Here is a 134,071-nt window from a genome sequence, read left to right on the forward strand (position 1 = left end):
GCAGTATCTTGCATTTGTCCCTGTTGAACTTCATTTTGTTAGTTTCGGCCCATCTCTCTAGTCTGTCAAGATCGTTTTGAATTCTGCTCCTGTCTTCTGGAGTGTTAGCTATCCCTCCCAGTTTTGTGTCATCTGCAAACTTGATGATCGTGCCTTCTAACCCTTCATCTAAGTCATTAATAAAGATGTTGAACAGAACCAGGCCCAGGACGGAGCCCTGCGGCACTCCACTTGTCACTTCTTTCCATGATGAAGACGACGCATTGGTGAGCACCCTTTGGGTTCGTTCGCTTAGCCAATTACAGATCCATCTAACCGTAGTTTTGTCTAGCCCACATTTTGCTAGTTTGTTTGCCAGAAGGTTGTGGGGGACTTTGTTGAAGGCCTTACTGAAATCCAGGTAGGCTACATCCACGGCATTCCCTGTATCGACCCAACTCGTAACTCTATCGAAAAAAGAGATCAGATTAGTCTGGCATGACTTGTTTTGGTAAATCCGTGTTGACTATTAGCAATGACCGCATTTGTTTCTAAGTGATCGCAGACTACTTCCTTAAGGATCTTTTCCAGAATCTTGCCTGGTATCGACGTGAGGCTGACCGGACGGTAATTGTTTGGGTTGTTCTTTTTTCCCTTCTTGAAGATAGGGACCACATTCGCCCTCCTCCAATCTTCTGTGACTTCTCCCGTTCTCCAAGAATTTTCGAAGATAATTGCCAGTGGTTCTGAAATAACTTCCGCTAAACACTTGGCAAAACACCTCTGAGTACAGTAGAGTCTCACTTATCCAACATAAACGGGCCAGCAGAATGTTGGATAAGCGAATATGTTGGATAATAAGGAGGCATTAAGGAAAAGCCTATTAAACATCAAATTAGGTTATGATTTTACAAATGAAGCACCAAAACATCATGTTAGACAACAAATTTGGCAGAAAAAGTAGTTCAATATGCAGTAATGCTATGTAGTAATTACTGTATTTATGAATTTAGCACCAAAATATCATGATATATTGAAAACATTGACTACAAAAATGCGTTGGATAATCCAGAACGTTGGATAAGCGAGTGTTGGATAAGTGAGACTCTACTGTATCACTTGTCTTAGGAAAATTTTATGAAATACATATGGTCACCGTAAATCGACAGGCAGCCTGAAAGCACATACACAGCACTGCTCAATCTGATCTCCTCTTTCACCCACAAACCCACGGTTTCTTCATTCACTGCCAGCCTTGCCTGGCACCTAGGAAGCAACAGTGCTGGTGGTTCCTGTTCTGATTTGCATTGTATCTCTTCTCTGGGCCTGGTCTTCAAAACAGTTGTAGCTACCTGATCAGTTCTTCCACACTTGATTTTAAAAATCATAAACTCAAGTACATTAGGGTTTCGCTTATCTGACATTAAACGGGCCTTCAGAATGTCAGATAAATGTCAGCAGAGTGTCAGATGGGTCATCAGAGACCATCAGAAAACTCATATTAATTCATAGTGTTCTTCCGGAGGTAGGTTAACTATATCTCCCTTAAATCACTGTCAATTCCTCCCAAATTCCTCCAGTATTTTCTGTTGGCAATGGGGATTCTGTGTGGGAAGTTTCTATCATTGATGGAGTTCAAGGGGATGTTTGATTGTAGGTGAACTATAAATCCCAGCAGCTACAACTCCCAAATGTCAAGGTCTATTTTCCCCAAACCCCACTAATGTTCACATTTGGGCATGTTGAGTATTCATGCCAAGTTTGGTCCAGATCCATCATTGTTTGAGTCCACAGTGTTTGCTGGATGTATGTGAACACCAACTCCAAAACTAAAGGTCAATGCCAACCAAACCCAATATTTTCTGTTGGAGTTCTGTTCCAAGTTTGGTTCAATTCCATTTTTGGTGGAGTTCAGAATACTCTTTGATTGTAAATTAACAATAAAGGGATATGGCTATAAACTATAAACCTATAATTTATAGGTTAACTATAAATCCCAGCAACTACCATTCCCAAATGACAAAATCAATCCTCTCCAATCCCACCAGTATTCAAATCTGAGCATATCTGGTATTCGTGCCAAATTTGGTCCAGTGAATGAAAATACATCCGGCATATCAGGTATTTACATGACGATTCATAACAGTAGCAAAATCACAGTTATGAAGTAGCAATAAACATAATATTATGGTTGGGGATCATCACAACATGAGGAATTGTATTAAGGGGTCACAGCATTAGGAAGGTTGATGGTCCTTGTTCTAAGAATCCATTATTCTGTCAGTATAGTCTTTGTGACTATAATGCCCTCACTTTCCCAAAAACATTATTTCTAATCTATGGGCATTTTTTATCTGCATGGCTTGAAGAGTACATCATAATGGCTAGAAAGTACAGTGACATTTCTTATATCAGTAGCACATGAAAAGAAAAGAAAAATGCAAATGTCAGGGGAAACCCATGTTTAAAATAACACAGTATGTTTCCCCCCTTCCTTGTTCTGCCCTTTCTCGGTTCTGATTTAAGTTGATTTCACTTCTTCTGGCCTTTCCCTGACTGATCTCCCTGCTTGCTCTGACTGACTGAAACAAAAATATACCGTATATACTCGAGTATAAGCCGACCCGAATATAAACCGAGGCACCTAATTTTACCACACAAAAAAATGGGAAAACATTGTCTCTAGTATAAGCCGAGATACCAATACATTTTTTAAAAAATCATTTTTATTGAAGACTTTTAAATACATAAATAATAAAAAAAAGAAAAAAGGAGAAAAGGGGAGGAAAAAAACAAAGACAAAAACAGGAAAAAAAAGTGCAGGGGGGAACAGAGGTATGAGGAGGGTTTGTGAGGTAAGTTTCTTTGTTGGTAGAGATGTCATAAAATTCCTTCCCACAATTCTTGATTTTTGAGGGGGGAATAATTACAGTTTTTTGAGGGAGGGATGATTGCAGTTTCTGATCTGGGGGGTTTTCTCCTTCTTAGCTATTGTATTTTTAGTTTTGATCATCCTCGGGTTTTCTAGCTCTTTTTTTCGCTACCTATGCTTGTATCTTTGCTTGCTTTTAGGTAATCTTCCAGATTTGACCAGTCTGTTTCTTTTATTGCTTTGCCTTGGTGGTTTCTCATCAAAAATGTTAGTCTATCCATGTTCTTTATCTCCCGTATCTTCGTTGTCCATTGATCTGTGGTTGGTATCTGGGATGACCTCCATATTTTGGCAAAAACAATTCTTGCTCCTATAACCAGATAGTTTAGTATCTTTTCCTCATTTTTGTTTAACTTCATGTTTGTTAGACCAAGGAGATATAGTTCTGGACTCATTTTAAGTTTCATTTTCATTATTTTCTCGCATTCTTTATGTATTCCAAACCAGTACCTCTTTGTTTGGTGCAAGACCACCACATATGGTAAAAATTTCCCTCGTGGTCTTGGCACTTCCAACACTTTGTGTTTATATCTTTGTTTATGAGTCCTAGTTTTTTCGGAGTATTATACCATCTATATACCATCTTATATTGGTTTTCTTTTAGGTCAACTAATAAAATTACATTAATTGAGGCATTAGTAGTTTAAATACTTTTGAATCTTTACATCAAACTGTAATTTAAGATATGGATATGCAATTCTGATTAAATCATTATTTTCATCTTCTTCAATGTAAATGTGCTTATGTATCCTTTTAATAATAATAGAGTGAAATAATAAATGTAATAATAATTAATAGAGTAAAATAATAAATGTAATAATAATAATAATTAATAGAGTAAAATAATAAATGTAATAATAATAATAGAGTAAAATAATAAATGTAACAATACCAATAATAATAGAGAAAAATAATAAATATACCATATATACTTGAGTATAAGCCCACCAGCACCCTCACTCGGGGATTTTTCAGTCTTAAAAAAAAGGGCTGAAAAACTAGGCTTATACTCGAGTATATACAGTATATACGGCAAGCATTCCATGCTGCAACATAAAATAGTTATAAATATACACAAACATTAAACCATTGAAAACATTAAACATTAAAAACATTAAACATTAAAATGCTATAATAATAATAAGAAGAAGATCAGAGTGAAATAATAAATGTAATAATACAAATAATAATAAAAATAATAAATGTAACATATATTCTCAAGTATAAGCTGACCCAAATATAAGCCAACCAGGACCCTCACCCGAGTATAAGCCGAGGGGGGCTTTTTCAGTCTTAAAAAAAGGGCTGAAAAACTAGGCTTATACTTGAGTATATACAGTAATTCCCTTCTTGTTTCTAAAGCTGTTGCATGATTAATCCCCGTCACTAACTGAATGACCCGCCTGGCAGAAAAGGAGTTTATCTGAATGTGAATTTCTCCTAACTAACTCCAGATCAAATCTCTAAAACGTAAGAATGATGTTGGCAATGGAGGATATTTGACATTGGATCATGTAGTATGGGGAATCTTCTGCAATACTACCCTGAAGCAAGGGAAACAGTGAAGGTTCAGTTCAGGTCAGGCTTGTCCCATGGAAAACCACTCTGATAAGAATGCACCCAGTCCAGTGAGTCCACAAACAAAAGGCTTAGACGGGATGCAGGCTCAAACGTCATCTTGAAAACAAGCTGACGTTCCACATTGATGACTCCAAGAGATCTTGTGAGAATAGCGCACTGGGCAGGAGGGGGAGAGGAATACTCATGCAATCATTATAATTCTTCCCACAGATTGACTAAACGGATCCTTATCACATCATTTCTAAAGAGTCCTTCTCTCTGGGAGAGAAATGGGAGAATAAGAGCCTCAAATGAGCAAGAGATCAACAGAGCTGAACCTGAGGTTGTAATTATAGGGTAGAACGTTTCTGAGAATACTTAGAAGGGGATTGTTGTGAGTTTTCCGGGCTGTATGGCCATGTTCCAGAAGGATTTTCTCCTGACATTTCGCCCACATCTATGGCAGGCATCCTCAGAGGTTGTGAGGTATATTGGAAACTAAGCAAGGGAGTCTTATATATCTGTGGTATGTCCAGGGTGGGAGAAAGAACTCTTGTCTGATTGAGGTCAGTGTGAATATTGTAATTACCGTAATCACCTTGATTAGCATTTAATGGCCTTGCAGCTCACTTGATGAATTAACCTGGGCACAGTATTTATTTATTTATTTATTTATTTACAGTATTTGTATTTCGCCCTTCTCACCCCGAAGGGGACTCAGGGCGGATTACAATGAACACATATATGGCAAACATTCAATGCCAACAGAAAAACAACATATATAGACAGACACAGAGGCATTTAACTTTTTTTTTCCAGCTTCACGATTCCGGCCACAGGGGGAGCTGTTGCTTCACTGTCCAGTAGTGGCTGTACTTCCTCATTCCATTCCTCGTGTTTTGCTGGCAGTTTTATGATGTTGTAAATTAGTTAAATTAGCCTCCCCGCATAAAGCGTACCTAAATTTCCCTAATTGACAGATGCAACTGTCTTTCGGGGCTGCATAGGTCAACAGCAAGCCGGGCTATTTAATGGTCGGGGGCTTAACCCGACCCGGACTTCGAACTCATGACCTCTCAGTCAGTAGTGATTTATTGCAGCTGGTTACTAGCCAGCTGCGCCACAGCCCGGCCCTTTAGTATATTATTTGAGAGCACAGAAATGCTGGACCACTCTCACAACTATGAGAGTTGTAATGTCGGAGTTGCGACCTTTTGTAAAAGCGCTCAAGACTTGGCTGTTTGGTTGTGCATTTAAGTAAACCAGATCTAATTTCCCAATTAGTCACTGTTGAATGTTTTTATGTTGAATGTTTTTATATTGTGGAATGATATTTTAAATTGTAAGTCGCTCGGAGCACTCTGGTGGAGAGCGACTAATTAAGAAATAAAGTGAAGTGAAGTGAACTACCATATCAGACAACACAGAGAAGCCATAGAAGACAGATGGCTAGATGGCCATCTGTCGGGGGTGCTTTGAATGCGATTTCCTGCTTCTTGGCAGGGGGTTGGACTGGATGGCCCATGGGGTCTCTTCCAACTCTATGATTCTATGATTCTATGATAAGCCATTGAAATCCACAAGCATGTGGACAATTTCAACAGAAAAGAGGAAACCATGAAAAAGAACAAAATCTGGCTACCAGTATTAAAAAAAACTCTAAAAGGACAATAAATAAAGAACAACACTTTGAAAACAGGGGAATTCCAGACATGAAAAAATCAGGGCCAGCTAACACCTTCCAACAAATGATTCCCCCAGGCAGGAATTAGCCAGGCCTTGTAACAGCGCTCCATGCAGTCATGCCGGCCACATGACCTTGGAGGTGTCTATGGATAATGCCGGCTCTTTGGCTTAGAAATGGAGATGAGCACCAACCCCCAGAGTCAGACATGACTGGACTTAACGTCACGGGAAACCTTTACCTTTACTTGAGATGCAAAGCCATTAAATGCTAATCAAGGTGATTAATTACAATATTCACACTTGCCTTCAACAGAAAAGAGTTCTTTCTTCCACCCTGGACCTTCCACAGATATATAAACCTCTCTTGCTTAGTTTATCCAATATACCTCACAGCGTATGAGGATGCCTGCCACAGATGTGGGCGAAATGTCAGGAGAAAATGCTTCTGGAACTTGGCCATACAGCCCGGAAAACTCACAAAAACCCAGTGATTCCAGCCATGAAAGCCTTCGACAACACATGCTTAGAAGGCACTTCTCTTGCTACCCAATAATGTTCTGGGTCTTAAAAGCATGTCACTCCGCACAGGGCTGATTAACCAAATCCCCATGGGTGTCCACTGAAGTTTATTGATGGAGCCTGATTTCTAAATTATTTTGCATTATGGAACTACTCTACATAATTTGCTAAAAAAAAAATTCAACCCATCCACAAAGTTTTTTCTGGCTATGGTCCCGACTCCTCATAAATGCGAAGCAAGATATGAAGAATCTGGTGGCTAAAAGGGGATGCCCAGACATATGATTAGGATTAGGACGGGAGGGGAAAGACGAGACCTGTGTAATCCTTTTTCCTCTGTGTCAGTGCCCAGTGAATAAATCCTAAAGCTTTACGAAGCTACGGCTGAGAGCCAAGAAGCAACCTGAGCGTGGTATGAGCACTCATTCCAAATGACAGAAAATAGAATCTAGCACAGTGAAATCCAATCCTTGCTCTAAATGCCCTCAGTTAAATCCAGGCTCTTTTGAATGCTAAGACATGGCCATTAAAGTTTTATGAAAAAATAGCATAATAACACTGATAGGGGTTGCTATGTAATTAGCCTGGGGGGCGAAAGGCCTTTGGTTGCCATATTATTTGCACAGCCAACCTGTAATTAAGAAACCATTCAGAATGGAAAGGTTGTGATCCAAAGGTTTGGTCATAGATGAAAATGGCAGGAAGTGAATGGGCAGCTTGTTTAATTAGCTAGCTTTTAAACTTTATCAACAAAATAATGGCATTTTTAGGTCCTTGGGAGTTAATTATGCAAAGGGGGGAAAATTATTAAGACATTATACCAAATATTGCTGCAATGGGCAACGGAGGAAGAAAAAGTTAAGAACTGCCAAGTGAAATGGGCTAGAGATTTAGGACATAGTATAAACCTAAGTCAGTGGGAAGAGATATGGTGTAAAAAGTTCTCTGAGATAAGAGAGAATTGGTATCAAATGCTTTTTAGGTGGTATTATACGCCAGATAAATTAGCTAAATTTGGTAAACAGGCCTCCAACAAATGTTGGAAATGTGATAAAGAAATAGGGACCTCAGGGTTGTTGTATGTCTTTCGGGCTGTGTGGCCATGTTCCAGAAGCATTCTCTCCTGACGTTTCGCCCACATCTATGGCAGGCATCCTCAGAGGTTGTGAGGGACCTTTTTCCTTCAATGGTGGAAGTGCAAAAAAAGTTTAAAAATATTGGAACGAGGGACTTCTGGTGGGCGAAGATGGCGACAGGCTGGGTCTGCTGAGGGCTCTCGGCAAGACCAGACCGCAGCAACGTTCGGTAGAGCTTTAAGCTCCCTCTCTCCCCGTGGATTGAGCCAGCTATTACCCCTCGATGACCCCAAAACCCACCATCCACAAGGGTGGTGGGCAAGTGGGTCCGAGGTTTAGCGGCGAGCGGAACGGACTGCGGGAAGCAGGTATGGAACCTGCAATGACTGTCTGCCCTGCTCATTTTAAAATTTGAAGAATTAGAAAGAAGAAGGAAGGCTGGCGCTCAAGGTAATGACTAGCCTTTTTTAAAAAATTTTTATGAAAGCTCTTATTACTCCCTGCAGAGAGCTTTCCCGAAAATTTAACAAATTCTTAACTTAAGAGGATAAGAAGAAAAGAAGAATTTTATAAAATATAAGATTGGCCAAAACCGAATAAAATTAAGGTGAAAGATTGAATCCGATAAGGAAGGAAGAAGAATAACTCGGAGAAATTAACAGAAGCTATATAATGTACTTTTAAGGCTTTTCCTTCCTTAGAAACGTGATGTGAAGAATACCTGTGGGATTAAATGAGTAACTAAAAAGGCACTAAAGACTGAGTAAATAATATCCCGGAGGGTATTCATTAAACGCAATTAAATAATTTAATATTGGTATTTCAGTACAGTAGAGTCTCACTTATCCAACATAAACGGGCCGGCAGAATGTTGGATAACCGAGTATGTTGGATAATAAGGAGAGATTAAGGAAAAGCCTATTAAACATCAGATTAGGTTATGATTTTACAAATGAAGCACCAAAACATCATGTTATACAACAAATTTGGCAGAAAAAGTAGTTCAATACGCAGTACTGCTATGTAGTAATTACTGTATTTACGAATTTAGCACCAAAATATCATGATATATTGAAAATATTGACTACAAAAATGCGTTGGATAATCCAGAACGTTGGATAAGCGAGTGTTGGATAAGGGAGACTCTACTGTATATATAAAGTGGTCTGCGTAATGGCTTCAGAACTGTGGGAATATTTGATCTGGGACTATTCGCAGACCCAAATATGGACAAATTGTTCACTTTCTTATCAACAGCAGCGAGAATAGTATTTGCTAGAGGTTGGAAGTTGAATACGACCCCAAATATAAATGATTGGATTATTAAAATAATGGATATAAAAGATATGGATAAACTAACTTTTTTATTAAAAGAAAACAATGGCAGAGGAATGAAAAAAAAGATTGGTCACCTTTAGAAGATTATCTTGAGAAACTTTAAAGATACAAGTGGGAAAGAAACTATTAGCTTTGACATTGATAGTACCAAGGTGTTATTTTTTTTTAACAGGAAGAGTAAGAGCGGAAGTCACTGAATTCCCGTATATATTTTCTATTTTTTTTTATTTTCTTTAGCTATTTTTCCTGCTTTCCTATACACATATTGTTCCCACACTTTCCTTGTATATATTATCTTTCTATATACATTTTCCTTTTTCTCTCCTTTTTCCTACTTCCTATACCTTAAATTGTTCCCCTACTTTTTATGTATATAAATCTTTTTCTCTTTATTAATAAAAATTTTATAAACACAAAAATATTGGAACAAGATACATGACACAACCCAAAAAATATTACAAATAAAATTTCCATTAAAGCCTGAAACGTACCTTTTAGGCATTACAATTGGAAAAATGGATTAAAATCAGGATAGAATGCTTTTCCTAATGGGTGCTGCTGCCAGGATAGTCCTAGCTAAAGTATGGAAACAAAATAAGATACCCTCTATAAATGAATGGATCTTGAAATTACTAGACCTGATACAAATGGACATTTTAACAAAGAAGTTAAGAGATGCAAAGATAAGAACAGATTGGCCAAGCTTCAAAGACTTTATACATAAGAATGGAAACATATTTACAATTGAGTTATCTGAAGTATGAAAGATAATAACTATGAAAAGGTCAACTGGACATTGAAATGGACACTGGAAACCACGAAAATATAACTCCTTAGGAGGACAAAAGGAAATCTTCCTTCCTTTTTAAATTTTTTCCCCCTTTTTCTTTCTTACTTTACTTCTTTCTTCCCTCCTTCTTCCTATATTCTCTACCCATCCCTTTCCCCTACCTTACCCAACCTCATCCCCCACTGAATTGTTTTCCTTGCTTTAGCTGTAAAATAACACTTGAAAAGCAATAAAAATAATTTTAAAAAACAAAACAAAATAATGGCATTTTAGTAGTAGTCGTAGTCGTCGTTGTCGTGGTGTTAGGACTTTCTATGTATTAGGGAAAACTGCCCCAAAACAGCAGAGCATCCAAAATATGTACAAACAGGATACTTATAGTTAATGGGGCCGGGCTGTGGCACAGGCTGGTGAGCAGCCTACTGCAATAAATCACTCTGACCAAGAGGTCATGAGTTCGAGGCCAGCCTGTGGCGGGTGAGCACCCGTCAATTAAAAATTAAAAATAGCTCCTGCTTGTTGTGATTTTGTGATACGAAATTCAGCATATCTATCTTGTTTGCTGTGTCATAATAAAATAATAATAATAATAATAATAATAATAATAATAATAATAATAATAATAATTTATATTCCGCTCTATCTCCCAGAGGGGGCTCAGGGCAGATTACAGAATACACATATGGCAAGCATTCAATGCTGTTATACAATTAACAAGGATATGCAATACACAGAGAGAGGCAAAGGCATTTCCATCTTATTTCCGTAGATGGCTGATATCCTTAAGGGTGCTTTTATTACCTCCCTGCTAAAAGCAGTACCTATTTATCTACTCACATTTCTACTTTGATCTGCTAGGTGGGCAGGGAACTGAGGCTAATGGCGGGTGCTCACCTCGATTCGGGCTCAAACTGCTGACCTTTCGATCAGCAGGAATTTTCTGCAGCTCGTAGTTTAGCCTGCTGTGCTAAGCCTGGCCCATAACCTAGTCAGCTAGCCTATTCAGAAAATATGAAATCCTATTTTTCTCCTGTGTCATCACATGATAAGGCCAGCCCAAATCACGCTGAATCAGTTAATTTCCAGTTCCATACTGAGCTCATCAACAGAAACCTTGGGAGACAAAGGCCCCTATTACTACAAAGCAATGCATAGTGCAGACTGAAGTTGTGAGAAGATAGATTTTGTTCCAGTGGGCAATCTCTGCCACTCTTTCATTTGTATATATCTCTTTCTTTCACATGGAAGATTTGTGCCTAATTGGCATCCAGGTGTGCACAGCTAGCTCCGTTGTTCATCAAACACTGAGCACAGCTTTCTATGCTAGTGAGATTGGATACTGCAGAGTTCAGTAGAAGAGAATTTAATTTTCCAAATGACTGTAATTATGCTTTGATGTAATTGCTGAGAGCAGGCCTGAGCATTGACTTGTACCAATTTAAGGGTAACACTGTGAATCTGGTACTTTATAGAAAATAAATGGGCCATCATGGCTTGCATATGGACTATAGCTGGATTGTCCTAATTACAAAGCATCTGCCTTTTGACATTTAGAACCTGGCATTGTTTTTCCAAGACATGGGATTCCTACCGTGACAACAGGCAGGAAGAAAAACTCTGGAAAAAATGGGGCTGCATCATGTTAAAGACTCAAAAGAGCATTGATAGATCACTACCACCCATACATTTCATTCCCCAGTCCAAGTGTGCATATTCATTCTCTAGTAAGTGCAGCTCGGTTTTTCCAAAAAGAATTACTCTACATGTAAAGTTAAAATACAAGACAGTCAACATGGAATAATAGTTTAACTATTGGAATAGGACTCCGAAGACCAGGATTCAAATCCCCAGCCACTGAAACTCATTAATGCTAATCAAGGTGATTAATTAAAACATTCACACTTGCCTCCAACAGACAAGAGTTCCTTCTCCCACTCTGGACCCTTCACAGATATATAAACCTTCCTTGCTTAGTTTTTTCCAATATACCTCACAAACTCTGAGGATGCCTGCCATAGATGTGGGCAAAACGTCAGAAGAGAATGCTTCAGGAACATGGCCATACAGCCCGGAAAACACACAACAACCCACTGAAACCTACTGCTTGATTTGGACAAAACATACTGCGGAGAAGAGACGTCAGATATTTATTTAATTTATATTATTATATTATAACCGCTGCCACCAATTGCAAAGATGTTTATAATGCGGTCACCAGATGTAAAGGGGATTATCCACGCTTGCCACCAATATGGGAAGATATAGCCACTAGCTACTTAGAGAGGAGACCTTTTAATTGTTGTTTTTCTTCTTTCTTCTTTTTTGTTTTTGATGGTAATATATATATGACAGAAGCTGAGATGTTTAAAAGAACAATAACAATGGTTATAGTAACTTTCTCTTTAGAGGCACTTTGGTTAACAGTTGCAAAGCTAGAATGAGGTGTTTCAAACTTCTTAAAATGTCACTTCTTTCTTTACTGCTCTAAACTGCAGTCACCCTATGAATTACAATCACAGATTATCTATTCCTCATCAGGAGACAGACTACCCTAAAATAAGTCACCAAACTTATTTTAAATTGACTCAAAAATAAAAATTTGAGTCTCCCTGATCCCTTCAACTCAGGGTCAGTCTTCACTGTACCTCATCAGGGCACAGACTACCTTAAAATAAGTCACCAAACTTATTTTAAATTGACTCAAAAATAAGCATTTGAATCTCCCTGATCCCTTCAACTGAGGGTCAGTCTTCACTGTACCTCATCAGGGCACAGACTACCTGCTTTTTTTTCCAAACCTGCACTTCTCCACCAAAAGGCAGTTGGCTCCACCCACTTCTCCATGGCAACCAACTCATGAGTGCAGAGTAACTGAAATATTGACCCTTATAAAACGCAATCAAACATGACATCTGTAAACTAAAAAAATCACACTTCGTTACACAAACTCTCTCAGAATTAGAAAAGCCATAGGAAATCTGTTTGAATTTTTTTCCTAGAAATTCTTCTGATAGGATCATAGCAAATCATAATGTAATCAAAGACACATAGCAACAATAGCAAACGAGTTACGGAGTTTTAGGAACTGTAGTTCCAAAGAGTAACTTTTCCAAGTTCTTCTTCTGGGAGAATACCACTTTGGCTGGCATGCAGGTAGAAGCGCAATTGAATGCTTCCATGCCTGTGAAAAACTCTGCATATTTGTTTGTTTGTTTGTTTAAAATATTTATATTCCGCCCTTCTCACCCTGAATGGACTCAGGGCAGAGCACAACATACCGTATATACTTGAGTATAAGCCGACCCAAATATAAGCCGAGGCACCTAATTTTACCACAAAAAAACTGGGAAAACATTGACTCCAGTATAAGCCAAAGGTGGTAAATTTCAGAAATAAAAATAGATACCAATAAAATTACTTGAGGCATCAGTAGGTTAAATGTTTTTGAATGTTTACATAATTTAAGATAAGACTGTCCAACTCTGATCAAATCATTATTCTCATCTTCTTCAATGTAAATGTGCTTATGTATCCTTTTAATAATAATAGAGTAAAATAATACATGTAATAATAATAATAATAATAATAAATAATACAGGAAAATAATACATGTAATTTATTATTTATTTATTTAATACATTTATATCCCGCCCTTCTCACCCCGAAGGGGACTGAGAGCGGCTTACAAATTAAATTTACATACAATATTATATTATTAGCATAGCACAGTAATGGCAATAAATTACCATATTGTACTATATCTATATATTGTAATATTATTAACAATATTACATGTAATTTAAAATATATAATTAATATTATTATATTGTATTAATAATACAATATAATATAAATATTATTAATAATTAATATTATTAATATTTAACATGTAATAATAAATAGAGTAAAATAATAAAGGTAAAGGTAAAGCTTTCCCCTGACGTTAAGTCCAGTCATGACCGACTCTGGGGGTTGGTGCTCATCTCCATTTCTAAGCCGTAGACACCTCCAAGGTCATGTGGCCGGCATGACTGCATGAAGCGCCGTTACCTTCCCACCGGAGCGGTACTTATTGATCTACTCACATTTGCATGTTTTCGAACTACTAGGTTGGCAGGAGCTGGAGCTAATAGCGGGCGCTCAAGCCGCTCCCGGGATTTGAACCTGGGACCTTTCGGTCTGCAAGTTCAGCAGCTCAGCGCTTTAACGCACTTCGCCACCGGGGTTCCTAAAATAATAAATGCTATAAGAAGAAGAAGAAGAAGAAGAAGAAGATCAGAGTGAAATAATAAATGTAATAATACAAATAATAATAGAGAAAAATAATAAATGTACCATATATTCTCGAGTATAAGCTGACCCAAATATAAGCCAGCCAGGACCCTCACCCGAGTATACGCCGAGGGGGGCTTTTTCAGTCTTAAAAAAAGGGCTGAAATACTAGGCTTATACTCGAGTATATACAGTATATACGGCAAGTATTCCATGCTGCGACATAAAATAATTATAAAAGGTAAAAAGGTTTTCCCATGACGTTAAGTCCAGTCATGTTTGACTCTGGGGTGTGGTGCTCATCTCCATTTCTAAGCCGAAGAGCCGGCATTGTCCATAGATACCTCCAAGGTCATGTTGCCAGCCTGACTGCATGGAGCGCCGTTACCTTCCCACCGAAGCGGTACCTATTGATCTACTCACATTGGCATGTTTCCGAACTGCTAGGTTGGCAGGAGCTGGAGCTAACAGAGGCCAATCACGCCACTCCCGGGATTTGAACCTGGGACCTTTTGGTCTCCAGCTCAGTGCTTTAACGCACTTCGCCACTGGGGCTCCTTAAAATAATTATAAATATACACAAACATTAAAGCATTGAAAACATTAAACATTAAAAACATTAAACATTAAAATCAGTTATACCTGCAGGAGCATTCAAACATGGGAGTTATGCTATTTCCCACTAACCTTAGTCATTATTCCCCATAAAGTAACCTTAGAAACATTCATTCCTCTTTTCCTACTTGATAAAATCATTTCTTCATGACTGAAGGATCAAAAAAATATTGGGAATAATTTTTTTCTCTTCCTCTATCCCAGCCGCTTAAATCAAGGACCATTGCGTCAAATACTCATGCGCCCGCCTCCATCAAATAAAAGAGATTAGAAATAAAGAGTCAACTTATACAATTTACAGGGGGGATAGTGGATAGGGAAGCCAGTTTACTTATTCGGAGAGATGCATGAACATTTCATTGGCTTTGCTCTACTGAATTAAGGATACCAAAGCTTGGTATGTGGCGCCACCTAATGAATAAAGGAGAATGTCATCACAACAATGTAAGATGTTTTTCAGAGGTGAGGGTCAGGACATGCCTCTGACATTCATGGATTTATTTGGCACAAGTCTATGAACTGCCTTTATTAGGCGAACGTGTAGAAGATGTGTGGGTCCCCATTATAGACCATTAAAGTACAGATGACAAATGGAAGAACTGCCTAACATTAATGTAAAATAAAACCATTTAATCGTTTTTGCACTCACTTTTTCATTTTTATATTTATTAACTTTCATGAAAAGGATAATTAGTTCTCTCTTGTTAAACAAGATCTGCTGTGTGTTGTCGAAGGTTTTCATGGCCGAAACCACAGGGTTGGTGTGTGTTTTCCAGGCTGTATGGCCATGTCCCAGAAGCATTCTCTCCTGACTTTTTGCCCACATCTATGGCAGGCATCCTCAGAGGTTGTGAAGTATATACCTCATGAGGATGCCTGCCATAGATGTGGGTGAAACATCAGGAGAGAATGCTTCTGGGACATGGCCATACAGCCCAGAAAACACACAAGAACCCTAAGATCTGCTGTGGACCATCAATTATCAACTTGTTCTAGCAATGTATCCGTAGAACCAAATTGTGAGTCTGGGATAAAACAAAATGAACCAGCAATTCTCTGGGCAAATTCCTCTGTCTTAAGAATTCAGCCTTATTCACTTTTTTACTAATTAACTTTGGAGGTAGGATATTTAGCTTTCTCATTTCAACAAATGTGTCTATTGAAAATAAATGTTGGTGGTGCATATGTAAAATAACTTTAGACTTGACTTCCTTGCATTTTGATTGCCAATAATATGTCATGCTTTGTTCCTCCTTGTTCCACCCTCTATTAATTAAATACAAATCTTTTTTAATGTTGGTGTTGTGGCACTTTTTAAAGCCGATTTTTAATTGCTCCCAAATACTGTTTAGAAGGTTTGGGTACATTTTCACCACATCTTTAGCCCTCAGAACTATTCTTGACCCAGGAAAAGTCAGTGGGATATGACCCAGAAGTTACTTCCTATTTGTTTGTTTTTTATAAAAAAAAACCTCGAGCCTAAAAAGACGCAGGGACACGCATAAACATGGTGAAACGCCCCTTGGTTAACTTGCTATCACAAGAAAGACTATCATAAGAAAGACCTCAATGTGCCACAAAATGACGTGTATTTCAGAAGAACATGGTGTGCACCTTAGCACAAAGGCCAGAAAAGTCTCGGGTCACTCTTGGAGACTCTGGTACATTTGGGGATGTGACCTTTTCCTCCGTTTACATCTTCAGAATATCAGATCTAACAGCAGAACAACTAACAGATGGTTATGTGGTACCTATCACAGAAAGTCTAGCACCCTCAAGGCAGGTTGAAATAACCAAAATGCATTTAGAATTCATAACGTATTGTATATACATATAAAATTCATAATATTATATTGTAATACGATTTAATACTAATAATACAATATAATATTAATTATATATTATATTTTATATGTAATATTACTAATAATCTATATATATAAAATGATAAAGTTGTTTGCGCAGTGACTATAACAACAAAACTAAACATCCCAGAAATACGAAATTTGGCAACACAATGCAAAAGGCTTGCCTCCAGGTTACAACAACACAACCACACCACAAAACCACAATCCAGACCCACAAAACTCACAACAACGCATCATGCGATAACAACACAACTAAACGCCCCAGAAATACAAAACTTGGCAACACAATGCAAAAGCCTTGCCTCCCAGTTGTAACAACACAACCACACCACAAAACCACACAGGACCCACAAAACTCACAACAACGCATCATGACTATAACAACACAACTAAACGCCCCAGAAATACGAAACTTGGCAACACGATGCAAAAGCCTTCCCTCCAGGTTGTAACAACACAACCACACCACAAAACCACAATCCGGACCCATAAAACTCACAACAACGCATCGTGACTATAACAACACAACTAAATGCCCCAGAAATACGAAACTTGGCACACAACTAAACGCCCCAGAAATATAAAACTTAACAACACAACACAAAAGCCTTTTCTCCCGGTTGTAACAACCACAAAACCACAATCTGGACCCACAAAACTCACAACAATGCATCATGACTATAACAACACAACTAAACGTCCCAGAAATACGAAACTTGGCACACAACTAAACGCCCCAGAAATATAAAACTTAACAACACAACACAAAAGCCTTTTCTCCCGGTTGTAACAACCACAAAACCACAATCTGGACCCACAAAACTCACAACAATGCATCATGACTATAACAACACAACTAAACGTCCCAGAAATACGAAACTTGGCACACAACTAAACGCCCCAGAAATATAAAACTTAACAACACAACACAAAAGCCTTTTCTCCCGGTTGTAACAACACAACCACACCACAAAACCACAATCTGGACCCACAAAACTCACAACAATGCATCATGACTATAACAACACAACTAAACGTCCCAGAAATACGAAACTTGGCACACAACTAAAAGCCCCAGAAATATAAAACTTGACAACACAACGCAAAAACCTTGCCTCCCGGTTGTAACAACACAACCACACCACAAAACCACAATCCGGACCCACAAAACTCACAACAATGCATTGTGACTATAACAACACAACTAAACGCCCCAGAAATACGAAACTTGACAACACAACACAAAAGCCTTTTCTCCCGGTTGTAACAACACAACTACACCACAAAACCACAATCCGGACCCACAAAACTCACAATAACGTATCATGATTATAACAACACAACTAAACGCCCCAGAAATACAAAACTTGGCAGAACAATGCAAAAGCCTTGCCTCCCAGTTGTAACAACACAACCACACCACAAAACCACACTGGACCCACAAAACTCACAACAACGCATCATGACTATAACAACACAACTAAACGCCCCAGAAATACGAAACTTGGCAACACAACACAAAAACATTCCCTCCCGATTGTAACAACACAACTACACCAGAAAAGCACAATCCGGACCCACAAAACTCACAACAATGCATCGTGACTATAACAACACAACTAAACGCCCCAGAAATACAAAACTTGGCACACAACTAAACACCCCAGAAATACAAAACTTGGCAACACAACACAAAAGCCTTGCCTCTCAGTTGTAACAACACAACCACACCACAAAACCACAATCCGGACCCACAAAACTCACAACAACGCATTGTGACTATAACAAATACAAAATTTGACAACACAACTCATCCACCTCCCCAATCCCTACATTCACACTTGGCCTCCAAAAAAACAATTACAATAATAACAATGACAACAACAACAACAATAAGAATCAACACCATCACAGGCAAGAAACAGCCAGGCACTGAGGCTGAGAGGCCAGTCAGTGCTACACTGGGCCTCCAAAAAACAATACAGTAGCATCTAACTTATCCAACCTTCATGACCACAACAACAACAACAATAATAAACACCTACACATGCAAAACAAAAAAAAAGACTATTGTACCACAATAAAAATATAAACCGCACTCAACAGAATCAGACATTACAATTAACAACAAATCAAAGACAACAGGGATCTCAAGCAATTATCAATCAACACAAAAATTGAAGACGGTAACAGACTTCAAATACTACTACTAATGTGAGTATAAAGAAGGGTGGAGGTCACAGCATAAATACAACCTAATGTAGACCGACCAACACCAGACTAAGCCACAGCAACGCGTGGCCGGGCACAGCTAGTATTACAATATATTGATATAGTACAATAGAGTAATTTATTGCCAGTATTGTACTATGCTAATTATATAATATTGTATGTAAATTTAATTTGTAAGCCGCTGAGTCCCCTTCGGGGTGAGAAGGGCGGGATATAAATGTAGTAAATAAATAAATAAATAAATAAATATGGTAAAAATGAACTTTAAGGAAATAGCAATACACCTGAACATTTGTTCTTATTCTTGAAGAACTTAAAAAAACAAACACAGTTTTAAAATATACTATTTTAAAGTTTTTAAAAAAGAGATTTGTTGAACCAAATCATTCCAGTATACTAGTTTTTGTGATAATGAAAAGGAAACACTCTTCCATGTTGTTTATATATTGCATTGATTCAGATACGAATCTGAATAATGTTCGTATAATGTTAAACTTGTATAATGTTAAACTATGGTTTCTTCTTGGATCATGTGGGCCGACATCATTTGTAAATAGCAATATGGAATTTTTGGTTGTTTTATCTGAACTCCTATTGATTTATGTCATCCAAATGTAGATAAACCATAGTCAGTCTCAATTAAATACAGTAGAAATGTTACAAGTTCAAATAACAGTTTATAAAATTAGCTTGGTGTCCATGACCATATTTAAGATTACCACAGTTTTGGGGGTTCAAACAAAATATGCAGTTAACTTAAAACAGAAGAAAAAAACTTCTGATATTATTTCTATGGTTGCATCCAAGGAATGCTTATGAACCTGCAAGAGGTTAGGCTCATTTTCAAAACAAGAAAGGCATATTTAATGTCCAAATGTTCCACCAACGTCAGGAATTAGCAAAAATCATGTTTCCTTGTGAGGCTTCTGAAATTTACTTTGGAGAAAAACCCTTGGCACACACAAGCCTTCCTTTTTGTTCACAGTTTCTCGGAGCACATATTCATTGACTACTTGCTTGTAGCCTGCAGACAGGAAAAGTTCCGCCAAGAAATCTGATGGGAAGAAAGAAAAACGAGAAATGTAAAGGGACAAAAGTATGAAATGGAAGAAATTCTCAATAATCAGGTTGCTCTTATCAAATGAAACATTTAAAAGCCTTTGTATTTTAATATGGAGGGGTTTTTTTTCCGTGTCAGGAGCAACCGGAGTTGCTTCTGGAGTGAGAGAAATGGCCGTCTGCAACGACGTTGCCCAGGGGATGCCCGGATGTTTTGATGTTTTACCATCCTTGAGGCATCTCTCATGTCCCCGCATGGAGCTGGAGCTGATAGAGGGAGCTCATCCGCACTGACCCGGGTGGTATTCAAACCTGGCAGCTTTCAGGCCAGCAACCCAACCTTCAAGTCATGAGGCTTTTATCCCCTAGGCCACCGGAGGCTCCTTTCTACGGAGGTATGTAGAAAGGAACGTTGGCCTTACCTGTGTTATTTTCCAGTAGTTAGGGGTTAACATCCTATATGTTTGGGTTGCTCCTCCCATTTGCTCCTAAAGGCAGGAATTTATGGAATTTACTCTTGTTTCTGCCTATGATGCTCCTACAGCAGCACTTGCTCATCTGAGCAAATTGGACCCAGCTAAGCAGCCTAATCTTTTGTCTTATTCTTTTCACAAATAGTATTGTAGCAAGTAACCAAAAGGGGTAGAAAACAATATCAGTCTAAGTCAATGCTCCACTAGAACATGTAAAATTTGGTAGTCATGTTGCATTTGACACACTCACACACAGAGGGATGAAGCTGGGAAATAACAAAATAGAATGTTTACGCCTTGGAAAGAAAAGAGGATGAAGATGCAGCAGGGAGTTTTTTAGTGACTGCTCCTGAACAAAAACAGAGAAGAATTGAGGGCAAAACCTATCAAGGGACCCCTTTGTGCACAAAACTAGGTCACATGCTTCTCTGCCCTCCTGAGCACAAAACTAGAGACAAAGTCCATGGGCAGCTTTTTTGCTATCAGATGGCACCTTTTATATGCTGAACAATTTACACATTTTGTAGATAATACAGTACTTTTTTTCTCTAATTCTTAACAAGTTGAAGTTTACATGAGCGAAGCAGGGATCCAAATTTGGTAAGTGGTCTCCCCAAAATGTAGGAACATTTCCATAACCTTCAACTTAAAGCATTTGGTATATAAGTACCAATTCTACAAGAATTATTTAACCATATCCTGGATCTCTGGAGCCCCAGTCTATATGTCTGTATTCACACATACACTCTCTGCTAAGCAGGTTTCCGAATTCCATTTGATTGACTCTTGATCTGATTCATGAGGGCTTTTCTTGTGTTATGAAACACTGCCAGTGCTAGCCCTAGACATTCAGCTACGCTTTTGTGGAATACACACCTGCTGATAGAAATGGTCACCTAAGGATAGGTTTATGTCCAAACACACTAAAGCACCGTACAAAATATACCGTATATACTCGAGTATAAGCCGACCCGAATATAAGCCGAGGCACCTCATTTTACCACAAAAAAACCTGGGAAAACGTTGACTCCAGTATAAGCCAAGGGTGGCAAATTTCAGAAATAAAAATAAATACCAATAAAATTACATTAATTGAGGCATCGGCAGTTTAAATATTTCTGAATATTTACATAAAGCTCAAATTTAAGATAAGACTGTCCAACTCTGATCAAATCATTATTCTCATCTTCTTCAATGTAAATATGCGTATGTATCCTTTTAATAATAAAAGAGTAAAATAATACATATAATAATAATAATAATAATAATAATAAATGCAGGAAAATAATACAAGTAATAATAAATAGAGTAAAATAATAAATACAATAATTATAATAATAAGATCAGAGTGAAATAATAAATGTATTAATAATAATAAAAATAGAGTAAAATAAATGTAATAGTAGCAACAATAATAGAGAAAAATAATAAATGTAATAATACCAATAATAATAGAGAAAAATAATAAATGTACCATATATTCTTGAGTATAAGCTGACCCAAATATTAGCCAACCAGGACCCTCACCTGAGTATAAGCCGAGGGGGGCTTTTTCAGTCTTAAAAAAAGGTATGAAAAACTAGGCTTATACTCGAGTATATACAGTAAATCTATAATATTAAATTAACATTAAAAATGCCTGCCTGTCTCTGGTAGTCATAATTCATCAGAACACATTACTAGATGCCTCAGAATTTTGAGATTCTGGTTGGCAGCCCAGTTGCAGTGCTCAGATTCAAGTTGCTTGTGCAAAAAGTGGGTCAAAACAAAAATGTAACTAACTGTAACTTATTAGGAAACCAAGGTGGACATCTGTAAACATGACAAAGTTTCTTTTTTAAAACTCATCTAAGTTGTAGCGCCTTGTTTTCAGGTTTAAACAAGGTCAAAATTCCAAATGGGAGATTTCATAAGACACAAAGAAGGGGAGGCTGCCATAATTCATCACAAAATTGTGGCAGACAGCTCAAAATCTGGAAGTATATTTTTGGTTGTTACCCAAGTTCAAATGATGAGTTTCACATAAAACATTCAAAAGGAAGGGGTTCCAAACCTAAAAGGGAAACGACGAGCAAAATTCACTGAAATATGGTAGGTGATATTTCAAAATTTGAGAATATTGTCACCAAAGTTGTAGTAATCATTTAAACATTCCAGACAGTGTTTCCTAGAAACAAAAAATGAGGGCCTACCATAATTCAACAGGAAATTAAGTGCTAGAAGATTGGAAAGGGTTTTTTCAAGGCACTGATACTAAAATTGCTGAAGATGAAAATAAGGCAAAAAAAGAGGGGAGAGCTAAGGCACTACAGTTAAGATTCTTGAAGTTTAAAAATTGCAGGTAAATAGGAAAGATCTTTCTGAAGTAAAATGAGGACATCCATGGAGCCCTTTGAGGATATTAGAAATGGATCCAAGGAGTGATGGATACACATCACCTAATGATAAACAGATGACTACTGAATCCACTGATTTATTCCTAACAAAACAAAAACAAAAAAGCAAAGCACACAAACAAATTCTAGCAAAGAAACAAATGGTAAAAAAAAGGTGAGGGCCGGTGAACTCACCATCTGAGAAGAAATATGATCTGGTTCCATCTTGTCTTACATAGAAGTTTTCACCAAGCTTGTTAGCAGACTTAAACCTCAGCATTGCATGATCATAGAGACCATAATCTCTGAACAGCACACATTTGCCTGGCTTTAATACCTGACAGATAAAATGTAATAGGTAAGTTATCTGGATCTTACAGAACAGAAGGAAGTACCAAACAAAAATATATGGAACATTTTGGGTCACAAGATACTCAGTTATTTCAAATATTTATATTTTTAGAAAAGATTAAAAAAATTTATTTTGGGGATGAAAGGCTGTTTTACAATGCTAGTCATAAACATCTTTATTATTCCTGAGGACAATATTTTGATTATTATTTAAGAGTTACCTTATAAATATTGCACAAAACTAAATGCATCTTCTCTGGATGAATGGCAGAAAGAACAAATATCAATGTTGCAACGTCTACAGAATCTGGTGGTACATTTTCCAAAAGGTCATCTTTGGTAAGGTCACACTGGAACACTTTGCATCTCTGAGGATCGTACAAAGGGTTTTGCTGTGAAATGAAAATATTTGCCTTAGATGAGGAACATTTTGAACCAAACACTCAGGTTTTCATTTTTCAATCATTTTGATTTGTTGAGTTCCAAATCCACAGAAAGGGTCATGTTACTATGACAAGGCTGGATTCAATTTTCTATTCCATTTATTCCATGACCCTGTCTATGATTCTATGAATCTCTGGTTTTATTTTTTTTAGTAGCATCAGCAGTAAGATGATGGATAAAGGCTGGACAAGAAGTGTCAGGTTGCAGTAGTGCAGTGCAATAAAGCTTGATCTAAGAAAATGAATTATTTTACTAACCTTTACATATTCCACGGCTCGTGGAGAGAAATCACAGGCATAAGCAAAGATATTCAAATCCTCTTCTAAAAGTGGAAACAAACAGTTCCCAACACCACAGCCTGCTTCAAGAATTGTCAGTTTCTGATCATCAAACTGTATGATAGACAAATAATCACATCTGTTACATCCTTGCAAAGCAATAGAAATCCTTCTGCCATGAAACACCAACACTTTTTCAGATTGAAAGTCCAAAGTGATTCAAATTTCAACACTATTCTACAGTTAAGGCCAGAAATAAATACCTACTAAAATGTTGTGCCATATGATGCATTCAATTGCTTTTGTGTGTGTGTGTGTGTGTGTGGAGAGACTTGAGAAACTGCAAGTCGCTTCTGGTGTGAGAGAACTGGCCGTCTGCAAGGACGCTGCCCAGGGGATACCCAGATGTTTTGATGTTTTTACCATGCTTGTGGTAGGCTTCTCCCATGTCCCCGCATGGAGCTGGAGCTGATAGATGGAGCTCATCCGAGCTCTCCCTGGGTTGGATTTGAACTGGCAACCTTCAGGTCAGCAACCCAACCTTCAAGTCATCAGTCCTGCCAGCACAAGAGTTTAATCCACTGCACCACTGGGGGCTCCACTCAGTTGCTGAATGCAATGGAGACAACCTTTAAAGGAAGTTAGGTTTTGGGTTGGAGACTTATCAACGACACAAAGAATATTTTAATAAAAATTAAAACACCAGGCAAATAATTCAAGTTAGATTTATATGTTCCAGAGTGTTAGTATGTGTAGTATGGAAGTTTTTTCTTTTAAAAAGATGGCTAAGTTATATGCAAATCCAACCTCAGATCCGTCTACTCTATTATTCAACAATGCTGACCCAGTTACCAATTAACTGCACTGTACTTACAAATAGTGCTAAAATATTGCAGCCTTGCAATGCAAAGAATCTCTTTACACACCCAACATGAGAATGAACTAGATTAATACAAGAGAATATTTCCTTATCTACCTCTTGACTGAGTCTAGGTTGACTGCTATGAAAAAAAGAATGTGATGAAATCTGTTGAGGACATTTTTTTAGCCAAACTTTGCTAGCTTCATTGAACTCAACTGAAATAATTTAATTGTATCCCTATATACAATTTTTCACTCAGAAAGCATTGGTGGGGTTTGAGTGGCTCTTAGTGGTCCATTTCCAAGGCCTTATCAAATTCACTTATCTTGTTTTTAGCATTAGACACTTTCAAAGGCATTTATTAATTTATACTGGAAGCACCTGAAGCATGACTGCTGTCCTCCTAACAGAAAAATATTTCTAAAACTTATTTATGCTGCAACAACTGTAAAACAACACTAGCTCAAATGTATTTTTATACAGAGATGGTGGAAAGAAAAGGTATGATATGTCATCACAAACTTCTCTATCTTTGAACCAAGGTATGTTCCACAACTTTGCTGAAAGGAAATATATGACCCATTGGCAATCTTGTGTCTTACAGATGTGGTTGGACTAGAACACAATTAAGTTTACGACAGCGGGACTTCTGAGTAAAAAGCTAGTGACTGACAGACCTAAAAATACATATATGAAGGGTTGCTGCACCACATCTCATCATAGAAAGTGCAACTGCTGCATCATTGGATAAGTGAAGTGTATCTCTTTTGCCTAAAGCCACAAAAAAAATTACATCAAAGGATAAAACTACAATTGCCTACAGTCTTCCAACAAAACACTTCTATAGTAGCTCTAACTTGAGATGCTTCCAAGATTGAGGTGGGAATTATGGATCATTCTGTGTGCCGTTGGACTACAATTCTCAGCTTTCCTTAAGCCTGGGAATTGTGGTCTAAAAACACTTGGAAGTTTCTAGTGCTGAAAAGATTTCACTTTTTCCCTCCATAACAGATCTTTTTCTAGTAAAACAAAAAGGTAGCAGAAGCGACTAACAATCACAGAATAGTTACATATGATAGCATTTGGACCCTTCAGAGAAGATGATCTAGAACTTGGAATGTTATTTATTTATTTATTTACAATATTTCTATCCTGCCTTTCTCTACCCCTGGAGGGGACTCAAGGCGGCTTTACATAAAAAGGCAGCTATTTGATGCCTTGACAACAATGAAAAGTAATTTGCTAGTGCTGTTGGGTTGTTGTTGTTGTTTTTTTAAAAAATAATGTGTGCCTATTATTTATTACTGATTAGTTACATTTTATTTAATTTTTTAAAAAAATGTTTTTTAAAAAATTAAAAATGCATTTTGCAATGCACAAAAAAGATAAAAAATGATCATACATCTCTGATGATAAATCTCCTCAAAACAGTATTTTAGAATGAAATAACACAGATTTCTCCAAAAAACCAACGGTGCAGCAGTCAGCAAGGTTACTTTTCCAAGTAAAAACACTACTTATGCAGTGTTCTATAGGTAATGTATTTACTTGGTACAAGTTACAGTAGAGTCTCACTTATCCAAGCTAAACAGGCCGGCAGAACCTTGGATAAGCGAATATCTTGGATAATAAAAAGGGATTAAGGAAAAGCCTATTAAACATCAAATTAGGTTATGATTTTACAAATTAAGCACCAAAACATCATGTTATACAACAAATTTGACAGAAGAAACAGTTCAATACGCAGTAATGTTATGTTGTAATGACTGTATTTACGAATTTAGCACCAAAATATCACAATATATTGAAAACATTGACTACAAAAATGGCTTGGATAATCCAGAACCTTGAATAAGCGAGGCTTGGATAAGTGAGACTCTACTGTACTTTTGAAAAGTAATTTGCTAGTGCTGTTGGGGTTTTTTTTTTTTTGGAAATAACGTGTGCCTAATTGTTATTTATTACTGGTTAGTTACATTTTATTTAATTTTTGAAAAATATTTTTTTAAAAAATTAAAAATGCACTTTGTAATGCACAAAAAAGGTAAAAAATGATCATAAATCTCTGATGATAAATCTCCTCAAATCAGTAAAATGAAATAACACAGGTTTCTCCAAAAAGCAACGCTGCAGCAGTCAGCAAGGTTACTTTTCCAAGTAAAGACACTGCCAATGCAGTGCTCTATAGGTAATGCATTTACTTGGTACAAGTTACTTCCAAATTCTGGGGTGACTGGGCAGTAAAGCCCTCTCTGGAAAGTGAAACTCACTTCACGGCAGGCTTTCAGTTCTTCAAACTCTCTTGTCGTCCAGTGTCTATCCTTGAAAAAATTTGTGCTGTTCCTTTTGTAAAACAAGTCCCAATTTCTTTGTGCTTCTTTCTCAAGCTTCTGTTGCTTGAAATCAGAAACTACAACCGGGTCTTTGGCCAGTCTTTCAGCTTCTTCAGGGCTAAGCGTTCTCATCTTATGTCCTCTTTTAGGGAAACCTCCACTTTCGAGATCTGATATGATCCCATCAAATCCAGCTGCAGGTGACTCACTCTGAAGAAGCCTCAATTCATTCATTTTGATTAAAGGAGGAAGTGCAGATTTGTAGTTACTGCATTCCTTGATCACGTACTTCTAGGCAAGAACTAGATTCAAGAGGACAACAAAGGAAAGGTTACCATTTTGTAACTTGCATTTGAGAATACAGCAAAATATAATGGGATCTTCATGGTGATTCATTTCCCTATAATATCACTTTTTTATAAATACATTCGAATACATTTTTATGCAAAAGAAAAAAGCAAAAGAAGGAACAACATCAACAGCAGGTGTAAGCATCCCACAATAGGTTGGGATAAAGTAACCTACCCTAACCTGTTGTCCCCTAAATACGTCAGACCTCAACTGCAAAATTGTGCAGTGCTTCATCTCATGTGGAAAAAATACATTTAGGAAAGCCACTATACAGGCAGTACCCAAATTACAAACAAGCAAGGCCATACGTAGTTACACTGAAGGACCCAAACTGAGAAAACCCTTTGGATCAAATCCATGAATAAGGAAGTCCACAAAAGTCATCCCAGTGAACAAAATCTGTTGCTGTTTGGATACATCTTTGCAGAATTAAAGCAGCATGACATCATTTTAACTGCCATGACTCAATACTATAGAATCTTGGGATTTATAATTGGGCGAAGCACCCGAACTCCTTGGCAAAGAAGGCTAAAGACCTTGCAAAATTACAACTCCCAGGAGCCCACTGCATTGAGACATGGTGGTTAAATGGTGCCAAACTGCATTCATTTTACAGAGTAGAACTAGCTTTTGCTTTCCTTCAAGCCTTTTCTGACTTATAGAGCCTCCATCCCGGGGTTTTCTTGGCACTGAATTGACACTGATGCAGTTTGGCACCACTTTAGCCACCGTGGATTCATGATGTGGAATCCCAGAAGTTGTAGTTTTACATGCTCTTTAGCCTCTTCAGCCCAAGCAGGCTGGGGGGTCTGCTAAACTGGATCTCCAATTATTAAGGCCCCTTCCACACAGCTGAATAAAATCCCACATTTTCTGCTAATAACTGGAATATATGGCAGTGTGGACATAGATAATCCACTTCATAGCAAATATTGTGGGATTTTCTGCCTTGATATTTTGGGATATAGGGCTATGGGGAAGGGCTCTGAAATACCACTGAGCCATGGCAGTTAAAAGTGGTGTCAAACTGTATTACAGGCAGTCCTCGAATTAAAGCATCCAGTTTGCAAACAACTCATAGTTAGGAACAGGGGTGAGACAACAGGAAGTGAGAAATCAGAATAGCTTTATTTGTCATTGTGCAATTGCACAATGCTGTTAAAGCGCTGAGCTGCTGAACTTGTAGACCGAAAGGTCCCAGGTTCAAATCCCAAGAGGGGAATGAGCGCCCGCTGTTAGCCCCTGCCAACCTAGTAGTTCGAAAACATGAAAATGTGAGTAGAATAATAGGTACCGCTCTGGCGTGAAGGTAACAGCGCTCCATGCAGTCATGCCGGCCACATGACCTTGGAGGTGTCTACGGACAACGCCAGCTCTTCGGCTTAGAAATGGAGATGAGCACCAACTCCCAGAGTCGGTCACAACTGGACTTAACGTCAGGGGAAAACTTTACCCTTGAAAGGGAAATTCACTCCTGAAAGAGTTATCTGGGGGGAAAGGTGTCCCTAGGGGCCCTTCCACACAGTCATATAACCTAGAACAGGGATCCTCAAACTTTTTAGGTGGAGGGCCGATTCACAGTCCCTCAGACTGTTAGGAGGCCGGACTATGATGAAATAGTCGAAAATTAAGATTGTTGTTGTTGTGTGCCTTCAAGTAATTTCAGACTTAGGTCAACCTGAAGTCTAAAGTTTAGGACAAAGGCCAGGTCAATGACCTTGGAGGGCTGCATCTGGCCCATGGGCCTTAGTTTGGGGACCCCTAATCTAGTCTATCTCATAAGACTATAGGTAAGCAAAGAGACCTCCAAAGACCATCTAGACGGTCTCATAAGACCATAGGTAAGGAAAGAGGCCCTCAAAGGCCATCTAGATGATCTCATCAGGCCATCAGAAGGCCATAGATAAGGAAAGGGATCCTCAAAGATCATCTAATGGTTTCATAAGACCATAGAGAAGGAAAGGGCCCCCCAAAGGCCATCTAGACAATCTCATAAAACCATAAGTAAGGAAAGGGACTCTCAAAGACCATCTAGACGGTCTCATAGGACCATAGGTAAGGAAAGTGACCTCCAAAAGCCATCTAGATGGTCTCATAAGGCCATAGCTAAGCACAGAGACCTTCAAAGACCATCTAGACCAGGGGTCCCCAAACTAAGGCCCAGGGGCCGGATGTGGCCCTCCAAGGTCAGTTTTATAATAAAATATTTTATATCATTTTAAATAATATAATATATTGTATATACATACTGATAATAATATTATAATGATATACAATATAATACTAATAATAATACCATATAATAATATTAATTATATGTTATATATTACATATAATATTACAGTATAGTGGTATAATTCAATATAGTAATATATAATGCTAATATTGTGCTATGCTAATAATATATTGTATGTACATACAGCTGCTCTGAGTCCCCTTCGGGGTGAGAAGGGTTGGATATAAATGTAGTAAATAAATGTAGTAAATGCATAAATAAATAATTTTAGACTTAGGCTCGCCCAAAGTCCGAAATGACTTGAAGACAGACAACAATAACAATCCTAATTAACTTGACTGTCTCATTGGCCAGAATCAGGCCCACACTTAATAATAATAATAATTCTATTCTTATATCCCGCCCCATCTCCCCGGAGGGACTCGGGGCGGCTTACATGGGGCCATGCCCAGACACGACAGCACAAATCAGATAAAACATTAAACCGAGCAGTAAAACTTCAACATGATTAAAAACAGTCATAAAAGTCAATATACACAATAATATTAAAATCCCGATTTGGGTCAAAAGATCCAGGCCAAGGTGCAAAGCAATATCAAGTTATCAGGGAGGGATAATTGAAATCCTGATAGGTTTATGTTGGTTACAATTGTTTTCATTTTTAAATATTGTATTGTTCTTTTATTGTTGTCGCTGTTTTGCACTACAAATAAGACGTGTGCGGTGTGCATAGGAATTTGTTCATTTTTTTTTCACAAATGATAATTCGGCCCCTCCACAGTTTGAAGGGTTGTGGACCGGCCCTCTGCTTTAAAAGTTTGAAGACCCCTGATCTAGACGATCTCATAAGACCATAGGTAAGCAAAAAGACCTCCAAAGACCAGGTAGACTTAGGTCAACTCTAAGTCTAAAGTTTAGGACAGGGGCCAGGTAAATGCCCTTGGGGGGCCGGATGTATCCCACAGTATCTGCTTTGAACTGGAATATATGACAGTGTGGAGTGACTCGGGGGCCCTTCCACACAGCTGAGTAAAATCCCACATTATCTGCTTTGAACTGGAATATAAGGCAGTGTGGACTCAGATAATCCAGTGCAAAGCAAATATTGTGGGATTTTCTGTCTTGATATTCTGGGATATAGGGCTGTGTGGAAGAGCCAAAGGGCTATAAAGCCGCCTCCACAAACACGCACGACTCTCCCGAGGCGCTCTGTCCATGCTCAGAGGCGCCCTTGCCTCGTCCAAGCTCACCCTCCTTCTCCCGCGGGATCGTCTTTCTCGCTCGGTCGGTCACTCATTCAGTCTCTCTCTGCCCAGGCCTGCTCGCCTTCCTGCCTCCTTGCCAAGCGGGGAGCCCTTTCGCGGTGACACCAAGCCCGGAAGAGAAAGTGAGAGGAAGGGAGAGAGAGGCAGGGAGGAAGCCAAACGGCGACCGGCATCGTCGCCGTCTGCGGAGGCCATGAACGGCGCGGCGAACCCGCTGCTGGACAAGGAGGAGCACCCGCTGCAGCTGGGCGAGAGCTTCGAGCGGCACCCCAAGGCCTCCTTCCACACCATCCGCTGTGAGTGGGACCCAAGTTTTCTAGGCCTCGGTGCACACAGGCCTGTTTCTTCCGACCTTTTATTTGAGACACTGGCGTTGGAGTAGCATTGTGTGTGGGACTGCAAGCACCCCTTCGTTGGGTGGTATCGGAATTTGAGCTTTTGCTTTTTTTTTGGTGAGGCACAGAGTGTTCTCCAAAGTCACCATCCATAAGGGAATTGTAACTTTGTTTACAACGTATTCACTGCCAACTCTTCTATGCCCTCCCTCGAAGCCTTCTCTCTCATATACAGTATATAATCTAAGGCCCCTTCCACACAGCTGTATAAAATCCACATTGAACTGGATTATATGCCAGTGTGGACTCAGCGCCCTTCAACACAGCCATATAACCCAGAATATCAAGGCACAAAATCCCACAATATCTGCTTTGAACTAGGTTATCTGCCATATAACCCAGTTCAAAACAGATAACGTGGGATTTTATTCATCTGTGTGGAAGGGGCCTCAGATAACCTGAGATTCGTGGCTTTAAAAAGAATTTTCAAAGATACAGTAGAGTATCTTTGAGATATCTGCTGAAGGTCTATGAATTGGTGTTAATTCATGCGCAATCAACTGCTCCATTGTAGTGACTTTTTAGGAAAGAAAGTAAGCAAGAATTGCGTAGAAGGGACTCAAATATGGGGCTCTGGCACTTTAGATGAACTCGCCAAGCCTCGCTTATCCAAGTTTCTGGATTATCCAAGCCATTTTTGTAGCCAATGTTTTTAATATATCGTGATATTTTGGTGCTAAATTTGTAAATACAGTAATCTATATATATATATATATAAAAGAGTGATGGAATCACGGCACCAGACAAAACAACAAAACTACAGGCCCCCCAACCTCGAAATTTGACAATACAACCCACCATCCACGGCTCTAGGTTGATACAACAAAAAGAAAAGAAAAACAAAGTCCTAATTAGAGGGAGAGGAATAATTGCTTTTATCCAATTGCTGCCAGTTAGAAGGCTAAGCTTTTCCAACTTGGTCTCCTAGCAACCCAATAAAAAAATAATAAAAACACTAAAAAATAATTTAAAACACTAAAAAATTAATACAATAAAATACTATAATAACAGAAAATAACTAAAAATAATACAAGAAAATAATAAAATATAATAAATAAAAAGACAACTTACAATAAAATTAATTAAAAAATACAAATAATGTCAAATAAAAATTACACAACAATTTTTAACCAATACCACCACCACTTTGCCACAGCAATGCGTGGCCGGGCACAGCCAGTTACAATATAACATTACTGCGTATTGAACTGCTTTTTCTGTCAAATTTGTTGTAAAACATGATGTTTTGGTGCTTAATATGTAAAATCATAACCTAATTTGATGTTTAATAGGCTTTTCCTTAATCCCTCCTTATTATCCAAGATATTTGCTTATCCAAGCTTCTGCTGGCCCGTTTAGCTTGGATAAGTGAGACTCTACTGTACTTGTAATGACCATGTCCCATATGTTTTGATTGACCTAAGTTGCAAAAGGCCTGTGTTTGAGAAAAGGCCTGCGCTTGAGAGAAAATGCTGATGTTTGGGAAAAGAGTTGTTCCAGAGAAAAAGAAGTTGCTTTCAAATAATAAAAATACATCAAGTCAGAACCAGTTCCCATAGGATTTCGAGCGTATACTTGCAACAAGTCAGGGTCAGTAACATGAAAGCACCATTGTCTAAAGAATTACATGTTGTTACAGCATAGAAAACCAATGGGATTGCATGATGGTTAAGATGCTTGTGACGTAGACAACATTAGACAAATGGGGTAAATGATCTTTGTAAATCAATAAGGATATGCTTACTAATTTCTGTAGAGGTGATAAAACCCTGGCAACCATTTTGGAAATTCGGACAAATCCTTTGATTGCATGTATTTGTCACATTGCTATGGCCACACAATAAATAGTTCTTTTGCAGTTTGAAGATCCAACTTTTTGTGGTGTTTTTCCTTGCCCTTTTCACAAGAAAAAGGGGCCTTTTTACTTTGGATTAAGAGGAGTATTTTTTTTACATCTTTTACATCTTTGGCCCTTCAAACCCAGTTCAAATCAGATATTGTGGATTATCTGCCTTGATATTCTGGGTAATATGGCTGTGTAGAAGGGCCCTCAAATCTAATGAGTTTGTCCATTTTTCCCCAATGCATAGAGACATTGAGGACACTGCCTGGTTTGTAAAGAGGCCACCTTGAGTTCTTATACTGGGAGAAAGGCGGGATACAAGTACAGTAGAAGAAGAACATTTTATTGATTAGCCCTCTTAGGCCATATCAAAGTACCAAGCCAAACAGCCAGGCTTGAAAAGACCTGATTAAATTCTATACAAAAATTAGATAAAACATTTGTAACAATACAATCTATATATATAAAAGAGTGATGGCATCACGGCGATGGACAAAACAACAAATCTACAGCTCCCCCAAACTCTAAAATTGGCAACGCAATCCATCATCCCCGCCTCCAGTAAGATACAACATAATCAAACAAAAAACACAATCACAACACCAAAAAAACACAACAGGCAATCTGCGCACGCGCAGAAACACAGTCCTCCCAACTCTTTCCGCGCGCGCGCACACACACAGAACCGTTCCCCTCCCTCCCTCTCTTGCACCTCCTCCACCGCCGAAGCCAGGGACTCTGCAGGAGAAGGCACATCTCCGCCTCACGAGGCTGAGCTCCCCATCCTCGAATCGGGAGTTCTACTCCAAAACACCCGGAGGGCCTAAGCCGACCCTTCCCTGCCCTCACCTCTCGCCTGGAAAACAAAAAGGTCCCTCCCTCGGGACCTTCCTGGTTTTTGGCGCCAACACTGTCATTGCCGCGCCAGGCACTTCTGGGAAAGGGAGTCCTGCCTCTCTCCCTCTGTGTGGAGGGGCAGCCTTTCCCACCCCTTTCTCTTCCTCTCGGGCCTGCAGCGGCGGACGAGCACCACGTTGCCCGCCTTCCTGGCCCGGTTCCCCTCCTCCTCCTCGCCGCTGCTCAGGCCTCCTCCTGTCCTCCGCGGGAAGAACATGGAGGCCGGCATCGGGAAGCGCGGAGGCGGGGAGGAAGCCGCGACGCCCCAGGCCTGCGCCTCCACTGGAGCCCGCTCTTGCCTGGCCTACAACCCACCACCACACCGGCGCCACCTCCGGTAGGAGGGGAAGGGCCAGGATGGAGGGGCAAAGGGGAAGGGCAGACCTCACCCCGCCACGCCTCCCGCCTGGCCCCTGAGCACGTACAGAGCGCCTTCTCCTCTTCTCTTATTTATTTACCCTTTTCCAGGGCCCGGGGGATGGCGCAAACGCCTTCCTTGCAAAATTATAAATATACAGTAGAATCTCACTTATCCAACATAAACATCCCAGCACAACATTGCATAACTGAATATGTTGGATAATAAGAACGGATTCAGGAAATCCCAATTAAACATCAAATTAGGGAATCATTATACAAATTAACCACCAAAACATCATGTTATACAACAAATTTGACAGAAAAAGTATCACAATTTAAAACACTGAATACACAAAAATTGACTACTAAAACGCAGACTACATTGGATAATCCAGAACATTGCATTACCAAATGTTGGATAACTGAGATTCTACTGTAAAATGAAATAATTACTGTGGTGCAGTAATACACAACAATATAATCTCTACAATCACAACACTAAATAAACAACACCACTCTGAAAACGGGAATTCCAGACAGGAAACAATCAGGGCCAGCTAACACCTCCCAACAAAGTATTCCCATCGCCAAAGTCTGGCAAATCCTCTGTTTTCTGAGGGTCACAGACAGTAGAAGCACATAAAATATCACACACAACACCACTCTGAAAACAAGGAAATTCCAGAGAGGAAACAATCACGGCCAGCTAACACCTCCCAACAAAAAATTCACTCAGGGAGGAAACAGCCAGGCTTTAAAGCTACAAGGTCATTACATGCTAATCATTTTTCCTAATTGCAGCATTCATACTTCCCTCCAACAGACAAAAACAATCAAAAATATTGTATATTCACAACCTTTCGAAAATAATACCCCTGATGGTGCAGCGTGTTAAAGCGCTGAGCTGCTAAACTTCTGGACCGAAAGGTTGCAGGTTTGAATTCGAGGAACAGACAGAGCCCCCATTGTTAGCCCCAACTTCTCCCAACCCTAAAGTTCAAAAACATTCAAATGAGAGTAGATGAATAGGTACCACTCCAGCGGAAAGGTTACGGTACTCCATGCAGTCATACCACATGACCTTGGAGGAGTCTACGGACAACGCCAGCTCTTCAAGCTTACAAATAGAGATAACCACTAACCCCCAAAGTCGGACACGACTGGACTTAATGTCAGGGGAAAACGTTTACTCTTTACCTTAACTACCACCAATTCCTCAATACTTTATTTCCCATACCACCAGACTTCGCCACAGCAACGCGTGGCCGGGCACAGCTAGTCTATATATATAAAAGGGTAATGAAATTTCGGCCTAGGACAAAGCAACAAAACTACACATCCCAGAAACGCTAAACTTGGCAGCACAACCCCTCATCCATGCCTCTACGTTCATACAACAAAAAGAAAAGAAAAATACAATCCTAATTAGAGGGAGAGGAATAATTGTTTTTATCCAATTGCTGCCAGTTAGAAGGCTAAGCTCCGCCCACTTGGTCTCCTAGCAACCCACTCAGCCCAGGGGACAGGCAGAGTTAGGCCTCACTTAGGCCTCTTCCACACTGCCTATAAAATAAAGATTATCTGATTTTAACTGGATTATATGGCAGTGTAGACTCAAGGCCCTTCCACACAACTATATAACCCATTTATAATGGACTTAATGTAAGGTAAAACCTTTACCCTTTACCTTAACTACCACCTATTCCTCAATACTTTTATTTCCCATAACACCATACTTCGCCACAGCAACGCGTGGCCGGGCACAGCTAGTAAATAAATATGATAAAACTGAATGTATATATCATATTTCATTGTCACCCCTACAATTTACCCCAATCAGCCCCACATATGTGGATCTCAAACGTATTGTTTTGCTCAAATACAGAGCCGTTTTATATGTTATTTTTGGATCTTGACCGCACATAAAATACGTTGTTCTGATATGCGATTCCCAATGCATTGTCCGTTTGATATATGGACCAAGGAACACATCTCTCACTTTCTGATACAGTTTACAGTCAAATAATATATGTTCTAAATCCTCAATTTCAGATGTTCCACAAATACAGAACCGTTCATTATAAGGGATGTTATTAAATCTTCCATATCTAACCATTGTATCAAGCTGATCAAATCTAGCTCGAGTAAATACCTCCCTAAAGTGTTTTGGCATTTGGATTTTTAGATAGTTGGCAATTTGGAAGGTACATTTATATTGGCTCAGCCATTTTAGGTTGGCAACCCCACTGAGAGTAGCTATATCTTTTTAAGCTTCTATGTCCAAAATTCTTTGTCTGGCACTCTTTTTTACTTGATCACTTAAAGCGCAGGAGACAGGGAGGCCGCAACTTCTCATATAATTTGTCAGTTGTGTAATCCATGAGGTCTGTAGTTGGGATTTTATTGCTTCTCAGCCTTTTGGCTAAGATCAAGTGTAAGTACAGTAAATAAATTATGTACAGTCAGACCTCTACATTCACTACAGTTAGGAGCACAGAATCTCCCCAAAAGTGAAAGACGGTGAACTAAAATAATCCCACAATCTTTTTAGCTGAGAGAACACTTCTCTGGGAATTTCTAGTGTCGCAACACACTAGTGTGTTGCCTGTGGTTTACAATGGTGTCACATGAAAAATTATCTCTGTCATTCCAGGAGGAGGAGGCACCAGTGGGAGCATAGTGAGGTGAAAGGAAAGCCAAGCAAGTCTTTTCAGCAGCCAAAGAGAGAGCTAGGCTCTTTGCATACAGAGTTGAAAGAAAACCTCAGAGTGCAGTCTTTAGTCCAATCTTCAGCCAGGCAGGAATGCACAATCAAAGCAACCAATGATGGCCACCCAGCCTCTGTTTAAAAGCCTTGATATTCTGCGTTATATGACTATGTGGAAGGACCCTTAGTCTTAGACGTGCTGGTATATACTGCAGGTCTCTGAAAGATGAAGGAATGAAAAAAACTTTTGTTCTTTTTGATTTCCTGAGGAATTTGCCTTCTCCTTTACTAACCCTACTAGTACTGTACCATCAACAGCTTCATAACCAAATATTTAGGTGGTGCTGCCTTTACTGTTGTGGAACTAATTACTTGGGAAAGCTGGGAATAATGGTTGGGAAGGATGATTGGGCTGCTGTTCAAACCACAGGAGCTGGGCTACTAAAAGTTGTCAGTCCTCTCATTCTCATTACAACCCAGATTGCCAGTGCTAAGATGGAAAAGTCAGCAGTTTACAAAAGAGTGGCTGTAATTGCTTGCAGCAGCAAAATCAAGGCAAACAATTTTCTGTTGTTGTGAAGCTAAACAGGCCCATATGCTACTTGTTGCAGATTAAATTGATGTTAAAAGACTAGTGAGAGGAATCAACTAAGAAGTTGGCATCCTGGCTTGAACATGTTCCTATGAAACACATGATCATTTGGAAGATTGTCCTTCTCCATCTCAAAGTCTGATCACTTATCTTTCTCCCCTCATCTCATTGGATTAGCATCCAGTAGGTTGCTGTTCATTTTTCCAGACAAAGGACTGTAGTGGTAACACTGTAGTGCAGACATCAGATCATATTAATGCTTATTCAATAATGTTAAAAATTGCATTTGATTTATCTGGAGGAGGCTGCTGTTAAAAGCAGGAAAAACCGGCCAGGCCTCCATCATTTATTTAGGTCAGCAACCTGCCTGGAGTTGTTAAAAACCAAGCGAGAAGGTGCTCTTTCACACTGCAAAATTATAATGCTAAGTTCCATTTTGATTTCATTGTTCCACCCTTTGGAATTCTGAGGTTTTCAGATGATGATGATTTTATTCATGTATAGCCTGCTTTTCTCCCAATAATGGTAGTCAAGACAGCTTAAAATATATTGAAACACTAAGGAACTAATAATAATAAGAACAATAATAATAAGATGAAGAAGAAAAAAATTATTCTTGTATCCAACCCCATCTCCCCCGAGGGACACGGGGCGGCTCATATGTGGACCAGGCCCAACGGTATACAATAAAATGACTTTTTTAAGGTCCACAAACTTAAGCCCAATATGATGTGGAGGCACGCTTTGGACAACTACTTAAAAACTTATAAAAACAGTATAAAAACATATCAATCACAACAAATTAATACATAAAAATTCTAAAACACAACATCACAAAATAAAAGTGCAGCTGTTGGCCACAGGCGACCTAATGGCACTTTAATCTTCAAACTTGGAGGAGAGGAATAACTTTATAATTGTATAATTGTAATATATTAGGAGTACTAATCACATGCACGTGTACTTCAATAAAATAAAATTAGAAGACAACTAGTCAATTTATAAAGTTAAAAATAAGCCTGTAGGTACAAAATGGTTTACATTTCTAAAAAAGGAGAGCATTTATAATTCCCAGCCAGACAGCTCTCCTTAATGTACAAGCCCCAGGAGTCCATAGGATGGGAACACGGTGCTGTGAAATAAGGATGAGTAACTCGTTGTCCATCTGATGTTGTCGGACCATTGCACTTGTTATTTCTTGCCACTGGCAGTGCTGGGTAAGGCACCCTGATACATTAAAAAAATCCAGACTGGTAATTCCTATAGTTGCGGACCAAGATAGCTGGATTTTGGACATAAAACATGGGACAGATGGCTATTTGGCTTCTTGGCCTACTACCAACAGCTGCTTGACGAAAGTGAAGAGACAGGATCCCTTACTACCTCTACACACACACAGAAGGCAGGACCAAGTAGAAAACATTTCATAGCACTTTTAACAGCACACACATAAACTACTATTTAGTAAATTGCTTTTAGAATTACCGTATGTACCTACCCTGTTTCCCCGAAAATAAGACATCCCCAGAAAATAAGACCTAGTAGAAGTTTTGCTGAATTCCTAAGTATAAGGCCTCCCCCGAAAGTGAGACCTAGCAAAGCTTTTGTTTGGAAGCATGCCCACCGAACAGAACACCAGAGCATGCAGGATTGGTAAATGTATATACCATAGAGTGTTGTACATGGACAAGAAATTCTTGATAGGATTCACAGTTTGTCTGGTTATGCTGGTTTGTGATGACAACTACTGTACAGTATATAATAAATGTTCTTTTTTTTTTGTTCAACAATAAATGTGAATTGTTTTTCATGGAAAAATAAGACATCCCCTGAAAATAAGACCTAGAGCACCTTCGGAAGCAAAATTTAATATGAGACACTGTCTTATTTTCGGGGAAACACGGTATGTATAGATTGACCTCGTATATAAGTTTACAGCTATTAAAGGTTTTTACATGACCCATGAATAAGTCGAGGACCATTCCTAGGAGAGGGGAAAGCACCAGCGCTACTTCCTAGGGCCATCTATCCCTGGCTACTACTGCTGCCATTTTCCTGCCCAGGAGTTCAAAAAGACCAGAAGCAGAGAGAGTACTGCTTCTTTTAGGTTCTTCCTGGAATTGACTATGCTTCAACCTTTTGCCGCTCTGCTCAGAAAAGAGAATGGTTCTTTTTTATATAAGAGTTAAGGTATGGTACTTACATTAATTAGTGGATAAGGCAACCTAGGTTTTTTGGGGTAATTTTTGACATCATATAAATTATATACAGGAACAGCAGCAGAGGACTCTATGAATTGGGGCTAATGACTGAATGAAAAGACTTACAACTTTCGCAAAGATTTTGCTGTTATATATTATTTTTACGTCCAGTAACTCCTGAATTGAAAGTTCTGCTGAGGATGAGTTGCTGAAAGTTGAACAATTATTTCCTAAATGAGGAAACTAAGGTATGATTAAAACCAGTTCTTGTCCCCCCTAGATGATTTTAAACCAGCATCGATAGACACATCTTGTGAAGGGGAGCTGCAAGTTGGTAAAGGAGATGAAGTCACAATTACATTACCACATATCCCAGTAAGTTTACTACTGTATGCTAAAATTGAGACTTCCTAAAGAGTTGTACTGCCCATGTTATTTCCTTAGAACGTTTAATTCGTAACCAAGAACAGTATTGTTTATTTTATAAGAGCTGAGAACACTTTGTAACCAGTAGGACTCATTAAATTGGAGATAACCAGATTTACCTGTTTTGGGCACCTTGTTCTGTAGGGCTAACAATACAGCCTATGTAATTTCTTGGTATAATATATTTATTAAGGTTTTGTTTTTCTTCCTGACAACTTCTTTAATGGATATGAATTATACAGGGTATCCAAAATTATCTTTACAATTTCATTTGTATGTAGAACTGAAATTGTAAGGAGAGTTTTCACACACTGCAGCTGTGTACTATTTATTTTATTTTAATACTATTTGATACAGTTCCAGTTGAGATAACTTTGCCCAGTGTTATTGGATCCTTTTAAATTTGTGCAGCTGAGGATATGGACAAGATCCTTGGAGAGATGGGAGCCATCACACGTGTGCTTGTCCTTCCTGGCTTATTAAACAGGCCAGAGGGGGACTGATTAAGCAGATGAAGGAGGTAGTCAGTGCCTTTTTACAACAAGATAGAGTTCCAGTTTGCCTAAAAGAAGTAACTGAGGCCTTTGTTGAAAATGCCATTCCTGGATCCCTCTATAATATATAATGATTGGCTGGTATCAACATACCATATTGGGGCATGGTATTAGAGGATATGGGAGTCCCTTCAGCACCAGGGATTTTTGAATGAAAAAATCTAGGTCCTTTTTATTCTGGTTTCAGTCTTGACTGTGGGATGGAGTCAGCTTTTAATCCTTTGGTGGATGACCTATATAGGGAATTGGACAAGGGAGTTTTGCTACATCTCTCAGCAGCTTTTGATATCATTCTAAACCACCTCTGTGGGATGGGGATTGGAGCTACTGTTTTACATTGATTCTGTTTCTTCCCTGAGAAGCAAACCCTGAAAGGTGACGCTGGAGAACTCTTGCTTGAGCCCCTGGCTATTAGCCATATGGCTTACCTTCTTCCTCATACTATTAAACATATGTATATGAAATTGCTGGGAGTGGTTGTCCAGAATTTTGGGGTGCAGTCCCATCAGTATATGGAAGACACCCAACTGTACTGCTACTTTCCACCCAAATCCAAGGAGGCTGTCTTGTTTCCAAATCAGAGTCCATCATCAGGGTAAAACTGGATAAGGGCAAACAAATTGACTCTTAATTCAAATAAGACAGGTGTGTTCTTGGTGAGTCCCAGGGATATGAGGACCCCCCCCCCCCCAAATGAGGTTTATGTCGGCAGGTTAAATGTTGTTTTATTCAGACTGGTTTTTAAAACAGGAAGTTTTAAAAGCATGGGCTAGTGGGTTTTGCATTATTTTAGACTGCTTTAACAGCTTTTAATCTTTTTAAATTGCATTTTAATATTTTATCTTGAAGTTTGAATTGTTTCAATGCTGTCAATAGTTTAATTCTATCTTAATGTTCATTTTGTATATTTTTAATTGTATAATTGTAAGCTGCTTTGAGTTCTAATTTGTGGGAGAAAATGGGCTGCAACTACATAGAGGAGGAGGAAGGCAATAGTTAAGACCTAAGTACAACAAGGTTGGAGTCCATATTCAGCTATGGAAATCATCTTGCATGATCTTCGGCAAGACACGCTTTCTCAGCCTTAAAAGAATGGCAATGGTAAACCGCCTCTGACAAATCTTGCCAAGAAAAATCTGGGATAGGGTCACTATAAATTAAAAGTGACTTGAAAGACACACCATAACCACCACCAACATGTCATTACTGAGGTATCGAAAAAGTGTTCTGAAAATTAAAATAAAACATCTTTTGGTTTTTAGTTTATGCTTAACCATTTGAATTGCTTGCACTTTCATGGAAGCTCTCCGTGTTAATAACATTAAAATAAAGGAGATCAAATCAGCAGATATTATTACATCAATACATTTTTGAAATTCTGTTTCATGACTATTAGAACTGAAAATATTTGGTTGAGTTGTAAATTAATCGTGCATAGGCTCTTTGAAATTAGTGGGATTTCAGTTGTGACTAAATTAAACGTCACTTATTTCATTGAGTCTGCTTTAAATGTGTTTTAAGTCTCAACGCAATCCATAAACAGGGAAGGTAACATAAATTGTTACCTTGGAAATGAGAAAGTAGCTTCAGCATTTTTAGTAAAATAGTTTCGTGTGAATATACATGCTTATTTAGACTTAAATGTACTCTGTGCTTTTCTCACATGTCAGGGTTCCACTCCTCCAATGACTCTGTTCAAGGGAAATAAAAGGCCATACCAAAAGGACTGTGTGCTTATTATCAATCATGATACTGGGGAATATGTGCTTGAAAAACTAAGCAGCAGCATTCAAGTCAAGAAGACAAGGTAACAATGACTGGCAAAAGCTTAAAAGCCTAACTGATGCATGGAGAAACAGAACAAAATACAGCATTTCTACTTCTGATTCCAGAGATCAGATTGTAAGCAACATACATGTAACTGAATGCATCCAGACTCTAGGATGAATGCAGTTTGACACTATTGTAAATGCTATGGAATCCTGGGAGTTGTAGTTTGGTGAGACACCTGCACTTTTTGGCAGAAAAGACTAGAGCATGTTTAAAACAAAGACTCCCATGATTCCATAGCATTGAGCCATGGTAGTTGAAGTGGTGTCACACTGCATTAATTCTACAGTGTAGATACACCTTTCTTTGAATTATGGAAAATATCTAGAAGGGTAACAGGAAGAGATGCAGTTTTCACTGATTTCTGTCTCAACTCCATCCAGCCGAAAATTGTATCCCTCTTCATTGAACTGAGGGAATAGTTTTTTCAGTGGAGGAAGTTGAATACAGCTTGCCTTGCATATTTACATATTAGCGTGTTTTAAAGAGATGAGCAAACAGAATTATTACTGTGACATATTAACACACTGAAGAGAATACTGACCTTATTCCTGCCATGCTAACTTTCCTAATGTGGGAAATCTTTGAAATGTAGATGTACAAATGCATCATCCATCAACTTCAGTCTTGAGAGTGACAGTCTGGGCAGGGGTATACCTTGTGCTGTTTTTACCTACTTGAATTTGTATCATCCTAGAGACTAGGCAGCTTTTAGAAATTATGGGGGGGGGGGTGAACTAGGCAGCTGTTTTGTATTTTTAAGGACCATAGCTTTACTTGCGAGAGGTAGCAAAACACTTCTCATTTTCTCATTAAGTCAATGCTACATTTAAATAGATTGCACATCAATATTTTAAAATATACTAATTTTAGAGAAATTTTGGAAGGAATAAAAGAGTATAATAAAAGGGAGAATCATATGTAAGGTATTGTAGTGTGTTGCTAGTATCATTTTCTATGTTCATTATCTTTTGTTGTAGAGCTGAAGGCAGCAGTAAAATCCAGGCCCGAATAGAACAACAATCTGCCCGAGCTTCACAACCACCTTCCACCCAATTCAGGGCTCCTACAAAGCCAGCAGCTGGTCCCAAAACCTCCCCATTGAAAGACAATCCTTCACCGGAACCTCAGTTGGATGATATTAAGAGAGGTATGGATATCATAACCTTGCAGCAGGGACTTTCCTGCATTACTAGCAAAGGCCACACCAAGCGGGAATGGTTGGAGGGGACAGAGGTAGCCGAATAGAAGTCTTGGACAGCACAAAGTGCATTTTCACACCAAACAGGAGGCACATCACTCACCTGCCCACTGGACAACAGCCAGTGGCATAGAATCATAGAATCATAGAATCATAGAATCATAGAATAGTAGAGTTGGAAGAGACCTCAAGGGCCATCTAGTCCAACCCCCCGCTAAGAAGCAGGAAATCGCATTCAAAGCACCCCCGACAGATGGCCATCCAGCCTCTGCTTAAAAGCCTCCAAAGAAGAAGCCTCCACCACGGCCCGGGGGAGAGAGTTCCACTGCCGAACAGCCCTCACAGTGAGGAAGTTCTTCCTGATGTTCAGGTGGAATCTCCTTTCCTGTAGTTTGAAGCCATTGTTCCGTGTCCTAGTCTGCAGGGCAGCAGAAAACAAGCTTGCTCCCTCTTCCCTATGACTTCCCTTCACGTATTTGTACATGGCTATCATGTCTCCTCTCAGCCTTCTCTTCTGCAGGCTAAACATGCCCAGCTCTTTAAGCCTCTCCTCATAGGGCTTGTTCTCCAGACCCTTAATCATTTTAGTCGCCCTCCTCTGGACGCTTTCCAGCTTGTCAGCATCTCCCTTCATCTGCGGTGCCCAAAACTGGACACAGTATTCCAGGTGTGGTCTGACCAAGGCAGAATAGAGGGGGAGCATGACTTCCCTGGATCTAGACGTTATTCCCCTATTGATGCAGGCCAAAATCCCATTGGCTTTTTTAGCTGCCGCATCACATTGTAGGCTCATGTTTAACTTGTTGTCCACAAGGACTCCAAGATCTTTTTCGCACACACTGCTGTCAAGCCAGGCGTCCCCCATTCTGTATCTTTGATTTCCATTTTTTCTGCCGAAGTGAAGTATCTTGCATTTGTCCCTGTTGAACTTCATTTTGTTAGTTTCGGCCCATCTCTCTAGTCTGTCAAGATCGTTTTGAATTCTGCTCCTGTCTTCTGGAGTGTTAGCTATCCCTCCCAGTTTTGTGTCGTCTGCAAACTTGATGATCGTGCCTTCTAACCCTTCGTCTAAGTCGTTAATAAAGATGTTGAACAGAACCGGGCCCAGGACGGAGCCCTGCGGCACTCCACTTGTCACTTCTTTCCATGATGAAGACGACGCATTGGTGAGCACCCTTTGGGTTCGTTCGCTTAGCCAATTACAGATCCACCTAACCGTAGTTTTGTCTAGCCCACATTTTACTAGTTTGTTTGCCAGAAGGTCGTGGGGGACTTTGTCGAAGGCCTTACTGAAATCCAGGTATGCTACATCCACGGCATTCCCTGTATCGACCCAACTCGTAACTCTATCGAAAAAAGAGATCAGATTAGTCTGGCATGACTTGTTTTTGGTAAATCCGTGTTGACTATTAGCAATGACCGCATTTGTTTCTAAGTGTTTGCAGACCACTTCCTTAATGATCTTTTCCAGAATCTTGCCTGGTATTGATGTGAGGCTGACCGGACGGTAATTGTTTGGGTCGTTCTTTTTTCCCTTCTTGAAGATAGGGACCACATTCGCCCTCCTCCAATCTGCTGGGACTTCTCCTGTTCTCCAAGAACTCTCGAAGATGATTGCCAGTGGTTCTGAAATAACTTCCGCTAGTTCCTTCAATACTCTTGGATGTAGCTGATCTGGCCCTGGGGACTTGAATTCGTTTAGAGTGGCCAGGTGTTCCTGGACAACTTGTTTCCCTATTTGGGGTTGGATTTCCCCCAATCCATCGTCCATTCCATGTTGCTGAGGTTGAAGATGGCTTTCTTTTTGTGAGAAGACCGAGGCAAAGAAGGCATTAAGCAGTTCTGCCTTTTCCCTATCCCCTGTCACCATCACCCCATCTACTCCTTGCAGTGGCCCTATCGCCTCCTTTTTCTTCCTTTTTCTACCAACATAAGCAAAAAAACCTTTTTTGTTGTTTTTTATGTCCCTGGCAAGCCTGAGCTCATTTTGCGCTTTAGCCTTGCGAACCTTTTCCCTACAGGAGTTGGCTATACGTTTGAATTCTTCTTTGGTGATTTCTCCCCTTTTCCACTTCTTGTGCATGTCACTTTTGAGCTTTAGCTCAGTTAGAAGTTCTTTGGACATCCATTCTGGCTTCTTTGCACTTGTCTTATTTTTCTTCTTTGTTGGCACTGTTTGCATTTGCGCCTTGAGTATTTCACTTTTGAAAAACTCCCATCCATCCTTAACTCCCTTGTTTTTTAATATCGGCGTCCATGGAATGCCGCTCAGTAATTCCTTCATTTTTTGGAAGTCAGCTCTCTTAAAGTCCAGAATGCATGTTTGACTTGTCTTAGTTTCAGCATTCCTTTGTATTGCAAACTGCAGGAGCACATGGTCACTTGCCCCTAAGGATCCAACCACTTCAACTGTATTGATCAGGTCTTCCACATTTGTTAAGATTAGATCAAGAGTTGCTGATCCCCTTGTTGCCTCTTCTACCTTCTGGACCATAAAATTATCTGCAAGGCAAGTGAGGAATTTGTTGGACTTTGTACTCTTGGCTGAGTTTGTTTTCCAGCAGATATCGGGATAATTGAAATCGCCCATGACTACTATATCTCTTCTTTGTGCCTGTTTGGTCAGCTGTTGACAGAAGGCTTCATCAAGTCCTTCATCCTGACTCGGAGGTCTGTAGTAGACACCCACGACAAGATCTTTTTGAGTCCCGGTTCCCTTGATTCTTATCCAGATGCTTTCAAGCTGGTTTCCCGGATTACAGTCTTGCATTTCTTCTGCAACGTAACTGTTTTTGACATATAAAGCTACAGACACTACACTGTCAGGCACTACAGACTGACATGTGCAGGAAGACTTAGAAATCCCTATTTAAAATGGTGTACGGCTCAGGTGGCATTACATTTGTTGTGTTAAATATGGTTTGAGGCTCTAGAAGTATTTATTTTCCATTTTGAGATATTTGGTGTCCTTAGCCCCCCCCCCCCCCCAAAAGCAGAGGGTCAAATGTAAATGTGTATGTAATAGTGTTTTAGATCATATATAGGTTTTAGATTTCCCGATACGAGAAAGCAATTTGTGGTAATGTCTAGTTACTTACATTCGTTGGTTTGACCATATTATAGCATACTACCTAAATTTACCAAATTGCACTAATATTATGAATAGCATTTTTTTAAAGATGCATGTTATTCATAAGTTAAGGTCAAAATGCAAGCAAGCAGAGGAACACCAGAGTGGACAACCCACCAGGCTGGTTTTTTGTGCTTCTTGTTTCCTTCCACATCCTCACATCTTTATATTGTTATGTCTAATGAAATATTCTGGAGAACTTTAAACCTCCCAGGGATATAATTCCGTTCTAACATTGTGAAGATGTTCATGGCTTGCAAACTTACACACCCTTCTGAACTGTTTTTTAAATGTTTTTATTGGATTTTATATTCATAATCATAACAGTAGTACTTCCCTTTCTTTAACATTTGTCTTCCAAATCATCCTATTTTTCCCTCCCTCTTGAACTCTATTAACTTATTGACTCTATAAGCAAACATGCTTTCATTCTAGAGCTAAGAGCTGAGGTTGAAATTATTGAGCAAATGAGCAGCAGTAGTGGCAGCAGCTCCTCGGATTCAGAGAGCTCTTCAGGGAGTGAGGATGAAAGTTCCAGCAGCGGCAAGGATGAAGCAGCACACCCTTCTCCTTCTCAGCAGTTCCAGAACAGGAATGCAGTTGTTAACGGTACAGGTACCGGCAGGCCGCAAGGAAGCAATCAGCTCATGAATACCCTTCGTAAGTTTTTTCTCTGTCTCAGCTATCAGTCACAGGGCATAGGTTTTTTTAAAGAGTCAAAGTACTGGACACATTACCTTCAGTCAACATCCATTTTCAAAATGAGAAATCTCTTTGGGAGAGAAGCATCCAGAACCAAGAAACACAGTTGCAGTGGTTGAGCTCATCCCATTCACTGCTTGTTGTTTTCTCTCTGAATTCCCATCTCCTAAAGTTAGTTCTTTTTCAACTAGTATAAGGGTAGTTTGCATGCATTTTTAAAGGCATATTTAATCATAATTGGGTGGCCTTGTCAGGCAGGCATCTGCATACCTGGGGGCAGGGTTTGCTGTTCTAATGAAACAATGTTGATTTTATAGGTTTCCCATCCCACCTATTTATGTTTCTTAAACTTATTTTTTTTTACCAAAGTTCTGGTGTTCAATTGAGATAATAGATACAAATGTCCAGTATGATATTTTTGGTTATGCTGGGTAAAATTAGAAAAGAATGGATATACCTGTAAGCATTTTAAGCTCTGTAAATAAATAATGAAGAAAGATAGAAGTTGAACAGAGCTCTGTAGACTGGCCCCACCCAAGGTGGATCTGCTTAGTCAAGAAGGTTGTAAAATGTTAGTTTCCAGGTCAATGCTACCTTCAGGCTTCAAGTGATTGTTAAACCAGTGAGCATTGGGCAGAAGAATCATAGAATCATAGAATCATAGAATAGTAGAGTTGGAAGAGACCTCAAGGGCCATCTAGTCCAACCCCCCGCTAAGAAGCAGGAAATCGCATTCAAAGCACCCCCGACAGATGGCCATCCAGCCTCTGCTTAAAAGCCTCCAAAGAAGGAGCCTCCACCACGGCCCGGGGGAGAGAGTTCCACTGCCGTGGAAGAACTGCTAGAACTCCCATTTAAGACATACTCTGTAGAACTAAGTCTTATTAAAGTTTAAGGAGAGTGTCTTCTTATTTTTCCCCAGTTTATTTGGATGGAAATCCAGCAATTCTTCAATGTGTAACATACTTAGAAAATAATGTAACTTTTCCTTTTTTAAAAAAAAAAATACAGGAAATGACTTGCAGTTGAGTGAATCTGGGAGTGACAGCGATGATTAGAATGAGGTTTCTCCTGTGGTTTCCTGTTGCAAATATTCAGTAAGAATGACATCAAGTGAAAACTGGTTTGAGACACAGCTGAACAAACATGCAATTCTGGAAGGTGCAAAGGCAACAAATGTTCCTGAAGCAAGGCTTATATTGTGTTAATTTTTTGTGCACATTGTGTATGTTGTGTATATTCTTCTGAAGTTTTTAAACAGATGTGAATATACTAATATAGTAATCTGCATTCATTCTGCGCTGATGCTCCATAAAGCTTAAATAATAATTGCGATGTAATCCAATAGAACTCTTGCTTTTAGGAACAGTTTGGTACCCTGGCATTTTAAATCAAAAGTTGTCTGTAGCTCAAATATATGCCAGGTTAACCATTTTGAAAACCAAATAGGAAAATGGAGTGCAGATTTGAAAGGAGGACATCACACTGAAATATACCATTATATTTGGGTTTGTTGAGCTTAAGATAGAATTATGAATACCTTGGTGTAAAAACTGTCTGCAGCCAAGAAACCTTAGTAAACTGGAAGAGCACCACTTTTTCTTTTTGCCTTCTGAATTCTTGGTATGCCCCTAAATGGCTGGCAGACCTACATGTGGATGGGTAGGCACACTGTTTAATCTTCTCATAGACTAATATAAATTCATGAATTTATTTAGAAGACTAAGTTAAGGCTTTACGGTTCCTAAAAGCTGATACAATAATGTTTGTTTTTTTAAAAAAAACAACAAACAAGTTTAACTGAGAAGCTAAAAGTTATAAAAGTTCCGTTTATAACTTTTGTAGAAGGGATTCTGAATATCCCACAACTGCACTCTCATGTAAGGGTGCTCATTTGTCTGCTGCCTATATGCATGGCGCTGTCTCACACCCATCAGGATTTCATATTGGCCCAACCCCATGTTATTTTGTGCTTTAAGTTGCTTTGGACTTAGGTTCACCATATCACGAGGGTTTTTTTTTCTTGGCAAAATTCATCAAGAGGGGTTTTGCCATTGCTTTCTTCTGAAGCTGAGTGTTCCCTTACCTAAGGTCATCCAGTGGGTTTTCATGGCTGAGCGGGAATTCAAACCCTGGACTCCAAAGTCATAGTCAAGTGCTCAAACCACTATACCACACTAGCTTCCATCTGAGCACATGATGAATACATGCTAATAAATATAGAAGGCCCAGAAATTTAATTCCTTTGTGATAGCTTTCTTGGAAATATTTCTTATTTTCCTAACATAAGTATGGCATGGAAATGTTGAAGCTCTTAACTTCTCAAATTGAAAAATATTTCCCTATATGGAATCCCAAAACAAACACTACCCAGAATAGACCTTATTTTTAGTTTTATCTGCCAAGCTGTGTTGATCTGTAGTGGGCACAACTTTTCATGGATTAATTATTTGTTATAATCTGCATCATGCATGCAATGTGCAGGAAGATTACCTTGACCACAATACAATAATTAAAATAAAATGCAGAAAGTGAATGTAGAAATCATAAATAAGCCAAAAGCCCATTTAGCAATGGAGAGATTAAAATTCCAATAAAATGAAAAATCAGCATTCAACTCATATCTAAAACTATGGAGTTGTTCAGGTTTAGTCTAGCTGATTTTTCAAAAATGTTTCTCTTCAATCCAAGTGTCTAATAACTATGAGAGTTTACAATATTTTATAGAGCAGGAAGGAAGGATTTTCTTCTGTATCATTACATCTACACAGTTTATGTGCTTTAAAGACCTCTTTGAGTTAAGTGTAGTCTAGATAGTAAAATGTTAACATGCAGATATGTGTACATTTTGTGTTCTTAAATGAAGAAAGATGAGAAACTCTTATGCATTATAAAATACAAACTATTTTTCTAGATTAATCTGATTTAATTGTTACATTTGTGTACAATTTTACATGTTGTTAATAGACAAATGTGTATAAAATAATGTTTTGTGAGACTGAAATGGGATGGACTAATCAGGGAACTTGTGAAGAAATATGAAGAAAATGTAGATTTTTTGGGAGTCCCATGGAACCTCAGCTGTATACTGTCATTTATCTCTCATTCCATATTTAAGGATTAGAGTTTTTAGGCCTGTTTAATCTGAGATCTGATTACTTTGCTTTAATGATCTCTTGCTCTAGCAGGCAAAAGAAAACAGAAAATTCTACTTTTAATGAAATAAAGGTGCCTTAGTTGTATATGAATTTAAGCAAAGATCCATGTTTTCGTTTGAAGTTCTGTCATTTTGCACAACTGTTGTACCAAAGTTATAATTCCAGTTTCAAAATACCTGTGGAAAAGACTAGTTGCATACTTTGGTGGGAAAGTGTAACTGACTGTTACACGGATGAAGCAGCAATATGGCTGTGGCACTTGCGAGAATGTCTCTTATGCATGCTTTTGTGCTACACAAACCTGCCTCTCTGGAAAAGTAATAGGTGGGGGGCTTATATGGATGTTGTCATGATAATCAGTAGGCTGATTGAGAAACCCTCATTACTCACTACTAGCATTGGGCTGGGGTGGACAGAATCAAAGGGCTAGAATTTGGAAATACTGCTTATTTTGTATTATAGCCCACAGAATCCTTGGCTTGGGGATTCTGGAGGTTGTAATAAAAAATTAATTAAAACCTGGTGAGCTTTAAGAATGAAGTGAGGTAGAGCTTAGCCAACTGTGCTTCTCTTAACTCATGTAGAAACTGCTGTAGCTAAAATGAATATAAGACATTCATATGAGTGTTTTGCTATTTTGAATTTTAGGATGCTTGGCTCCAAAATATTCCATACCATAAAGTGAGTTAAACTATCTATACCAAATATTCTAACATAACATAATGGAAAAAAGAATCCAGTAATTTTTTCTAAACGTTGCATTCTTCTGAAACTTCTTAAGCATATAGATAGGACAGTTCACAAATTCAGAATTAGGTCTTGAATGTACAGTTCAGTAGAATGTTGTTTTTAAGCAGGTTTCCAAGCCTTGTGGCTATAAAAGTTATACATTGTTTTAGTAGACATTCTGCAAAGATGCAGGACGCATTTTCAGTAGTGAAAGGACAAGGCTTTCATATTTGATAGTGATTATTCTTCCCCATTACTACTTGCAGAGGGAAAATACTGTATAGTAATATAATTAATCACCAGTATCTTCTATACATTAACTTTATGAGAGCTTAATTCTAACTGACCCTGTGTGAATTGTCCTGCAAATTAAAGAATTTAGTTTACATTTTAATGTTCTATATACATCAACATGAAGAAACTATTTGCTCCAAAACTAATTAAAGATTGAAGTTGTATGAAGTTTGTATGGCATATGCCTGTGCAATGAAGCTTTTGGATTAGCTTGCTATATTGTTCCAAAATCATGCTTTGCGTAATCTCATACCACTTGATTTAAAGGCAGTGGTACCAGGCTGGCCATGTATAATGCAGAATTGAAGCAATTGAGACCTATTTCGAGCATTTTAGAGGTCAAAAAATACACTAAAGCTTAATTCAGATATACTATTTTTGTGTAATATACTATTTTGAGATCGTAAATATATTTGCCTCATTAGTCTAAGGATATATGTGTGTTTACATTTATGTAAATTGTATATACACCTACTTGTACAATTTGTAGTTTTTTCTTTCTAAGATTTTATTTAAATAAAAAAATGAACTTCAGCAATCTAAATTTTGTGCTTTGTTCCTTGTAAGAGTTTTCTCTAGCTCATCATAAATCTGGCTTACCCATTGATTAGTGTTAATTAATTTACAGTATCTACTACTTTACACCAACAAAGAGAATACATGGTGTAAGTTTTATTTTAAATTCAATGTTAACAAAAGCTTGATTTTCGGTTTGCCAGTCCCACAGAACTGGGCTCAAAGTTTATTTTTAAAAAAATAATAAAACAAAAGATGGAGGTCAAGGAAGTGTGCTTCACAAAATATGGAGTAGGGCAAGCAGCAGGTGTGGCGTAGAAGGTGTTTCTTTGAGTTTTCTGGCATCATATTTACCATGTAAGAAGAATTGATAGATTCATAGTCGTTTAAGGAAAAAAGGAAGCTGTAGACTCAAAGCGAGTGAGGAGGTTGGAAAGGACCTCACTTTTGGGGGGGGGGGGGGGGGGATACAGTGAGCCTAAAATCCACAGCATGAAACAGAGTGTTTGCCCATGGCAAGACACTTATTCTATGAATCTGGAAGGGTAGGATTCCCAAGTCCACACTGTTCCACTAAAAAACTGCAGATCACAAATAGAATTCCTCCTTACACACCCCTTGCAACAAGCAAGGGTTTTTATTGCAATAACAACACTAAATGATGGGACAAAATGCAGTAATGACCATTTCACAAGGTAGAGTAAAAATCAAAGATGTGGCTTGAATCAAAGGGAAAAGAGAGAGCCTTTGGTCTTAGAAATAGGTCTTATGAACCAGATTACAAGGGGTAGACTGCTAAGAAAGCTCATGTAAAACAAAGAGAGCCAAATAATCCCTAGAAGCATCACAGAGTTCCACAAGAAGGACTTCATTCATTTTTTTCCCACAGTCTCAAGTAGTTTTGGTGCCTGCACTCAAGAGGTGTTATACATTTTAGAACTAGGACATTATGACTTGGTAGCCAGGAAGGCATGTGTCAATTTACTACACTTTCCATACTGCATGCAAAAAGACAAGTATTTTGATCAAATTATAGTAAAGGAGATCACAGAACTTTCATAAAGATAAGTATACAAGCCAACGACTCTTGAGGCCTCACTCTTAGATGCTATGCGTATCCTGCTCAAACTGCTTTTCCTAGAACAAAAGAAACATTAGAAAACATGCCAAGGTATCTCTTCTTCCAATATGGTGCCAGATGTTTAATTACACTTCCCATCATTTATGATCAGTGGCCAGTCAGTTGGAGAGGAAATCTGGAGGATATCATGTTGGCAAAGGCTATGCTCAGGTAATACCAACCCAAAGTACAAATGTACTTTGAGAAACCCAGTAACTGAATTGGACAACATTTCTGGTTAGAAAACTAACCAGAATTTAGGAAAGTGTATTTGGACAATAACACAGTCCCTCCGTCTGCACTGAAGTTCATGCAATTTGAGGAATTCTGAGTTGTCAAAAATATATTTTTCAAGGTCTGTTATTCTGTGCATTGTTAGAATGGATTCACATTGTAGAATTAATACAGTTTGACACTACTTTAATTTCCATGGCTCAATCCTATGGAATCATGGGAGTTACTGCTTAATGAGGCACCAGCACTCTTTGGCAGAGAAGAATAAAGACAGTAAAACTATAATTCTACAGTTCTAGAGCATTCATCAATGGCAGTTAAAGAAGTGTCAAATTGCATCAATTGCTCAGTGTAGATGCACTCTTAGACTCAGCACAAAGAATGATAGCTAAGAAAACCATCTATGGTCAGTGAATTGTTGAAGAAAAAGATGGGTCCTCTCTGTTTCCCAACCACACCACACGTACAGAAGGTGAGCAAATTCAGAATAGCTGGATCTTGCCTGAAGACTAATAAAGGGAACCATGTTCTTCATTTGAGAGGAGCAAAGTAGCTTAGTGAATGTAATGTGGATTGTGTGGCATAGAGGTCTTCCGATGCTCCCATTTGTTCTCAGTATCCCAGCATATGCTGCCTGAAATAGGTGCTTCACTCCATTTATGACTATGAAACTCCTCTTTAAAAAATAGTTGTTCTTTGTGGTAGCATGGCACAATTTACTTTTTGGACTAACACTTTCAGAGTTCCTCAACCAGTATGGACAGCCCATCCAAATCAATCCAAAAAAGTATCTTGCCCAAGTGCTGTATTTAGTCTATTAAAATAGGTTTGAATCAGATTTGCCCCTGAAAAAAAAACTGAACATCAGGCTCATTCTACATGTCAAGAAGAGGAATGGGAATACTTTTCAAGTAATTTGCATAGCTGAAAAGAAAAACAAGAAAGTAATGTGCATATTTTTAAAGCTCCAACGCTCTGTGCAATCAATGCATTTAGAGGAATGATGAAAATATATTAAAAGAAAAACCCACCTGAGAAATAGCAATACTTTGTAAATAACTTCCATTTGCATATGAGTGTTGAGAAGTTTGATCCCATCATGCCTCGTTCAAATAACTAAACTGGTAACAATTCACACACACACACACACATACAAAACCCCATCAAGATAGTCTGCACACAGAATGTTCCAGAATATTTTGACGTAGTGAGGAACCCCTGTAAAATTTTTAAAAATGCTGTGTCTTTTTGAGATAGTTCTCACTCTGCCTAAAGGCAAGGCAATCCTGGTAACAGAAAGAGATGGACATCCTGAAGCAAATGTGAATGGGATAGATTTCTAAATTGTTTTGTGCATTCAAGTAGTTTTATACTTATGGTGATCCTAAGGCAAAACTAGGATCTAGGAGGCTAAAGCGGGATCTTCATTGCTATATAATCTAGCTCAGGAGTTCTCAAACTTTTTCAGCCACAGAGCCTTATTTGAAACAAGAGTTTATTGTGGAGCCCGATGAAAAAATTATATATTATTTTGTTATAATATCCTCCTGCCAACCTAGCAGTTCGAAAACATGCCAACGTGAGTAGATCAATAGGTACCGCTCCAGCGGGAAGGTAACAGTGCTCCATGCAGTCATGCCAGCCACATGACCTTGGAGGTGTCTACAGACAACGCCAGCTCTTCGGCTTAGAAATGGAGATGAGCACCAAACCCCAGAGTCAGACATGACTGGACTTAATGTCAGGGGAAACCTTTACCATATATATATATATCAGGCATGAGCAAACATTTTGACCAACATAAATGTAATAATATTTCAGTGGAAGACCCCAGCGGGCATCCAATCCAACCCCCTTCTGCCATGCAGTAAAAGCACAATCAAAGCACCCCCAACAGAGAGCCACCCAGCCTTTGTAATAATAATAATAATAATAATAATAATAATAATAATAATAATAATAATAATAATAATAATAATCTGCAGTTTGTGAGATAATTGCAGAAGAATACATCTAAGCTTGATTTTTAAAAAACCAAGATGCATTCATACCATGACCCACAGCCAGAGTTACTTGGAGAATAACTCATCTACATTTGGCTTTAAAAACTCCTGCATTCATACCTATAGCCTGAGGCTGGATCTACACTGCCAAATAATGTAGTTTGAACTGAATTATATAATCAGTTTAGATGTATACTGCATTACTTGGGTCTACACTGACCATATAATGCATTATTTAGCATTGCAGATCCAGCTGAGACAGCTGTGGAAGAACATATCAACATCTGGCTTAAAACAAAAACAAACAACTCTCCACCTCCAAACATGATGCATTCATGCCAAGACCCACAGCCTGAGTGTAATTTGATCACCTAAAATTGTCACAGACTTGGTTAGCCTTGGCAGGATCCAAAATACTAAATGTGCACTCGATTCTCTGGGCCCTGCCCTATAATTTCATGTAATTCTATTTAGATGGAGACAAAGGCATTTGACTAAAGAAGTGGTGACTTAAACTCAATGCCAAAAAAATATAACAAATAAAATAAAATGTCAAGACCGAGCAGAATGGAGGAGCTGGGTTTAGCTGCCAGCCATCACCTTTTGGTTGTTTCTCCTCAGCCACAGCCAGCTGCTGCAAAAGGGCCTCCTTTCCAACCACTTCATAAGGAAAAAATTCCTTCTCTTCATCTGGGGAGGGCAGGAGAGAGATATCTTTCTTTTCCTGTGAGGAAATTTCCTTGAGTTTATCTTCAAATAGTGAAGATGAGAGACAGATATCACTTCTTTCCTCTGAGGAAATTTCTTTGAGTTTCTTCCCATATAGAGAAGGCAGAAGAGAGATGCACATTCTTTCCCATGAGGAGATTTCCTTCCATTTCCATGAGGAAATTTCCTTCAGTTTCCCCTCCTATAATGAGGATGGGAGAGAGATTGCCTTATTTTCCTATGGGGGAATTTCCCCGTCATATTGGGGGTGGGACGGGAGTCATTCCTCATATAATGAAGCCTGAAGAAATTTCCTTAAGTTTCCCCTCATATAGTGAGGGCAGGACAGAGATTTCCTTTCTTTCCTGTGAGGAAATTTCCTTGAGTTCTTCCTCATATAGTGGGAGTGGAGAGAGAGATTTCCTTTCTTTCCTGTGAGGAAATTTCCTTGAGTTCTTCCTCATATAGTGGGAGGGGAGAGAGATTTCCTTTCTTTCATGTGAGGAAATTTCCTTGAGTTCTTCCTCATATAGTGGGAGGGAAGAGAGATTTCATTTCTTTCCTGTGAGGAAATTTCCTTGAGTTCCTCTTCATATAGTGGGAGGGCAGAGAGAGATTTCCTTTCTTTCCTGTGAGGAAATTTCCTTGAGTTCTTCCTAATATAGTGAGAGGAGAGAGAGAGATTTCCTTTCTTTCCTAAAGAAATTTCCTAGGGTTTCCCCTCATATAATGAGGGTGAAAAATTTCCTTACTTTTCTATGAAGAAATTTCCGTGAGTTTCCCCTCATACAGTGAGGGCGGGGAAAGGATTTCCTTCTTTTCCTGTGAGGAAATTTCCTTGAGTTCTTCCTCATATAGTGAGGAGGGAAGAGAGATTTCCTCTTTCCTGTGAGGAAATTTCCTTGAGTTCTTCCTCATATAGTGGGAGGGGAGAGAGGTTTCCTTTCTTTCCTGTGAGGAAATTTCCTTGAGTTCTTCCTCATATAGTGAGAGGGGAGAGAGAGATTTCCTTTCTTTCCTAAAGAAATTTCCAAGGGTTTCCCTTCATATAAATGAGGGTGAAAAATTTCCTTCCTTTTCTATGAGGAAATTTCCTTGAGTTCTTCCTCATACAGTGTGGGTGGGGAAATGATTTCCTTCTTTTCCTGTGAGGAAATTTCCTTGAGTTCTTCCTCATATAGTGAGGAGGGGAAAGAGATTTTTTTCTTTCCTGTGAGGAAATTTCCTTGAGTTCTTCCTCATATAGTGGGAGGGAAGAGAGAGATTTCCTTTCTTTCCTAAAGAAATTTCCAAGGGTTTCCCCTCATATAATGAGGGTGAAAAATTTCCTTCCTTTTCTATGAGGAAATTTCCTTGAGTTTCCCCTCATACAGTGAGGGCAGGGAAATGATTTCCTTCTTCTCCTGTGAGGAAATTTCCTTGAGCTTCCCCTAATAGAGTGAGGGCAAGGAAATGATTTCCTTCTTTTCCTGTGAGGGAATTCCTTGAGCTTCCCCGCATAGAGTGAGGGCAGGGAAATGATTTCCTTCTTTTCCTGTGAGGAAATTTCCTTGAGTTTCCCCTCATACAGTGAGGGCGGTGAAATGATTTCCTTCTTTTCCTGTGAGGAAATTTCCTTGAGCTTCCCCTAATAGAGTGAGGGCAGGGAAATGATTTCCTTCTTTTCCTGTGAGGGAATTCCTTGAGCTTCCCCTCATACAGTGAGGGCGGGGAAATAATTTCCTTCTTTTCCTGTGAGGAAATTTCCTTGAGCTTCCCCTCATACAGTGAGGGCGGGGAAATGATTTCCTTCTTTTCCTGTGAGGAAATTTCCTTGAGTTTCCCCTCATACAGTGAGGGCGGGGAAATGATTTCCTTCTTTTCCTGTGAGGAAATTTCCTTGAATTTCCCCTCATACAGTGAGGGCGGGAAAATGATTTCCTTCTTTTCCTGTGAGGAAATTTCCTTGAGCTTGCCCTCATCTAACGAGGGCGGGAAAGAGGTTTTGAGGGCGAAGGGTGGGAGAGACAGGCCCTTTTGCAGCAGGTGGCGGGGTCTGAGGGAACGAGTGGAAGCTGGGTTTTATGGGATATGTCCTGTTTTTCCGGAGTGGGTGGATCTCCTGGAATCCAGCAGGATCCGGCCAAATCCGCCGAGGAGTGACCCTCTTTCTCCCCGCCTCAGTGAACCTCGAGGTGGGGGAAGGCTGAAGGAGGAGGAGGAAGAGGAAGGCGAGGCCCGCCCGCCTCCAAACACGGCATGTAAACAGTACAGCCCAGGGGTTGAGGCAGGCGAGGAGGCCGAAGGAGGAGAGCGAGAGAGGGAAGCATAGCCCCCATTAACCCCTTCCCGCTTTCCCTCCTCCTCCTCCTCCTCCACGGAAGGAAGGAAGGGCCGCCTCGGAGGGGAGACAGTCACGCAGCCAGAGGAGGCGGAGGCGGGAGAGGGAGGAGGAGGCGGCGGCTAAAAGGCGGCCGCCGGGCTGAGCGAGGATGGATTTCCAGCAGCTGGCGGACGTTGCGGAGAAATGGTGCTCGGGCAACCCCTTCGAGCTCATCGCCACCGAAGAGACGGAGCGGAGGATGGACTTCTACGCCGACCCGGGCGTCTCCTTCTACGTCCTCTGCCCGGACAACGGCTGCGGGGAGAATTTCGTGAGTCCCCGGGAAATGGGGTGGAATAGGGAAGGGGGGTTGCGGTTACCCATTGTGGCCTCCAGGCTTTAAGGCAGGCCTTCTCTCCATCCCTTCTCTCCATCCCTTCTCCTCTCCGTCCCTCCCGCCTTCTCTCTCAGAGGGGAGCTCTTTCCCTCACTCTTTCGCCTCTATGGCGACAAATAGGGCTTGAACGCACCCCCTCCATTCCCTTTCACCTTCCAGATCCTTTCCCCCTGCTGCTATCACCATCATCTATTTATCTATCACAATTCCTCTCTCAGAGACTCAAAGTCCCCACCTCCATTGCCACAATGCAGTTGAACTGCATTGACCTGCAGTGTCTCAGTCTACGCTGACCATGTAATTCAGATTCAAGCTGCATTATATGGCGGTGTTTATGAGGCATGGGCAAACTTGGGCCCTCCGGGTGTTTTGGACTTCGACTCCCAGAATTCCTAACAGCCTCAGGCCCACAACCTCTGAGGATGCCTGCCGTAGATGTGGGCAAAACGTCAGGAGAGAATACTTCTGGAACATGGCCACACAGCCCGAAAGACTTACAACAACCCTGTGATCCCCGCCATATGCCTGCCATAGATGTGGGCCAAACGTCAGGAGAGAATACTTCTGGAACATGGCCACACAGACCGAAAGACGTGCAACAACCCTGTGATCCCGGCCATATGCCTGCCATAGATGTGGGCGAAACGTCAGGAGAGAATACTTCTGGAACATGGCCACACAGTCCGAAAGACATACAACAACCCTGTGATCCTGGCCATATGCCTGCCATAGATGTGGGCGAAACTTCAGGAGAGAATACTTCTGGAACATGGCCACACAGCCCGAAAGACATACAACAACCCTGTGATCCCGGCCTTGAAAGCCTTTGACAGCCTCAGTCCCCTTCCTTTTTCACCTCAGTCACTTAAGCCCATGCTTGGTGTACATGGAGCCAAAGCCGTGGATCCTCAAACCAGTGGTTCTCAACCTAGGGTCCCCAGATGTTTTTGGCCTCCCAGAAATCCCAGCTAGTTTACCAGCTATTAGGATTTCTGGGAATTGAAGGCCAAAAACATCTGGGGCGCGAACTCTTCCCTCACCCTGCTTTGGTCCCAGAGAGAGAGAGAGTGAGGGCAGGAAGGCGAAGTGGTCAAATGCATGTACAGTAGAGTCTCACTTATCCAAGCCTCGCTTATCCAAGTTTCTGGATTATCCAAGCCATTTTTGTAGTCAATGTTTTCCATATATCGTGATATTTTGGTGCTAAATTCGTAAATACAGTAATTACTTCATAGCATTACTGTGTATAGAACTACTTCTGTCAAATTTGTTGTATAACATAATGTTTTGGTGCTTAATTTGTAAAATCATAACCTAATTTGATATTTAATAGGTTTCTCCTTAATCTCTCCTTGTTATCCAACGTATTTGCTTATCCAACGTTCTGCCGGCCCGTTTATGTTGGATAAGTAATTCTCTACTGTATTTTGATTTCTGGGAGTTGAAGGCCAAAAACATCTGGGGCGCTAACTCTTCCCTCACTCTGCTTTGGTCCCAGAGAGAGAGAGAGAGAGAGGGCAGGAAGGCAAAGTGGTCAAATGCATGTACAGTAGAGTCTTACTTATCCAAGCCTCGCTTATCCAAGTTTCTGGATTATCCAAGCCATTTTTGTAGTCAATGTTTTCCATATATCGTGATATTTTGGTGCTAAATTCGTAAATACAGTAATTACAACATAACATTACTGCGTATTGAACTGCTTTTTCTGTCAAATTTGTCGTAAAACATGATGTTTTGGTACGTAATTTGTAAAATCATAACCTAATTTAATGTTTAATAGGCTTTTCCTTAATTTCTCCTTATTATCCAACATATTCGCTTATCCAACATTCTGCTGGCCCATTTACATTGGATAAGCAAGACTCTACTGTCTCCTGTGTTGTGTGTGTTTCTTGCGGCCTGGAATAGCAGCCTAAACACCAACCCTTTGCCACAGAACAAGTGATTTTTTTCTCTCACCATACACCCCCCCCCCCCCCCCATCTTTCCTTAATTTGCATCTTGTTTACATGGTAAGGTTCTGCCTTCAGGAGCATCCTTTCCTCAAATAAGTTTTCCCTCACCCCTTAAAGAGCCTAGCTCTGCTTTAGTGACAGGGGAAAATGTATTTATTTATTGTATTTATGGAGCCCCTGGTGGCGCACTGAACCGCTGAGCTGCTGAACTTATTGACCGAAAGGTCGGGGGTTCGAATCTGGGGAAGCGGGGTGAGCACCTGCTGTTAGCTCCAGCTTCTGCCACCCCAGCAGTTCAAAAACATGTAAATGTGAGTAGATCAATAGATACTGCTCTGGCAGGAAGGTAACGACGCTCCTTGCCTTGGAGGTGTCTACGGACAACGTCAGCTCTTAGGCTTAGAAATGGAGATGAGCACCAACCCCCAGAGTTGGACACAATTTAATGTCAAGGAAAATCCTTTACCTTTACTTTATTGTATTTATATACTGCTTTTCTCACCCCAGGGGAGACTCAAATTGGTTTGCAACATAATAATGGCAAAATTCAATGTCTAACATTCATATAAAACCAAAACAAAATCTAAACAAAAAACATATAACTATGCATTAAAATCAGTAAGACCATAAGATATAATCAACATTTAGATGTGAAGACATAGAATTAAAAACACCTAATATAAACATTGAAATCACATGAAAAGAGGGTAGGAGGAAGATAAAATGGTCAAATGCATGCACATAGTGTCATGTTTGCCTTCCTTGCATTCCTCACTGTCTGAGGTGGCAATTTAACAATATTTTGCCTTAGTGAGAGATTTCCCCCCCCTCCCAATTTCCCCTTCCCTGGATTCCCTTAATTTGCACCTAAATGAAACAGCTTGTTTATTTGCTAAGGACCTGCACAGAGGAGCATCCTTCCCTCTGATAAACACTCAGCTGTCCTCCTGACTTTGTCTGAGCTTGTCTGGGACTTGCCAAGAACCAAGGAAGCATCTCTGGGCTCATGCAAAGTGCCACATCCTCACCTAACAGAAAGAGGCAATGTGACAGCTCTCATTTCAGACTGGATCGAATGTCATCTTGAGGTAGAGCAGACCCCACAACTGATGACCTGCTGGGCCAAATACAGCTATTGGAAACCCGCTAAGTATGCAAAGGAGCAAAGCCGGCATTTTGGGGGCCACCTGGTGCACTGCATTCAGCTTGACGGCTGTTGTATTGTCCAGGCCTGCTGCTGGGGAGCATAATGGAGGCCCCCAAAGTGAATGAGGCTGTAGGCTGCCTTATTTTGAAAATGTTGAGCAGGAGGCTGTCCTTCCCATCCGCACACCCAGAGGAAACAAAAGATGCCTTTTTTCATGCTTCCCAAAAGCTGGAGGGATACATGTTGTTGCTTTGTATTTGTGCAAGGAGGGAGCGATGGAGAAGGTTAACTCTCTCACTCATGGCTCTCTGCAAGTTTAAGGACAACAAAACTGGAGCAGTGATTTTGCAGGGAGGGAGCAGACTGGCGTTTCTATCATGACACAGAAAATCCACTTCCTAATATTATAATCATTTCCAATAATTCTCAAAACTGCAAAATGGAGTCTACTTCCTGGTCTTGCTACCGGGAAGGCTAACCTGAATATAAAATGCCAGTGAAAGGAGCAAATGTGATAATGATGAAGAAGAAGGTGGTCATAGCGTGAACCACAGGTCGAGGAAAGCTTTTCAAAACCTCTTCTCAGAATCTGTTTATCTCTCTGCAAAAGCAGGTACCAAATAGTGTGTTGTGATTTTATATCTCCCCCTTCCTATAGCAGTGAGTTTTGCTATTGCCAATGGCATATTTGCATCCTGAAGTGGACTGAAAGCACCTCACTCATCCACTCTTCTGAGGTTAAGGTGGGATTTTACAACTTTCCCAGGAGACCAAGAATGGAATAAAATGGAGTCAGGGTGATCAAATCTTTCTCTACTTTAGAAGCTTCCTCCTCATATTCCATTTACCTTTCTCATAGTTTGATTGGCAGAAAACACAATGCATCTTATCATGGTTACTCTCTGTGACATAAGGGCTTCCTCTTTCTGCCCTTTGCTTCTTAGTTACATCATAATCGAAGCAGGTGGTGGCTTCATATGCTTTCCCTAACAGCTGGCACTTAGCACCCCCAGTACTTTCTGGACTGCTAGATTAACAGCCTTCTCTCATAAGTAAATATAATAGAAATAAAAACCAGTGTTTGCTTTGTCAAATTAAACTGACCCATCCAAAATTTGAATGCAGGTTTTAAAAGTTGGAGTACGGTAGACCTGCTGTAGAAATAAGAACCTAGATTAAGGGCCTCCTTATGATACTCACAAAAGTTAAGTTCCCTCCATTCCCTTTGACATTTTAATGGCAGCCAAGAAGAAATGATCAGTCATATAGTTTAGCCTAAAACAGGGATGTGGCTCTCCAGGTTTTGTAGATCTGCTCTCAGCAGTATTACCTAGTATAAACAATGGTGAGGAATGTGTTGTCGAAGGCTTTCATGGCTGGGATCACAGGCATCCTCAGAGGTAGTGAGGTCTGGTGAGGAATGCTGGGAGTGGTAGTCCAGGACATGCTGGAGGACTTCATTTTGCAGATCCCAGTCTAAAATCTCTGCCTTGAACTGATATTATCCCACTAGCTTGAGGTGGATCACTTCAATGTCATTAACAAAGTACATTTTCATGTGACACCTGAGTTTTTGGCAGGATAAGCATTAATTGTCACATTCCAGGAGCATTAAGATGCCTGGATTCCCAGTTTGTGCAAAAGTGGCCAGCCCGTAAGCAGCAAGGTACAGTGTTGACACAATAAAACTTTCCCCATTTTGTGCATCTTCCCTATTTATATGTGAGATTCATTAATACACACATCCCACCTGTCCTCCAAAGAGCTCAAAACACTGTGCATAACTCCTTTATTCACTTTTATACTTCCATCAGCCCTTTCATATGGCCCAAGACCACCTGGTGAATTAGAGTCTCTTCCCAGTCGTAGTCTGACACTCTGATCACTGCAATATATAGTATGACTCTTGTACCTGCAGGACCAGTACCTGTGGTTTCACCCATTCAATAGAACATGTCATTTCTAGGAATTTTCTAGGTTCTCTAGCATGACTTTATGGTAACCAGACAGTTGTTAATTTCTACATCAGTGGTTCTCAACCTGGGTCCCCAGATGTTTTTGGCCTACAACTCACAGAAATCCCAGTTTACCAGCTCTTAGGATTTCTGGGAGTTGAAGGCCAAAAACTGAGAACCCCAGGTTGAGAAACACTGTTCTACAGGGTTTACTAATATCTCCAGTTTCCAATTTCACCAGTGAGTTCAAAAATGTATCCCCACAGATACATTATCTCTAGGCATTTCTAGGCCCGCCTGCATGGTACAATACTCAATTTCCACCAGAAATTGACCATAGAATTGGCTGGAATACCTAGACATGCCCAAATAAGTGTTCTCTTGGGTTAAAAAGTTAGCAGGCCTATATTTGTGGTGTTCCCACTTTTGCAAGGGTTCTGTGCCCCCAACCACCCGTAAAAGTGGAAAATAGCTATACCAGTAATTTTCATTGATGTATCCCTCAGAAATTCTGGACTACATATATTGTCCAGCAAGCTTGAACAAGAACACCTGGAGAGTACCAGATTGAAGAAAAGTAGTCAGTGAATACACAGAATTCGTTTAAAAAAAAAAGATTAGATAGGATATAGTGCAGGAGGAAGAAACCTGTGACTTATCAAGAAGTGAATTGTCACTCCTATTAGCATTAATTATAGGGTCTGCTGCCCAGGCTTGAAGAATTTTGAACTCAACAACACCTGGAAAGCCACAAGTTGTCCATTTCTGCTAAAATGCAAAATGCAGCTTTCCAGATAGTTCTGGATTGCTTAGCATTGCTGGCAAGGGCTTCTACAGGGTAGGCCTCTGGATGATTATGAGAAAGAGGCTGTTCGTTATCTCTTTTTACCTCATTGGGTTATTTTGTGATAATCAAGTATAATTGAAATAAGAAACTTTAAAACAATAGAAGATTCCTGTCATATCTTGCTCTTTGCTTTTTAGTTTAATTTGAAGCCTTACCAATTATCCTAGCCCAGTTTTTAGACCTCTACTAAATCCCTAAAGGTACGTGACTTATATTTGGAATTAGGAATTACCAGTATATTTTTAAAAATTCCTAGGACAGTATTTTAATAATGCCACAGCTTTTGCAGGGTAATGGTGCAGAACCTTAAAATGTTACTACACCAGTAGTTCTATCATACTGGGACCGTATCTAATGGGTAATACGTTGTAAAGTTCAGTCTGTGGAACTAGTAAACTTTTACTGATGTCTAATAGAACAAAGACCTTGCACTCAACTAATGTTGCAAGTTCTTGACATTGAATATTGAGGTACCTAGAAGTGCCAGGGGAAGGACAGCTTCATTGAAAAGGGTGGGGCCCATTAAAGTTTTCTATGGCAGTGGTTCTCATCCTCTGGGTCCCCAGGTGTTTTGGTCTACAGCTCCCAGAAATCCCAGCTGTTAGGATTTCTGGGAGTTGAAGGCCAAAACATATGGGGACCCACAGGTTGAGAACCACTGTTTTATGCAATCCCAGAGTAAGAGCCTATGTTACTGGGGAGGAGAATGGGGTAAAGGGGTGAAATCCGCCTATTCTGGAAATAACCAAGAGAGTTTGGCAGGAAATCTATCTTCTAAGGCAGTGATTCCCAAACTCTGTTCCTAGGTGTTTTCAAATTCATCTCCTAATAGCCTCAGCCACAAGAGTCAAAGATTCTGAGAACTGAAGTCCAGAATACCAGGAGGAATAGAGTTTGCGACTCACTACTTTAGAGGATGATTTTCCTACCAAACTTCCTTGTTTTCCTCACAAAGGGCTGGATTTCACCCATCCCCAGTCCTGCTGGCTTCCACTCTTGGCTTCCTGCTCTAAGGCAATTGCATATTTTCTTTACTTTGAGAGGTAGAATTTGGAAAAATTATTTTTTGGAAACACAACTTCCAGAATTCCACCAACCAACATCACCACAGTCTATACCAGCTGGGTGATTGTGGTATCTTTTCCAGAGTGTTTGTGTGTGTGTGTGTGTGTGTTTGTATTTATGATACTTTATATTATTTCTTTCTTTCTTGGACACATGCTTCCAGAACCTTTCAAAGCTCTGGTGAGAATGGAGAAAAGCCAGCTTTGCCCACTGCTTTTTTTGGCAACAAGACTGAAAACGAAAACAAAAACACCCAACTGAGACATTTTTTCCCTGGCTGACTTAGGAATAGTTTAGCTGTAGGCTCCCATTTGATTATATTAATATAAGGGCTGCTTCATGGATTTCTTCTGAAAGACCTAGATTTGAAGGCCTGTGCTTCACTGCTTCCTTTTTAAAACACGCCAAAGTCAAACAAAGCTATCTTGCTTCTCTAGAGCTTTGTATGTTTTGTGTTAATCCTGTGAATGATTCTGTGAGTATTCAAAAGGCTGCTTTTATCACGAGCACCTGCTTAAATATTTTCATCCTATCTGGGAATCATCATTATACAGGTGATTTCCTGTTCACTAGCCACATTCAGAAGTCGTTGAATGACTTCTTACAAGTCACATTCAGATATCCCCCTCCTCATGGTTTATGAAACTGAACAAGAGATGTAGCTGTCTACGCTTTCCTTCCTTTCCCTCTTCCAGCTTCTGCACAGATACTTTTTCCCATTCATACAAAATTCCTGAATTCAGTTTCAGTGTTGTTTACGAAAGTAGAGGTAGAACCTGACTTATTTCCTAGCGTGATAAATCATAGAGTTGGAAAAGACAACAAGGGCTTTCTTGTCCAACCCCCTCTCATGCAGGAATATACAATCCCATAATTTTCAACTATGGCCATCCAGTCATTATTTTCCAGAGGAGGAAAGTCCACCACACTCGGAGACAGCGTATTCTATTGTCACAATTAGACCTTAGAGACAAGCTAGTTTGGATATAAATATGTAGAATGTTTGCTTATTGCAAGCCAGGATTTCCTTGCTAGAGTCAATACACAATAGAAAAAACAGGGAAATGGAAAGAGAGGAGCATCAAAAATTCTGGTTTATGAAATTATGGACCAACATCCTGACATCAAAAATGAATCACAACCAGGAATACTTCCATATTGCAATTTCAGTACTAATTTGCTCATTTATTTCTGAGAACCCAGATGCTTATCAGAACCTTTTGCATAAACATATTTTTCACCTCTCTCATTTATCATCTTCCTTTCAAGAGCAGTTTGCTTTGCTTTTCTTCTTTGTTTCCCATTCAAATGCATGCAGTCTGTTCCAGTGGCAATGTTGTATATTTTTATTTCTGTAGTGGCATGAATGTGAATGATGCTTTCAAGACTATAACAGGAGATTTCTACTTTTGAGGAACATGGCTTGTTAACTGAAGTCATAAATGGAAGTCAAATCAGGAACAGCAGGGTGAGGAAAGATAAACGTGAAGGTAGTTTCTCTTACGTCCTTAATGCTCACCTGTTGTGGCGAAATAGACCTTGATATTTTGGTAATACTTCTAGAGTGAAAAGTTACCTTTTTTGAACTATAACTCCAAAATCATGATGCTGTTGTAGTCTAAAATGTATTTTTGTATAGCCCTGGACATATGTAAATAGAACTTTCAGCTTTTTTGCCCATATATTTCACTGTAAATGACCACTACCTTTCAAGTAGAATAGACTAGAACAAAGCACTAATCCCAACTCTTTCTTGTCATCTTTAAATATATATAAAATGTATGGAGTGGTGCTACTTCATTCACAAATATTCTTGTTAAATATTCGTCCCCAAATTTTCTTAAAGCGAAAGCAATATTTTCTATATCTACAAAGGGCACATTTGAGCATTGGAAGAGTGCCTTCCCTTTCATATTCCATAACTCGCATAGCAAATCAGTTGCCTTTGAAATTCCTACCTCCAGCTATCAAAGCTCTAACAGGTCAGAAAATGTAACTATTAGAAGGGACTTGACTCAAACAATTTTACCTTTATTGTTTAGTTTAAGGTATTACACTGTGGAATTATAGAAAAAGTTTGGACAAACAGTCTCCAAAGCAGTGTTAATAATGCCCACTAAACAAACTTCTAGAGTAGAAGAACGAAAGTGATGGGGAATTCTTCTCTGCAACTGATATTTATAGAGTGGTAAATAGTATTTCCCATGCCTGGCAGTGAGGTGAGGAATAACCACTCTGGGGCAGATGGAAATAAGAAAGAAGGAAACAGGTGTAACTACAGGAGAGTCTCACTTATCCAACATAAACGGACCAGCAGAACGTTGGATAAGCGAATATGTTGGATAATAAGGAGAGATTAAGGAAAAGCCTATTAAACATCAAATTACATTATGATTTTACAAATTAAGCACCAAAACATCATGTTTAACAACAAATTTGACAGAAAAAGTAGTTCAATACGCAATAATACTATGTAGTAATTACTGTATTTACAAATTTAGCACCAAAATATCATGATGTATTGAAAACATTGACTACAAAAATGCGTTGGATAACCCAGAACGTTGGATAAGCGAGTGTTGGATAAGTGAGACTCTACTGTAGTGCTAATTAATGTAACCAATACAATATTTTTCTCATCACCTTGTTACCTTTTGCAAACTCATTTGATTATTGCATTCTTTTCCTGCTTAGAATGTGGTCTAAGGGCATGTGATACAGCCTTGTTCCTGATCCTAAATAGTTTTACCTCGGATTACTATCTAGGATAAAGTGTCGTATACTGTTTAGGCTTTCTCCCTTTATAGCTTGATCAGAAATCTCATTGAAACATACATTTGTTACTGAGAAAGTCTAGAGATGCTAAGCAAACATTGAAAAATGTTCTGTTTGCTATTATCTGGAAAGTATCTGGTGCTTCTGAGCTGCTCTCCCATAGATGAGAATTGTGTTTTGAGCCAGTGCCAGATGCTGTGAAAGCTAAGCCTAGCTCATGTTTGATGTGATGGCTGATTCACCCAAGCAAAATATTCCTTGATGTTCCACTCACTGAACGATGAAGGAGCATATCTGAACTTTTATTAGAATTACCCGTCCATAGAGAAATTGGGAGGCATTTTAGGCATTTGTTGTCTAGTTATGAGATTATGTTCTGCTTGGTTTTTGCCAAAGGCTATCTTAATAATCTTCTGCCAGATCTTGTTGTGTGGGTAATCATTTAATGGTTAGGAATAAGTCAGGTATATATTACAACTTTTATAAAATGATAATGATTGTGATAATGAATTTAAGAATCTTAACTTACCCAATACTTTTTTATTGCATTTTGTAAATCTCAGAAATTTTCAGCGCAAGGAAGCAAAGCAAAGCCAAAAAGGCTACCTTTCCTCTTTAAATTAATGGCCTCTCACCATTAAGAGAGGAAAATTTACATATGTTTTAATTGTTATAATGTATTTTAATGATGTATTTTTATAGTTTTAATTGATGATATGTACTGTTTTTGTTTTATTACTATGTTCTTGGCATTAAATGTTGCCAACTGTTGTAAGCCGCCCTGAGTCCCCCCCGGGTGAAAAGGGTGGGGTATAAATGCTGGAAATAAATAATAATAAATTTGACTCCTGTTTTTTTTTTTAAATTGTTATGTTCTGTGGATAGGGTGATTTCTTGTAAGGGTTAAAACAACCTTATGCTCTTGAGATGTGTTGCGCTACAATTCCCAAATAACATAAACGAACAACAGAGAAAAATCAAAACCAAAACCATGTAAGGAACACATAACTGCACAACATATATAAATAAATCATGCTGAATGCACAACCATAATAATTATAACAAATTTATTTGATATAACATACATATGTGTCATATAACAGTTGTAAGATAAATCAGTGCAAATTAAAGAGCTCTTGGATGAACATGGAATGAATTTAACAACAGGAACATAAATCACACTAATAAAATTACCAAATAACTAGATATTTTTGTGTGTTTTGCTCATTGAATGTTAAATATAGTAGATTATGAATAAGCAAATAGCAGAAAATGCAAAATGTGAGTGAAACATTGGCAGTGAATAACAGAATACTGTACGTACAAAACTAGCAGGCAGCCACAGGAATTCTAGATAATATCCATTCCTGACCTATCTTCCTCAATAAATGCCAAAGCTCATGTTGAATTGCCAAAATACACAAATATAATTGAATAAGGAAGATACAAATAAGAACTGGAGTGCATCAGATTGGAAAACACTAGTCAAAACATTCACAACAATTTAATTTCAAACCCACTGAAAATCTATTTGTGTAACTGTGGAGCTGGACTTTTAAAATGTCATGTTTTAAAGATCTGTGCCTTCAAGATCTGAGTCAATGGGTGTATCTACTTTGTTGAGCTAATGCAGTTTGACAAGACTAACTGCCATGGCTCAAGGTTATCAAATCATGGGAGTTGTAGTTTAGGAAGGCACCAGCACTCTTTCACAGAGAGGGTTAACGACCTTGTAAAACTACCACTCCCATGATTCTATAGCATTGAGCAATGGCAGTTAAAAGTAGTGTTAAATTGCATTAATTTTACAAATTGGATCCACCCAATGTCACTTTGGAATGGCTAAATAAATGTCAATGCCAAATTCCTATGAATTTCACTTACTCACTAGGAAATCAGAAACAAATCTCTGGAGTGAAACTGTTTTGAAGTGATATCTGACCCAATTATGACATGTATGTGACTTGCAAATTCCCTGGTTTCAAGGTCTTTGACAATGGTGCGGGTGGAGAAACATTGTAAGTGTCTCCTAACTTGTTTAGTGTTTACTGCTTGAAACCTCAGTCCTAAACATGTTACTTGGAAGTAAGTCTCATTGAAAGTAATGGAACAGTAGAAACACAAACTTCTAGACTTGAAGCCAGAAAGTATCATTTGTATGTTATTTATTGGCACCATAAGTACAAATGAAGTGACCCATTTTGCTGAATGACAGTGTTTATCGGAACTCAGAAACTTTGTTTTTGGATTGCAGAACCTTTTTAGTTAACATCACTGATTGGATGGGGATTCTGGGAATTGTTCTAAAACAGTTTTTGAACTCTGATCCTTTTGTAGCCCAAACAAAAGGATTGGTTATCAGTTGTTACTGAGTTTATGCTTTTATTATTTGAATATGTTTTTATGTATTAATTCGTTGTAATTGAATGTATCTTATTTTGTTGTATTTTATTGTTGCATTACTGGGCTTGGTCCCCATGTAAGCCACCCCGAGTCCCTTCGGGGAGATGGGGCGGGATATAAGAATAAAGTTATTATATCTATATAGAAAAGAAGTATCCGCAGACTTCATTGGCCATCATCCCACTATCGCTGGGAAGAGTTCGAAGCTGCAGGCTGTCCCAGCTGGCTTGGTGTATAGAGACCCATTTGGCTCTAGTTGCTAGCTAACAGATCTGGAGGTGGCAGTGTTTCCTTTATGGTTAGTAAAAGGCCTAGAAAAGACAGCAATTGGAGCAGCAACATTGAATATTCAAGGGAATCAGCCTCACAGGGCTTTTATCAGACAATATTCTCTTAATTTTAGGCTCTTGTAAGTTGTCTTGGGGAGAAACACTGGATCTAGGTCTTTTAAAACAATATATTGTATTATAGGGACTTTTCGGAAATTTCCTTCTCAGTTTTGACTGCATTCAAACTCTTTTTTAAATTCCTTTTCTTCCAACATGCTACATCACTGGATTTTCAAACGATTAGTCTGTAGACCACAGATAGGCAAGATGTAGAGCATGGTCAAGCCTTTGTCTTCTTGAATGTGGCCTTTGGTGCTGCCATTTCTTCCTGGAATACACCAAGACTAAAAAGGCCCCTGAATTCTGCTTGAGCAACCCTGTAGCATTTTACTGCTCAGGAATAACATGGAAGAAAACACAAAGCGTTAACAATTAGTCCATTTTGTACTGCTGTATTTCCTGTACTCAATAGTTTTCTTTCCTCAAGATCAAGAATTATGACAACTGACAGGGTTCTTGATTCTCCATCTTAAATCTTAAACACTAGCATACTACTCAATTTTCCTAATAATGCATTTTATTGTATCTTTTTAGTTTAGTTTTTCTTTTCTCGTTTTACTTTGCCCCTTTGTTTTCATCTTGAATAGTTGTAAACCAAGGTCAGAGTGCAAAAAGAAGTTGTCGGGCAGTGGGGACACAATCCTCTCTGTAACCTCAGGCAAAAGCAAGCTGCTGTAACCTCTTCTAGCTTGTCTCTTCTTCTTCATTACTAAAACATAGTCTGATGTTGCTTGGTAACATGTCCCAATTTCATCTGAAATCTTGGAGGGCATATATATACTAGTGGATCCTGAAGGTACTTAGAGAGGCATTCGATTGGTCAGGCTGCACTTAGTATGATATTTCCCGGCCAGTGTTCTCCAGTGTATGGTGGATTGGGTACTTCTATACAGGCCATCTTTTTTAATGAGCAATTTCCTCACCCCTTTGTAATGTGTGAACATTGCTGTTGTCCTTTTGATGTTTTAAAAAATATTGGGATAACAAGCCATTAATTTATAAATTGGTAATAACCCTGCTATGTGAGAATTGAAGGCTGTGTTACTAGTCATTCCTAATTTTTTTTTCTAATTACATAGAGGCAGCATATATGAAGTTTATTTTATGTGATAACATCCCGACTCAGAGAAAATCAACCAGTGAGCTTCACACAGTCCTGATCTGTATGCGATTATCTCCCAGCAGTATACTTTTTCATCACTGAATCTGCAGTGTTTATCAGTATTCTGCTCCAGAGAGCTTGCCCTCAAATAGTTGGAATGTTTTGGAACATTCCCATGACATCAAAAGACTCAGCCAATGTGTGCAATACAGACACCGAACTGACAGACTGCAGTGGTTAGCCACGTACGAGTAAGATCATCATTACTGTAGCCAGTGGCAACTTCAAATTAACTCAGGATGATGACAATAGCAATTCATATGACGCATGAAATCACATTAGGTTACACAAGAAGCTGGCAGTTATAAATGAATGAAACAGTATTCATTATTTTGCGATGTTGATAAATCATGTAACTTACTTTCTCATTTTAAGCCTTTATACATTGTACCTGTCCTGAAACTGATTTTTTATTACAGACTAGCTTGGGGTCCCGGCGGTGCCCGGGTTATTAGTAGTGGGCATTGAGTTGTTTTGGATATTATGAATGGGCCCATTGATGCAGATCTATGGCCGATGGGGTTTGCAGTAGTTTCTGGATGGGGTGAAGGTACTGGAAATCCCATCGTTTGTGGTCAATCCTCCAAAAAACCTCAGCAGTATATAAGAAGAGTCATGGGGGTGTGTGCCATCTTTGGTACAGATACATGACTGAGGGGGTTAGGAATAGTCTCTGGATGTGGGTGAAGGTACTTCAGATCCTATCATCCATGTTCCATTGTTCACCAAATTCTCCAGGGTTGAAAGTCATAGGGAGTTTGTGTTCCAGGCTTGGTCCTAGTCTGTCATTGGTGGGGGTTGTGTGGTCTGTAAAGCAGGTGATGGTACTGCAAATTCCTTCATACGCGGTCCATCCTTGTCCAAACTGCTCCAGATGCATCTTTTATGGGGGGGTTGCAGTGGTCTGTGGGAGTCAGATCCCAGGGCGGAAGTATACACCGCCGCATACATACATACATACAAACAAACATACATACCCACAAACACTGACTTTTATTACTATATACCTGGTTGGGTACCTGGCGATGCCCGGGTTATTTGAAAAGGGATTTTAATTTTTTTTAATGAATTATCCCATTAATAAAATGCATAAGGTTGTAGATGGACAACATCCACAACATGCTGTGGCGCAGGCTCGTGAGCAGCTTGCTGCAGTAATCACTCTGACCATGAGGTCATGAGTTCGAGGCCATCCCGTGGCGGGGTGAGCACCTGTCAATTAAAAAAAATAGCCCCTACTCGTTGCTGACCTAGCAACCCGAAAGATAGTTGCATCTATCAAGTAGGAAATAAGGTACCACTTATAAAGTGGGGAGGCAAATTTAACTAATGTATGACGTTGGAATGAGGAAGTGCCGTCACAGTGGATGATGTCTCGGTTCTGTGTATATATGGGCATTGAATGTTAGCCATATATTTATATAATGTGATCCGCCCTGAGTCCCCTTCAGGGTGAGAAGGGCGGAATATAAATACCGTTAATAAATAAATAAGTAAATAAATAATGTTGTCTGAGGGGATGTTCGATTCTGGCCACAGGGGGGAACAGCTGCTTCATCATCCACTGTGACAGCACTTCCTCATTCCAACGTCGTAAATTAGTTAAATTTGCCTCCCCACTTTATAAGTGGTAGCTTATTTCCTACTTGATGTGGTGCTACAGTAGAGTCTCACTTATCCAACATAAACAGGCCGGCAGAATGTTGGATAAGCGAATATGTTGGATAATAAGGAGGGATGAAGGAAAAGCCTATTAAACATCAAATTAGGTAAAATGGCGTCCTGTTTTGAGGCTTGGGAGGGCGGGGCCAGCCTCCTTGGCCTGCAAATATGTGGCAGAAGGATCAAGGGGGGGTTGGATTGGGGGTTCGTGGGTTAGAAATGTTCCTAAGCATGAAAAGGCATCCTTTAAAAGATAAGAATGAGGTTCTCTTCAGTCTGTTATAAACAGTGCTGTCTTACCTTGTAGAAGGGGACTGCTGTTTCCCAATGAGGCAGGGAAAAGCTGAAGAGGTAAAATGGCGTCCTGTTTTGAGGCTTGGGAGGGCGGGGCCAGCCTCTTTGGCCTGCAAATAGGTGGCAGAAGAGACACAGGCAAAAGCTGCTCTGTTTGGAACAGGGAAGATGGCCGCCTCTTTTGCGGCCTAGCACAATGGAGCCAGGCTGCAAGGCCTGAAACGTGTTAGCAAAATGATCAAAGGCGGCTTGGATTGGGGCTTTGGGGGCTAGAAGTGTTCATAAGCATATCATTAAAACGATAATAACAATGTTCTCTGCTGTCTTTTGAGGAAAGTAGGGCCTTACAAAGAAGTTGAAAGCTGATGCAAGATGGCGTCCCCTTTTGGGCCTAGCGGCGTGGGGCCAGCCTGGAAGGCCTTAAACATGTCAGCAGAGGGGCCAAAGGGGGCCATCTGTTGTCAGTGGGTTCATGGATCGTAGGGGTGATGTGTGTCAAGTTTGGTCCAGGTCCAACCTTCCTAGTGGTGGTGGCAGTGTTGTTTTTTATTACCAAAGTGTAGGCCGAAAGCTGTTAACTGTTCCAAAGCTAGCATAGTTCTGAGGAGATAAGTAGGCCGAACAAAGCCAGTTGGTAGTAGTTTTTCCCTCAGCAATCCCAGTGGCCTGTGAAAGTGGTGGCCAATCAGAGCTGGCCCATATTCCGGCCGGCCAATCAGAAAGCTGATCCATATTCCGCCAGGCCAATCAAAACGCGAGCACATATTCTGCCAGGCCAATCAAAACGCTGATACATACTCCGATTTCACTTTTATTATATATATAGATACTATATTTTTCTGGCAGGTAATTTTTTTTATAAATTATGAATGACTTAGATGTAGAATTCTTAGGAAAAAATGAGAGGAGGTCAGAACCAGTTGAGCTATCAGGGAACTATCCTGGCCTTGTTATTAGAAAAGCTTTTCTACAAAATGTGGGAATGCAACATTTATTATTTCAAACCTATTGTGGGTCAGTGGAAATGAAACATTTACTGTATGAATGCTATATATTGATTTCTAAAGGAGCTGAAAGTAGTATATATAGTCCTCACACATTGTCCTCACAACAGACCTGGTAGGTAGGTCAGTTTAAGTACAACTGGATCTAAATAAACCAATGGATTTGAATATGGGTTTTCTAGTCTTTTCTCACACAGAATGCCATCTTGGCATTCTCACTTGGGGTAGACTACAGTACTCATCATCCTAGACAGATTGCTGGGGGATGATACAAATTGTAGTCTAGCATGTTTGTATGGTGCCAAGTTGGAGGTCTACTCAACAACTATATGGCTCTGATAGCCTTGAAATTCTAAATGGTATATTCTATGGGCTATATTTTAGAGGAAAGAACTGGCAAAACCACCATCTTTGCCTAAGAAAACCCTTTGATAAATCATTGAATGACAATAAATTGATAGGCAACCTGAACACGTAAGTACATACATTCTCAAAATGGGCAAAACTGACCATGCATAAGTTGGCTCTTCTCTTTTCCTTTATTAATATGGCTGTAAATATAGTTTAAATCCCTTAGTCATTATTCCTGGAGATAAACGAGCCAGGGATACGCTGAGAAGCAGAAAATACTTTAGGCTGTAACTAGAGCTGCCAGATTCGGGATTAAACAGGATTGTTATAGCTTCTGAATTTGTACAGAAGAGAAGGAATATAACTGGTAGAGCTGCTGTTGAGGCCCTGCATTATTTTTGTCAGAGTCCATGCGCTTGTAGCACTTTCTACAATAAACATCTCAGCAGGTGAAGTTCTGTCCCTAACTTGGAGCAAAAGGTCTGTAACATCAACCAAAATAATTGTATCCAGATTTACACTACAATTATACTAATACACGAATGCTGAGGTTAATAAATAATAATAATAAAACTTTATTTATACCCCGCCACCATCTCCCCAAGGGGACTCGGGGCGGCTTACATGGGGCAGAGCCCGAACAACATAATTAAACAAAAACAACATATATACTATTCACAGTATAACAAGATAAAAACAAAATACAATATAAAACAGGGATATTATAATAGTTAATAATATTAGTCAACCACCAAGTATAATTCTGTTGTCTACATAGGTGGAGGAACTGAAACGTCTATGCAAGAGTACAATGATGAGATAAAATGCATAGATAATAAAACTAAAGACCTAATAAAATACTGGATAATACTGTCTGGGGTTGATTATCTAATGCTTGTCTCACCAAAGGCCAACCGAAACATCCAAGTCTTTAGTTGTTTCCTGAAGGAGGATAGCGAGGGAGCTAACCTAATCTCCCTGGGGAGGGAGTTCCAGAGTCTGGCGGCCACAGCCGAGAAGGCCCTCTCTCTTGTCCCCACAAGGCGTAGTTGTGAAGAAGGTGGAAGCGAGAGGAGGACCTCCCCAGAAGATCTCAGAGATCGCATAGGTTCATAGGGGACGACACGGTCACAAAGATAGGCAGATCTCGAACCAATCAGCTCATTGAAATCAATAGCATTAATTAAATTGCTATCCATGGGACCTTAATTATGATTGAAGCCTTGATTCAATCCATAATTTTAGATCTGGCAGCACCATAAGGACAGTAATCGCACTAGGCACCTAATATAAGACCTAGTGTCATTTCTCTTAAATTTGGCAGCTTTCCCCTGTATTGTATAAGTAGCCTAACTAGGGGGTCTCTTTTACACAGAAGAGTTTTCTGTTTGAAGGGCTGCAAATACAAGTATTTGAAAGCAGTCTCTGACTTAAGGACTACCCTTATGCTATGCAACACACTGAGTAAAGACTCACACACACCCTCCCCATCACACACAATCTTAATGTTTGTTGAGATGCTCGAAGCCTTTCACACTTCAGAACATAGCACTGCAATCACACTTCAAGTGGCATTGCTACATCCTATGAATTCTGGCATTTGTGGTTTGAGGAAGTACTAGAACTCTCTGGCTAAGAATTCTAAAAAGCCTTTCCTTAAATTACAAATCCTAGGATTCCACTAGATGTTGCTATAACAGTTAAAGCGGAATCATAGCAGTACACATGTGTAATGTGAAAGGGCTACAGGTTCAGGAAAAGACAAGACAGAGAACAACAAATGTTTCAGGGGGTTCCAAAGACTTGTTTCTGGATTAGGTGCACCAACTGAATCATTATTTAAAACAACCCTATTCTTATAAAAAAATAGTTTTTATCCTAGTTTGGTATTTGTCTGGGATATGACTCTGATTTTATTTTTATGTTCAAGCTGGTTGTCTGAGATATTTTAAGTGTTGACACCCATTTATCCTGGTTTATCTTTACCCATGTAAGACTGTCTATTTTTATTTCCCAAGCAGTATTCTATTTCCAACGAAAGAAGTGCATTCAGCTCTCCATATTCACACTGAGGATAGGGGCACAGGATCCGCATAAAAGTGAAAAAATGTGAATTAAAAATTACTATTTTTATCTGGAATTTCTTGTCTTCCAGCACAATTCTATGATCAGCTTTGATGGAAGTTGACCATAGAATTGACCACTGCAAAATCTAGAATTGACCATAGACCACTGCAAGATCTAGGAATTCCTAGAATGAACATTTTTAATCAAGTCCACCAAAGTCAAAACCACAGATGTGTAGGGATAACTAGTTTGATTTATTCTACTTTGAAATATTCAAGGCAATGATATCTTGTCCATATCCTTTGGTACTGACATCTCAGTTTATGGGTGTGTAGTGTTTGATGCCTTGATATGGTTCTAATCCAGCTCTTTGGATTTTTGGCTTGGCTTTTTATGTAATTATTCCCAGGGCTAGTTTATGCAATCAGCTGAATCAGCCAGTTGCCTTTTCTGTTAAAAAGCTTTTGCAGGATTGTGCCACTCCAGGCTAAACTGAGATGGTAGTGTACTTTGTTGGTGGCAGGGTTGCATTTGTAGAGACTCCTCAGAGATAGAAAAATAACATTGTTACAAAGTAAGTATTTAAACTTATTCATAATGTATGTTTGTGTGTGGCTTTTCCTAATGAAAACACTTTGAAACATACAGTTTTCAGATAAAGTTTTCTTTCTTGATTCTTCTGATAAAAATGCTGACATGGACAATGCAAAAGTGAATATAAATCTGCTCTAAGAAAGAAGTGGCTATTTATACCTATATATTTTCATGCTTCTATCCTTATCAAAGGGGCCCCTGATGGCACAGTGTGTTAAAGTGCTGAGCTGCTGAGCTTGTGGACCAAAAGGTCCCAGGTTCAAATCCCGGGAGCGGAATGAGCGCCCGCTGCTAGCCCCAGCTCCTACCAACCTAGCAGTTCGAAAACATGCAAATGTGAGTAGATCAATAGGTACCGCTCCGGCGGGAAGGTAACAGAGCTCCATGCAGTCATGCCGGCCACATGACCTTGGAGGTGTCTATGGACAACGCCGGCTCTTCGGCTTAGTAATGGAGATGAGCACCAACTCCCAGAGTCGGTCACGACTGGACTTAACGTCAGGGGAAACCTTAACCTTTACTATCGTTATCAATCTCATTACAATAGGGCATAGGTAGCAATCTTTTCAGAAATGAATTTGGAATTAATTCCTTCTAGATCTGCTTACTTTTTGAGAAAACATGAATCTTCTAACTTCAGTTGAAAAGAGCTTCCAGCTTCAATGCTAGGAAACCCAACTTCCTTCAGTTAGTCCAGCTTCTCTAGGCAAATCTTTTACTTCCTTTGGTGCAATTTGAACAGCTAAGCTGGGTTTAGTATTATTCATGGGAAACAGGTCTTTCCTATGCCCATACATGAATTCCCCAAGTTGTGAACAAAATAAGTTCTGTAGGTTTGTTTCGAAGTTGAATTTGTGTGTAAGTAGAAACAGGTACATATATAAGCTTTGGATAGTATAGGAAAGGGTTAATGCCTATGTGATGTTTGTTTTGCTGTCTGTGTCCTGATTCAGAAGATTTCCTTTCAATTTCTGTATCTGTGATAATTGGATTTTGAAAAAATTAGCTTTTTGTGGAAACAAAAAACTCTTCCAGGAATGAATTTCTCTTCCGAGGAGTAGATTTTTCTCACTTCCTGTTGTCTCACCCCCATTATTAACTATGAGTTTGTAAGTCGGATGTTTGTAACTTTGAAACTGTCTGCATTGGCAAAGAAGTGCTGAAGAAACCATTTTATTTTATTTTTTTCACAATTGAACCATTTTGTGAATGCTGTGTTCCGTGACATCACAGCTTCTTGCATCCTGAAAAATGCTGAGGTATAGTTAGAATCAAGAAGATGGAAAAATAACTACTTCAGAAATGTCAGCCACCATTGATTGAACCATATACTTGTTTAACCCTGCTTGTACATAACTATAAGTGCATACTCTCTAACTCCCAGGAAACCAGGAAACATGTGGCCAAGTGTGGCCAGGTTGGCAAAATTCATTGATAAGGAAGGACATACTAGCAGAAGTTTAATATTTCCTGAGCCTACTGGGAAGGGTAAGATTTCAACCCTCGTCTCCTATCTCCCCTCAGAGTTGATTGAGTTTGAACTACTTTTGCAGATTGAACTCAGTTTGCAGCAATTCAAATAAGCTAAAGAGAAAAAGGCAAGGAAAGTGAAAGTAGGACATTTTAAAATCAGCTGTAAAAGTGGGTTGGTAGATTAATCAGGACTCCCTGCCAAACCAGGATTAGAGGGTGTTTAAGCTATGAGTGCATCCTGCTTGATTACTCCTGCTAACAAAATGACAGACTTCCTGTCATGATATCAAAACTAAGAACTGTTCTTGTACTTTGTTTCTCCCCCAACAAATCAGTGTCATAAACCAACAAAAACCATAGAGCAGCTGTTAGTTAGATATAATGATGCCAATTAGGCTCCAAGAGATTGCTCTAGGAAATGTAGCTGAGAATTGCAATATTATCTACATGCTTTATTCTGTACATTATTCTGTACCACTGAGTATTAGCATAACTATTTAATACTTTAATGTTGTTTTATAACTGTGTATGTTTTAGTTATATGCAGTTGTCAATTTTCTTTATGTATTTCATTGAATTTTTATCTCAGTAATATGTTTTGCAGCTATATTATGTATTTTTTTGTATGTATGTTACTTCTTCCTTCCTCTGTATGTGTGTTAGATTAAAGGCTTTTGGTAGTACTTTTTCATTATTCTCTTACTTGTAAAGTACCATGAACTGATGATACTGAAAAAATAAAATAATAATAATATAGTCTGCCCTTCACCTTTACACAATAAGCATTTGCGGATTTGTTTATTTGCAGATTGCTGTATATGCCACCTCCTCCACTGCTGCCCTACACCATTTTAAACTGTGACTTTGATAGCACCAGTGTCACTGGAAGGAAATTATCCTGACAGGGTTGCTGAGCCATGCACATGTTCCCTCACTCATTTGCAAACATTTGGGCAAGGGAAAGAGATGTGATGGGAAAAAGGAAGGTGCATCCAGTTTTTCTCACCTACCCACTTGCTTAATTCTATGAACAGGAGGCAAAAAGGGGGTGAAAGGAGAGAAAATGCACCTGTTTGTTCACTCACTTGCATGGGCAGGAAGGGGAAAGAGGAAGGGACGGGAAAAGGTGCATTATATTTATTAACTTGTTAAGAGGATGGGAGGAGGGAAGGCATGTGCATTTGCTCACTTGCATGGGTGGGATGGGGTGGAATAGGATTAGACAGGGCATGAGCATTCGCTGTTGTGAGTAGTCTGAGAGAAGAGGATGGAATAGAGGGAAGGATGGTGCGCACATTTGCTCACTCTTGTAGGCTGGAGAGGGAAGGAGAAGGGATGAGAGGAGGGAAGGGTGCACATGTTGACTCACACTCATGGGAGGATGTAAGGGGATGGGATGGGATGGGTGTCCCCTTTCTCCTGCTGTCTCACCCCCATTTCCCTCCCCTCCCACTTTTCTGCACAAGTAAGGGAGCAAAGGATTACCCAAACAGCTGGGCGCAGTCATCCAACCAATACACATCTGTGTGTGTGTGTGTAAGCTGACTTACAGAATGTTTTTAAAGAAAGGGCTTTAGAGTGTTGTTGAACTATTTTTACTGTTTTGTTCCTTTCTGAGTATCGTATATACTCAAGTATAAGCCAACCCGAATATAAGCCGAGGCACCTAATCTTACCACAAAAAACAGGGAAAACTTATTGACTCGAGTATAAGCTGAAGGTGGGAAATACAGCAGCTACTGGTAACGTTCAAAAATAAAAATGGTCTCTGCCTCTTTCTTTCCTTCCTTCCTGAGTGCTTGCTTTGCTTTCTCTTTATCCGTCCTGGGCCCAGTTCTGTACAACATCTTTTTTTTTTTTTAGATGAAGAGTTAGAAGACATGATCATCAAGTTTGCATATGTCACCAAATTGGGAGGGATAGCTAATACTCCAGAAGACAGGAGCAGAATTCAAAATGATCTTAACAGATTAGAGAAATGGGCCAAAACCAATAAAAGGAAGTTGAATAGGGACAAATGCACTTATGCAGAAAAATTGAAGTGCATTATTAGAGGCTGGGTTGCCACTTTTGGGGGCTTTTATTGTGTTTCTGCATGAAAGCAGAAGGGGGTTGGACTACATGGCCTTTGGGGGTCTCTTCCTGCATCATCATCATCATCATAGGCTAGGCTGCCACTTTTGGGAGTTTTTATTGTGCATTTCCTGCATGGGAGCAGGAGAGGGTTGGACTTCATTGCCTTTGAGGGTCTCTGTCTACATCATCATCATCATTATTATTATTATTATTATTATTATTATTATTATTATTATTATTGGCTGGGTTGCCACTTTTGGGAGCTTTTATTGTGCTTTTCTTGCATGGGAGCAAGAAGGGGTTGGACTACATGGCCTTTGGGGGTTTCTTTACACATCATCATCATCATTATAGGCAGGGCTGCCACTTTTGGGAGTTTTTATTGTGCTTTTCCTGAATGGGAGCAGAAGAGGAGTGGACTGCATGGCCTTTGGGGGTCTCTTCCTACTCTGTTCTTACACTGTGGAGCATGCCTTCTCTTGAAATCCACAAGCATGTGGATAATTGTAACAGAAAGGAGGAAACCATGGAAAATTAACAAAATCTGGCTCCCAGTATTAAGAAACTCTAAGATCAAGACAGTAAATACAGAACAACACTCAGTAAACAGGGGAATTCCAGACAAGAATCTATCAGTAAGTGGGGTTTATATATCTGTGGAATGTTCAGGGTGGGGAAAGAACTCTTGTCTGCTTGAGGTAAATGTGAATGCTGAAATTGGCCACCATTAGCGTTGAATGGGCTTACAGCATCAAGGCCTGGCTTTTTTCTACCGGAGGAAATCCTTTGTTGGGAGATGTTAGCTAACACATCTCAACAAACTTAAAGACCAGGTGAGGGTCCTGGTCTTTAAGCCCCATACTTTCCTGCCAGGACCCTCACCCGAGTATAAGCCTGGAGGCACTTTTTCTGCCTTAAAAAAGGTCTGAAAAACTCATTCTATACCCGGGTATATACGGTATGTGTTTTAATTGTTTAACTACTGTGCAGAGTTTAGTCTATTTAAAAGTTGGCTTTCATATGTTTTTAGCTGTATTGTTATTTAGTGCTTTCAAGTTGTTTCCAGCTTAAGGCGAACCTATCATGTTTGTTGTCATTATTGTGTGCCTCCAATTCGTTTCTGACTTAAGGTGAACCCATCATGGTGGTTTCTTTGTAAGATTTGTTCAGAAGGGGGTTGCCTTTACTTTCCACCAAGGCTGAGAGAATGTGCCTTGCTTAAGTTAATCCAGTGGATTTCCATAGCAAAGTGGGTATTTGAATCCTGTTCTCCTGGAATTTTCATCCAGCATGCAGATAACTAGACCATAGTGACTATTGTAATAGCTCTAAACTGGAAGCTACCTTGGGTCCTAATTTTGAGAAAAAAGCAAGGCATAAATAGTGTTCATAGAAAAATAATAATAAAAACAACAACAATAATACTTTTATAGACTGCAGCTTCCCAAATCCTCTGGTCTGCAGCCTGTGCTAGCAGGGAGATTTGGGGAGATAAAGTTCCATTTCGTCCAATCATCCCATGTCATTTGCTGATGACAGAAAAATAGTGGTGTGTATCACTGAATCCTCACTGCAGGACAGCTTTCTCAATCCAACCGGAAGGGTTTGGACAACTTCCATCAGACATAACCTGTGTGCCTGTCATTCCTTGGATGTATCCCAGACATTGGATGGAGGCTTTTGGAAGCAGTGGACAACAGGGCACTTTGCCTGCTTACATCCTGGCCCTTTTTCCAGTACTTAATCCAGATTTGGCTTCCCTGAGTCATGCTCCCACTTGGCACTCACTCAAGCTTTTACTCTGGACCCAGTCCGTGCCAGAGAGGTGAGGTGAAAAAACATGCTGCTCTCTGCTCCCCTCTCTGCATGCAGAGGGCAGGTAAATAATGAGCCACAGCAAGAAGGAAAATTGACTGGCTGTATGACTCTCAAAGACTAGCTCACTGCTCTCTTTAGAGAAACCTGGATGGGTGCCCCATAATGCAAGCCAAAAATCCAGTGCTAGACAAAAATAGGAAATCTTTAATAATGGCTCATTAATCAACATGTTTCAAGGCTAATTGTTCCTTCCTCGGGAAGATTTTTTAAATAAAAAACAATAATATTTTCATGTTTGGTTTGGCAGGTTATGTTTTTTGGGATATTGTTCTCGATGTTCGACAATGCTAGTTTCTGGCAACAATCTGATCCACCCATATTCAAGTGTTGTGTTGTGTTGTTTACATGTGGTTGGCATGTTAGAATCGGGTGCAGAAAAGAGGGAAAACAGACCCAGAACATAAACTGGCATTTTTGGATTCCGTGTGTCAGAGAGGTTGAAGATTTCCTTTTATGTGCTACCGCCCCAAAAAGTGGCCATTTCCTGTAATATGTGTAGCAGATCTGTATGCTTGATAAAGGTAGGACTTGAACACAGCCTTTGGATTGTGGCCTTTGTTCCATCAGCTGTGAATGGATGTTTAGCTTGCTCCTTGCTGTACTTTTCAAATCACATTAAAGAACCATAATCTCCTAATTCTTCCACTTTCAAGGTTTTGTTTAACTCCTGGTTTGTTCTCCCTGTCTTCCCTTTTAGCACGTTTGGAGTGAAAGCGAGGACTGCTTGCCTTTCCTGCAATTGGCTCAGGACTACATTTCTTCTTGTGGTAAAAAGACGCTCCATGAAATACTGGAAAAAGTCCTCAAATCATTCAGACCTGTAAGTATCTGTTTCCTTCAGCTGGAGGTTTCGGTCTAATGTTCTAGATCAGGTGTTTTCAAACTTTTTCAGTTGCGAAGCCCTTTTTGAAGCAAACGTTTATCGTGGAGCCTCCAGAAATGTTTATATATTATATCAGGCATGGGCAAACCTTTTGACGGATTTTTGACTTGAGGTGGCACAGTGTGTTAAAGCGCTGAGCTGCTGAACTTGCGGACCGAAAGGTGCCAAGTTCAAATCCCGGGAGCGGAATGAGCACCCCCTGTTAGTCCCAGCTCCTGCCAACCTAGCAGTTCGAAAACATGCAAATGTGAGTAGATCAATAGGTACCGCTTCAGCGGAAAGGTAACGGCACTCCATGCTGTCATGCCGACCACATGACCTTGGGGGTGTCTATGGACAACGCCTGCTCTTCGGCTTAGAAATGGAGATGAGCACGAACCTGCAGAGTCAGTCACGACTGGACTTAACGTCGGGGGAACCTTTACCTTACCTTTGAAATTTGACAGATGGGCCAGGCCAGTGGCAGATGGATGGAGAGTGCTTGTGTAAACTAATTGAAAAAAATCAAGTACAAATTCGTATGCACATTGCACATATTTTGTCTGTAATGCAGAAATAACAAAGGAAAGAAAGAACAATACATTATTTAAGATAAAGAAAATTTTAACCAACATAAATATAACAGTATTTTAGTGGAAGACCCCAGGGGCCATCTTGTCCCATCCCCTTCTGCCATGCAAAAAGCACAATCAAAGCACCCCCAGCAGATGGCCACCCAGCATTTGTAATAATAATAATGATAATAATAATAATAATAATGATAATAATAATAATAATAATAATAATAGGAGCAACTCCAGGGGCCATCCAGTCCAGTCCCCTTCTGGCATGCAGGAAAAGCATAATCAAAGCACCCCCCAACAAATGGCTACCCAGTGTTTGTAATAATAATAATAATAATAATAATAATAATAATAATAATAATAATAATAATAATAGAAACCTCAGAAACCATCCCACCCAATACCTTTCTGACATGCAGGAAAAACACATTCAAAGCACTTCCTAAGTGTTGCAAGGGAAATAGGATTTTGGAAGCAAGGGAGGCGAGGGGAATAGGCTTTGCGGGGCGAGGGAGGCAAGGAAAAAAAGCTTTTGGAGATGAGGCGAGAAAAAAGATTTTTTGACACAAGGGAGGTGGGGAGGGGGAGGAGCAGAAAAGAGGAGTGAAAGCCGGTAGCAGGGAAGGAGGAGGAGGAGGAAACCTCAGAGTTTCTCAGTATGCTTTGTGGAGCCCCAAGAGCTCCACAGAGCACTCTTTAAAAACTGCTGTGCTAGATATTGAATAAAGTTATCTTGAATCTGTGAAATCTGTTTGTTTCAAATGGCTTCATTTTACTTTACTTTCCCTCTATTTTCTAAATGGAGATAACTATGTGAGACAGGAGGCAAAGAAAATGGTTCCCAGCCATGAAGTATAATTTGATGGGCAGGTGACAAGGTGCAATATGGTGTACAGAGATCTGAAGAATTTTGAAGTGGCTGGCTATATGAGAAAGCCTATGTGGTAGAGTTATTTCCAGAGGCTCATTCAGACTACAAAAGTATAGTGCTATGATTCCACTTTAACTACAACAACAATGTTTCCATCATGTGGAGTTTTGGGAACTTCAGTTTAGAAAAGGCATTGAGAATTCTCAGCCAGAGCATTCTAATGCATTACCAGAGTACAAGCCCCATGCCAGTGAAGGTGAAATAATAGCGCTCTCTTTATGTAAATAGGCCCCTGATCTTTCTGTTGTGGGATTTCACAAGACCCATTTTTCCATTCTCTATCTGAAAATAATAAAAGCAAAAGGAGAGCTACTTTAAATGAATGTAGGTTTCCAGGACTAGGTTGACTCCATTCAGGGGTATTAGAAGTGCTGGCAGAAATAATGTCAGAAGAACCGGCAATGAATTTTGAGAATTTCTGGAGAACAGGAGAAGTTCCAGCGGACTAAAGTAAATATTGTCCCTATTTTCAAAGAGGGAAAAAAGAGGACACAAACAATTTTCACCTAATCAGCCTAACATCAGTAGCAGGATTTCTTTTTTTAGAACAGATCATTAAACAGTCTGTAAGTACATAGATCGGAATGCCAGCACATGGATTTCTCAAAAACAAGTCATACCAGGCTAATCTTATCTCTTTTTATATATATATAAAGATACAAACTTTGTAGATGAAGGGAATGCTTTGGATGTAGCATGTCTTAATTTCAGTAAAGTCTTCAACAATGTTTGCCATGGTAGTTTTGCAAACAAGCTAGTAAAATATGGTTTAGAGACAATGCTATCAAGTTTTGTAATTGGTTGACCAACTGAACCAAAAGGATGCTCACCAAGGGCTCTCTCTGTAGAAAAGTGACTTGTGTGGTGCTGCAGGGTTTGGTTCTGGGTCCAGTGCTATTTCACATCTTTATAAATGGGAATAGAGGGTATGCCTATCTTATTATTTGAAGATGACACCAAATTAGGAGATGTAGCTAGTACCTCAGGGGATAATATTAGAATTCAAAATGGCCTTAATAATTATCAAAATGAATTTCAACAGAAAGTTTGCCTCTAAAAGCCACTGATTTTACTTCTAATTTTAATTTAATTCATGGGATGTTCCAAGTATTGGGCAAAATTTGTTCTTGAATATTAGTGATACTGCCAAGCGTTATTCTTTCACATGACATTTACAGAGTATTTCTTTCTCCCCACTTTACAAACAGCTACTGGGGCTTCCAGATGTAGATGATGATGCATTTGAAGAATATAATGCAGACGTGGAAGAAGAAGAAGCAGAAGCCGATCATCAGCAAATGGGTGTCAGTCAGCAGTAATATTGAGAGGAATTTAATATATATATATTATCCTACCATGTGGGGTCTTATGCTTCTGTATTAGCCTTTTTGAAATTAGCACATCACACCGGAAAAAGCTGGCTTCCAAACCCAAAGTTTAAAAAAACAGAAAAGAGAGAAGAAAACCATTGATATTTTAATATCTGTGATGAGCTTTGCTAAGAAGTGGCCTGAATTCACTCCTGCTTCAGTGAGGTTTCTATGGCGTTGTCTTAGTAGCATTCTGCCATTATCTTAGAACTAGGGTGTTTTTCCCCCCTCGCTGACTGTCTTTTTTGTTGTTGTTATTATTATTATTATCATTATTATTATTATCATCATCATTTTGTTTATTTGTATAGGAGAATTAACATTTCACTGACCTGAATGTGATTTGAATGTAGGAACTATTTGGTTGACGTGTTAAGTACTTGCGTGACCTTAACGAGGACCATCCATGCAGAGAATAAATGCAATCTGCACTTTCAGTTTTAGATCTCTTTCTCTTTATTATGTTGGAACAAAACAAACGTAGCGAGGATTGTTCTAAATGAATGGCGTGCCAACAAAAGCCACAATTCAGTCAAAACACAACATTTCTCAATGCTTTAATGTCTGTGGGATGAATGATTTAAACATGTACTCTACTTCATTGATTTCAGTGAAAAAAGGGTAATACTTAGTAGGTTGGGAGGAGATTATTCCATACCCTCCCTTTGTTATTTTTTCCTTTAAAGACATTCCCTTTACTTTTGGTTTAAGAGTGGTATACAGGCAAGCCCCCGAGTTACAAACATCTGACTTACAATGACTCATAGTTACAAATGGGGGTGAGATAACAGGAAGTGAGAGAAATCGACTCCTTGGAACTGTTGCACCCCAAGGCAGCGTGAGCACTCGAAAACCAGGCAGGAGCCAATATAACGCACAAGTTGTTTATTGAAGCAGAGTAAATATATATGTCTATGCCCATTTAAGGTGGAAAGTCAAAGTAAGAAATAGTCCATAATAAATAGTCTATTGTAATTCAGAAAGAGTTCATCAATGTCCAATTTGTAATCCACAAGTGAAGCTCGATAGCTTCCCTTAGATATCAAAATTTGTCCATGAAACAATAGTGGAAAACAAACCACTGCAAATCCGCTTGAAAAGTCCCGTAGCAAAGTCAAAGAAGCAAGGTAAACAAAGCGAAGTCAATCTCAATTCAGGAACAAGGAAGTCGCGGTAAAAAGACAAGGTCTACTCAAGAGTTGCGGCTCGGCGTGGCTCTCCTGGAACTGGAAACTCGGCACGGATTCAGAAGTCAATGAAAGGAGCTGGAAACGAACCTCTCCCGAGGAAAAGCAATGTTGACACCGCAATGAAAATACAGTGCAGAGTACTTTTAACAGAATCCCAAGTCTGTAAGAATTAGGGAGTACAGGGCCCATGAAAATTTCTTTTTTTTTATCCTATGCCCTCTTATTATTATTTTTTAATTTATGAGTGGGTTGCTAGGAGACAAAGTGGGCGGAGCTTAGCCTTCCAATTGGCAGCAATGGGAAAAAAACAATTATTCCTCTCCCTCTAATTAGAACTTTGTTTTTCTTGTTTTTTTATGTCTAAACACAGCAGGGATGACCATGTCTTTTGTGGCCAAGTTTCGTGGGTTTTTGGGTATTCAATTTCACTGTTTACTTTAAGTTAGAAATGCTCAGAACATTTATATATAGATAGATATTGTCTGGAATTATAGTTTAAAAATGTACATGTTCTGACTTACAAATTCAGTTTAAGAACCTATCTTGATCATAACTTGGGGACTGCTTGTATTAAAATATCTGCATGCCTGTACCTTCCCCCCCCCCTCCCATTTTGACAGCAGATTTAGCCTGCCTTTGGAAGGATAGTAGGGGGGGGGGGGCTTTCTGGCTTCCCTGGGCAGGGAGTGCTAGAGTTTGGGAGCAGCCAACAAAAAGGCCCACTCCCTTATTCCCACCAAAGAGCTTATGATGGAGGTGGGACAGAGAGAAGGGCCTCTCCTGAGGATCTCTGGGCCTGGGCAGACTTACACAAGGAGATGTGGTCAGCCAAATAGCCTGGACTTGAGCCGTATGGGACTTTAAAGGTGATGACCAGCACTTTAAATTGTGCCTGGAAACAAACTGGCAGCCAAAAGTCTGTTGCAACAGGGGGGTTGTCCACTCCCTGTAACCAGCCCCAGTTAGCAACCTGGCTGCAGCTTTTTGGACCAGCTGAAATTTCCAAGCACTCTTCAGAGGCAGCTCCACATAGAGTATGTTACTTACTTACTTACTTAGGCGATCCCTCGTAGTTCGAGGATGATTGTCTTCCACCCTGGGGGTGTGTCCATAGATGGCTGAAGAGACCTATTCTTGATCTGCATGTTCTCCCGCAGTGAGGACATCGGTTTCCAGGTGGAAGGCAGTCCCGGTCAGGGTTGGCTTGATGCTCCTTCCTCTTGGCATGTTTCTCCCTTAAGCGCTCCATTTGTGCCTCTTCGAACTCCACAGCACTGCTGGTCACAGCTGACCTCCAATTAGAGCGCTCAACGGCCAGGGCTTCCCAGTTCTCAGTGTCTATGCCACAGTTTTTAAGGTTGGCTTTAAGTCCATCTTTAAATCTCTTTTCCTGCCCACCAACATTACGTTTCCCATTCTTGAGTTCTGAGTAGAGCAACTGCTTTGGGATGTTACAGTAATCTGAACAGGATGTTACTAAGGCTACTATGCATCATATCAAAGAACGGGTGCAGTTGGTGCACAAGCTTTAAAAGGTGGCTTAATATATAAATAAGAGCACATTACATGTTGCACTAAAATTATAGTGATGTATTTATGTTTACAATAATAATGTTGTTTTACCACCAAACAGCCCCTCACAGGTAATGTGACTTGTAATGCATTACCTTTCAAGCTGTGATGAAAACGGAATTTGCAAAGTAAAAAATAAATTGAACATTCATTTCCTAGAAGACTGATAACACGGTGTATTATAAGATCGATAGATCAATACTTAACAATACTCATTGCTATCCAGTCGTTCAGCTGGCTCTCTTACCACCAGGTGGTTTGTTTGTTTTTTCGTGTCAGGAGCGACTTTGAGAAACTGCAAGTCGCTTCTGGTGTGAGAGAATTGGCCATCTGCAAGGACGTTGCCCAGGGGACGCCCGGATGTTTGATGTTTTTATCATCCTTGTGGGAGGCTTCTCTCATGTCCCCACATGGAGCTGGAGCTGATAGAGGGAGCTCATCTGCACTCTCCCCAGGTGGGATTCGCACTTGGCAGCTTTCAGATCAGCAACCCAACCTTCAAGTCACAAGGCTTTAATCCACTACAGTCCCAGAGTGACCAGTATCTGCCCAGAGAGCTGGTTTTCTACAAATACATGTGACACATTAAAATTGTGGACTCAGCTTTTATAGCTGGAGTTGCTGAGTCTCACCCTGCTGGAAAGGGTGTGGGGCTGATGTCTACTTGCGAGGAGACCCACAGCCAGCAACAGAAGAGCTGACTGGAGATGTTCAGACCTCTTCTACAGCAACCACAGCAGACTCCTCCATATCATAAACCACAATACATCCTGTTTTAGTTGACAAATTCCAGTTTTTATTTCTTTATGCCAACATGTATCAATACAAGAGAACAACCCAGCTGATAAAGGACTAATCCTACTTATCCCCATACGTGGTGGTTACTGGTCCTTACTGTCATATCTCTTGTTACAATTAGTGTTCAAAGTAAACAAACCAAACAATTTCATGTATCATTGTTTAATATCCTTATTTTAAAAAATTAAGTTCTTCACTTTAAAAGACAACAAATAATCACTGCAGTTTTGTTACATCCAAATCCACAGGGGATTTTATATATAAAAACATAGCACCTTTTTGAAGAGCTTCTTCCCAGCATGCTATTCTCCAATGCTCTCTTACTTCATGAAAAATGGTTATAATGTAATACCGATTCTGAACAGTGTCTTGTTATACTCGAGTGAAATCACACTGCTGAGTTCAATAATTTCAGTTGCCATTCAGAGATTTGAAAAAGCTGGCTGTCATTAGTCCGTAACATGATCAGCCACCATGGATCATTGCACCTCATTCTCATAAGCCAGATGTTTGAATATAATTGTGCTTTCCTCCAAGTCTGTTTCAGGTCATAAAAAGTGTTTTTCAGAAACTGGAAATCACAGGCTAGCAAGATTGAGATTTGGGGCAACAGGCAGGAGTGCCTTGGAGACAACACTTCACGATTTCGGAGAGAGCAAGGGTGGCTCCTGGAGTGTTGGAGGCAGGATTACATTTACATTTAGGTTTTGAAAGTAGCACAGGAACAGCTAGAACCAGCTGGTCTAATGACAAGTTGAAATTATATTTTTGAATTTATCTTTGTTCTACTCAGGTGTAAGTACTCAAGCCATTGCTACCCAAAAGGAGGAGGGAACTAGGGAAATTGGCACGGGGATCCACAAAGCAAGGAACCTCTTCCTCAGCTCTTGTGTGTCCCGCTGTCCCATGTTTCAACCCTGCTATACTTTGCCCGTTGTTTTGAATGTTGGATTACATCTCCGGAGATCAGGATTTAATTCTCTGCTTGATAATGGAAACCCATTGGGTAAGCTTGGGAAGTTACACACTCTGAGCCCCAGAAAACGCCATAAATCAGAAACAACATGAAAGGCACACAACAACTACAAAATCCACATGCATTGATTCCTTTAGGGCCGTGGTTCTCAACCTGTGGGTCCCCAGGTGTTTTGGCCTACAACTCCCAGAAATCCCAGCCAGTTTACCAGCTGTTAGGATTTCTGGGAGGTGAAAGCCAAAACATCTGGGGACCCACAGGTTGAGAACCACTGTTTTAGAGGATAATGGAAAGATCACTGAATATCACACTTGCCTCAAGCTCTACCTAATAGAAAAGTGGACCTGCTTTTCCTTTTTAGGACTTTTGATCCAGACATCTTGGAGGAGGAAGATATTTCCTTGGATTCACTATCTTTTCCCTAAAGTATTTTTAACTTTTCTTGAACACTTGCTCAAGACATTTTGCTACTTCAGAGCCCAAATGATAACCCCTCCCCCCAGACTTGTCAGACACAAATTCCCACCTTCAGTGTGGTAAGAAGAGTGGCTAGGCAGGCGTAGCCAATGTATTTATTTGTTTATTTATTTATTGTGTCAGAAGGGTACAAATTGTAATGTATTTGAAAACACAAACAAAGGTGTGTGTTTTTTAAAAACAACAACAACAACAGTTTGGCATTTTAGGAGATGTGTGTGATAACATCTCTAATAAAAAAAATAAAAAATATCATTTTCTATATCACTGGACAATTGTTAAAGCTTGGCCATGATGCCAGCATGAAGTTCCAAACCCAAACAGATGCACTAGATTAATGGGAAGGACATGATTCACTACCCTGTTTCCCCTAAAATAAGACATCCCCAGAAAATAAGAAATAGTAGAAGTTTTGCTGAATTGCTAAATATAAGGCCTGCCCAAAAGGTAAAACCTAGCAAAGTTTTTGTTTGGAAGCATGCCCAACGAACAGAACACCAGAGCATGCAGAATCGGTAAATGTACGTACCATAGAGTGTTGTACATGGAAACATTGGTAGTACAGTAGAGTCTCACTTATCCAACACTCGCTTATCCAACGTTCTGGATTATCCAACGCATTTTTGTAGTCAATGTTTTCAATGCATTGTGATATTTTGGTGCTAAATTCGTAAATACAGTAATTACTACATAGCATTACTGTGTAATGAACTACTTTGTCTGTCAAATTTGTTGTAAAACATGATGTTTTGGTGCTTAATTTGTGAAATCATAACCTAATTTGATGTTTAATAGGTTTTTCCTTAATCTCTCCTTATTATCCAACATATTCACTTATCCAACGTTCTGCCGGCCCGTTTATGTTGGATAAGTGAGACTCTACTGTAATAAGAAATTCTTGATAGGATTCATAACCAGCTGGTTATGCTGGTTTGTGATGACAACTACTGTACAGTATATAATACATGTTCATTTTTTTGTTCAACAATAAATGTGAATTCATCTTCATGGAAAAATAAGACATCCCCTGAAAATAAGACCTAGCGCATCTTTGGGAGCAAAAATTAATATAAGACACTGACTTATTTTCGGGGAAACACCACCGAAACCAGTTCACTATCTGAAATTCTAGAGAGCTGCTGCCTCTCAGTGTAGATGATACCAAGCAAATCAATGTGTTCACACAGTACAGCTTACACACAGTACTGTTAGCCATCTCTCAAAATTAAATAGAGAGAAGAAAGTCTAAGTGAGTTTGAAAAGAAGAGATGACAGTAGTTAGTGACATTTCCAGTTGTTTCTCTTACAATAATTTTATTTCTTGTGAGTTGGATACGGAGAATGGGCTGAAGTCATCCTTGACTGGATCCACTGAAATTCAAATTCAGCCCCTACCAACATGGAAACGTTTTGTAGCTATTTATTTAATGTATCAGAAGCAAACCGAGACTACAGTGGAGTTTTTTTTCTTCGTGTCAGGAGCAACCGGAGTTGCTTCTGGAGTGAGAGAATTGGCCGTCTGCAAGGACGTTGCCCAGGGGACGCCTGGATGTTTTGATGTTTTACCATCCTTGTGGGAGGCTTCTCTCATGTCCCCGCATGGAGCTGGAGCTGAGAGAGGGAGCTCATCCGCGCTCTCCCTGGGTGGGATTCGAACCTGGCAGCCTTCAGGTCAGCAACCCAACCTTCAAGTCACAAGGCTTTTATCCCCTAGGCCACCAGAGGCTCCTAGTACAGTGGTAATGTAGTTTAAAACACAAAGTTTAAAACTTGGCATTATACTAATTCCTATGTGAGTTTTGTGGCTAATTTCTTGTTGACCTCTAGAGGGCAGTATAAGCTACAGTTTTTGTGGTTTTCTCATTGAAGCTTCTTATATTCAGCTCCAGCACTACAACCTTTGCAGTGCTGCCATTTAGTGCATGTCACTGTCAACTGCAATTCATGTCAAGACTGCTGGGACATGTGTGCATCCAGCCAGCACAGTCCAGGCATAAGCACAGAGAAATCAACGCTAAGTCATATGTTTGACAGAGCGCTGACAGTCAGCTGCACCTATAAAACAAGCTCAGCCTTCCTGGACCTGTAGACCATTACCCTGAGTCAGCATAATCAAATAAGAGATGATGGGAATTGTGATGACTCATGGGCCATGTAGTCCCGTTCCTAGCGCTGTTGTGGCAGATGAAGAGGAAAACTTGGGTTTTCCACCATTTCAGCCAGAATTGGAACTTTCCCAGCCAGAACTGGAGCCCTTGCACCTGCAGGAGCTTTGTCTTCCAGAAATCTGCCAAACAAGCCCTGAGTCAAAATCTCCCCCATTTTCTCGCCGTAGTTATTATCAACAACAAAAAGGAGTTCAACAGGCTAATCGCAGAAGCCTGAGAATCGCAGCCAGGCATTCAGCTGATTAAGACTGCTTTCATGAGAACCTTTAGGGAGTCATGCATCTGGACACAGAGATTGACTTTCGGTTCTGGTTCCCCAGAGAAGTGTTCTTTGGTGGGAACGGGACCCTATTTAGGTTCCTTGCCCTGAAGGAATTTTGCGGAGTCAATTCGTCAGCAACTGGAGTAGGTTGTGTGTGGACAGCGCTACTCCCGTTTCCAAGCCTTCGTTCCTGTTTCCAAGCCTTCGTTCCCGTTTCCAAGCCTTCGTTCACGTTCCCAGCCTTGTTTGCTTCACGGACCTTGCCTTGCTTTCCAGGACCTTGCCAAGTATTTACCACGGATCTTGTCCCTGTTCCTCGTACCTTGTTGCCTTGTATCAAGCCTTGTGTTCCAAGAATCAAGTTTACTTCCTAGCCTTACATCAAGTTCCTTGGACTAAGAACCTTGTCATCTCCCCTCACTTTGCCTGGCAAAGTGGGTGTTTCGGTTATTGGATTACAACTTTGGACCTTAATATTTCATATTGGACATTGTTTCTTTGGACTAATTTTGACCTTTCCTGAAAGGTCTACTTCTGAACTATTTCCTACACTTGCTTTATTAACTTTATATATTTCCTTAATAAAGATATTAGATAGATTCTGGCCTCTGTGTTTGGTTATTGGTGCTCTGCAGCCTGGGTCGTGACAGGAATTGAAATCCAATAAGCTAAGGGCCACCAAACCCTCATCCATGCTATAAACCTTTCAGCATGGAAAGTGAAAAAATATTACTTCAGGCTGGAGGCAGGTCAGCTACCTCTAGAATTTCAAAGAGAAGCACCAGTATTGACACTGAGATACAGAACTTGGGTCATTATATTTTCTTTGATTTATTCCTGCGTTTCCCCCATATGGGATCCAAAGTGGCAAAAGGATACAAATATATGGCAAAGGGACATACATTCTGATCTACAAAAGGCTTGACAACATTTCACGATCCAAGCTAGAATAGAATTCAGCATATTCAAGTTCACAGAACTCAATGAAGATTGGTGTTGGATTTGTAGTCTTAGTTAGGGGGTTTTAACTACAACTCCCATCTTCCCAATAAGTGCCCTTCCACACACCCAGGTTAAATCAGGTTAAAGGGGGAGGGGGTGGTGGCTAAACAATGTTTAGCCAAAATGCGAGAAGAATCAGGAGAAAACAGATTAAGGGCTGCAAAACACATGTTTAAAAGCTGCCCTTTAAACCTGGTTCCTCCTGAGGAACACACACCTTTCGATGCCTAAGTAAACATGCAGGCATGGAAAACACATGTTTTCCCTCCCTCCTTGCTGTCCTGCCCCCCATTTCCCTCTCAACTTACTGGGGTCAAGGGAGACAGAAAGACTTCAGGCTTTGTCCAGTTTTCTCCCAGTAAGGTCAGGGAGAAATGGAAGGCAGGGAGGGGGAGGCTGGAGGTGCCAAAGCCCGCCCCTGCTGATCTTGAGGTTTGGGCCAGCTGTTCGGCCTCCATATCAAGTGGGATTTAAAATCCCAATTCCTCTTGGATTTTTTGCCTTTCTGGAAGGACCCTTAGTCTGACCCTATTTTAGCTTTCAAGGTCAGATAAGATATGGTGCCTGTTCTGTCACGTGCTGGGATGTAGCTATTGTCTTTGTATAGGATGTATACTTTATGCCCAGCGGGAAGCCAGGGCGCCTCAAAGAGGATTTTCCTGAAAAGGATAGTCCTTTGAGTCTTTAATGAGATAACGAAGTCTTTATTATTGAACAAATAATAAATCTTCAATGAGTCAAATAACACTTCAAGGTTTCCTTAACAAACTGTTGGCCTTTTCAGTCTTGTCCCCAGGGAACAGGCTTCGGATAACTATGCTTTCTCTAGAAGAAGAAAACCCCCTTTATAACCTCTCCCAGGCTGTCTATTATATGGGCCTAGCTGATGTGGGACCCACTACCGATTCCAAATGCGTCTGGGTATCGAGTGGACCTACCAACCAAGGCTTTCAGATGTTTCAGCTGGGGTTCCGTGGATCTGTGGTGCTGTTCCCTCTCTGAGGTTTCTTTGGAAACTTTAGGGCTGTTTACCTCAGTAGCTGTGAGGCTGAGAGGCTGTGCGCTCTTAGCCAGAACCTTTGGGACCTTTCCCCTGGAATTTCTGTTTCTGATTCCTCGGATGTTCTATATCCCGGATGTTCTTGAGATATGAAGCTTTTCTACAGGACGAGCTGGTCTACGTCCTATAGCTTAGCTTCCTTAAGCGAGACTGACTTAAAAATGGCTTCTTCCCTCCCAGAGCCCTGAACAAGGGGCGGAACCAAACGTAATTATGATGGACAGGCGGCCTGCCCTATGACTGCAAACATTAGCAGAAAGAAAATAAGGTTGGAGCTTCTGGTACAGCCGTACCAGCACAGTGCCTTTAGGGCATTTATGTCCTATAACTAAAGCTACCCAGCCTCATTTTTGTTGGAAATAGCAACCTCCCAGGCCTTTCACTATTTATTTGTTAATGTATATACTGTATTTGCTAACCTGTATTCTATGTGTATGTTGATTTGCCAGTTTTACTGACCTCCTAGGTGTGGGAGGGGTTATAGACATGTAATTGTAGTGAGCATGTTCAGAGTCAGGACTCCATTTTGCATTCAGTCTGTTTTAGACCTCAGTGGAGGTGGATGCATATTTTGCATCAGACCTCAGTGGAAGTGGATGCATGTTGCTGCTTGGGCTTCAATAGAGAAGTACGTCAGTGAGTACAACTATACCTAAAGACTATGGACTATTGACTAAGAATGATATCCCGTGTATTCAACACAGAGAGAAACTACATCATATCTATAACTGAACTTCAATAAGAAATGTGCCTGTACAGTGAATTAATACAAGTTGTTTATGAGTAAACAAGATATATTATTTTTCAAAGAAAACTTTGTTTTTTTTATCTCTGAATGCATATTTTAAACTAAAATGTTTCAAGGGACTGTATATGTTTCTGGGCAAATGCAACTACAACTTCAACTTTAAAGAAACAACCATCCTCTGCTAAACAAATATATTTTTGTAATGACATGTCTTTGTCCTTAGCAGTTGAAAGACATGATTCTTCCGTTTAACAGATGAGTTACCTGTGTGCCATTACATCAATGCTTGTGAATATCACTTATTCAAAGAGTTGACTTCTAACAAGGTCATGCTTTTCTTGACTAGTGGTTTTCAAAAGGTGGTCTCCACATAGTCATGGAGATTCACATTTGCCAAAAGGATATGTGCCCAGAGACTGGGTGCAGCTATTTTCCAATAATTTTATTAATAAGAAGAAAAGCAGATCAGGAGCCTTCACTTGCTTCTGGTCTACCATTTATCTCAAATCCTATACTTCTCTGCCATTTCTTTATTCCAAATCATTCTCTTTCCAAGTGCACCACCCCAACTTGGCCCCCAGACATGTTGAAATGCTCAGAAAATCTTTATTATATAAACTAGAGGCGGAGGAAGGATTAAGTATCCCGCAACGACCATGCTTTGGTAAATATCCTCTATGAAGCTGCTTTCCTTTACTTACAACAAGTACACAGAAGGTATGCTTTTGTATGTAATGGACAGTTCACCTGAGGCCAGGACTATTTTCTTTATTCCCAAATTCAGTATACAGTAGGAATTTGTCATGGACACCCTGCTTCGAATTAAGGTCTCAGAGCACGCTTACAAGCGCAAAGCTGAATTGATATGCTCAGGAAAGGGATTGCTCAGTACTGATGCCGCTGTAGAGAAAATCTCATTTCTAGTATTTACCCAACAAGTCTGGTTTAATGGAAGAGCAGGGAACAGACTCTGCGATGAAGCTCTTTACACTCAGGCAAACATTCATATGGGCAAAAGCAATCATATAAACGTGTGAAATCATGGTACAAGAACGCAAATATGTTCAACCAGTGTAGTGATGTATATTAGTCAACACACTCCCTGTGACATGTGAGAGTGTGGATGGCTTTGAAACAATTCTTTTCTTTGTGGGTGTGTTTGTTCTCAATGAATTAGTTGCAGTAGTATCTCTGACACAGCAGAGAAAAATGGCAGATGACTTCATGTCAGATTCGCAGGCATTCGAGGCAAATAAAAACCCAAAGATTTTCTAATTAGTGGCCTGAAGCTCTCCGCTAAGACCAGATTGGAGACAGATCATTTTCCTTCATGTGGAAGAAACAATACAGTGCTTGACAGTAAGTGCATTGACATCCCCCCCAGGGCTGGTCTCTGGCAAGAAGGAAAACAAAGAGTGGCAGATCAGATCAAAATGGATGATCCGTGGCAAGGGAAGAAGGGGTGGAATTTCATTGGTGGAAGAAGTGACAATTGCTAGGCCATTGCTCACAACAGCTGTCTCTTCCTGCTGTGCCTTCACCATAAAGCCTGCCAATTATATCACACAGAGGAGATGCAACCTTTGTTTCACAGCAGTTAGAGATGATGGCCTCCAGAATATATCACAGTCCCCTCCCAAATGTGTTGGAAACTGTCAGTCCTTGCTTATATAACTCTCCTTCTCTCCAATTTGAAGATAATGGCATGCATTATCGTGGATGTGAAAAGACCTCTTCCAGCTTCTTCTCCATGTTAGCAAATAGGTAAAGGTTTTCCCCTGACATTAAGTCTAGTCGAATCTGACTCTGGAGGTTGGTGCTCATCTCCATTTCTAAGCCGAAGAGCTGGCGTTGTCTGTAGATGACTCTTAGGTCATGTGGCTGGCATGACTTTTTACTTTTAAGGCTTTTAGGGTGGGTTGGGTGGCCCCATGCCATCCCAGAAGTTACCAGGATGGCATGGGGATATGCCACCAGGAAAGCCCAGGTTTTTTGGGGCAGGCATGGGGACTTAAACCCATACTGAAGAAGGTTTAAGCCCTGTCTAGAAGCGCCCTGAGAGGTAGTTTAGGTTATGTGAGACCAGTTGCTTCTACACTGCAAATAATTGGTGGGAGGAGCAGAGCTGGCCCTAGGTATTTTTCAAGTGTAGGCGAACAGAATTTTGGCACCCCCCCCCCAAACCAACCACTGAAAAATAAGTGTTGGATAAGCGAAAATGTTGGATAATAAGGAAGGATTAAGGAAAAGCCTATTAAACATCAAATTACATTAAGATTTTACAAATTAAGAACCAAAAAATCATGTTTTACAACAAATCAACGGAAAAAGCAGTTCAATACATGGTAATGTTATGTAGGAATTACTATATTTGCGAATTTAGCACCAAACATTGAACAGGGATATAGGGCAGTGTGGACTTAGATAATCCAGATAGCCCCCAGTATTTTTTTTTAAAAAAAACCCTCTAAAATCAGGACAATAAATAAAGAATAACACTCTGAAAACAGGAGAAATCCAGACAGTAAACAATCAGGGACAGCTAACACCTCCCAAAAAAAGATTCTCCCAGGCAAGAAGAAGCCAGGCCTTGAAGCCACAGGGTCATTAAATGCTAAACAAGGGGAATAATTAGAGTTCTTTCTCCTACCCTGGACCTTCTACAGATATATAAATCCCACTTACCTCACAATCTCTGAATGCCCCCAAAGGCGGGCACAGTCCTGGCACCAGGAGCCCGGTGCGGGCACCGGGCACCTCCTGGTGTGAGCACCAGGCACCTCCCGGCACGGGCACCGGGCACCGCCTGGCGCGGGCACCGGGAACGGCCCGGCGCAGGCACCGGGAACAGCCCGCGGGAGGCCCGGCGCGCTCCAGCGAGCGCTGGGCCACCCAGTGAGTGCTGGGCTGCCCGGTGCTCACCAGAGTGCTGAGCGGAAGGGGAAGGCCTCACCAGGAAGGCCTTGCTTCCTGGCAAGGCCTTCCTGGCAAGGCCTTCCTGGTGAGACCTCACCAGGAAGACTATGTCAGGAAGACGTTCGGTGGTTTGGGGAGCAGAGAAGTGGCTTCCTGGTGAGGCAAAGCCCCGAATGCCTTCCTGGTGAGGCAAAGCAGTGAACGCCTTCATTCTCGCCAGGAAGGCGTTCGGTGCTTCTCTGCTTGTGCCGTCCGCCGGACAATAAAAAGCTATAAAACTGAAACGTGCTGTCCTTTATCCGGGCGAACTGCAAATCCCTATAAGCTGTCCTATAGATATTGAACGACTGAGTCTGGATAACTTCAAAAAAGGATGTTTATTCATACAAGGTTGTAAACCTGGCACAGATCTTAAAGTTGCAGAAAATGAAACAAATTTCTATAGGTTTTAGTCACAGAATTATCCCTGGTTCCAGAAGGCAAAGGTGATTATAAAACCACTATACCCTAATCACGCTGCCTATATTAGAAGGAGAAACTCTTTCCTTCCCTATCTTTACAGCAAAGATTAGTTCTAGAAGCGATGGAATAACTCTGCTCCTCTAACTAGATTTCCTATTCCAGATCAATATAATTCAATACTTATCTAATTTGGATAGGCTTAGATTGGCCTGGTTTTGAGGATGATTTGTCCCAGTTAGCTTTGCACAGCTCCAGCACGTTGGAAGACTATAGCCAGAATGAAGCTCCAAAATGGAGACTAGACCCTGGTAAAAAGGGCGGTCCTAAGATGTTGCACTCTTTGACCAATCACTGCAAAGAAAACTGCAGCCAGCTCTTGCAGATTCCAAGCCACTTTTCCTAGGCTTTTGCAGCCAGAGGCTGAAACAAAATGTAAAGGAGGGAAAACAAACAAACGACCAATAGGTAAGGCAAACCATCGTCCTGGGGGACGGAACACTCCCCGCTAAATTCCCAGGATGTGGGAATTTACCAATCAAAAACATACAAACACCTTTGTATACACAACAATACAAACACTAGAACTTTAAACATCTCCAATAAGCAACACGAGGTCACTAATTGGTCTGTCCAGGACAGACATTTTGTCCTTACTATGAGTCTTTACTTGAACTTTTCTAACCTTACCGTCAGGGCAAGGAAAGGTCTTTAGTGTAATGCCCATAGGCCAGGCATAGCGGGGCAAGTCTTTGTCCTTTAGCAACACAAGGTTTCCCGCCTTGAAATTGTCCTTTGGGGTTTGCCAGAGTCTTCTGGTTGGAAGCTGGCTTAAGTATTCGGCCTTCCACCTCTTCCAGAAGTGGTTGGCTAAGGTCTGCACATGCAAAATTGGTGCCACAGTCCGACCAAATTGACTTAATTGGCCCTCTGAGGGCTATGAACCTTTTCAATGCGTTTATGAATGATGAAGTGTCCATTCCCTCTGCAACCTCTATATGGACAGCTCGTACTGACAAACAAGTAAACAAAACCGCACATCTTTTGTTATTTACAACACCACCCCTGGTTTTCCTAGTGACAACCTCCCAAGGACCAAACACATCGATTCCCTCATGGGAAAAGGGTGGGTCTGTCAAAGTCCTATCCTGAGGTAGTTCTGCCATTAACTGACTTTGACAGTTACGTCTGAGTCGCCGACATTTGACACACTTAAAAATAACACTGCTGACCAAACTTTTAGCATTTACCACCCACAGGCCTTCATTTCTAAGGGTCGCCTCAGTCAGAGTTCTACCCTGATGATGGATCCTTTCATGGTGATGCCGAACGAGCAGCAATGCAGTGTGACTATTAGGGGGTATGATGATGGGGTTTTTTATGCACGCCTTGAGTTTAGCTTTGGCTAACCTTCCTCCAACTCTCAAAATACCCCCCTTGCCTAGAAATGGGTTTAACTCACGCAAGAAACTCCGACTGGGGGTGTCAAGCCCTTGTTCTAACCTGGCTATTTCTAGACTAAACTCATGCCTCTGAACTGACCTGAATATTACTCCCTTAGCCTTCAACATGTCCTGAACTTGCAAAGGCTGACTATCTTTGCAGACTAAGCGATGTATAAGCCTAGCAACTGCTCTAAGAAGACTGTGCCACTCCGAAAAACGTTCAAAACGGTGTGGTTCCAGGCAAGATCTTTGGCCCATCTTGATTTCTGTGGTTGATTTGCAGGCTTTCACCTCTGCACTTCGTGAGACTTGAGCATTCATAATGTCCGAAAACCTTTGCTCATCTTTCGAGAGCGCTGTGGCTTCGTCTCTCTCAGAGACTTTGAAGATGGAGGAATACTCTGGAGTTATTGCTTGGCAGTAGACCGAGATATGACTTAGGCAACTGCGCACAAGTGTAGGACGTCCACCTTTAAGCACCTGTGCTTGATTGGAGTCCAACGACGATGGTGGGTGCATCTTGTTTATGCACACTGGGCCTATGACTGTCCAGCCTAATGGCAATTGTTGTGCGATAGGTGCACCTGGAGGTCCTTTAACTTGGTCGTTCACACAGAACAAGCTCGGGCAGTCCGAGCCAAGCAAAAGGGCAATGTCCACATCTGGCCGAAAGGCTGGTATAGCATTCTTTAACCGTCGCAAATGTGGATGAGCCTCCACAACTTCTCTAGTTACAATTTGTTTTTTGTTCCGAGGGATGGAGGAACACTCAATCAGGTCTGGCAACTTGAACTGTCTCTTCTGGTCGCAAGAGGAGACAACAAAGCCAGATGCTATGCGACCCTGCAACTTCTTTTTTCCTGCACACGTAGTCATAGTGTAGTCGACCATCTTGGTTTTAAGGTCAAACATGCGGAAGAACTCTGGAGTAGCCAGGGAGGCGTCGCTCTGTGAATCCAGGGCCACATAGAGTCTCTTTCTAAGCCAAGGGCTCTTGGCTGGATATACATCCGCTAGGCAGATAGGATGACAAACTCTGTACTGGTGCGAGTCAGAACACAGCTCTGTACAGGCGACTGCTGAAACTTCCACCTGCATCTCTGGTGCGGCTGGCTTGTCGGTGTCTTCGACTGCTGACTTTTCTTTTGGTGAAGCGTTCTCTTTGGGGTGGGAGATGATATTGGAGTTGTGCATTGCGGTGCAATGCTTGAGGCTGTTGCATTTCTCACACTTGATGTTTTCTTTGCAGTTGGATGCAAAGTGTGGAGTTGCTCCGCAGCATCTAAAGCAGATTCCCTGCTTTTGAACTAGCTGTTGCCTTTCTTTGTATGTCTTTCTACTAAACTCCCTGCAGTTGGCCAAGCTGTGAGGCTTTTGGTGAATGGGGCAGAGCACCTCCTTCACCTCTGACTTGGATTCGTTGGCCCTGTGCTGAGTTTCAACAGCCTTAACACTAACCGGTCTTTTGGCCTCTCTGGATGGTTTTTTCTCCACTTTAGGTGCCTTCTCTGGCTGGGTCCCTTGGTATAAGGTGGGGAGGCCCGTCTGCGGATCATTCCTTTCTCTGGCCGCCCTGGTGATGAACTGGACCAAATGAGAAAATGGAGGGTATGCCTGGGAGTGGGCCTCCTTGTAGTTGAAGACCTCCTGTCCCCAGCGTTCTTGCAAAGTGAAGGGCAGCTTGGTCAAGATCTGCCTCTGGGACAGGTGCTGATCGAGGCACTTCAAACCGGGCAGTTCTGGATTCTCCTTGGCCGACTCTAATTCCGTAAGGAGATCGCTGAGGTCCCACAAGAGTTTGAAGTCTTTGAGTTTTAAAGCTGGGAACCTTTGGAGCTTGTCCATAAGAGATGCTTCAATCTCTGTGCTGGCCCCATACCTCTGCTGCAACCTGGCCCAGGCCTTTTCCAGGGCTTTGTCGGGATCGGCTACGTGGGCTGCGTAGATCTTCTTAACTTGTGAGGATGAGGCTGGGCCCAACCATGCAGCCAGAAGAGTCAGTTCTTCCTCCGGCAATAACTTTAAGTCTCTGATTGCTCTCTGGAAGGTGGCCTTCCAGAGAAGAAATTCCTCAGGCTTGTCCGAAAACTTTTCGACACCCTTGTCCTTAAGATCTCTTCTGGGGCTTCTGATGATGGAGACAAGCTGGGACTCTGGCGTCGAAGGGAACAATTGAGGAGTTTGCTGTTGTGTAGTGGACTCCCACCGTGTACCTTGCGTCAACCTTTGGCCTCTTGGAGGGATGACATCGACCACTGACGAATCGATGGTTCCCTGTGCAGCTGTCTGTAGGGGCCAACTAGCACTCGGCCTTGAGGCCCTGATTGACTGACCTAGGGTTTTAGCAGGAGGCACAGGTAGCTCGAGCAAGGGTGAGCTCCCCGCTATGACGCTCTGCTCTGCAGGAAATTCAAAAGTGACTTTGGGGCCCTGCTCTGGGTAAGGAGAGAAGTCTCCCTGTTCCTCATCCGAAAACTGGCTGTTCATGCTGCCAAGGTGCGCAAACACTTTGGCAGAAGGATCCTGTATTGGTAACTGGCTTACATTTTCTTCTGTGAGTGGCTCAATTAGGGCTTTGGCCAAAGTCTCAGCCCTTACCCTTTTGGCTGCGGCATCCATCTTTATTCTAAGCATCTCTATACGAGCCTGTTCTATTTGCATTTCGCTTTGTCTACGGGCCTGTTCTATTTGCATTTCGCTTTGTCTACGGGCCTGTTCTATTTGCAGTCGTTGCTCTTCTTCTTTAAAGGGAAGGGTGAGATCAGCTGCCTTAGCATCAGCCTCCGCCCCCGCTACCTTGCTCTTTAGCTCCAGACGTGCAGCCTCCTTAATGTGCAAGGCAGCTAGGGAAGAGATGGCACTCCCAGCAGCAGAAGACTTGCTAGAGTGGCTGTGTTTAGACGATGCACGCTCCCTTAGTTTAGATACCTGGCTAGAGCGGTTGGACTTAAGACTAAGTGCCACAGCAGGTGATTTCAAAAGATTGGTCTCATGGCTGCATAAGGAAGCTAGGATTGCCCTCACCCTATTTTCTTTCTCATTAGTGTCAGCTAAAACACTCCCTATTTCTAACTCTGAATCCTTGGCGTTAATGCGCTCGAGGACCTGGACTATCTTAGACACTAAACCCCTGCAAAGACCGAAGGCTTCTTCGAGGTCTGTCTGTAATATGGCTGGCACCCTTGTGATACCCAAGCTCTCTATTCTGTCCATTAATGTTACAATTCGCTCCCATGCCGAACCTAACCTCACATGGAGGAGCTCCTTTTCATCTATTAGATGGGCTAGCATCTTGGCTGAAGGGTGCTTTATCCTTTGGGGCCTTTCATTCCTACCTTCAGCCTCAGAAGGAGGTATACCATCTGTATCATCTTGGAATTGCATAGACATTATGTATTCTTAATAGCAAGTAAATTTACAACAAAGGCAAATGCAATATACCTGCAAGTAAATTTACAATAAAAGCAAATTCAATATATAATACAATTCACAGCACTTAACCATAGCAATATATATCACTAAGTAACTATACTTTACAAAGATTGTGACCTTTGGCGCCAGACTTTGGTGGGCAAGCTGCAAAATGTCAACTGACAGCAACTTGCCACTTGATACCTCCCTTGCCCGAGTGACGTAAACTGCCAAAATGGCGACTTCGCCAAATTTTCAAGCACCTCGTGCTCTGCGGCTCGAGGCCTGCCGCCGAAGGAGCACCGAGGCTGGCTTTGGAAAGGAGGAGAGAAGAGACGCCTCCTCCCCGCTGTGAAGGGAGGTCACCACCGCAGGTCGATGAGGCAGGTCACCACCGCAGGACGATGAGGCAGGTCACCACCGCGGGACGATGAGGCAGGTCACCACCGCAGGACGATGAGGCAGGTCACCACCGCAGGACGATGAGGCAGGTCACCGCCGCAGGTCAATGAGGCAGGTCACCACCGCAGGACGATGAGGCAGGTCACCACCGCAGGACGATGAGGCAGGTCACCACCGCAGGACGATGAGGCAGGTCACCACCGCCGGACCATGAGGCAGGTCACCACCGCAGGACGATGAGGCAGGTCACCACCGCCGGACCATGAGGCAGGTCGAAGCCGGCCGAGTGCTCCGGCCGAACTCGCAGCAGCGTTGCCAGGCCTGTCCAGGTTCTAGCCTGGTTCTGGTGGGCTTCACGCCTCAGAGCCAGCCAAAGAACTGTCGCTGGTGCTCCGCGGCTCGAGGTCTACCGCCGAGGGAGCCCTGGACGTTGCTGGGAACTGCACAGCCTGTGCAAACCCAGAAAGCCACTGGGCCACGTGCGCACACGCGAGCCAAATAGCAAGGAAATAGAGCCCCACTATTTGACTCCTTCAGGTCTGAGAGCGGGCTCCACTGCCTCAGACGCTGGTAGAGTCTTTAGGTATGCAGACTGAGCTCAGGCGGAAAAGCCGCAGCCTATACTAAAACTTCCTAAACTATAAAAAACTATAAGCCGTGCAAGCTAGCTCAAGCGGAAAAACCGCTGATCTACCTCAAAACTGTGCCGTCCGCCGGACAATAAAAAGCTATAAAACTGAAACGTGCTGTCCTTTATCCGGGCGAACTGCAAATCCCTATAAGCTGTCCTATAGATATTGAACGACTGAGTCTGGATAACTTCAAAAAAGGATGTTTATTCATACAAGGTTGTAAACCTGGCACAGATCTTAAAGTTGCAGAAAATGAAACAAATTTCTATAGGTTTTAGTCACAGAATTATCCCTGGTTCCAGAAGGCAAAGGTGATTATAAAACCACTATACCCTAATCACGCTGCCTATATTAGAAGGAGAAACTCTTTCCTTCCCTATCTTTACAGCAAAGATTAGTTCTAGAAGCGATGGAATAACTCTGCTCCTCTAACTAGATTTCCTATTCCAGATCAATATAATTCAATACTTATCTAATTTGGATAGGCTTAGATTGGCCTGGTTTTGAGGATGATTTGTCCCAGTTAGCTTTGCACAGCTCCAGCACGTTGGAAGACTATAGCCAGAATGAAGCTCCAAAATGGAGACTAGACCCTGGTAAAAAGGGCGGTCCTAAGATGTTGCACTCTTTGACCAATCACTGCAAAGAAAACTGCAGCCAGCTCTTGCAGATTCCAAGCCACTTTTCCTAGGCTTTTGCAGCCAGAGGCTCAAACAAAATGTAAAGGAGGGAAAACAAACAAACGACCAATAGGTAAGGCAAACCATCGTCCTGGGGGACGGAACACTGCTCCCTAAAGCCCCGAACGTCTTCCTGGCGAGGCCTTCCTGGCGAGGTCACCGCTTTGTGGAGCAGAGAAGCAGCACTTCTCTGCTCCCCAAACCGCTGAATGTCTTCCTGGTGAGGCGGCCTTGCCAGGAAAGCGTTCAGTGGCTTCTCTGCTCTGCAAAGCCCTGAACGCATTCCTGGCAAGAAGGAAGGCATTCAAAGCTTTGTGGAGCAGAGAAGCGCTGCTTCTCTGCTCCCCAAAGTGACGACCTCGGCTCCTTCCTTGCGGAGGGAGGCACAGCGGTGGAGGCAGGCTGCAGGAGACAGGAGTTGCCTCGATGGCTCCCCCAACAAGATGGTGCCACAGGCAACTGCCTAGTTGGCCTGGTGGTTGAACCGCCTCTGGGGAGGGAGGAGTTGTGTTGAAGCTACACAAATATCCCAACACCCACACATTTTTGAGCTGTCAAACGGAAACATTTGGGCTCCCTTAGACTTTGGTTTACTCAATATAGGCATTAAAAGCTAAAGATATTTGGAAAGATATCTAACACTCTATCTATATCATATCCTTTTTATAAAGCCCCAAAATGGGAATCTAATCAAAAAAGATAATGAAAAAGGTCAGTAAACCCATCTGAATGAAGAACAAAATATTATGCTCACGCCACCAAGTACATCAAGGGCAAGGTTCAGAGTATTTGCCTTAATCTACTGCTCTGTGACAACAAGTACAGGAAGAATACAGACAAAATATTAGCCAGACCAAACATTTGGAAGAATGAGATGACCACTTCACATTGAAAGGGTGGCAAAACATTAATGATTTAATTTATTACTATTATATTTTTATGGCCAAGGAAGGGGAGAGAAATTTGGGTGTCAACTGTATAAAGCAGTGGTTCTCAACCTGTGGGTCCCCAGGTGTTTTAGCCTACAATGCCCAGAAATCTCAGCCAGTTTACCAGCTGTTAGGTTTTCTGGGAGTTGAAGACAAAAACATCTGGGGACCCACAAGTTGAGAACCACTAGTCTAGAGCATCTTTGCATTCCCCAAAATGTCCAAGGGGTTCAATAGATGCAACATCATATCATGGGAAAATGTCATCAGGATTCATTAGTTTCTGGACTATTTTAAGAGGTGTCCTATCTTTGAAGAATGAGAAGGCCACTGAAGGTTTAAGCCTAATTGAGAAAATGAAATAGAGAGACATATTCTGTGATGACATGCTGGCTAAGGGGATCTTGAATGATGCTCCAATCCTCCCTGCAAAAAAAAATCAAATCCTGTGGTTGGAGTGCTTTACTTTAGCTTGGAAGGTCCAGGTTCTGCTTCAGCTATTAAACACAACAAATCATCTCTAAACTGCCATATAAAATCCAGATTATCTGCTTTGAACTGGATTATATGGAAATGTAGACTCATATAATCCAGTTCAAAGCAGATAATCTGGATTATCTGCTTTGATCATCAGGATTATATGGCAGTGCAGAAGGGGCCTATGTCACCTTGAGGTCACTGAAGGAAAAGAAAGATACAGGTCTATCATCTCTCAACCAGAAATCCGAAATATAAAAATTCTCCAAAATTGTCCACATGGGAAGCTGAGATAGAGACAGTTTTGCTTTTTGATAGTTCAATGTAAAGATTTATTTCATGCACAACAGTTTTTAAATTACCTTCAGGTTATATGTGTAAGATGAATATGAAACATAATTAAATTCTCTGATATCTCATTATGTATATCCCAAGGTCCCAAGTTCAAATCCCGGGAGCGGAATGAGTGCCCGCTGTTAGCCCCAGCTCCTGCCAACCTAGCAGTTCGAAAAAATGCAAATGTGAGTAGATTTCTGCTCCGGCAAGAAGGTAACAGCACACCATGCAGTCATGCCGGCCACATGACCTTGGAGATGTCTATGGACAACGCCGGCTCTTCGGCTCATCTCGTGCACCAACCCCCTGAGTCGGTCACGACTAGATTTAACATCAGGGGAAACCTTTACCTTTACCTATGTATATGCAAATAAAGGTATTAAAAATCCCAAACACTTCTGGTCCCAAATATTTCAGAAAAAGGATACCCAACCACTGATAATAATAATAATAATAATAATAATAATAATAATAATAATAATAATAATAATAATAATAACTTTATTCTTATAATAAATTTATTTTTATAACCTGTCTCCATCTCCCCGAAGGGACTCGGGGCGGCTTACATGGGGACCAAACCCAGTAAACAAAGAATACACGCTACAAAATTAAAACACATCACAAAATCAGCATAATTAAAACAATTGAAGCCAAGGCAATAAAACATCATAAAATACATCAATCAGCATCACAACCAATATTGACGTAAAAGTGAAATATTAACGTAAGTGAGAAATATATTAAATATGAATACTACTATTAATAATAAAGTGGGGGAATTGGAATATGAGTGGTTTAAATGTAGATATATATTCAGTTGTACCATAGTAGATTTATTCAGCATCTTTCCCAGTGCAGACCAGTCAAGCTGTCCTTTGTGTATAATTGAATATTCTACAAATATCATAGTTTTCTCTTTTGATGTCTGGACTTTGTGTGGCTCAACGGGCAGAGCTCTTTTAATGCAATCTCATCATAACTGAGAATTAAGAAGAACAAGAGAGAAAGATCCCTCCCCCTTGATGCATTCTGTAGTTAAAATCAAGGAAAAAACCCTGGGGCAATTTGGACATCTGAAAAAAGAGCTAATTAAAAAAAATATCAAAAGCCAACACGGCTCTCAAAAGTCCCAAAGGGGAAATAAAGACTGATGGTAAGGTATTGGAAGACTCAAGATTTAATGGAACATTTGCTGTGATTAATACAAAACATTGATTTTTGGAGTTTTAAGCAGCTTATAAAAATAGTAGTAGGGAACTTTCATGTATTTGCAAATGTTCTTAGAAAGGTTGTGTCTATTATAATTTCATTCAACATCTGAGCTCACAGAAAAGAATATAAATTGCAAAAAATATATTTTTCCACTTTTGAACTTGATGACTTGTCTATAAATAGCGGGTTATACATATAGATTCCCAATCTCAAGTCTGATGGTGAAGTTTAAACATACAATACAAAGAATTTTAAAATCCTAATTTTAAAAAGTTAGGAATCCAGGCCAAACAATGTATAGGGTGTTTGAAAAAGAACTCCCTAGTTTTAATGTGTTTTAACTTAAAACCAGGGAGTTCTTTTTCAAACACCCTGTATTAAGGAGACACCAGGTATTTTATAAGCAGTTCCAGCAACCTTAGTTTAACCAGATATCAAGACTGACATGAGGGTGAGAGATGTGAAAGTACAACCTTTGTTCTGCCTTCATCCAAATTATATTTGACTAGCCATCAGATCAAAGCAGAATGCTATACAGGCAGTCCCCAAGTTACGAACAAGATATTATCATCTATTAAAGACCTTGTGCTGGTATGGCTGTACTAGAAGCTCCAACTTTATTTTCTTTCTGCTAATGTTTGCAGTCATAGGGCTGGCCACCTGTCCATCATCATTAAGTTTGTTTCCGCCCCTTGTTCAGGGCTCTGGGAGGGAAGGAGCCATTTTAAGTCAGTCTCACTTAAGGAAGCTAAGCTATAGGATGTAGACCAGCTCGTCCTGTAGAAAAGCTTCATATCTCAAGAACATCCGGGGATATAGAACATCCGAGAAAACAGAAACAGAAATTCCAGGGGAAAAGTCCCAAAAGCTTTCGCTGAGAGCTCATAGTCTCTTAGCCTCACAGCTCCTAAGGGAAACAGCCCTAAAGTTTCCAAAGAAACCTTAGAGAGAGAACAGCATCACAGATCCACGGAACCCCCGCTGAAACATCTGCAAGCCTTGGTTGGTAGGTCTATTCGATGCCCAGACGCATTTGGAATCGGTAGTAGGTCCCACATCAGCTAGGCCCATATGATAGACAGCCTGGGAGAGGTTATAAGGGATTTTTCTTTTTACAGAGAAAGTACAGTTATCCAAAGCCAATTGCCTGTCCCCTGGGGACAAGATTGAAAAGCCAACAGTTTATTAAGGAAACCTTGAATTGTTATTTGATTCCTTGAAGATTTATTATTTGTTCAACAATAAAGACTTTGTTATTTCATTAAAGACTCAGAAGACCATCCCTTTCAAGAAAATCCTCAGGAACCTCTCTTTGAGGCGCCCTGGCTTCCCGCTGGGCATAAAGTATACGTCCTATACAAAAGACAATAGTTACAGGCCCAGCGCGTGACAGAACAGACCTCATCCCATGCAATTCTCTCCCACCCCCCAAAAAACCTACTTCTAAGGTCCCTTCCACACAGCTGAATAAAATCCTACATTATCTGCTTTGAACTGGAATATATGTCAGTGTGGACTCAGATAACACAGTTCAAAGCAAATATTGTGGGATTTTCTGCCGTGATATTCTGGGAAGTGTGGAAGGGCTCTAAAATAGTTACGTGTCAAAGCATAACAGAGCCCATCAAATGGGACTTCCACCTGTTGTCTATGATGATTAGTCAGGGAACTGTTTTAGAAGTGTCAAGAAATGGGGGGAGGTTAGGAGACAGGGAGAAATTGTCTTCTGAGTTCATAATTTGTGTAGAAATGGAAGAAAATGGGGGGAAACGTGTGGGATGGGATCTGTCAAATTTGTTCATGTTGAATCTCTTCAGCTATTCAACATGGAGTAATGGGGGGACTCTTACCAAACATTGACATTACTCTCTCAAAATCCTACTTCATGACCTTGATGTTTTTTTTTTAAAATGTAATCATTAGAAATACCAAAATTTCAAAATATCACCACTTTGGTATCACCACCACTCCTGTCATTTTTCCTTCATAGTAACCTTGACTTTCGAAATTATGCTACTCTTAACTTTTTAACTTTATTTCGGATTTCCGCAACTAGGAGTAATGAAATTGAGAGGAAAGGAGAGGAGCCCAGAGAAGAGGTGTCAGGCTTGAGAATGATGACTCCTGTCTCCTTGAGAGTAAGAACATAGGGAGGGGGAACAGAGGAGCCCATGAAGAGAAATGGTGTTTGCCTTAAGAACAATGCTTCCTGTCTCCTCGAGAGTAAGAGCACTGGGAGGGAGAGCAGAGAAGCCCACAAAGAAAAATGGTGTAGAACAATGTCTACTACCTCCTCTAAGGAGATGTTTGAGCTGGGAGGAGGCGATTCTGTGTGATGGGATGAGTAAATTCTCCATTGTCTTTAAAGACGGAACATTTATTTATTTATTAGACTTGTATACCACTACTCCCAGTTTGGCTTGGAGCGGTTTATAGAAATAGATTAAAACAATACACTTAGCTTTAAAATAACAATAAAAACAATAAAAACAACAATAAAAGCAACAATAAAAACAGACATAGCCCCGAGTTTTTCACCCATTGAAAGCTTGTCGGAAGAGCAAGGTTTTGCAGGCTTTCCGAAAGGCAAGTAGGTCTCGGATAGTTCGAGTTTCAACTGGCAAGGCATTCCATAAATGAGGGGCTACAATTGAGAAGGCTCTCTGCCTAGTAGAAGACAAATGATAAGTCCATATGTTAGGGACTTCAAGCAAATTTTGGTCTTCGGACCGAAGTAATCTCTGGGGTTGGTAGGGGGATAAGCGGGCCCTCAGGTACACCGGCCCCAAACCATGTAAGGCCTTAAAAGTTAGAACCAGTATCTTGAAAGTAATCCGGTACTCAATTGGTAGCCAGTGCAGCTGTTGTATAATTGGGGTGATACGCCACCTCACTGGCACCCCGGCGAGAAGACGAGCCGCTGCATTTTGCACCAGCTTCAGTTTCCGGATCACTGACAGAGGAAGGCCAATGTAGAGGGCGTTACAGTAGTCAAGCCTCGAGATGACCGTCGCCTGGATCACCGTAGCCAGGTCATTCCTAGATAGGTAGGGAGCCAGTCGCCTAGCCTGACGTAGATGGAAAAACGCAGATCTGCTCACAGCAGAGACCTGGGCCTCCATTGTGAGCAGAGGGTCCAATAAGACACCGAAACTTTTTACAGAAGATGACGGACGTAGTGTCTCGCCATCCAGGGTAGGCAGCTGGATCTCCCTCCCACCCGGACGGCGCAGCCAAAGGATCTCCATCTTCGCTGGATTCACCCTCAACCTGCTGGCACGCAACCATCCAGTAACAGCCTCAAGGCACTGATGGAAACTATCGGGTACGGAGACTGGCCGGCCCTCCATCCTCAGAATGAGCTGTGTGTCATCAGCATACTGAACACAAAGAAGACGATTCCACACAAAGACCCCCCCCCCCACCCCACTTTCTCCTGTTTTCCCCAGTTCCATCTGATGAAGTCCCAAGTTGTTGTTTATTCATTCAGTTGCTTCCGATTTTTTGTGACCTCATGGACCAGACCATGCCAGAGTGCCCTGTCGGCCATCTACACCCCCAGCTCCTTCAAAGTCAAGCAGTCACCTCAAGGATAACATCCATTCATCTTGCCCGTAGTTGACCCCTCTTCCTTTTTCCTTCCATTTTCCCAAGCATCATTCCCTTCTCTAAGCTTTCCTGTCTTCGCATGATGTGGCCAAAATTCTTCATCTTTGTTTCTAATATCCTTCCTTCCAGTGAGCAGCCGGGCATTATTTCCTGGAGGATGGACTGGTTGGATCTTCTTGCGATCCAAGGCACTCTCAAAATTTTCCTCCAACACCACAGTTCAAAAGCATCTATCTTCCATCGCCCAGTCTTCCTTATGGTCCAGCTCTCGCATCCATAGGTTACTACAAGGAATACCATTGCTTTAAGTCTTAAGAGCTGTTGCCTAATTTACCTTCACTCATCTGTCATGAGCCTTGTCCCTGCCTTGGGCAAAAGTCAAAATGACATCCTTTGCCCATTGAAGCCAACCAGAGTGGTGGTTTAGTCTTAATTCAACACTGATGGTAGAAGAGTTCACTAACACATCACAGGCATCCGACTAGTTTACAGAAGAAAAAACAAATTGCAATAGAAGGTGGTGTTGTGATATTCCAGAGTAATAGCTGGAAGTCTGCTGATACTGTCTCCAAGTGACTGCCGCCTGGGGCGATGGCCTCATTGTGCCTAACAATAATGCTAATAGCCATATTTTAAGTAGGTCATTTCTAGCCATCTACTCGTCTTTCCTCCTCTCAGCAAGGCTAGTCTTTTAAAAATATGGATGCTGCTCCAGCCTCATATTGTTCATCCTCTGTGAATTCAGGCTGAACCTTCAAACCCAAAACAGGGAGTATGACAAGGACTCTCTCGAATGCAGTGTTAGTGATTAATTCATTCTTTGAGGATTCATAAATGAAGACTGAAATAAAACACAGCTTTAATCTAAAAAAATAATAATGCGGCTAATACACTAGTCATAGGCTCTCTCCAATCTATTAGGTTTCACTAGCTTTATCGTCGAATTACTCTGCCCTGAAAAATCCTTGGCTGCTCTAAAATCAAACGGAAGGCAACGGCAGATATATATAAAGCTCCTATTGTTTTATTGTTTCAGATGTCTCTTTCTGTAGTGACGAGTACCAATGGGTAGATATGAAGGTGTGGTGCCGTAGCCTGTTAAAGCTCTTTTCCATGTTCAAAGGTCTCCGTTCTTCATTTTTTTCATTGTTCATTGTCAGAGGATGTTTCGTGTACAAGGCTGCATCTATATTGTAGAATTAATGCAGTTTGGCACCACTTGAACTGCTTTAAATGGTCAGTATAGATGGGGTCATGGAGAGCTTGGAAGTAAGACATCTATATATATAAAAGGGTAATGAAATTTCGGCCTAGGACAAAACAACAAAACTACTCATTCCAGAAACACTAAACTTGGCAGCACAACCCCTCATCCATGCCTCTATGTTCATACAACAACAAAAAAAGAAAAATAAAGTCCTAATTAGAGGGAGAGGAATAATTGTTTTTATCCAATTGCTGCCAGTTAGAAGTCTAAGCTCCGCCCACTTGGTCTCCAAGCAACTCACTCAGCCCAGGGGACAGGCAGAGTTAGGCCTCACTTAGGCCTCTTCCACACTGCCTATAAAATACAGATTATCTGATTTTAACTGGATTATATGGCAGTGTAGACTCAAGGCCCTTCCACACAGCTATATAACCCATTTATAATGGACTTAATGTCAGGGGGAAACCTTTACCCTTTACCTTAACTACCACCAATTCCTCAATATTTTATTTCCCATACCAGCATACTTCACCACAGCAACGCGTGGCCGGGCACAGCTAGTTACTTATAATTCTACAGTATAGATGTGAACTTAATTAAGAATTATTTCCTAGCAAGGCACTTTTCCTTGCCATAAATTGGCCTAATGTGAACTCTTGCTTAACATTTAACCTTACAATACCATAGCTAGATAGGCAACTGAAGTTACTATGTGAGTGACTGTCAGGCTCAGGCTGGGAGAGATGATGCACTTGTCACAGGTAGGGAGGGAAAAAGAATGGTTCATTTGTGTGCAAATTAAACTTGAAAATAATTTGTCAAAGGAAATCATCTCAAAGGTCTCTTCTGTGAATCTGGATGGGAAATATCCACTGTGTACGCAAATGCATCCCGATATATCCACTGAATATTTATTGGCTGTTCAGCATCCACATTTGAAATGCAAAGATCTGAGCATTTGACAGATTCAAATAGTGGACAAGAAGCAGGAGTTGCTTTTTAAAAGAAAATGACATGTAGCTGTCTAATATTCAACACTTGCTGTCATAAAATATCAGTTAATTTCAGACTATACCAGTTTCTACATAATGCGAAATCATGGTTTAATATTATGGAAATGAGCTTTGGGTTCATGTTCTCCTCCCTGTCCTCTTCTCTTATACAGACATGAGAGAGATTTTTTAAAAACCCTTCCACTTCTTTTTAAAGATTAAACACAGTTTACATCTCAAACTATGGTTACTCTTAACTATGATTTATTAAAGTAAGTCAGTGTCTTAAATAGTTGTTTCAAGTTGATTTATTTCAAATAATCAATAGTTTATCAGAACTGGATGACTGAAAGTTTCTGGGCACAAACATTTCTGAATTCCATAGTAAAAGACATGCTCTTGCACTGAAAGAGAGGAGGAATAAACAATCAAATGGAAAACAGGATTATTCTCACCTGAGTTTGCCCAATGGCTCACATGTAGCAACAAATATTTAGAAAGCAGTGAATGTTTAATAGGATCTGACCTATTGTATCTAATGTGTGAGTCCCTTCAGGGAGAGAGAGCAGGTTATAAATTATTATTATTATCATTTGAAACACAATAATATGAGTCCACAGCAGACACTCTGCTGGCTGTTGCATTGGATCACACGTCAGACACTTCCCAAGTGTCTAGGACTGTGTGATGTATCGGCGAATAATGCGGGCAGATCCAAGTAAGGTGGCTTTCTGCAGCTGGCAGATGGTAATTTTGTCAGCGCCGATTGTGTTTAAGTGCAGGCCAAGGTCTTTAGGCACTGCACCCAGTGTGCCGATCACCACTGGGACCGCCTTGACTGGCTTGTGCCAGAGTCTTTGCAGTTCGATCTTTAAATCCTCATAGCATGTCAGCTTTTCCAGTTGTTTCTCCTCAATCCTGCTGTCCCCTGGGATTGTAATATCATCAACAATCCATACTTTGTCTTTTAACACGATTGTGAGGTCAGGAGTATTATGCTCCAACACGCTGTCTGTCTGAATTCGGAAGTCCCAGAGTAGCTTGACATGCTCATTCTCTGTAACTTTTTCTGGCTTGTAGTTCCACCGGTTCTTTGTCGCAGGCAGATGGTATTTGTGGCACAAGTTCAAATGAATCATTTGAGCAATGGTGTTATGCCTCTGCTTGTTGTTGTTATTATTATTATTATTGTGTTGTCGAAGGCTTTCATGGCCGGGATCACAGGGTTGTTGTATGTCTTTCGGGTTGTGTGGCCATGTTCTGGAACATGGCCACACAACCCGAAAGACATACAACAACCCTATTATTATTATTATTATTATTATTATTATTATTATTATTATTATTATTATGACACAGCAAACCAGATAGATATGCTGGATTTCATATCACAAAATCACAAGTCAAACACTTTCCAAGTGTCTAAGACTGTGTGATGTATTTTCGGATGATGGGTGCAGATCCCAGCAGGGTGGCCTTTTGCAGTTGGCAGATCGTAATTTTGTCAATGTCTATTGATTCCAAATGCCGGATAAAATCTTTTGGCACGGCACCCATTGTGCAGATCACCACCGGGACCACCTGCACTGGTTTCTGCCAGAGTCTTTGAAGTTCAATCTTGAGGTCCTGATAGCGGCTGAGTTTTTCCTGTTGTTTTTCGTCAATGCGACTGTCACCTGGGATGGCGACATCAATGATCCAAACCTTTTTCTTTTCCACAACTGTGATGTCTGGTGTGTTGTGTTCCAGAACTTTGTTAGTCTGGATTCGGAAGTCCCACAGTATCTTTGCATGTTCTATTATTATTATTATTATTATTATTATTATTATTATTATTATTATTAAGTTCTGATGTGTTCCTACATGTTAACATCTACCTATTAAGTTATTAGGGCAGTGCAAAATTGTTAGTCCTCCTAAGCCGGATCAAATTAGTTAAATTCATACTTATGATATGATATCTGTCACTTTTGTGTGGCCCGCACCAAAAACTTAAGAATCAAAACTTATCCAATGCTTTTTCGTTTGAATTTTGTAAACTTTGGAAGCCTTCCAAAGTCAGTTTCCTTTTCAGCGCAAGCAAGCAAAGCAAACCCCAAAAGGCTGCCATTCCTCTTTAAATTAATGACCTCTCACCGTTAGAAGAGGGAAGCAGTAGGGAAAAAACAGAGTTTGTGGGAAAGAGATTGAGAAAACAGAATTCTGGGAAATGTAGTTTGGGAAGGCAAGGGGCCTTATGCCAATGAATTCAAAAGGCCCTGCCCTATAATACATTTCCCAGAATTCTTCTTAGCATCAGAAAGTCCCAATCAGGATAGGGGAGAGATTTGTCCCTCTGTAGTAGCAGTCAGCCAGAATTCCAATAAATTGTTGAATCTACAAAGGGAAACACTGACTGATAGTCCTAGTAAGTACATCTCTGTGCCTTGTCTGTATTGGACTGGAAAGAAATCCATAAATGGAAGTTCTTTTGGATAATATGGGAGAGATCAATGAGATAGCTGTTGTGGCTTTAAAAAAACATTTTGTCAAAACTTTAAAAAGTCCCTAAAATCAGTAGATGTATGAATTTTTCTGAAAGTTGGGGGATTGATCTTCTGTTATCTTGTGTCGTTGTATAGAAAATTCAAGGAGATATCTTTTGTAGTTTATTTTTTTAAAATTATCCAAAAATTAGTGGATAGGTGAAATGTTTTGAAAATCGAAACAATGTAAATGTGTTCTATCATTGTAGCAAGTTTTACCCAATAGCTGTAAAATTAAGGAGTAATGAGCCCCTGAAGTGTCCCCACTTGAGCAAATGCTATAACAAAAAAGGAAGGAATTTTTCACTAACAACATTTAGAAATACTTTAGAAACAAAACATTGGCACTCCCTAATTTTGTAATGAATTTTGAAACTTTTTTTCATTGATAGCAGAACCCTATGAGTCAGTGGTTCTCAACCTGTGGGTCCCCAGGTGTTTTCGCCTGCAACTCCCAGAAATCCCAGCCAGTTTACCAGCTGTTAAGATTTCTGGGAGTTGAAACCAAAACATCTGGGGACCCACAGGTTGAGAACCATTGCTATAAGTTATCTTGAAGACAGGTGATTTCACAAACCTGAGTTTTCTTGTGGAGAGAAAAGCGGGATAATAACAATAGCAATAATAATCTCAATGAATAGAGATAGCACTAACTCTATAACAAGATGTAGCCAAGTTGTCATTTGGTGGCCATCTTTTCTGAGGGTGAACTTCTCCATAAATAGTGAGCTACGACACAAAACTGGGAGGGATAGCTAACACTCCAGAAGACAGGAGCAGAATTCAAAACGATCTTGACAGACTAGAGAGATGGGCCAAAACTAACAAAATGAAGTTCAACAGGGACAAATGCAAGATACTTCACTTCGGCAGAAAAAATGGAAATCAAAGATACAGAATGGGGGACGCCTGGCTTGACAGCAGTGTGTGCGAAAAAGACCTTGGAGTCCTCGTGGACAAGTTAAACATGAGCCAACAATGTGATGCGGCTGCTAAAAAAGCCAATGGGATTCTGGCCTGCATCAATAGGGGAATAGCGTCTAGATCCAGGGAAGTTATGCTCCCCCTCTATTCTGCCTTGGTCAGACCACACCTGGAATACTGTGTCCAATTTTGGGCACCACAGTTGAAGGGAGATGTTGACAAGCTGGAAAGCGTCCAGAGGAGGGCGACTAAAATGATTAAGGGTCTGGAGAACAAGCCCTATGAGGAGCGGCTTAAAGAGCTGGGCATGTTTAGCCTGCAGAAGAGAAGGCTGAGAGGAGACATGATAGCCATGTACAAATACGTGAAGGGAAGTCATAGGGAAGAGGGAGCAAGCTTGTTTTCTGCTGCCCTGCAGACTAGGACACGGAACAATGGCTTCAAACTACAGGGAAGGAGATTCCACCTGAACATCAGGAAGAACTTCCTCACTGTGAGAGCTGTTCGACAGTGGCCGTGGTGGAGGCTCCTTCCTTGGAGGCTTTTAAGCAGAGGCTGGATGGCCATCTGTCGGGGGTGCTTTGAATGCGATTTCCTGCTTCTTAGCAGGGGGTTGGACTAGATGGCCCATGTGGTCTCTTCCAACTCTACTATTCTATGATTCTATGATTCTAGCTTGGTCCTTGGAAGATACTTCCAGGGCTTTACTAAACAACTAATCAGCCTAATAGAACCTACCAAAGTTTATAATACTTGTGTAGCCTTTGAGAAGCCATGGTCACCTCCATACCACAGTGATACACCGGAGTAGGACAGTATCTGATAATACTTCCAATAAGGCTTAGTACATTTTAGGCAAACTTCAGCAATGGCTATGCCAAAACAACACACACTTTGATGAACAGCTTTGACAGAACCTCTTTGCCAAAGAGGGACCATTTTGGCATAATCAACAAACTAAGGTAGGAACAATTACTGGAAAGAGTTCTGTGCTTGAACTCTTGCCTTGGAACTGCAGAGCTGCAAAGCATTCTCTGATCTCACAAGAGATGGGCTAAGAGATGCTGTATAGTATTTATTTATTTATTTATTTCTCACATTTATATCCCGCCCTTCTCACCCGAAGGGACTCAGGGCGGCTTACAGTAATGGCAGCAATTCGATGCCCATACAAAATCAATATCAAACAATGCGTAAACAGTTAAAAACTATTAAAATACAATATAAATTACAATATATAAATTATAGTATGGCTTTATGTATGAGTATAACTTATAATATGTCGTTTTGAGAGTCATTTCATCACAAGATAGGATGTAAAACTTCTAAATGACAAAATAAATTATTTAATCACAAAGCCAGGAAGTTGCAAATGCAAATGTCTAATTTTAATTCTCAAATTTTAGCTGTAATTTAAAGACTGGTTATAGTAACAAAAAGGAGCCCCGGTGGCAAAGTGTGTTAAAGCACTGAGCTGCTGAACTTGCAGACCTAATGGTCTCAGGTTCAAATCCCAGGAGCAGAGTGAGTGCCCGCTGTTACCTCCAGCTTCTGCCAACCTAGCAGTTCGAAAACATGCCAATGTGAGTAGATCAATAGGTACCGGGCCTGGCTGTGGCACAGGCTGGTGAGCAGCCTGCTGTAATAAATCACTCTGACCATGAGGTCATGAATTCGAGGCCAGTCCATGGCGGGGTGAGCACCCGTCAATTACATTTTTTTAAAAATAGCCCCTGCTCCTTGCTGACCAAGCAACCCGAAAGATAGCTGCATCTATCAAATAGGAAATAAGGTACCACTTATAAAAGTGGGGAGACAAGTTTAATTAATTTACGACGTTGGAATGAGGAAATGCCGTCAGAGTGGATGATGAAGCAGCTGCTCCCCCTGTGGCCAGAATCGAACATCCCCTCAGGAGAAGGTTAAATTGCCTCTGCCGCTTGCCTCGGTTCTATGTGTTTATGGGCATTGAATGTTTGCCCTATATGTATATAATGTGATCCGCCCTGAGTCCCCTTCGGGGTGAGAAGGGCGGAATAGAAATACTGTAAATAAATAAATACCGCTCCAGCGGGAAGGTAACAGCGCTCCATGCAGTCATGTCAGTCACATGACCTTGGAGGTGTCTACGGACAACACCGGCTCTTCGGCTTAGAAATGGAGATGAGCACCAACCCCCAGAGTCAGACATGACTGGACTTAACGTCAGGTGAAACCTTTACCTTTACCTTTATAGTAACAAAATACTGCACAAATATTGAATTTGAAAATGTGTATGTTTTAGACACTTTTTATTGCAGCTCTAATGCAGATTCCAAATCACCAGACAAAGGAGCAGTTGTTACTTTGGGGTGGTGGTAGGGGCATGCTTTCTGCCAGGGCTGACTTTCCAAAGGTTTCTAGCTTGAACAACCTTGGGTGTATAGATATTTGAATAAGTATGCAGAGCCTGATGGTAGCTTCCAAGCGCATAATTTGCTTGAATGGTTTTACAGCCCATTATTGCTTCCCTGTAGGGATGACTCTGCAATGTACTGTTTGCACAGTATATTGTTGTCTCTGAATTCAGTGGAATCTAACAGCAGAAGAATTATCGCTGATGTGGCTAGTGACCTGTGAAACTGAATGTCGTCAGTTTAAGGGGAGTCAAGACCTCAGAAGGAGAGTGAATTTTCCAGAGATGAAGGGGGGAAATTGTGAGTGAAATAACCCTGATTTTTGTATGTGTGGATAGGGAAGCAGTGCTCTGTCCTCTAGATTTAGTCTCCATAAATCTAAGTTCTCCCAGTTGCAGTAAATCTGACTCTATTCATTTCTAGCAAGTGATCGTTGCATCCAAATGCTGGCAAGATTCTCTGTGAATATGTGTCTTGTTCTGCCAAACTGATTTACGGAAAGCTTTAATAGCTCGCCTCTACAGATTGTTTTTCCCAGAATGCTCAGCTGATGGAAGAAGATAAGAGGCTAGCAGAGAGATAAAGAAAGTGATTAAAATGTTGAAAATAGAGTTTGAATTGTTACTTTGTGCATTTGGTCAGATTCAGATTTTGAATATTCATTCTACTTTTTGTTTCCCTTTTTAAAATGCACTGTACCTTTTCACGTCACAGATGAAGAGAATCAATGTGAACTCTTGTAAATGGCCTCACTGAAGATAATAAGTGCAACCTATAGTCTAAGTGTGTTAAAGGACTGAGCTGCTGAACTTGTGGACCAAAAGGTACCAGGTTCAAATCCCGGGAGCGGAATGAGCGCCCGATGTCAGCCCCAACTCCTGCCAACCTAGCAGTTCGAAAATATGCAAATGTGAGTAGATCACTAGGTACCGCTCTGGCAGGAAGGTAACGGCCCTCCATGCAGTCATGCCGGCCACATGACTTTGGAGGTGTCTACAGACAACGCGGGCTCTTCGGCTTAGAAATGGAGATGAACATTAACCCCCAGAGTCAGACATGACTGGACTTAACGTCAGGGAAAACCAATAATAATAATAATAATAATAATAATAATAATAATAATAATAATAATAATAATAATTTTTTCTTATACCCCGCCTCCATCTCCCCGAAGGGACTCGGAGCGGCTTACATGGGGCGAAAGCCCAAGCAAATACACTAAGGAACATAAAACACATCAAACAGCAAAAACCACACGCAATTGAGACTAAACATTAACATAATAATAGTAAAAACATTGGTAAAAACATATTAAAACACAGCGATAAAAGCATAAAAACGAACTGGGTGAAAGTGTGCTAAGTGTGTTTTGTAAACATGAGGTAGTTAATAAAGTGCAATATGCCACCTTGGAAGCTGGTGAAGTCTCATTTCTTCTCAGACAGCTGGATGGACATCTGTCAGGAGGGATCAGAGTGTGTCCTCCTGCCTGGCAGAAAGGGATTGGTCTGGATGGTCCTTAGGATCTCTTACAACTCTAGGATTCTATGATATGTATTTCTAATAGAAGCTGGATGGGCATCTGTCGGGAGGGATCGGATCATGTCCTCCTGGCTGGCAGAAAGGGGTTGGTCTAGATGGTCCTTGGGGTCTCAGCTGGGAACATGAGAGAAGCCTCCGCAGGATGTTAACACATCCAGGCGTCCCCTTGCCAACGTCTCTAGACTGACAATGTTCTCACAACAGAAGCAACTTGCAGTATGTTCTCAAGTCGCTTCTGACACAATTTTTTAAAAAGGTTATCATCCAACTTTAGGATTTTAGGATATGTATTTTTAACGGAGGCTAGATGGCCATCTGTCAGGAGGGATCGAATGGTGTCATGTGCCTCACTTTACCTTTTATAGTCTTTATAGTCTTTAAAGTTTTATAGTCTGTTTTATCTGAAGATCAGTTGTTGAGGATCAACAGCAGGAAAGGACTATTGCCTTCATGACCTGCATGTGAGTAATGTGGAGGCAGTTGGTTGGCCGCTGTGGGAAACAGGAGGCTGAACTAGATCTAAATGGGCATTTCATCTGATACAGCAAAACTCTATTCATTTCTTCTGCTCAGGTGGCATAAGGCATTAAACTTGTAAACGCAGGGACGTAATGTTCCCTCACCATAAACTAGTGGTTCCCAAAAATGTTTTGACCAGGGACTACTCTCCAACATTATTACCAAAGGGTTATGAATCAGTTTTTGTACAACTTTAGATTCAGTTTGGTTATCTGGGGTTATGATTCAAAAAAATGCATTGGATAAATCACATCAGCTCTAGTTCCAGATACAGTAGTCGCCATCTGCTCACCCACAGAAAACTATATGTAATAACCTAGAACTGATGTAGTCTATCCAATGCAATTTTCTGAATCAGCACCCCAAATAACCCCAGGAACAGGCCTAAAAACGAAAACACCAAGATGCCCTTGCCACTAGGCACCACATAGCATGGCTCCACTCGGAGAGAAGGAGGAGGAGGAGAAGCAGCAGTCAGGAGACTTGTTTTTGCACCTTTCATGGGTAGCCAGACTCTCCCCTCCCAACATCTCCATTTCCTCGGCACTATAAGAGGGGTTTGCGAGACCAGTCGCTCTCGTTGCAACGGTGTAGTAATGGTGAGGCCGCAGACCATATTTCGGTTCTTGGGGACCACTGGTGCTCCACAGACCGCAGGTTGGGAACCACTGCCGTAAACAGAAGAAATTTTTGTGGTAAAATTAGGTGCCTCAGCTTATATTCAGGTCGGCTTATACTCGAGAATATATATATATATATATAAGAAATTCCAGCACAACTCTATGCTCAACCTCTGAGCATAGCTTCTGTGTTCTGAGACTGACCATAAGGACCTAGAAATTCCAAGAGAGGTATTCTTTCTAAAAAAAAAAAAATCACTACATCTAGCATGACTGGAGAAAACTGATCACATATTGGAGAATATAGAGATTCCTAAAGATATCATTTTCAATCAAATCCATGAATAATCAGATCCACAAAAGTTAAAACTGCAAATATGAAGGTACAACTGTATTTCAATTTTAGTGTATGTTTAATGTAGTCTGAAATAACATTCAGGGTTTCTTGCTTTCTAGTTTAAGTCCTTTTTGCTTCTTGCTCCATCTCCTCCAATGTATTTCCACACATTTTGACAGTGGACTAAAACTTATATGTGTCCCTTCCTATTTCAATAATAGCATAAGCCTTTGATAACCTATTCAGTTTCATTAGGTCTACGCTAAATATGATTATGTTAATTGAAAATGAAACAGTCTATTCAACTACTGTATATATTCGAGTATAAGCCTAGTTTTTCAGCCCTTTTTTAAGACTGAAAAAGCCCCCCTCGGCTTATACTCAGGTGAGGGTCCTGGTTGGCTTATATTTGGGTCAGCTTATATTCGAGAATATATGGTACATTTATTATTTTTCTCTATTATTGTTGTTACTATTACATTTATTTTACTCTATTTATTATTATTATTATTAATACATTTATTATTTCACTCTGATCATATCATTATGGCATTTATTATTTTACTCTATTTATTATTACATGTACAATAGAGTCTCACTTATCCAACATTCTGGATTATCCAACGCATTTTTGTAGTCAATGTTTTCAATACATCGTGATATTTTGGTGCTAAATTTGTAAATACAGTAATTACTACATAGCATTACTGCGTATTGAACTACTTTTTCTGTCAAATTTGTTGTATAACATGAGGTTTTTGTGCTTAATTTGTAAAATCATAACCTAATTTGATGTTTAATAGGCTTTTCCTTAATCTCTCCTTATTATCCAACATATTCGCTTATCCAACCTTCTCCCGGCCCGTTTATGTTGGATAAGTGAGACTCTACTGTATTATTTTCCTGTAATAATAATAATAATAATAATAATTATTATTATTATTATTATTATTGTTATTACTATTATTATTATTATTACATGTATTATTTTTATAATTATTAAAAGGATACATAAGTACATTTACATTGAAGAAGATGAGAATGATTTGATCAGAGTTGGACAGTCTTATCTTAAATTTGAGCTTTATGTAAATATTCAAAAACATTTAACCTACTGATGCCTCAATTAATATAATTTTATTGATATCTATTTTTATTTCTGAAATTTACCACCCTCGGCTTATATTGGAGTCAATGTTTTCCCAGTTTTCCTATGGTAAAATTAGGTGCCTTGGCTTATATTCGGGTTGGCTTATACTTGAGTATATACGGTACATTGTGTTGCAAGCTCAAATGCAATGCTTACAAGCCTTTGAAGATGTCAGTCACAAATGCAGGCGAAACATCAGGAGAAAATGCTGCTAGAACAGAGCCATATGGCCTGGAAACCACACAACACTCCAATGCTTACATTACCTGAATACCAGAGATAATTTCTTTTAACTGTATCTCAGCCAACCTGAAGCCAAATGACATGTTCGAGCCTGCTTGGATATCAGAGGCTTGTTTTTGTTGGGGGAAAAAAAATCTGTTGTCATAGAAACAGTGATGAGATGATCCAAGAATGTGCCATGTGCGATTCACAAAGAAGACACGGACATGAACGTATTTGCGGCATAATTCCCTTCATCTGCGTCTCACTTCACAATTGCCCAAGGGATGTCTCCAGTGCTTTTTGGCACCTTAAAAGCTGGACTCTGGCCAACAGAGAGGGCTCCAGGTCTTAAGACAACAAACAGCATTAGAAGATGCTCAGCAGTGTCACAAGATGGGCCCAGGCGCCCGCCATGCAAACTAGACTGATGCCAAGTGATCAACACTTAATAGGGACGTATTGCCAGAAAAACTGTATATGGTGAGTTTCATTTCAAAATGAGCACACATGCAAATGCAGCAAACCATTGTGAGTCTAGTAGGTCAGACAGTCCGCAGGAGTCAGTCTTTCTAGCGTAAGAGCCATGAGCCAGTATTCTTTGTCACTAGGGATGACTCATGTATTTTGATTTATGAGCAGAATTATAAATGCTGACAAAAGCAATAATTAGTATTTAATGCTGAGACTGAACCCATCAGAATTGGGACATAATTTTTATCCAGAAGGTAAAACAGGTGAGTAATGGCTTGTGTTGTGACTCAGCCACAGCATAGCCAGAATGAGGATGAAGAAGGGGATTCTGGGTTTCAGATACAGGAGCTAGATGATGGGATGCAGGATGAATTTCAGGAGGATGACATGGGAATAATACAGGCTGATTCAGAGGCTCGAGAAATGCAGCTTGAGCAGAATGAACTGTTGACCCCACAGGCCGTAGATACATAGCCCCAGTGTCTTCTGCCCCGGTTCAGGTGCAAAATAATGAGGACCTTGAATTATCTAGGGCGGACCGGTTGTTATGGAAGGGAGTTCACCCTCGTAGGAGTGTGTATTTTCGGATGATGCGCACAGATCCCAGTGAGGTGGCCTTTTACAGTTGACAGATCATAATTTTGTCAATGTTTATTGTTTCCAAATGCCGGCTGAGATCCTTTGGCACGGCACCCAGTCTGCCAATTAGCACCATGACCATCTGTACTGGTTTATGCCAGAGCCTTTGCAGTTCGATCTTGAGGTCCTGATAGCGGCTGAGTTTTTCCTGTTGGTTTTCATCAATCCAACTGTCACCTGGGATGGCAACATCAATAATCCAAACCTTTTTCTTTTCCACAACTGTGAGGTCTGGTGTGTTGTGTTCCAGAACATTGTCAGTCTGGATTCGGAAGTCCCACAGTATCTTTGCATGCTCATTTTCCAATACTTTTGCAGGTTTGTGATCCCACCACCACCATCATCATCATCATTATTATTATTAAAAACCTAATCCCTTCACAGTGTCCTGCAAGATATATAATGGGCTTGGGAAGAGCCACGGGGCTTTTTCCTGATTTTACATACTTACAGTTTGCTTGATGACATCAGCAGGGGACACCCCCAAATTCTCAGATGCTCTTGACCTGACAACCCTACTTGTGATGTCACCAAATAGGTTATATCGGGCATGGGCAAACTTTGGCCCTCCAGGTGTTTTGGACTTCAACTCCCACAATTTGTCCAAAACACCTGGAGGGCTGAAGTTTGCCCATGCCTGGGTTATATTGACACTTATTACAGTCACCTTCCAAATTTGAGTGATCATGTATCTTAACTTGATCATCCTCTATTTTAAGGTCTCTTGTCTTTGAAGGGTTGGCAAGTCCATGTGCAATGAAAAGATAAAGAACCACTAAAATTAGGACTGGGGCTTTGAGGCTGCTATCACTTGGAAATTGGCTTGTTATTTTTCTTTTGATGCCCAGGCATCACAGTCTTTTCCATTATAGTATACACATTTGTACTACTATTGTTAACTACTGCTATTTTGATCTAAAATTTCACAGAAACATATACTACTACATAACATTTTACGAATGGTTCTATTTCAGTTATAGTGATTCTTTCTACATTTGAAATTGGGTATATCTGCATGTGCCTATGAAAATTTTATGCAGATCTTCTCCGTCTATGGGAAGGGAATGGTGTGCATATGATTAGCCTATTCCATATGATAATTCATCCAGACTGGATGAGCTTGCTGAGACGATACAGTATGGATGGTTCAGTGACAGTAATTACATTCATGCAAATTTCCATGGCTCCTCACTGCGAACAATGAAAGGATCCCCTCAGGCCTTCACAAGATGTATGCAAATATAGCTCTTCAGTTTTCTTGAAGGTAATGTAGGGAAATATATCGTCAGAGGGGGGAAAATAACCTTTCGGCATTTATTTCACGATAGAATCCTCCAGAGAATTATTTCCAGTTAGAAGCCTGGTATTCTGCATATCCGTCCTTGACATATTGTCAACACACAGGCTTCTTAATAAAAAGCATAGCTTTTGCATACATGTTAACAATTAGATTTTCAAAAAAATGGCAAAGATCCCAGATGAATCAGGAATGTAGCAGATCTCGTGGGTTCTATAAATGGTTCTGCAAAAATCTGCAAATTGATTTACTTTAAAATATATTAGAGATAGAGTGACAGATTAGAACAAAGCAGTTCGTTTATCTTTTATGGGTAACTGGGTAACATCTGGACATGTGGGCGCACTCCTGTGTCATAAGAACATGGTTTTAAAGTGATATTGAAACTATTGACCAGCTTTGCTAATTTAACTAACCAGAAGATTTAGTGTTCCTTTTCCACTGAATGACTGAAAATCCATAAAAACAATTCATGCTGTAACTTGAGCTGCATCCCTGACAGAGAAGTCAGAGAACTGCTGCAAATAGCAATGAAACTTGATTCCGGATTATATCTGCATCTCCTTCAACTAATGAAAGTTATAAATCCTACCTTTCATATTGTTCTCAATAACTGTGAATGGATCTATCATTGCAGTTTTGCCTTTAAGCATCAGGTGGTTAGAGTCCAGAAACTGACAAGAGAATAATATTTCTTGATAGCTTCCATGGGCAATTTGTTGGCAGGTCAGAAAAGGAGCCCCCGTGGCAAAGTGTGTTAAAACGCTGAGCTGCTGAACTTGCAGACCGAAAGGTCCCAGGTTCAAATCTCGGGAGCAGAGTGAGCGCCCGTTGTTAGCTCCAGCTTCTGCCAACCTAGCAGTTCGAAAACATGCCAATGTGAGTAGATCAATAGGTACCGCTCCGGCAGGAAGGTAACGGCGCTCCATGCAGTCATGCCAGCCACATGACCTTGGAGGTGTCTACGGACAACGCCGGCTCTTCGGCTTAGAAATGGAGATGAGCACCAACCCCCAGAGTCAAACATGCCTGGACTTAACGTCAGGGAAAACCTTTACCTTTACCTTACAGAAATGTGGTCTGAAAGCACACATTTCTGCGTCTTTGCATCTGCGTCTGTCTGTCTGTTTTCTCTGTCTCGGTTTGATGTGTTGATGGGCATTGAATGTTTGCCCTATATGTACATAATGTGATCCGCCCTGAGTCCCCTTCGGGGTGAGAAGGGCAGAATATAAATACTTATTTAATTTAAAGCAGTGCTTGGCAGAGTGTGTGAAATAAAACAGAGAATGGATTTTTAAAATTTAGAGATAGGGAGACATTAGGACTCCAAGGAAGCTGAAGGAACATCTAAGGAACAGAAATTTGTGGGCAAAGGCAAAGGCTGGTTGCATTGTATTAGTGATGGTTGGCTCCCAGCTTATGCTCCATCTTATATCTATACAAATAAAGATAAAATATGTATGTGTGTGGCTGGCGTGTCCACTTACACAGACAAGCTCCCACTTCCACAAATAGCTATAGCTCCCACTACTCAGGAGACACCAATGGCCCTTTCCAATATCCTCTACAAACACCACCAAAGTAAAGGCTTTCATAACGGAACATTTTCATCCTAGATTTTCTGTTTTTTTCTCCCCACCACAGACATCCCAGTGTTTCTTACTCTCTCCATTGGTGTGGAATTGCATGACCCCGCCCACTCCCTCTCCCATAACCCTTTCCTATTCTTTTCTGCGGCACAAAGCAAACAGAGGAATTGATCAGCAACTGTACATACTAGAGAGGTTTGGGGAAAATTCACCATGATTTATAGGAGTTGCACAAACTGGGATGTATAGTTCACCTGCAATAAGAGCATTCTGAACGTCACCAACAATGGACTTGGAACTAACTCGGCACACAGAACCCCCCATGACCAACAAAAAATACTGGAGGTCTTTGGAAGGATTTATATAAGTTGGAGTCCACCTATATCCAGAGAGCACTATGAACCCAAACAATGATGGATCTGGAGTAAACTTGGCATGCATACTCAATATGCCCAAATTTGAATCCTGGTGGGTTTTGAGGAGAATTGGTCTAGTCATTTTGGAGTTGTAAGTACTGGGATTAATAGTTCACCTGCAATCAATGAGCACTCTGAAATCCACCAAAGATGGAATTGAACCAAACTTGGCTGCACAGAGCCCCCATGACCAGGAAAAAATACTGGGGAAAATTCACTTTGATTGGGGGGAGTTGTAGTTCACCTACATCCAGAGAACACTGTGAACCCAAACACCGATGGATCAGGACCAAATCTGGCACACATACCTGATATGCTGAAATTTGATTACTGGAGGGGTTTGGACGGAACCTACCTTCCTTTCTGGGAGTTGTAGTTCACCCACAATCAGAGAAATTGTGACCTCCACCGATGATGGACCTGGTCCAAACTTGGTACACAGAACCCCCATGACTAACTTAACCTACTGGAGGGGTTTCCATGCAAACCGCCTTCTCCCTGTCTCAAAAGACACCCTCCCAGAATCCCAGAACGGCTTCTGTCCCTCCAGAGGAACAGTGGACATGATCTTCACTGCACGACAGCTCCAAGAAAAATGCAGGGAACAAAACCAACCTCTGTACATGGCATTCATTGACCTTGCAAAGGCATTCGACACAGTGAATCGCAGCGCTCTCTGGACCACCCTCCAAAAAATCGGGTGCCCTGACAAATTTGTGAACATCCTGCGGCTCCTCCATGATGACATGATGGCAACAGTCTTGGACAGCAATGGCTCCCAAAGTGACCCATTTAAGGTGGAATCAGGTGTCAAACAGGGATGTGTTATTGCCCCCACCTTATTTTCCATCTTCATTGCTATGATACTTCACCTTGTTGATGGGAAGCTTCCCACCAGTGTGGAAATCATCTATCGGACAGATGGCAAGCTATTTAACCTCAGCAGACTGAAAGCCAAAACTAAGGTCACCACAACATCTGTTATAGAACTCCAATATGCCGATGACAACGTAGTCTGTGCACACTCAGAAGAAGACCTACAAGCCACTCTAAACACCTTTGCAGAAGCATACGAGAATCTCGGCCTCTCATTGAACATCAAGAAAACCAAAGTGCTCTTCCAACAGGCTCCAGCCAATCCCTCTGCAATGCCAGGAATACAACTTAATGGTGTCACATTAGAAAACGTTGACCATTTCCGCTACCTTGGCAGCCACCTCTCCACAAAAGTCAACATTGACACTGAAATACAACACCGCCTGAGCTCTGCGAGTGCAGCATTTTTCCAGAATGAAGCAGAGAGTGTTTGATGATCTGAACATCCGTAGAGATACCAAGGTGCTTGTTTACAAAGCCATTGTCCTCCCAACCCTGCTCTACGCCTGCGAAACGTGGATGGTCTACAGACATCACACTCAACTCCTGGAGCGTTTCCATCAGCGTTGCCTCAGAAAAATCCTGCAAATCTCTTGGGAAGACAGGTGGACAAATGTCAGCGTGCTTGAGGAAGAAAAGACCACCAGCACTGAAGCGATGCTCCTACGCCATCAACATTTGGACTGGCCACGCTGTCCAAATGCTCGATCACCGTCTCCCAAAGCAGCTACTCTACTCCGAACTCAAGAATGGGAAATGTAATGTTGGTGGGCAGGAAAAGAGATTTAAAGATGGGCTTAAAGCCAACCTTAAAAACTGTGGCATAGACACTGACAACTAGGAAGCCCTGGCCCTTGAGCGCTCTAATTGGAGGTCAGCTGTGACCAGCAGTGCTGTGGAGTTCGAAGAGGCACAAATGGAGGGCTTAAGGGAGAAACGTGCCAAGAGGAAGGCTCGTCAAGCCAACCCTGACTGGGACCGCCTTCCACCTGGAAACCGATGTCCTCAATGCGGGAAAACATGCAGATCAGGAATTGGTCTTTTCAGCCACCTAAGAACCCACCCCCAAGACACCAGAGATGGAAGACAATCCTCCTCGAGCTACGAGGGATCACCTAAGTAAGTAAGTAAGTACTGGAGGGGTTTGAGGGGACTGATTCACCATAGTGGGAGTTGTAGTTTACCATACAGCCAGAGAGCACACTGAATCCCACTGATGATGCATCTAGAGCAAACTTGCCCAACACAACAAATTTCTAAGTACTGATAGAGTTTATTGGGGTTAACCAGGCATGATGTGAGTTGTAGTTAATCTACAACCTTATGTATTTTGTACAATTAAAAAATTGACTTTTTCAAATAACCCGGGCAACGCTGGGTACCCAAGCTAGTTTTAAAATAAACAAATATTATCAATTCATCACCAGCAGTATTCAGTACTCTCACATCCAAAGGGATTGTACTTTCGATTCTGAGGTAGTTAAATAGTGTCTCACACAACATTTGAAGAAAGAATCATGCACATTTGTATTTATCTGCATA

General features: G+C 40.6%; 3 protein-coding genes across 4 annotated transcripts; 2 read left to right on the top strand and 1 right to left on the bottom strand.

The window, feature by feature from the left end:
* Nucleotides 1–16,333: 16,333 nt before the first annotated feature.
* Nucleotides 16,334–31,018, bottom strand: mettl6 (methyltransferase 6, tRNA N3-cytidine). 2 transcript variants are annotated; one of them, XM_003222192.3, is made up of 6 exons: nt 30,880–31,018; nt 26,980–27,344; nt 23,827–23,961; nt 23,347–23,517; nt 22,970–23,111; nt 16,334–19,921 (listed from the first exon to the last, which is right to left on the bottom strand). In XM_003222192.3, the coding sequence occupies exons 2-6, from the start codon at nt 27,274–27,276 to the stop codon at nt 19,773–19,775; spliced, it is 894 nt and encodes a 297-aa protein (XP_003222240.1). In that variant the 5' UTR covers nt 27,277–27,344; nt 30,880–31,018; the 3' UTR covers nt 16,334–19,772. The 2 variants fall into 2 exon arrangements, with proteins under 2 accessions (XP_003222240.1, XP_016849885.1); XM_016994396.2 differs by lacking the exon at nt 23,827–23,961.
* Nucleotides 31,019–31,056: 38 nt separating this feature from the next.
* Nucleotides 31,057–52,447, top strand: eaf1 (ELL associated factor 1). Its single transcript, XM_003222191.4, has 6 exons — nt 31,057–31,190; nt 40,170–40,264; nt 42,540–42,676; nt 43,680–43,849; nt 47,466–47,690; nt 48,744–52,447. Exons 1-6 carry the CDS (start codon nt 31,088–31,090, stop codon nt 48,788–48,790), a joined length of 777 nt encoding a protein of 258 aa, XP_003222239.1. The 5' UTR covers nt 31,057–31,087; the 3' UTR covers nt 48,791–52,447.
* A 6,107-nt stretch (nt 52,448–58,554) lies between these two features.
* Nucleotides 58,555–88,474, top strand: mturn (maturin, neural progenitor differentiation regulator homolog). The gene is made up of 3 exons (XM_003222190.4): nt 58,555–59,127; nt 84,988–85,110; nt 87,876–88,474. Exons 1-3 carry the CDS (start codon nt 58,966–58,968, stop codon nt 87,984–87,986), a joined length of 396 nt encoding a protein of 131 aa, XP_003222238.1. The 5' UTR covers nt 58,555–58,965; the 3' UTR covers nt 87,987–88,474.
* The last annotated feature ends 45,597 nt before the right edge of the window (nt 88,475–134,071 follow it).

This window comes from Anolis carolinensis, chromosome 6, assembly GCF_035594765.1.
Source record: "Anolis carolinensis isolate JA03-04 chromosome 6, rAnoCar3.1.pri, whole genome shotgun sequence".
NCBI classification, from domain to species: domain Eukaryota; kingdom Metazoa; phylum Chordata; class Lepidosauria; order Squamata; family Dactyloidae; genus Anolis; species Anolis carolinensis.

What these genes read in the sequence shown, in the direction of transcription:
- mettl6 (XM_003222192.3), bottom strand. Translation starts at nt 27,276, where the DNA reads ATGAATGAATTGAGGCTTCTTCAGAGTGAGTCACCTGCAGCTGGATTT. An exon ending in AACTGAAAGCCTGCCGTGAA is followed by an intron (nt 23,962 to 26,979) that starts GTGAGTTTCACT and finishes TCTATCATACAG; the next exon opens with TTTGATGATCAGAAACTGAC. An exon ending in ATCATATTTCTTCTCAGATG is followed by an intron (nt 19,922 to 22,969) that starts GTGAGTTCACCG and finishes TCTTCCCATCAG; the next exon opens with ATTTCTTGGCGGAACTTTTC.
- eaf1 (XM_003222191.4), top strand. Translation starts at nt 31,088, where the DNA reads ATGAACGGCGCGGCGAACCCGCTGCTGGACAAGGAGGAGCACCCGCTG. An exon ending in CTCCTTCCACACCATCCGCT is followed by an intron (nt 31,191 to 40,169) that starts GTGAGTGGGACC and finishes TGTCCCCCCTAG; the next exon opens with ATGATTTTAAACCAGCATCG. An exon ending in TCAGCTCATGAATACCCTTC is followed by an intron (nt 47,691 to 48,743) that starts GTAAGTTTTTTC and finishes AAAAAAATACAG; the next exon opens with GAAATGACTTGCAGTTGAGT.
- mturn (XM_003222190.4), top strand. Translation starts at nt 58,966, where the DNA reads ATGGATTTCCAGCAGCTGGCGGACGTTGCGGAGAAATGGTGCTCGGGC. An exon ending in ACGGCTGCGGGGAGAATTTC is followed by an intron (nt 59,128 to 84,987) that starts GTGAGTCCCCGG and finishes CTTCCCTTTTAG; the next exon opens with CACGTTTGGAGTGAAAGCGA. An exon ending in TCCTCAAATCATTCAGACCT is followed by an intron (nt 85,111 to 87,875) that starts GTAAGTATCTGT and finishes CTTTACAAACAG; the next exon opens with CTACTGGGGCTTCCAGATGT.